At 38.2% G+C, this 126,277-nt stretch overlaps 10 protein-coding genes and 1 long non-coding RNA gene across 22 annotated transcripts in view; 6 read left to right on the top strand and 5 right to left on the bottom strand.

Annotated features, from left to right (window-relative positions):
* The first annotated feature begins 11,545 nt into the window (after positions 1–11,545).
* Positions 11,546–17,220, top strand: LOC103140844 (ABC transporter F family member 4). Of its 2 annotated transcripts, none has more exons than XM_007556178.2 (2): positions 11,546–11,801; positions 13,716–17,220. In XM_007556178.2, exon 2 carries the CDS (start codon positions 13,745–13,747, stop codon positions 15,740–15,742), a length of 1,998 nt encoding a protein of 665 aa, XP_007556240.1. In that variant the 5' UTR covers positions 11,546–11,801; positions 13,716–13,744; the 3' UTR covers positions 15,743–17,220. The 2 variants fall into 2 exon arrangements, with proteins under 2 accessions (XP_007556240.1, XP_007556258.1); XM_007556196.2 differs by lacking the exon at positions 11,546–11,801 and adding an exon at positions 12,506–12,996.
* A 1,896-nt stretch (positions 17,221–19,116) lies between these two features.
* On the top strand, positions 19,117–28,622 carry LOC103140833 (uncharacterized). 4 transcript variants are annotated; one of them, XM_016673690.1, is made up of 7 exons: positions 19,117–19,326; positions 24,510–24,582; positions 26,539–26,665; positions 26,765–26,927; positions 27,287–27,363; positions 27,891–28,121; positions 28,196–28,622. In XM_016673690.1, exons 2-7 carry the CDS (start codon positions 24,539–24,541, stop codon positions 28,244–28,246), a joined length of 693 nt encoding a protein of 230 aa, XP_016529176.1. In that variant the 5' UTR covers positions 19,117–19,326; positions 24,510–24,538; the 3' UTR covers positions 28,247–28,622. The 4 variants fall into 4 exon arrangements, with proteins under 4 accessions (XP_016529176.1, XP_007556230.1, XP_007556220.1 ...); XM_007556168.2 differs by lacking the exon at positions 24,510–24,582 and having other exon boundaries at positions 19,118–19,326; positions 26,542–26,665; XM_007556158.2 differs by lacking the exon at positions 24,510–24,582 and having other exon boundaries at positions 19,120–19,326.
* A 1,162-nt stretch (positions 28,623–29,784) lies between these two features.
* LOC103142131 (F-box only protein 39) lies at positions 29,785–34,480 on the top strand. The gene is made up of 6 exons (XM_016673682.1): positions 29,785–30,425; positions 31,337–31,508; positions 32,466–32,774; positions 32,923–33,147; positions 34,023–34,199; positions 34,279–34,480. Exons 1-6 carry the CDS (start codon positions 30,010–30,012, stop codon positions 34,399–34,401), a joined length of 1,422 nt encoding a protein of 473 aa, XP_016529168.1. The 5' UTR covers positions 29,785–30,009; the 3' UTR covers positions 34,402–34,480.
* Positions 34,481–35,282: 802 nt separating this feature from the next.
* slc25a1a (solute carrier family 25 member 1a) lies at positions 35,283–40,762 on the top strand. Of its 2 annotated transcripts, XM_016673686.1 has the most exons (10): positions 35,283–35,896; positions 35,930–35,968; positions 36,297–36,404; positions 36,507–36,606; positions 37,429–37,567; positions 37,657–37,741; positions 37,828–37,932; positions 38,022–38,137; positions 38,908–38,981; positions 39,057–40,762. In XM_016673686.1, the coding sequence occupies exons 1-10, from the start codon at positions 35,716–35,718 to the stop codon at positions 39,169–39,171; spliced, it is 1,062 nt and encodes a 353-aa protein (XP_016529172.1). In that variant the 5' UTR covers positions 35,283–35,715; the 3' UTR covers positions 39,172–40,762. The 2 variants fall into 2 exon arrangements, with proteins under 2 accessions (XP_016529172.1, XP_007556207.1); XM_007556145.2 differs by having other exon boundaries at positions 35,284–35,968.
* Positions 40,763–41,540: 778 nt separating this feature from the next.
* On the bottom strand, positions 41,541–46,907 carry nle1 (notchless homolog 1 (Drosophila)). 2 transcript variants are annotated; one of them, XM_007556124.2, is made up of 13 exons: positions 46,780–46,907; positions 45,742–45,903; positions 45,103–45,323; positions 44,901–44,980; positions 44,722–44,798; positions 44,534–44,631; positions 44,251–44,425; positions 44,016–44,151; positions 43,895–43,941; positions 43,605–43,807; positions 42,722–42,881; positions 42,569–42,639; positions 41,541–42,470 (listed from the first exon to the last, which is right to left on the bottom strand). In XM_007556124.2, exons 2-13 carry the CDS (start codon positions 45,877–45,879, stop codon positions 42,458–42,460), a joined length of 1,419 nt encoding a protein of 472 aa, XP_007556186.1. In that variant the 5' UTR covers positions 45,880–45,903; positions 46,780–46,907; the 3' UTR covers positions 41,541–42,457. The 2 variants fall into 2 exon arrangements, with proteins under 2 accessions (XP_007556186.1, XP_007556178.1); XM_007556116.2 differs by having other exon boundaries at positions 44,233–44,425; positions 46,780–46,905.
* Positions 46,908–48,353: 1,446 nt separating this feature from the next.
* Positions 48,354–59,164, bottom strand: inpp5kb (inositol polyphosphate-5-phosphatase Kb). Of its 4 annotated transcripts, none has more exons than XM_016673671.1 (14): positions 58,993–59,164; positions 54,238–54,302; positions 52,613–52,717; positions 52,409–52,517; positions 51,776–51,892; positions 51,332–51,507; positions 51,151–51,262; positions 50,970–51,079; positions 50,859–50,885; positions 49,783–50,005; positions 49,569–49,706; positions 49,405–49,488; positions 49,219–49,323; positions 48,354–48,628 (listed from the first exon to the last, which is right to left on the bottom strand). In XM_016673671.1, the coding sequence occupies exons 2-14, from the start codon at positions 54,279–54,281 to the stop codon at positions 48,560–48,562; spliced, it is 1,419 nt and encodes a 472-aa protein (XP_016529157.1). In that variant the 5' UTR covers positions 54,282–54,302; positions 58,993–59,164; the 3' UTR covers positions 48,354–48,559. The 4 variants fall into 4 exon arrangements, with proteins under 4 accessions (XP_016529157.1, XP_016529153.1, XP_016529145.1 ...); XM_016673667.1 differs by having other exon boundaries at positions 54,238–54,289; XM_016673659.1 differs by lacking the exons at positions 54,238–54,302; positions 58,993–59,164 and adding an exon at positions 52,946–53,702.
* A 949-nt stretch (positions 59,165–60,113) lies between these two features.
* pitpnab (phosphatidylinositol transfer protein, alpha b) lies at positions 60,114–77,875 on the bottom strand. Its single transcript, XM_007556082.2, has 12 exons — positions 77,593–77,875; positions 71,618–71,648; positions 69,473–69,618; positions 68,120–68,211; positions 67,347–67,354; positions 66,970–67,044; positions 66,163–66,246; positions 65,993–66,070; positions 64,890–65,000; positions 64,488–64,610; positions 63,819–63,900; positions 60,114–63,684 (listed from the first exon to the last, which is right to left on the bottom strand). Exons 1-11 carry the CDS (start codon positions 77,607–77,609, stop codon positions 63,853–63,855), a joined length of 813 nt encoding a protein of 270 aa, XP_007556144.1. The 5' UTR covers positions 77,610–77,875; the 3' UTR covers positions 60,114–63,684; positions 63,819–63,852.
* Positions 60,583–73,706, top strand: LOC107836744 (uncharacterized). The gene is made up of 2 exons (XR_001662689.1): positions 60,583–60,655; positions 73,589–73,706. It is a non-coding gene; the product is annotated as an uncharacterized LOC107836744 (long non-coding RNA).
* A 2,685-nt stretch (positions 77,876–80,560) lies between the features above and the next one.
* On the bottom strand, positions 80,561–91,270 carry slc43a2b (solute carrier family 43 member 2b). Of its 3 annotated transcripts, XM_016673641.1 has the most exons (15): positions 91,211–91,270; positions 90,245–90,523; positions 87,617–87,908; positions 87,378–87,433; positions 87,214–87,290; positions 85,089–85,181; positions 84,572–84,705; positions 84,251–84,447; positions 84,003–84,146; positions 83,866–83,883; positions 83,214–83,346; positions 82,581–82,713; positions 82,305–82,378; positions 82,038–82,161; positions 80,561–81,958 (listed from the first exon to the last, which is right to left on the bottom strand). In XM_016673641.1, the coding sequence occupies exons 2-15, from the start codon at positions 90,402–90,404 to the stop codon at positions 81,797–81,799; spliced, it is 1,797 nt and encodes a 598-aa protein (XP_016529127.1). In that variant the 5' UTR covers positions 90,405–90,523; positions 91,211–91,270; the 3' UTR covers positions 80,561–81,796. The 3 variants fall into 3 exon arrangements, with proteins under 3 accessions (XP_016529127.1, XP_016529119.1, XP_007556124.1); XM_016673633.1 differs by lacking the exon at positions 91,211–91,270 and having other exon boundaries at positions 90,245–90,746; XM_007556062.2 differs by lacking the exons at positions 83,866–83,883; positions 91,211–91,270 and having other exon boundaries at positions 90,245–90,745.
* A 2,857-nt stretch (positions 91,271–94,127) lies between these two features.
* Positions 94,128–119,400, bottom strand: hephl1b (hephaestin-like 1b). The gene is made up of 33 exons (XM_016673626.1): positions 118,992–119,400; positions 116,626–116,870; positions 115,090–115,302; positions 114,672–114,863; positions 114,213–114,467; positions 112,657–112,825; positions 111,005–111,135; positions 110,766–110,897; positions 110,170–110,375; positions 109,850–109,994; positions 109,508–109,720; positions 109,027–109,243; positions 108,774–108,904; positions 108,569–108,694; positions 108,374–108,480; positions 108,047–108,281; positions 107,205–107,344; positions 106,949–107,070; positions 102,137–102,307; positions 100,488–100,618; positions 100,249–100,380; positions 99,653–99,858; positions 99,333–99,477; positions 98,991–99,203; positions 98,510–98,726; positions 98,257–98,387; positions 98,052–98,177; positions 97,857–97,963; positions 97,530–97,764; positions 96,688–96,827; positions 96,400–96,553; positions 96,282–96,302; positions 94,128–94,486 (listed from the first exon to the last, which is right to left on the bottom strand). The coding sequence occupies exons 1-33, from the start codon at positions 119,162–119,164 to the stop codon at positions 94,401–94,403; spliced, it is 5,367 nt and encodes a 1,788-aa protein (XP_016529112.1). The 5' UTR covers positions 119,165–119,400; the 3' UTR covers positions 94,128–94,400.
* A 3,583-nt stretch (positions 119,401–122,983) lies between these two features.
* Positions 122,984–126,277, top strand: part of tmem135 (transmembrane protein 135) — an 8,290-nt gene continuing 4,996 nt past the window's right edge. Inside the window, exons 1-5 of the mRNA XM_007556050.2 lie at positions 122,984–123,216; positions 124,847–124,974; positions 125,691–125,783; positions 125,934–125,967; positions 126,052–126,117. Coding sequence (XP_007556112.1) covers positions 123,079–123,216; positions 124,847–124,974; positions 125,691–125,783; positions 125,934–125,967; positions 126,052–126,117 — 459 coding nt within the window. The 5' untranslated portion in view covers positions 122,984–123,078. The remainder of the gene's footprint in view (positions 123,217–124,846; positions 124,975–125,690; positions 125,784–125,933; positions 125,968–126,051; positions 126,118–126,277) is intronic.

Here is a 126,277-nt window from a genome sequence, read left to right as displayed (position 1 = left end):
CATAGCATGTACCAATAGTTCTTAGAACTACTCTGATTATGTAGAAAAAGTTATTTCACTCTTAACTCTTTAATTCTTCAATTTAACACAGGGATGCATTTTTTGGCAATATGGATTTCCAGCCTGCCAAAATATGCATCCCCTCTCTATTTTCCCCAAATATTATCCTATTGATATAAAACTTATACCAGTAGTTCTTAGAACTACTCTGGTTATGTAGAAAAAGTTATTTCACTCTTAACTCTTTAATTCTTCAATTTAGCACAGGGATGCATTTTTTGGCAATATGGATTTCCAGCCTGCCAAAATATGCATCCCCTCTGTATTCTCCCCAAATATTATCCTATGCATCCCAGTTGGATTTTGGTCAGGCTGCATGGCTGATTTTGCTCAGCCATGCAGCCTGAGCATAAGCTTGAACAATAGCTCACCAGTTGTGGCCTATTGCTCACAACTGGTTTCTTCCTTGGGTTGAGTAAATACAATCTTTCCAACAAAACTATTTGTGCTCCCTAAGTAGGTCTGGGTCTAAAATAGGTATTAGAAAATCTGTTCATATGCTTTAAAATGTCTGAAACACATTTGTGCCCCATCTTTTACCCAGGGGGCAGTTAATCAAATCTATATAAGCAATTAAGAGGCCATTATGTAACCCAAAGACATTTCCATCTGGGGCTCATTATTCCCCCCATTTTCCACCCACAGGGGCAGTTTATGTAAATGTTAGCTGGATCAAAAACTAAAATGCTGAAACATAAACTGGATAGTTTTACACTCAGAGATTCTTCAGTTGCCTTTTCCAGCTGAAGTGATCTAATCTGACTGTTAGTTGAGTTAGATAAGATGTGGTTGGTAAGTAAACCAAATAACTGGAAACCTTGTAGGAGTAAGGTGCCCAAGTCCAGTCCTCGAGATCAACCACCCAGCAAACCACTGATTTTATTCAGATGTGTTGGAGAAGGGACGCATCTAAAAATCTAAAATCACCTAATAAGATTTGCAGATAGATCCTGTGTTCTAATGTTTTTCTTCTAATTCCTGGCTTTCAAAAGTGAAGTGTTTGTTGTGTTTATATTAACTTTGATGAAACTTAAATACATCATCTACGTATGTTGAAGCATCATAGAGTCCTGTATAAGTCTAACCAGGTGGACCAAGCACAGTTGAGTCATTTTAAGATGCAAAGACATGACAGCATACAAACATACAAATCACATGGTAATTTTGGGAGACTGGAGAATCCCCTGGAATATTATCCAAAATGTATGTAAAAGATTTGACTGAAATTGTCCACAGCAGATGTGGCAGTTTCAAGTGAAGCATTTTGATTGTCCGATTTCCTGTATGGCGGCTATTAGATGATCTGAAGTCATTACCATCATTGTCATTAATACCGTTATTTATGAGTTGCCAGCTCCAGTGCCTAATAACTCACCGTATGCAGGATACATGATGAAACTCTTGCTTGAGCTGTATTCCCACCACAATAGATCTTGATATCTTCTTTTAAATCTTGAGCCAAAATGAATCAGAGGAAGGTAATGATTAGCAAGGCAAAGACTGATTACATTCCTGCTTTGCTGTAACCCTGTATTAATCATAATAATTTCCCTCAACCTGACACCTCAAGTTAGGATACACTGTTTGCTTTGAAACCATCAGGCTGTCATCAAAATTATATTAACTTGACTGTGGCTTCCTGCTTGATAGCAGGACACAGATGGTGTGATTTGCATTGCCACCCTAAGAAAGGCTTCACAAACCCACACAAAGGTTGTTTTTCTTCTTTATCGAGCCTAGCATGGCTAAAATATCTATGAAAGAGACATTTCTCAACACCAGAAATTATGAATCTAGCTATACAATTAGAGGCATGAGAACTCAAGTGTGTGCAATCAACAGGAAAAGATTCATGTGTTAATTATGCTAATTAAAGGTCAGCAAGTGCAACTTGGAAAATATTTACAGCAAAAAGCTGCAAGCGTGTGGTCCACATTTATGTAGCTGGAGCTACATACCCTTCTATAGCTTTGTCTCTATTAACCTCAAATGCCATCTTGTTGGTTTTATCTAACACATACATACACATGCACACGCACGCGCACACGCACGCACGCACGCACGCACGCACGCACGCACGCATGCACGCATGCACGCACAGTTATGTTACCCTCCTCTGCCTTTAAAGGATCAGAGTTTTTTTGTTGTTGTTGCTGTAGGTGTCAGTGATGAGTCACACTAGCAAATTACTGCATTTCAAACAGCTTTCAAATTACTTCCCTTCCAGTCGGGTGGTGCGCTGATAACCGATAACAGTTTTCACTTTGACAAGGAGTTTTGGAGGACTCATCTTTCCTTCTGTTTGTTTGCCTTAAGGTGAGTCTCTAGTGGAGCCTTAACCAGCATTTGGTCTATATCACAGTAATCACACTCAAATGCAGAAGCAAAAGAACTGAAGAAAATAGCCATTGTTCCTACAAAAGAGTTAGAAATACATTAATTACGAGTTTTTTTTATTACGCAGTATCGTATTTACCTTGCAGCTGCTGGTGCAAAACCAATCCACTTAAGTAGGAAAATGGTTAAGAAAAAGCTTATTAGGTTACTGTTCATAGAAAGGCGCCATTAAGCCGATTCTGAATGTTCATGTTTTTTGCTTTAAAGGTGCTGCTTAAGATGTGCTTGCATCTTCCATTTATTGGATCTTCATCAAACATTTGATTAAAAATGCTTAAAATAACTGTAATCAAGCAGTCTGTTGTCATCTCTGTGGACTGTGAGTGTGTTGGGTGTGTTTCTGTGACTTTTTCCAATGCTTGCATCAGTGGGCAGTCAGTGTTCACTCCTAACACCTCATCAGGTATTTGCCGAACTACCATTCATGATCTGATGATCAACCTATGCGGTACAATCAAGGCTCTTCCCATGATAAAAAATAACTTCCATAGAGAAAACTCACCATTTAGGTCCTCAATGCTTCCCAGGCCCTAACAGCTACGACTGAGATGAATTAGCGATGTACCTCCTGAGATGCCACATTTCTTGAGTCACCTTTTCCTTTGTGAGATATTACCTGGATACTCACCTGCCTCCATTATCTTCTGCTGCAAACCAGGTTATCTCTTCCTGCCTGGTAAATGACTTGTATAGCTCTTTATCAAGACCAGAGGAACCAAAAGCGCTTCACAATACATTCAGTCATTCATCGATTCACGTACGCATTCACATGCTGAGCCCCTGGGCAAGCTACTATTCAGTAAAGGAAACATCCAGTGAGGAGTAGCTATACGGACAAATCTGACCATCAGAAGCCAACAAAGGATGGATTTGAGATGATCGAAAAGCAACAGTGCCTAAAATAACCAGCTGTGTTGGATTTTATGAAACTCAGAATTTCAAAGTCAGAAATCCAAATTCAAGGGGTACTTAAGTTATTTTTTCCACTGTGCTTTACTTATTGCCATTCTTATATTTTAGAAAATGAATGTATTATTATGAAGGTTAGTATTTAGGTTTTAAAGCATACATACTAGTTTTCTAAGTTGCTTCATTTTATAGGAATTACGACCAAAAGTCCCGGTATCACAGGTTTGTGAACCACTCTTCTCTTGTATATTAAAGGGTTAAGAAAAGTTCAATCTACTTCAGTTAATTTTTTGTTATTATTTTGGTTGCAAGCTCAGCTTGATATACTAGCTAGATAAACTATCATTTTTGCTTGTGCAAATTGAAATTACAGAAATAAAATTACTTAATTCTATACCTACCAATTTTGAAAAAATTAGAGTCTTTCTGAAAAAGAAAAAAAAGGTTGTTGGGCAATGATGAAATGGCTTTCAGCCATATGAAAATGTGTATATTTTTTTAAGCTGCAGAGGAAACACTTTTCTTCTGTAAAATTGCCATCTACATTTTCTCACTGCATGTATACGTAGCCTATCTGAAGTATAAGAAACTTGACACTTCAGTACTTAAATAAGGCGCCAACATTTACTCTGATGGCTGATGATGAGCACAAGTGCCGTGGCTGAATTATGATTAAATATCATGTAAATGTTTACATCCGTCGATGCCATGAATTTTAATGACTTATCATTTGAACAATATCAATATTATGATCATATGATTTTGATTGCATTTCTTATTTAATGGAAATCTGAGACCAATTTCATTCGACCTGCTTATTCATATTTTTTTATTGGTTATTTCTCTGTACATGGTCTAAATTAAATTAAAGTAAATGTGAGAATTCAACATTTTTATTCATCATGTAGCTCCATAATTCCTCAACAGTGAACTACCAAGAAAATTAAAGTGAGTATGTGGGTACATACTGTCTTATTTACACTAATGAAACAGACACAGCTTCACAATCATTACTTTCACACAACACAGATCAAGAAAATAAGTCAGTGAAAAAATATCAAAGACAATTTCTCTGAAATTCTTTTAAAGTTTTTTTGTATAACTGAATAACTGAAGCTGTGCTCATGCGTTCAACGTATTAGAAATTGTAGGTGTTGATTCACTTTGGTTTCTTGCAGTAAACGTGTACACAAATGTTGTTTTCCTGCCACAATAACTGTTTCCCATCTTTGCCATCTGTGCTGTGAACCCAAACGATATGGATGCAAACTAGTGTCCTAATAAAGCCACTTGCTGGGTTCTACTGTATTACATGGCAGCATTTGGCTGGAGGACAAGTCTCTTTCCACAAGGCGTGTGTGCTTGTGTGTGTGTGTGTGTGTGTGTGTGTGTGTGTGTGTATGTTCGCCTGGGTTGACTCAGTTCACTTGCAGCAGTGTGTTTGCTGATGCATGTGCCAGGTGTCTACAGGGGACAGAGGAAGAGATTGATGGTGAGCACTGCTGTTTCACGCCCTGTTATGAGTCGGCTCATCAACCTCAAATTCATTGCCTGCTCCTGGCCTTCGACACCATTCATCACTGACACCACCACTTTCTCAAAGGTTGCAATGCACATTTTAACAGCTAATAGTCAAAGGAGGTAAATAATTTCTGAGTAGCAGACAATGAGAGTGCGGGACAACAATCGCCAGGAACGTGCACACATTTTTTCAAGCAGGATCCACTTTCAGAGGCACCACGGACTCCTGTCATAAGTCTTTTTATGGGTCTAAAAGCTGCTTGGCAGTCACTGGGAGCTATACGCATCATTTATACTGGCTTATAGATCCAAATATTACTTTTAATACCATATTCATCATGAGGTAGATGTGCTAACCTGCCACAGATAACTTGCGAAGGGGTGATGTTCATTCAGAGGGTGGTGCAATGTGAGCAGCAGGGCATTATTCTTTACTGTGCCTGTTAAAGATTTAAGGAGCTGATGGGAATGGAAAGAGTATTTTTGCCACCTTCAAGCTCATTCTTTCTTTCTTTTCAAAGATTTATTATTTTCTCATACAATAAAAATGCAGAATCATATTTTTTTTTCAAGTGAAAAGCTATATGTCACTGTGTTTTATGGCAAGTGCTTACCCTTTTCTTTATTTTTTATTTTATTTTTACTTTTGCTGTTTCATTTTAAAGTTGTATTTGAGTGTTTCCCCAGTTGTTCCAGATCTTCGACCAAGTCTAAGAATCAGATTTGGAGCTTCAAAGAAAGTCTGAAAAGCCTTGTAACTTAAATTGTTGGCAGATGATCTCAATCTATGTTTTAGTTGTAATTCACCAGAAAACCAAAAGTTAGGTTTACAAAGGCCAATCCTGCTCTTTGTTTATTTAACAAACACAAACAACAACTCCAAGAGTGAGCAGAGCACCATGAGGTTGAAATGTTGTCTGGCGATGCTGTGCTGCCTCCTTTAACAGTTGACTCACAAACTGTTAGAATGAGACTGAATCAGATTCACAAAAATAGGCCAAAAACATTTATACATTCCTTCTCACAAAAAAAAAGAAAAAATGGTTCTCATATCAGATTTTTTTTTAGGTTAACATTGCACTGCATGCAGCAATTTCAAACTTTTGAAAAAGCGTGTTGCTACCATGGAAAAAGAGAGAAAAAAAAAACTTGGCTGTGACTCTGTTGCAGATTATAGTGTGGGCGCCAGAGTCTCTCACATCATCAAGTCCCTGCTATGCATTGTGTTGTAGAAACCTTATGGTGCAATTACTTCCCTCCTCTGACAAAGTGGCGTGGGCGGAAATAGCTTCTGTTAATCATGAGCTCTATTTTATCACTTCCAGGTAGAAACCGTTCACAGGGCTGAGCGAGGAGCTGCATTAGCGCGCCTGCTCAGAGATCCCCCCGCTTGTATTACTGTAATTATTGCCAGAATTGTGTCAGCATTATTTTTTTTTCCCTATCTCCCTGTGATAAAGCATGTTGATTTTTCACCTTACCACACAACCCTGCTTGCCTTGCTCAGTCCAATACCTGGGTGGTGAAAGAAAAACTTAATTAAATGAAACAAAAGACAATCTATATCTAGCCATTGTCTTGTGTTAGCAGCTTGCACAGGGAACCGTCGGTGACAGCTCCTCCTGTGGTTCATTTGTTTGAAATGTACCTGACTGCATGAGAGGGGATGCATGTTTGAGCATGCTGTTTAAGAGATAGGAGAGCACAACAACAAAGGGAGAGATGGAACCATTACTGTGAGGCATGTGTGTGTTCTCCAGTGCATGTATTCCATTAAATGCAGCCGTGGTGCATCAGTGTTAAACTGTGCGAGTGGCCGAGCAGGCGGGGGAGCGTGAGTCAGTGCGGGGGTGCGGACATGGAGTGAGGGTAAGGGGCCAACTAATGCTGAGTGGCAGTTGATAATACCAGACCGTTATATCAGCATCTGCCCTCTAGCTTCATACTTACCTCTGCGAGCCTGCTGCCGCCATCAAGCATTTCAACTAAGATGAACATGCACTCACACAAACATGTCTGCCATGCAAACACACTGAGTAACACTGCATTCTGCAGCAAACAATCACTTGTGCAGAATCTAATCAAACGGAGGTTATGCGCTGCCTCAAGGCATTATTACAAATTGCTTCTCCTTTTGATGTGTTTCTTTCATCCACGGACTCAGACCCCATATTGTAATGCAGAAAATAAGTGACACTCTTCTTCTGAGCCAAAATAAATCCCTGGTTTAGTCTTCAGGCAAAAAAAAAAAAAAAAAAAAAAAAAAGGCCATTTCCTACATAATTCTGCAAATGGATTCTAACACTAGATTGTATAAATGCACCACAAAGACCGGAGATGTTAATCCTGATTGCTTTTTAACATTTAAATGGGTCTTCTCAGAACCTTTCTCTCACACCTAAGAAATATAAAACCACCTGACATGATATTTCAGTAACATTGATTCAGAAATACCAAAATTAAATTTTTAACTTTCCACAAATTCTTTAAGCAATCATTGAGATATCTGAAGAGGGGTTTGTCGGGATCCTGATGTTGGGTTGTGCTTGTGTGTGTGGGAGGTCATTCCTTAATGGAAGATCTTTTCTGGAGGTTGTGGTCAACCTGCTGCAATCTCTACACCTGTCTGCAATTATCCCTTATGTTGCAGAGGCTTTTAAGAAGCTGTTGGATGGCACCTGGAGATCAGTCATACTTGGTGTGTTACCTTTCTCACTAGTTACTTTTTCCATGTGTTCTTTGTTGGATTACCTCCTGCTGTGGCTTCCACGCCATCCTGGATACAATCAACAATCTACTGCTTTATCTAGTTCTTCTCCAGGAATCCATTTACTCCTCTGCAGTCTTCATCAACAACAGCAATCTATAGCAGATGACGTTCCACCATCTGGATCCTTCCTTCCTCTCAACATCTACCTTCCACAACTGGACCATAAGATGTAATTATTCTTCCTCACTTCAAATGTATTCAAGTCATATTACGCCTTTTCTAATCACATCACTCTTCCTCTAGACATCACCAAGAACCGCAAGTCTTTCATCACTGTACGTTTTTATACACTTACTATAAATAAACCAGATTCCTGCCGTTTGCTTGATTTTATAAATGACAAACAGAATTTTTGCTGCACAGACCAGCACAAACATTTAATATCAACTTTGTTTGATTGGAAAAAGGTGGGGGTGACTGGTAGCTCCACTTAGGTCATTAATTTAGTGCAAAGTTAAAATTTCTTAATTGTTCACCATTATTAACCAGCCATGTGGTATCTTATGCACTGATAAGTCAATTTATCGACTTATAAGTGCATTGATTTGGGAAGGAGGAAAAAGAAAATTGGTACCCATCTCTGACGAGCATCAGACAAGGGAGGGAAACACGCACACCCTGTCACTGCAGAGTGACACAGAAATACACAGAACAACCATGCATGCAGGCACTCATAACTAAGGACAATTTACAGTAACCAGTTAAATCTCACAGCCATGCTTTTCGACTGTTGAAGTAAATCAAAGTACCTGGAGGTACTTCATGGGGAGAGCATGCAAACTCCATGCAGAAAAATCCCAGGAGCTTCTTTCTGCAAGCCAACCAACTGCACCACTGTGCAGCTTGTTGCATGACTTATCAGATGTCAAATATTTTCTATTTTTGAAATTTATTAATTTGCATGAATGAGACGTTCATCAACTCTGTGCTTCAGGATGTTTTAAACAATATAGGGAAAACATGCCGTTTCATGTCCCATAATTTTGATATTAAGGTTGTGATTAGCGTTGTACAGTATTTTACTTGAAATTCTTTTTAGCTTAATGAAGTCTAATTATACAAAAAGAGTTAGTATGCACTAAATAATGTATATTTTATAATCCCAAATGCTTCTCCACTTCCTGATTGGCTCTTATTTCCCTAACAAGGTAAAACGTGTTAAGACTCTAATCGGTACACACAGCAGCTGCTTAAGAAACCAGGCCTCATATGATTGACATATTTGTCAAATATAAATTTAACCATGGAACACTAGTGATAACTCAAAATCCCTGTTTATGATTACCTGAACACACAGCGGAATAAAAGCCCATCCATAAACACGGAGGCTCTCAGCCAGAAGCAAAAAGCCCCGATGCAGTGAGAAATAAACTCTTTGAGGGCTGACAGCTGAATCTCGTTGCACACAAGGCCGAAGCAGGGGCTTGACATTGACAAATGAAATGTATGGAAATGAGTTGGGCTTTAATGTTGTGACTAAGCTTGTTTCTACATTATGCACAAAGATGCCGGTAATGACAGCCCAGTGTCTTATTTTATCTGCGGGAAAGCCAAATAACAGAAATAAGTGTACTTTTTGTGGCCTTGAGCCATAATGCACAAAAATGTACCATTATGGCAGACCTTGGGAACGACTAGCTGATGGGGGAAATGGAATGCGCTTTTTATTTTGTGATAAATGGAGCAGAAACGGGGACTTAAAAACACAGGTAAAAACCATGTGTGGGTAATAAAAGTCTCCCTGTGTGACCAGTAATTGTTTACTCCAGGAAACCTTCTGATTCTTGCTTTGATGTTTCAGGCAGAATGTGAGAGATTTAAACCTTTTCAATGTTCTTATGCCAGCTGTGAACTGCTTCTCCACGGCAAATGCTGCAGATTTTTTTTTCAATGCCTTGGTACTGATAATGATCGAGTTACAGCCAAAGTGCACAAAACTACACATTTAGAGAAGCTTTTAGCTAACGGCATAGTGTAGAAGTCCAAAATGTCACACGTAGAAGATGCATAAATCGCAATGACATTTTAAGTCATAAATGAATGCAGGATGTATTATGAATTAAGTCCCTGTAAAATATCCCTGACCTTTCGTCTGTGTTCCTTTGTCTTTGTGATGCTGTTTCACAAGTTTTCTTTAACAAACCTGTGAAGTCTTCACAGAACAGTTGGATTACTGAGAAAAACCTCCACTCAGGTGGATTCAATTAAGTAGATGAAGGCAGTTGATTAGAGTGGATTTTACTTTGGAGTGTCAGAGTAAAATATACAAACGCATCGCTTTACATTTTCTTCAGTAAGAAAACATAAATGCATTTTAGTTCTTCAAAGTGTACACGTCCCTCCCAACGTAAATGTTTGGTTAATTAATAAGTAAATGAAAACAAGATATTCCAAAGAAAGTGGGATGTAACTTACCAGTCAGTTTTTAAAAGCTTTGGGTATCTGCTAGAAAGTCGAAAATAAAAGCAGATTTAATTTTTCGCCATCACACTGCCTCATGTCACACACTAAATCTATTCTATTAGACTAATAGAACCATTCTGGATGTTCCTGATACAGAACCAAATAAAACCTACATAGCAAGGATTATAAGGAGTAATTGGTAATGAGGCTAAATTAGCTTTAAAATTAACAAAGACCAACATTTGGTATGTGTTTAAACAGTCAGTTCACAATGCAAAGCAACAGGAAAAATAGAACAATACTTTAATGAAATAATGTTTCAATAATAATTTGCTAAATTAGAAATCATTAACCACCAGCAACCCTCCCGACCCCACTAAGGGACAAGGGTGTAAAGAAAATGGATGGATGGATGGATGGATGGATCATTAACACTATGTACAGTTAATTCTTAATGTGGGCTGCACAACGTTGTAGTTGGTAGAACAGGCATTTATCTAAAATTATGTCCACTGGTTCCAAGTGGATAATATCAGTTTTTATTCTGATTCTAGTGTGAAATTGGATGCCAGTAATTATTCACAAATTTCTCAATAAACTAAGGAAAGATCCTTAGTGGTATTACAGCCATCCAGCCACAGTTAACGGGCTTTTTGCATTTTTAATCTTTTTGGGATCTGCTCTGAAATGTTTATATGTCAAAATAAAACCTTTAATTCTAAATCCCAACTTACATAAAGGATGATTTTAAGGCTTACTGCAATCACGGATTTTTTTTAGTACGCATATCCTGACTGATACATTTGTACAGAGATACCTCTCTGAAAATTATGATTGCAGCTAAATAAAACGCAAATGAGCAATAGAACCTATAGAGCTAACCCTGTCTGACAAGGGGAGGAGCTAATACTATTCTGAATATCACATAATCCTCATATGAACTTAAGAAATGAAGTGCTTACACAGTCAGGGCGGTGATGCAGCCAGAGATGGCCACCGTAGACTAACAACCAGGCTGCAGAAGAAATGAGTCTGCACCACTTTAGAGTCGGAAGCTTCAGATTGCAAGTTGTTGGCGAATCTCGCCACCAAATGACCCTAAGTTATATAAAAAAAAAAAACACACACACACAGGTTGCGCCAGTGTGTTTTTATCTTTCTCCGTCTCCTGGAACTTAATCAAGCCGGGGCAAAGGAAGGAGGATGCAGCCCGCTAATCTCCAAGCGTGCGAGGAGGAAAAACAGCCCCGCAGCAGCTTCATCACTACAATTTCTCCCTTTCATTCAGGAAAGTACTATTTCATTCATGCCATTTCCGTTCATTCATCAGCTCAGGCCAGCCTAGACTCACACTGCTATCTCCCCACCAACATTCTTATCAATGGGAGTGACGTCAGCAGCGCCTGCAGCTGGGGGTGGGGGGGTCATTCAGGGGGGGAGGGAGCGTCACGTGGTCCAGCGAGGGGGTATATACGATAAAGTTGCGCTGACCGTGGTGCTGAAAACATTCATCCAATTGTACACCAGCGCCAGTACCGCTGCGATATAAACACACCTTCAAAGCTAAACAAAGAATCCTTGACTGAGATTTTTTTTTTTTTCTTGATGTTGGTCACAGGCTGAACAGAGAAGGAGGGAAAAGTGACATTCTCTCTGGTGATCCACTATTCATGATAATAATCTTGGCTTTTCCAGTGCTTTGTGAGTTTCACCGCTTCCCCACCCCCCATTGGGACTCCAGGTAAGTGGAGCGAGGTGTCATCTTTTATCTAAGGCAAGGCGAGGCAATCTGACCAAAAAGATCAGAACAGATTTTTTTTCTTCTTTTCTCAAATGTAAAAAAAAAAAGAAAAAAGAAAATGAGGAACGAGGTACATTTCGTGCATGTGAAATCGTTCAAAATTTTACACAAATTTGGCAGAATTTTTTTTCTTTTGCTGCAACATTTTTTATTCTTTTTTTTTTTGTTGCCGAAAATTGCCATTGTCTAAGTGCAATCTTAATATTGGACTATGTTAAAGTTATTCTAATTGACTTAATTATTATCATCAAAAAAAAATAAGTAGCTTTAAAATTTTGAAAAAAAATAATACGTTTTTTAGGAAAGCGACTTTAACTATTTGAATAATTTTGGGTTCTAAAACTAATATATGTTTCCACAATGGAAACAAGATAGAAAAAATGTATGTATGCATATATGTTTTTTTTTTTTCCCGAGGAGACAATTAAGGATTTAACCCTCTATTGTGTGAATATAATTGTTGTCAGTAAATGCAGCTCTTCAAACCTTTTTCTGGGTTGAAATTTCGCGAATATTACACGTGAACTAAATAACAATGTTTGCATTTTCATCATAAATAGGCATTTAAAAATCAAACTTTAAAGAGTTCTTAATTTCCAGATTAATCATTTTTAACCAAATATGTAGGAGCAGTTGCTTTATCCAACTTTGATTGTTTCGTTTCGTCTCTTTTCGTTGAATAAAAACGGAAACAAATTTAAATGCGGACAATGTTGCCCCCAAATGTTTGCGCTGGTCTGCATTCCGCCGCCGCGGCTGCCGCCACTGGAGGAAGATACTCGCATCATACAAAGGACAAAAGCCTCGTGTCCTCCCTGGCCGCTCCTCTTTCGTTTTTCGTCGCTCGCGGGAAAACGGAATCTTAAAATTTTTACATCCCGCTTGTCTACAAATTGTTCCGACCACTCAGAGACCGCAGGATTAAACACCGTCAAGCGTTGCTCCAAGCTTTTACGCATGACTTGCCAGTGCTTGCCATCTTTAAAGCCAGTGTCGTGCCAAATCGCCTTGACGCACGGAAATTAACTAAAGTCACGACTAATACAGAGTTTTGGTTTTGCACTTTAATTTAAAAGAAAGGGATGTTTAGGATGGGACGTGTCCGAATCTGGGTTGAGCTAGCTTGGAGAAAAAGGTGAGGCATTTTTTTTTTAATTTTTTTTTTTTTTAATTTTGGCTATATCAAAAACAAGTAATCGCGTTTATTTACGTGCAAATATTTACCAGTGTGAGATAAATCTTGTCCTGCATTATGCGATTGAGCAAGAGTTATTCCAAATCTCTTAATCTGCACCGTGTGAAAATAATAATCTGGTTCAAGCGGCGATTTGGCAGGCGCAAAAAAAAAAAAAAGAAAAAAGAAAAAAAAGGCCACGCTCCTCGTGTGAATGATTTCTTTCCGTATAAATTACGAAGTGAATCGAACAAATAAAAGGCCGATGAAGCTTCATCTTCATGTTTTCCATCGAGTCTCATTTTAACGGCATACTGGAAAATGCAGCCACATTTTTTTTTTTTTGAAACAATAGTTTATCAGTGTAAAATGCACGAGTTTTATGGATGATTAAGCCACTTTTCTCCTTGAAATATCTTAATAATAATAATAATAATAATAATAATAATAATAATAATAAAACTGATTTTAAAATATCTGCTGTATGATATAAACGTAAAATATCAGGTAGCAAAGTCTCCAGAGACATTAAATGGTACTTAACACATTATAATTGAAAATATTACAGTGATTCCTATTGATCAGACGACCTTTCTATCCACTGAATCCCTGCATCTAACAGAGACCTACTCATGTGTTTTCTCTCCTTCTTTCTCTGCCTCCTCTTCCCTCTTCTTCAGGTGCTTCACCTCCCTCCTGCCAGTCCTGCATGGTCATGACCTGTCATAACGCCCCTTCCACAGCTCGTCTCATCCTATTGGTCCTGCTCATTGTCACTCCACAGCTAGCCGGCTCCGCCCCGGCATGGGGCGAGCAAGGGGAGGGAGGGGTGCAGGGGCGCACACGGACAGACCACAAAGAGGACACTCTGGGCCCCCTCCTCTCGCCTTCCCAGCCCCAGATTTTTCCTGGCACAGATGACGCATTGCCAGACCGGGTTCATGGTCCAGGTCAAGATAGCCAATTAGATAAAGTGAGTGACCCTGAGCAGGTGCTTGCTGTTCTTTTGGAGTCCCTGGACCACCCAGGGGATGGCGAAATCCTCGCCAGCAGAAGCAGAGACTGGGAAGAGGAGGATCAGAGTCAAAAGCCGCCCTCCGCTGAAGACGTGCAGGGTGGTGAGATAAGAGGAGCAGAGCAGACAGAGGGGGTGAGGGGGAAGGAAGAGGACAATGAGAAGCAAGAGGCTGATAAGGCAATTGAAAAGGTAATTTTAGGCCATTTGGCAGCTGTTCAGGGGGATGAAATGCAGGAAAAGGAGGAAGAGGAGGCTAAAACTACAAGATCAGGGGAGGATCAAAATGCAACTGAGGAAGAAAGGAGCGACAAAGAAGAGGAGCAAGAGGAGGGAAATAATTTAGAACAACTTATAGAAAAAGTCAAATCTGCATCCACATCAGAGGCGGAAGATCCCTCGTTGGAGCGCAAAATCCGAGGCTACTTCCAGAACATTGACTTGGGTCTGCAAGACAATGAGATCCTGCCTCCTCTGAAGGGCTACAAGGCGTACAACACTCAGCTCGCACGAGCCGGGAAGAAGCAGCACTGGCAGGATAACATGTCGCGCAACAGACCCGTCAAGGGGGGGAACTTCATGGACGACTTCGATGACGGTGGCGAGGAGCTGGAGGAGGAGGTCGAGGAGGAGGAGGAGAGCCTCTCCCACATGCAAGAGGAGGCGAGGGCGCGTGCAGAGAAGCAGGAGGTTCTCCGGCAGCAGGAGGAGGCGGAGAGAGCCAGGGAGGAAGAGCAGAGGCTGGCGGACATCGCTTCCGACATGCTGCTGCAGTACATGGGCAGGAAGCAGCAATCGTTCATGAAGCCGCGACAGAAGAGCAGCAACACTGCCGAGGACAAGAGGTCAGAGGAGGTCCTCCCAGACGAGGACGACCTGGACCAGCAGATGATCGATAGGCTGATTGAGATCAGCAGCAAGCTCCACCTGCCCGCCGACGACGTAATCGAGATCATAAGTGACGTGGAGGAGAAAAAGAAGAAAAGGAAAGAGTTGCAGCAGCAGCCGATCAACAGCAATCCAATCATTCCTCGTTTCAGGCCTCTGGTGCCTCCTCCTCTTGCCACTCCCCCCATTTACCACTACACAGCCTCAAAAAATCCCAAGAAAGCTCCTTACAAGCACAATAAATCCAACAAGAAATGGCACAAGGACAAAGTCAAGTCATACAAGCAGGACTATTGGTACAAGCCTCAGAAGCAGCTTGACTACTGGTATAAACCCCAGAAACAGTTTTTAGCCTTCCCCTCCTATCCCTACTACCAAAAGCCATATCGAGCCTACTACCCAGTTTACTTCCCATACCCTAAAGCACAGTACTATGGCAAATCCTCCCCCTCCCGAGATCAGCCCTTCGGCCCCCAGGAACTTGATCTCCAGCCCCCGAGGCGCAGGCACAGGGGTGGGGGTAAGAACCGGGCCGGACAGGGCTGGAGGCAGCAGCCGCCCCCGCGTCTGCCTCTCACACCTTATATCTCTAACTATATCCTTCCTCACCCACGGACCTACCAGCCTCTGCCCCCTCCTAAACCGGTAATCGCGCCCAGGAGGGGCAGACGACCACAGTACTACTACCCACAGGTCACTCCTGGAGATGACTATGAGGAAGACGGGCTGGTGCCTCAGCTGGACAGTGAGGAGGAGCTGGAGAACTTTATTGAGAGGATCTACATGAAGCGCAGAATGTATTGAGGGACTCTTTTGGACACTGTCAGATCAGCGGGACTAAAAGAGGGCTAGAACTGAAGAAAATTAGCTGAGAGAAAAGTTATAACTGAGGTGAAATGAAAGGACTCAGAGGAGATCCGTTTTGAGCCTGTGGTCATTTTAAAAAGTTGGGAAATGAATAAAAGTTAGATTTCTTTTGTTCTTCACTGTAATTTTATTATGTTTTCAGTCAGGGAGAGAATGAAGAAGTTCCTCTTTGTACTCCCTGTAACCATGTTCAGCCTCTTGATGGGTTTACATTTTAAACCAGAACATACCGCAGTGTATGTCTGCCTCCATTCAGGTCAGTCTCTGATGCTCTCTTGTATATTTCAGAGAATTATAGAGCAAGCAAACACACACATGCAAACACACAGAGGCATGCATACATATGCACCTATGACACATTGACATGCACACCTTAAAAAAATATGTTTACAACCTCACTTTGTATCTTTTGTTGTATATTTATGTCACATTAAAAAGGAAAAGCAGCTCTACGACTTCTTGGCGATAAAAAAAATGAAACTGAGACTTTTGTTTTTTTGCTGTGTTTAGATTTCTTTCTTATGCCAGATTGGATTAACTTTAAAGAGCTTTAAACACTTTTCAGTTCAAATTTGATATTCAGATTATTTGCCTTACCAGTGCCATGGTTCTATAAGGGAAATATCACATTGCATACGACTTTTATCACAAGTGATCCTGACGTAGAAACCCTGTGGACTCCTAAAGCACAAACTTAAACAGTAAACACTTCCAACGTGGTGGACCAGGGGTTTTTAACTATTTTGGGATCCAGTTTTTTTTTGTGTGTGTGTCAGCAGCACACATCTGATATTTATCTATGCCTTAAATTTTTGTTATCATCTGAAGCCCTTTTACTTCTTGTGTACCTTTTTGTTCCTTCACCATCTCTGGATTTCTTTTTTTTTTCTTTTTTTTTTTTTTTAGAAAAAAAAAGATACTTGAAATCTAATTATGTGTTTTGCAGCCTTTTATTACAGATGTTTCCACCAAGAGGCTACAAGCATTTTGTTGATTTTTCAGGAGATAATTCATTGAAAAGCTTCAGTCCAGGGAGTCAGGGATTGTGCGTAAGCCGTTAAATGCACGTCTTTCTACTTGCATCTTAAAAAATGAACAAAAAAAAGAACAAAAAAAGAGGAAAAAAATAAAACAGTATGGAGAATACAAAAATGATTGTTTTCTCTGAGTAAACTGTGAACCTAAAAAAATAACAAAAAACAAAAATCAAAGGAAAGAGGGCCACTGTATATGCACAGTGAAGCCATCTGTCTTGTAAAAGGAGAGTGTTGTTGTTGATGTCACCTTTAGCATTGTAAGATGTACAGTGTGAAATAAATATGCCCGTGCAATGTGTAAATAACAGCATGATGATTACTAGTTTTGCTATATGATAAAAAAATAAAAGCAATTATTTTATTAAAGTTCAGTTTTTTAATGGCTTTTTGGAGAGTGCTGTATTGTATACATCCAGCAGCAAAAAGAAAAAACTGAAAACAAAACCCAAGCGGGACAAAAAAGATGATGACAGTCAGCCACAGCTTAGTGACAGCACAACTCATATATGTCACAGCTGTATCAGGACGGAGACAAAGCAGAATCCTTTAGAGGGGTTTTGATATATTCGCAAATAATCAAGACCAAGAAAGCAGAATGAATGGGGATGAAAAGAAGAGAAAAAAAATAAAAAGTATGGAAAAATTCAGAAGGAGGTGGGGTGGGCGAAGGGGGAAATGGTAACTGCAGTGATTGATGAGTCACATGATTGGTGGATGAGTCATCCATCTGTACACTTTACTGCGCAGGACCACACACACACACACACGCACACACACACACATGCAGATGCACTAACACATACACACGTGTGCACTAACGCGCACGCTCACACACACACACACACACGCACACACACACATTTTCTTTGAGCTGTATAGTAATTTAGCTGCTGGCATTCAAGATAAAGATTGAGTCATGTTCGCCTCAGCTTAAAGCCTGCCAGTCGGCCGGTGGAAAAAGGTGTTTGGCAGATGGGTTTTGCCATATCTTGTTTTCACACCTCCCCCACGCTCACATCACACACACAATACGTCCTCCCGCTGTAATTTCCTTGAAGTGCTCTTGGTTTGCTGCTTGTTTGGCATCAAAACAAACTTTATGGATGCTGTCAGTGGAGCAAACACTAACTGTGATTAGCAGCCTGTCAATATGGTGCACATCAGATGTTAGCCCTCCAGCTCACTCCACATTTGGTTCGAAGATCGCCTCTCCCTAAATTCATCTTGGTTTGGTCGCGCTATTCCAGAATGACCTCAGACTCACAGCTTTGGTAAACAGATTATATTTCATGTCAGTGACTAACTTTAACTCTGTGTTTTATGTGTTTACACATACGTCTGGTACAAAGTTGTATGGTGTTGTTAGTAGAATTTGATTTGGGTCCCTTCTTCTTTTTGGGAACATCAACGCCACTAACAGCGTTACGGTGCAGACTATTTGTGAACAAACCAAGCTCAAACACAAATAAAATATTAAACTAGGTGCATCAAAATGTAACTAACAAAGTAATTAAACAATAAGGCTTATTCTTTGCTATGTGTTGTGCAATAAACACATTGCAAATCAAACAGGGTCTGGTTTGTCAATTAATGCAAACATTTATGGCATTATAAATTATGGAAATTACTAACAAAACTTCTAATTTAGATAAAAATGACCAAGTTGGAGCACCACCTGATCATCAGGAAAATAACAGCCAAACAGTTCAGTTTAAGGTATTATGTATAAATATATAAGGCTTAGCTATTAAAGAAACAGTAGATAAAGGTAGAAGTCCATCACTGGCATTTCTTTGGAAAGCAAGACACCACACATGTACAGAATAAACACAAACAACTTATCTCCAATATGTACGTTTATAAACAAAAACTAATTCAACCTTATTAATATTTCTCTAAGCTAATATAACACTAAACTTACTATTAAGTAAAAGATGAAGGAATGATGAACACTATTAAACCACTAAAAGGTACAACAGTAAAAACAAGAATAGCACCAAAGAGGCAATGATATAGAAACCAGGTTTATTAGTTTTCAACTTATTCAAATGTATTTGTATAGGACACAGCAACACCAAATTATGTAAAGAATAAAATATGAAATTACCTATAGAATAATATATGGTAATATCACAGTCAGTATGAATATATATGCTTAAAGCTCAAGGTTAAAGCTTAAAGCCAAATTACCTCTGAACTAATTTAGATTAGTTTATGTCTTGATTAAAGAATATAACTCTGTGTATGAACTGAACATGATTACCTGGGGGCCCTCCGACCTCTAGAGGGCGCCACTAAGCCTTAGGCTTGTAGTTGTAGCCATAACTCCATCAAACTGTGCACGGAACTGCACTTTGACTAAATCACTGTCGCACTGCGAAAACACAAACAAAATAGAGTGTTGAGTAGCAATCTATTTTCTTCTGCTCTCAGCAAGAAAACATCTGCTTGTTGATACATGGCCGACATCTGTCTGCAGCAGGGGTGAGACAGCTATTCTTCATATGCTTCCTTTTGATTTAATGCTCTGATATCATTTGCTAGCTGTAAATATTTACACCAGCTGTTCTGAATGTACAAACATGTTACAAGTTTCAACCGAGTTGTTTTAGTTTGTGTTTTATTTATATATATTTTTTTATCTAATGACAAATATTGACAAACTCTGTATGGATTGGTTGTTCCATTGTTGAAATATCCTACCCACAAATGATGAATTTAATATTTTAATACTCAGATGCTGAAAGGTTTTAAACAACTCATCTCAAATAATGTTTTGCTTAAACCAGAATTATATTAGAAAACTAATGGGAATTATATGAAAAAATAAAAAAGTATTGTTAGTGTCCATCAGTCTGTTTGCAACTGAAGGTTTCTTTTAAGTCTTAGTGAGAAACAAAAATACAAATTTCTTGGACAATGAAAGAGGATAGCTTAAATTTAATGATAATAACTCAGCAGTCTATTATCATTATCGGAAAACATTTATAGCAGAACTCTGCAACCTCTACAATACAAAGAGCTATTTTTTTCCTTAGTCCAGCTGTGTTTTGAAATCTTGTAGACAAATGGTACATGATTGTTTGAAAAAGAATATTGTTTTCAATATATATGAATTGTAGGAATTTTGTTGTTATTTTAAAGAACCATCATTTTATTTTCAGGTTCCAAAATAAAGAAAAAACATACATCTTTTGCAAAAAGATTGTGGATATATCTTCTTCTATGGGATATTGATATCTGTGGAAAATAATGTAAAAAAAAAAAAAAGTTTCCAACCTAATGACGAAAAAAAACAGACCTTTGATTGTTGAGACTTTAAAATTAGAACTGTCCTACAAGTAGGAAAACCTAACAATCACGGAGGAAAACACCAACCCAGATTCACACAACTGTCAGCTTTTAGCGGCTTAAGAAACTCAGTTTTTATCATCGCTGTCTCAGCAGAAGCTTCTTGCAAATGTGTTATCTTTTTCTCATTGGATTGATACCATTTCCCTTCTTTTTTGCAAAACAATTGACACAAATGTCATTCGAGTAATCCAAACTTCAGTGTTTTAGATGTGGTAGCCAAGCAGAAATCACCATATTACAAACTATTAAAAGTGCCTGTTTGACACTCGTTCACACAAATCAAGTCATAACTATTATTAGATCTATTTAATGTTTTTTTTTTCCATGTAGTTGCATTAAAGCAGAATCTTTAATATTGCAAAGTAATATCATTACCTATTCTATAATTTTTAAAAAGAAAAGTTTAGGTTATTTTTTTTCTGGCCTCTTTATGGTGCCCCCAGGACTGTGGCGCCCTATACAGCCTGGACCACAGGTCGGCCTGGGCTGACACTGATAAGGTGATAAGGTTGAGAGTTTGTGCAACCAGTCTCAAAGACGAGCAGTAGCAAAACTTCCACTCTGTTCTGCACTAAGAGGTATACAGAAGAAGATGTAGGCTGCGGCCCCAACAAGCTCATCAAACTCTTTAGCGTCTTTTCAGATTGTGGGAAATGAAGGAATTTGACATGAGAAATAAGCAAACAGTACGCTTGACTGTGACAGACAGTGTGAGGAGTCCTGAGCATGTGGGGGCTTTAACACAGCTAACACAATTATGACAAGGCAAAGTCACCCTTTGCTAAATTAGCTCAATGTCCCACAGGCTGGATTTATGTAAAGAAACAAGAAGAAAATTTGTAATCAACCACAAAGGGTGAAATGGACACTTACAAAAGCTGATTTTTTTTAATTAGCTATTACCATATTCATGGAAAATTAATCTATTTAAAGAAAATGCTTGTCAAAAGAATATTATATAGCACCTATACTTGGAAACCAACACTATCACCGAGTAGTAACACAGAGGAAGGGAATCCATAAAAAACTCCCATAAAACTACACCATTTGCTGAGCAAAAACGAGACAAACAGGATGCTGTTAGTTGCCATGCAACCTAATAGGATCCATTTTTATAGCAATAATTTGGTCCTTTTAATGCTGCGGTATCGTAATGGCATTCACTGTTTAAACATCTGCACCATGTTACTAAAATCTGATGTGGGCTTTACACCTTAAATTTACAAATAAAAAGATGTGTTTTGACACCATGTTAAAATAGAAGGTTAATACAAAATCATGCGCGTTGAAAAATCAATTATCATAATTTGATGTTGATTTGAAGGGTATTCAATATTCATGTAGCTAATGGCTGACATTTTCCCTCTCATTTCTCTTTCTGTAAACGCATGAGCTTCTTGGGGCCATTACTGATAAATTGCTGTGCTGTCGGGCTCAGCTGAGCCAGGAGCTGGATGTATACCAGGTTTTGTGCCTGGGAGAGTTGGAGTCTGTTGGAATACTCAAATTGCATTTTAATTATAGCACGCCCACAGGGAGAACCGTGAAGGATTAGTATCAGGTTGTAACATAACCTTACACATGACAGAGATTAATTTATCTCTGGATAAAAATATTAATTTTAATTGTGTGTTATTTAGTAACATAATTGTGGCATATAGGACATTATGATGCACAGAATAGGACTTGCAGCATGAACTCAAAGTTTTAAAAAGACTCCTTAGACGAACCATCCATGCATCCATTGGCAAAAATAAATCTAAATTGTTGAGAAAATCATGGAGGATATAATTGGCAAACAAATTGTTATAATTTTTTTTGTTGAATCCAAATGGCCCCCAGTCTCTACAGTTCTTCTTGATATCTTATGCAGCTCTCAACTCAAAACTCCACATTTTCAAAACAGTTAACACAAAGGCCTAAAACAGTGGCACAGATTGGTCAAAGTGACACATTTTGTTTGCAAAAGGCTCCAACTTTGTCAAAGCATGAAAAATATGAAACAAAAAGCTACTATTGTCTTCACACAACACAACTTGCAACAGAGCATACGGCTGTGGCAGTGGAGCATCGTCAGATCCAACACATGAAAATCCCTGCTTTAAATTATTGCGGTCGTACTTCTTTCTTTTTATTTTGCTTGGCCCAGACTTTAGTACTTTACTCACCGTAGGTACTAAAATCCATCAATTGTATCTGTGGCATGGGCTTGGTGAAGTTGGCTAACTGTGAATGAAAACAGAAGTACAATAAATATCACAGAAAATACTGTAAATACAAACCAAAATAAAATCAAAGAATAAAAACTTTAGAGAGAGAGAGAGAGAAAAAAAAGAAAGAATTTCCCTTTATACATATTCTGTCTTTTCCCATATGGATCCAAATATGGAAAAAGAACAGCACAGACATGGCACATTTTAAGGCGAGTGAAGGAGAGCCAAACGGGTGCAAGCCTTGTATACCGTAGCTCTTTTAAGTCATGTTTTTCAGCTTCTTATGTGAATAACATTTGTATTTCTTGATCAATTTCCAATCCTGAGTGCGATTCAACTGCCTTTTGAGATGTGGGATATAAAGCAAACAGTATCTAGTGACGCATCGTCATCACTTGCTGTTTAACGACTAACATTCAGGCCATTTCAGCTCTTAGAGAGACATCTTTCAGGCAGAAGTGCCACCACTCATGATGCATAGTTGTTTTGACAACTTTATTGCTAGACACTTGTGACTGTTTTCTCATTCCAGCACACTTCTTCTGCCTTCAGGCTCTGGGAGTAAAAGGTGTCTCTCCAAATGTGTTTTAAAATGACTTTTGTCTTGTAGAAAAAGTCTCTCATCCCTTTCTCTATCATTTCCAGTGGTGTAGACAAATGTTTATGTTAGTTTTCTCGTTTGAATGGACAGTGAATCCATGCCAAACTGCTTAGATCAATAATTATAATAGAAAAACATCTATGACTTTTTATTACTGCTAAAACTACTTCAGCTCATTTATTTTTCATTTGTTTTATAGCAGATCAACAGTGTTGGGTTACCTCAGCAGGGAAACTTCAGCAGCAGTATTGAGTTGCTATGTAATGTAATAGTGAGGTGTTAAATAATAGCGTATATTAGTTATAGACCTCAAACTCGAATAAATGGAATAAATGGGCAAAAGGAAGAAAATGATATTGGATGTAGAGCATTTTCAGCCAAAATATTAATTTAACAATTCCAACCTAAATCCTGAAGTCCTGTTTAATGATAATGTTTTTTGATTCAGCCTCCAAATAGTCTCATTTAAATAAATGAGGCATTGAGATTGTAATACTACATGCAGCCTCATACAAAAAGGAAAAGTTGCAGAAAGGAATTGTTGAATTACATTTTGTAAGTGCTGTATTGGAAAATAAAATGTCTTTCAAAAATCCATAATTTTTTTCCCCACATTTTGTCACATTACAACCAGAAACCTCAGTGTATTTTATTGGCATTGTTTTGTAATAGACTAGCATCAGAAGAAGAACAATTTAAAATATCGTCTTTTCACTATTGTGAAGCAAACATTTGAAATTCTGACATTTTTACTGAGATTAAACACAGGCCGAGTACTAACTTGGTGACAATTAAATGTTCTAAGCTGATTTTTTTGCTTATGGGTACCTGATTAAAGGTGATTGAATTGAATGCATATGATTTCAACAATTTTCAGATGATTGTGTTTGCTAAGAAAAAAAACAACAACTTTGAAAACAATGTGTCACTTTCCTTTAAATTATGTTACTTCCTGTTGTTCCACTACTTCAAATCCCAGTAAATATGTTCAAAGTTAACTTGATAAGATGTGGAAAGGTCAAGTGGTGTCTTTGCAAGCCGCTGTGCTTTTTGTCATGCTGATGTAAAGATGAAAACTGTTCATATTGCTTAGAATATGTTAACTTTTCATTTATTAAGCATGAATATCACCTCATTGCTTTCCATGTTTCCTTTTTTTAACACCAACTTTGTTGAACATGACACACTCCATCAAACATGCTTTCAGCAGCCATTAGGACACTGGTGGCAGAACTGCCAGGATCTCGATTCTCTCCCACTGCAACACTCTCCTTGTTTATGATCTACACCTCCCCGCAGCTCCTCCATAACCACCACCACCACACTTATCTTTTTGCTCACCTCTTTCATCTTTTCCCTGCCTTACTTACCCCGATCTATATCATCCTTTTTCTTACAATTATCCATGCTCCCTCCACCTCTCTTCTTTTATCCCTAATGCTACCTAACGCCCAGTCTTACCCGGCTTTCCTTCTATCCTTTCTCCATTTCTTGTTTAGTATGCAAACCCCAAGAGAGAGAAAAAAAAATGGGTGAAAAACGCTCTCTCTGCACCACTGTCACAAAAGACCGGTGAGTCATCTCCACTTATGTTCCTCGTCTCCCTCCTCCTACAAAAAAACAACAAAAAAAAACAAAAAACAACACATGCACACATACATACACACACACACACACACGCACACACACAGTCACACACAAAAAAACACTTAAATTACCTGCCGCGCATTTACAGGAAGACACGTACAGATGCACAAATGTTGGTGAGCTACAGACAGACATTTAAAAAGAAACAGATTCTACAGTCCTCCAAGGAACTCCTTCATACCAACTCATGATTTGAACTGTTGATGGTGAAAATGTTAATGATGGCTAAAATTTGCATCATAAAATGCCACGCGCTATTAATTAAAACCTTTTTAATGAAGAGTGATTATGACAAGTTGCAAGAATGACGATACACACATGAACACGCTGCAAAACTGGTAATAACAGGACGTGATGTGTATAATCATGTGCTTGAAGTGATTAAACAGAAAAAAAAAAGAAGAAATGAGTACGCATAAAGAATACAACAAAATCCCAGAGGGGATATTAATTCTTTTTGTTCATGTTTACACACCTACATTTTAAATAGCACATATAAAATACTCTTTCCCCATCTGCTGGCGGGATGTGTCTCTGCAGTCAAAGAGGTGCTGTGAACAAGATGGTAGTTATGGAAAATTTCAGTTTTTTTCTTCTGTGAATGTGGAAGTTGAAATAAGATGTTTACATTTATTGATGGTTTAATATCTGAAAATCTTTCCAATTCTGAGTTTTCGGAAACCTCCAGTTGTGTGTGGTAGTAAGTAGCATCTGTCCCAAACAACATTTTGAAATATGGTGGGCAAAACTTGTTAACATTCAATAGAATTTTTTTTTCATCCTTCATTTCAAGCCATGACCAACTTAGAGTGTTTACTGAGAAAAACAATAGATCAATCTATTTTTCTAAGCCTCATTTGATAGCTTTTTGGTGCCATCAGCACAGGTCCCCTGACCTCCCTTCTACCCCGCCAAAACAGGAATGTCTCGTAAACGTGTATTTTTCATTGCATTCTCCATATTTTGTGGTGGAAAATTAAGGCTCACAATGGCAAAGTGGGATTAAAACTAGGGGGAAAAATCATGTAGACCATAAAGTGCTAAATGCAGCAATGACTCACTGTATACAACTCAAATTGTAACAGATAGTAAGTTTGCAAGACCACTTTATCACCTATTTACAAATCTGTGATGTGTTTAAAAATCTACCAACATTTTCTTAAACTTAAAGTAATTTAACAGGGAACTAAACTTTCAGCCAAAGAATGGGCATGCTTCCTCTAAATATTATATATTCACAGATTTTTCCAAGAACATTGCAATGCCATAATTTTTCAAATGGACACACAAGTTGTGACAACAGCTTAGCACTTTGCATAATTAAAAAATGCACTGCCTGTAGTCGCACAAACAATAAAATCATAAAAAAGAAGGGTCTTGAGGCTCTTCTACACCTTTGTGAAAGCAGTGAGAAAGTTTCTGGCTTCTGAAAGTCTTGCTCATGCCAAGCCGGACTCCACCGCACAGACACTGGAGCCCTCATCTGATTACTCTTTACAGAGACCTGCTTGTGAGCTATTCAGACACATGAAATATTGAGAGTGTGGAGCTTCCGTTTCAGACACCGAGAGGAAGGGAAGAGAGCAGAGAGGCTGGCAGGCAGAGCAAGACTAGGGAAAGAAAAAGCCAAAGAGGGTTGGGATTAGCAGGAAATAGCACATCGGGCACCGTGGGAGGGAGACACATGAGTGGGGATGGAGGAAGAAAGGTAAGGCAAGGAGTGGATGAATGTTTAAGACTAATCAAGCTCTCGCCTTCAGAGTAACAGTAGAGGCTGAGCTGGTGCAGATGATTGAACGGCTGATAACCCTCTTGTAGATCAGTTAGGAGGGCATGGTTTTTTTTTGTTTTTTTTAATTCTACTCCTTTTCCCCGAGAAAGCAGTGGGGCAACGTTTGTCCAGGCAGAAATACTGACGGAAAAATCTGGTGAAGAAATCATTGAGTCCAGAAGTGTCCAGACACCAGAGGACCCCACCAGGACTAACAGCGGAGTCTGGGATGAAGAGGTAAAGAGCACATGGGCAACAGAAAGGAAAACAGGAAAATTAATTCCAACTTGTACTTTTGTTTTGGTGTTGTTTGGTCTGTGTGGCTGACGGTCATAGATTTTAGAGGATCAATGCATTGGCCATGCAGAGACATTTGCAGAAGAGACTGTGGTAGCTACGGTCACACAAGGCGATGAGGACTACCTCCCAGAGACCCGCCTGTCAACAGGAGAGGACACGAGTCCCCTCTCTGCGTCATCTCATCCCTCCACCACACAGAGTAAGATACACATACACACAAACTTGTATTATGTTTCCTCATTCCTGTGGGGAAATTGACTCAATAGATTCTCTGTTTGAGCTCTCTAAAGATCAAACACTATCATCTCATCTCCAGAAATACTCCAATCCTCTGCTTTATTTGTCTAATAAATACATTTTTAACAAAATACTTATTTTTTGTTTGGAATGGGTGAGAAGATCCATCCGTGGTCGGGTGGGTGGCAATGTCTGGTGGATTTTTTTTTTTTTTTGCAAAATAAGATCTTTCTTTGCTTTTATGTTTGACTTTTTACCTTTCAGAAACATTTGTTGTACTGAATAATGGTCTAATGCATTGAATAATTTGTGTCTTTACAGATTCCCCATCTGAGCCATGCTGGTATTGTCTAAGGTCTCTTGACTCTGAGTCTCATCCCAACATCACAAAACAGGAGGTAATATTTCTGACACAACATAAATTTTGTTGTGTAGCAAACAGATTATCTGAAAAATATATTGGAAAGCTTTCATTTACTTAAACATTCGAATTATAAATTGATGGCAGAAAATTTACAAAAATTGATGCTCAAAAAATCAAGAGCTGTAAAGTGAATCTATTCAAGAATTATATGAGATTCATTTTGTTACTTGTAAGAAAAATAAGTAGACAGCAACATTTGAACAAGAACATTGTAAACACTTAACCATTGATCCAACTGTAACTACATGTAAAGATTACATTTAACCCTCAGTAGTTATTTGTCTATAAAGAACTCATCATTTAGGTTAAGGTCAAGTAAATAACTCAAAACATTCACTAAGTTACTCTAAAAACAAATCTAATTTTGCTTCCTTAAATGTAAGCAAAAGAATTATTATTATTTTTTAAAAATGTAACAATTAAGCTTTAAATCAGTAAAGCAGAGCTTTGTTTTGAACACTTCTTACTATATTCTGTAGGTCTCTGTTCCTTGTGTTTCAGGAAGACTCTGATCCTGAATCACATCTGCCCTCTAGTGGCCAGAAAGTGAACTACCAGACAGATCCGAGACCTCACTTTGGCGTAGCCTGTTCTTCCCACTCTACATGTCGCCCCCTATGGGGCAGCGAGGGGCCTTGTTGGGGACCACGAAACCAGGAGCTGGCCGAACAGACAGACACCTGTCCGCACTGCCACCTGGGCTTGCCCCCCGACACACTGCGCTGGCATGAGGTTGGCACGAATGCTAGCATGGAGACACAAACAACATCTGCTCTAAATTCACTGAACTACCTCTCTATTCACAGGCAAAATGTCTTCTGTTTGATGGGCTGAGGAGCTCGAAGAAAGAAAACTAATCACTGTAAAAGAAAGATGGAACTTGTACATATTTTAGAGATATATTTCTACATTAATCTTTTGGGCAAATTATTCAGGAAAATCTTTGTTCGTTTTGTGCAATTTACTCCAGAGCAGATAAACTGTTTAGAGTGACATGTTCATTACATGTAACACTTTGATTTTGTTCTAGTCTCTACTAACATCTGTTATAAATTATTTACATATTTTTTTATTCATCATTTATTGGTACATCCCAATTTTTTACTTTCCTTATAATATTTCAAAAAAAAGTCAGCTTTTTTGCTTTTGGCTTTATCTTACATAAGGAAGTGAGAGCTGCATTTAAAGAAATAAAAATGAATTAATAAATGTATAAAAATATTTAAATACTTACTTTTTTCCACCTTTTGTTCTGTTGGAATGAGTCCCAGGTGTAGACTGGAGAACAGCAGTCTCATATTTATGGTGAAATTATTTGAGAAAAAACTTAAAGGAGTTAACAGAGACACAAAAGAAATTGGAGAAGGTATGTGAAGACAACAGCCTGAGCAACAAGAGGCCTGTCACAGATAAAGCAGGGAATGGGAGGATCTGACAACAAGGAAACGATAAGCTACGGGAAAGGTCATTAATAAAATCAGAACCAGGTGAAAGCAGTCAACCCGAAACCACTCCAGCAGAAGACCTGAACAGAGGAAATGAGAGAAGATGACTAGTAATCACAGAAATAACACACAGGTGTCAGGTCATGAAAGGAACGGAGCACAAGAAAGAATGGAGAGTCACCATGATCAACAACAGGCCAAAACCTTCCATTCATCAACTACATTTTTGAAGAACCCGAATTAACACAGTTAAACAGGTTTTTAACAATGACCAACAGCTTCTACGTCTTTCAGTCCAGTTTCCATGCTAACCACAGTACTGAGACTACCTGCGTTAAAGTATTCGATGATATCCACATGATATTGTGGTAAATCCACAGTGTTAGTACTGTTAGACCTCAGCGAAGGATTCAACACTGTTAACCTTGACATATTTACTGTCGAGCTGGGTCGGACTCTGGTCCAGTACTCATTGGTTCAAATCTTACTAAAAGAAAGTAGATATCATCTCATTGGAATGGGCAGAAATCACACGAAGGTTCAATCCTGGAACCCCTCCTATTTGATAGTTTCATGGTCCTGCTAGCTGAGGTTATAACAAGAAATAAGATTAGTTACCATGGGTACGCAGGTGATACACAGCTCTACATAACGATGTCACCAGGTGACTCTGAACCCATCCGAGAACTTCCATAACTTTTTCCAGGTGAACAGAGACTAAACTGAAGTAATCATCTTTGAATCTAAAGAGGAACGTTTGAGTCAGCTTGCAGTTTCAGTTCTTACAGTCAGAAACTATGATCAGGCCCAAAATCTGGGTGTAGTTGTTATGACAACCTTCCAGTGAAACCAAGCAACCAACTGAACCTTGTATAAAGCATGTTTTAGAATGAAGTTGCATTAGTCCAACTGTTTGAATTAATACAATTGAATGTGGAACTGATATTAGAACTGGGTCCTTGTGATGTAGCGGAACCAGAGGGTTCTACAGACAGTACTTCACTAAGTTGCATGTTCTGTCAGTTGGGGCTTATTCAGGTTTTATCTCACAGTTCCTGAGTGTCAGGATTTAATCTTTAATGATTATCATCAGCTGGATTAGCACATGAACCTTTATCTACTAGCTGCTACTGTGACACAACAGGCTGTTTTAAATCTTGAAATCCAGATAAAACATGGAGGAGTACGAAGACAGACTATCGGAGGATGATTGTACTTCCTCTGACGACTGGAGGGAAGAGACCATGTATTTAGACACTGAGGAGATAGGTGAGTGGGAGATGCTTCCTGATGTCTGCTTGCTACACATCTTCAAATATCTCTCTGATGGTGATCGCAGCAGGGCATCTCTGGTCTGTCATCACTGGCACAAAATCATGCGTCTGCCCTGTCTCTGGCGCTGCCGCTCCTTTCACCTCAGTGGCCGTCTCTCTAAATACAAGCAGTCCGAACATTTATCGACAGTGAGCTATGCTGACAATCTGGGAGTCTTCTTGGAAAGCTTGGAGGTGACCGTGTGTCCTCCAAGATCTGTTGTGTTGGCCCAGCGTCTGCATAACACCATCTGTGGGCTGTTGAATACATTGGTCAGGTAAAACAATTTGCATCTTAAGGCTGCAGTATGTAACATTTACAAAAATATGTTTTGATGTTGTTGTTTTTTTTTACATATTTACTAAAAGAGTTGCCATGTTGTGATAGTGTAACATGAGACAATGGGTCTCATGTTAAATCATGGAATGATTGGTTTCCTTCACCTCTTCCTTGAGCTGCTATTGGTATCTGAAGAAATGCACCACTCCCAACCAAAAACAACCAATCAGAGCCAGAGGGAGTGTCTCAGCATTGTCAATCAATCTTGTGTATGTGCTGCTCAATGTCCTAATGGTGGAGAACCTTTCCAGTTACCAGTTTTTCTGGAAATTACCAGGAAAACTGGTAAATTCCAGTTTTCCTGGAACTTGCCATTCCAGGAAAACTGTTTATCCACCATCATCGGTGGCCATGGTAACTAACTTTACCATGGCCACCGATGGCCATGGTAAAGTTAGCTGTAGTTCACTGCTAGTGAACTACAGCTAGTTCACCACCAGTGAACTAGCTGTAGCATAGCAGAGAGGAAGGGGGAAGGTGTGAGCAGTGCATAAGTGTGATTACAAGTGCAAAGACCCTCCTCCTTTCTCTTATTGGTTGTTTCTGAAGAGTATCTGTGCAGATGACAGCAGGATCATAGGCAGAAGGCAGAGGAGCTCAATTTTTTTCTCATGTGTCATAATATGCTGTCTCGCTTTAGTGACAGTAAAACAGACACATATTAAGAAATATGTAAAATACATATATATATATATATATATATATATATATATATATATATATATATATATATATATATATATATATATAAAAGTTACACAGTGCAACTTTAAGTGTAAATCTGCAATCTGAAATCAGACTCCAAAGATATTTTTATTTATAAGATTGAACATAATTTTTTCTTCACAGAGTTCGAGCCCCATTAAAGTCCCTCTCTATTGTAAGGCTGGAGCTGGACCGCTCCTCTTGGGGTCAGGGGCTCAGAAATACTTTAGTCAACAAACTCATTTATTTCCTCTTAGAAGGTCCCTCAAGACTTAAAAACATTTGCCTGATCAGGATAAGAACAGAGACCCAGCAGGTAATGTAAAAAAAACAAAAAACAAATAAGGTAAATACTTGACGAGAAGCATTTTGCAAAAACGAAAAGTGAATTGGAACATTCACTTGTACTGTAAAGCTACCAATGTTTTTATAGGAGATGGGGAAAAAAGAATATGTTCTTTGACTTTTTCAACGAAATACTGACATATTAACTTCTACTGAGGTTAATATGTCTACATACATGGTCATAAGCATTTTGGGTAACACTTTATTTGAAGGGGAATAAGACTGTAATGACGCTTTCATAAACATGACATAACACCTGTCATGAACATCAATAAGCCTTCATAAATATTTATGACTGTTGTCATAAAGCGTCATTCGGTAAATTATGACACTTTTAATACAAAGTTGACATTATTCAAAATGTCTTAGTTATGACAACTTGACATTAACCAAGAAATCATTACTGTTTAAACTTTACCTTTAATAACATAAAGTTACCTAATTTTTAAAGTGCAATCAGTAATACTTTTATAACAAATTTATATCAGTAATGATTTCTTGGTTAATGTCAAGTTGTCATAACAAAGAGATTTTGAATAATGTCAACTTTGTATTAAAACTGTCATAATTTACCGAATGATGCTTTATGACAACAGTCATAAATATTCATGAAGGCTTACTCATCTTCATGACAGGTGTTTATGACAGTGTCATGTCAGTCTTATTCACCCCCCTTCAAATAAAGTGTTACCGCATTTTGTATCGCCTTGTTACTGAAAATGTGCTATATAAATAAAACCTTTAAGCACATCGGGTTGACTGAAGTCACTCACCCAAGCAAATAATAGAGCAATACCTTAAGGGTGACCTTAATTCACAGGCAAAATTTAATGACAAACAAACACCACTAAACTTGTGTTCAGCCATAACAACTAGTTTAATAGTTTCACCTGAATCTGGTTTATTTCCCAATTCTTTTAACCCACAGGGTCTGGAGCTGCTTTCTGCAATAGTACAGAATCAAAGAAACCTCTCTCCCTTCTGCAGCCTCTCTTCTTTGGATCTAAGGGGTTTCTTTTCTGCCACTGTGCCCAATCAGCTTAATCGCAGTATACCTCAAACGCTACAAAAGCTGCAAGGCCTCACCCACCTGGCTCTTAGCTACTCCTGGTTGTCAGATGAACTGCTGCTGGCTCTCAGTGAAAGTATCAGAGCAAGAAGGGTCAACTATGGCAGAGATGGTAACTTCCTGGAAAGCTTTTCACTGTACTGCACTCAGAACGAGCCACATCAACAGGTAAGCAGGAAAAAAAAAAAAACACTAAATGTGTCATAGATTGTTTCCTATGTGAACTAGGTCAGTCCAAAGACACTGCCCTATCCATGTTTTACCGAGAAACTATAAAAGATGATGAAACTGCAAGTGCTAAATAATCTCTTTCAAGGTGGTGTATGGTTACTCATGGGCCACTTTGGTGTCCAGCAGCCCAGATCTAAAAGTCAGACTCACACTCGAACAAATCGTTGACACACATGAGCTGGTGAGGATCCTGCTGCCTGAGATTCCACTCGTGGAGTACAACATGACTGCATTTTATTCAATAGATGAGAACTGCAGCGCCAAGCCTCTGCTCCAAACCATTCTACCCTGGTACAGACACAGCCTGCAGGTCAGAGTCCTGAGAAAATTGCATCACATGAAGCATAAATTTTCTTTTTTTTTTTCCCCCAACAAAATTTTCAGCCAGAATCTGCAGAGGGCACAGGCTTGCTGTTAAATGTGCATATTTGTATAATGATGTTACTGTTTGGCTAAGTGATTCCCAAGCACTGCAGTTTCTGATCATCAAAATGACAGTGGCAGAAATGTTGCCATCCAGACAATTACTGACAACCTTTGGCTTATAGGCAGTATGTGATTATTGTTTGGCTCAAGTAAAAGCTTATGACAAATTCAAATATTGCTTATAACATGAGTTTCAACAAACATAAGACTTTTTTTTTTTACTTAAGCCACTTTTCCTATAAATATGTTTACTTTTTCAACCATTCAACTTTAAAAATCTTCACTACGTTAGGGAAATGTGTTCTGTTATAATTGTCCTGCTTTTTAAAACAATGCCTCATTAAAATTAATTTATAACACTCTAAAATTCTACTTCCATGTACTTACACCTAGAGAGCCGTTCAAACTTTAACATGTGTTGCTTTTTGAGATGCTTTTTGAGGTTCTGTCACTACTTGATTCTGTGTGACCGTAAGTATCCCTGGGGGGTATGTCCAGAATTAAACTTAAGCATGTGGATAATTACAATTACTGGATAGCTCTACTTCCTCATAAAATCATTGCTTTAATGCAGTTGCTTATATTGTTGTCAGATATTAAAAGTTGGTACGCGATCTAAAACATTTGGGTGTAACAAAAAAAAAAAAGCAAAAACAGACAAGAGGACAAATTCCAATACATTGGAAGAACGATAGCTGCATAAAACCATTTGAAAGTGTTCAGTCACAACAATGCAAAGAGAAATGTTCTTGTCTGTAGAATCTAACGCTGGACCTGAGCAACTGCAGCGAGTCACTCGATGATGAGCTGCTGGAGTTGGTTAATGTGTGTGAGTGCCTCGTAGATTTGAGAGTCTGGGCTTTCTTGGAAATCTCCACTGTGAGTCGGCTCCTGCACATCCGGATGACTAAAAGGATGTCGCTCAACAAGATCAAAGTAAGAAAACAGGGAGACATTCCCCGTAAAGCTACAGAGATTCAGTGAAGAGAAAGATAATAGTACATTTGCACTGCAGGTGAGAATCTACACAATGGTTGAGAACATCGAGGAGCAGGAAGATCAGCTAATGGAAATACTATCTCCCTTTTGTTACCCTCCTGAGCTACAGTTCCTGGCAGTCATTTGCCCCTACATATGACACCTTCAAGTGTGCCTTAACACCAAACAAGGCACAAGCTCCCTAAAAAGCAAAAATAAAGTGAATGAAGCATAGAGGATATCTATTTCTTCATTTAACCACCCAAATGATAAACAGCTTGTCAGGGTGATGTGGGGTGTGTTTTTGTTTTTCTCCAGGAGACTGGGTGAGCTGGGGTTGTGTATAGAAACCCTGACCTACTTTCACTGTAAAGGGGGAGCCAGCAATGCTATGCCTGTGTTTGCTCCGGCATGGGGGGGAGCACTATTTAAAGTAACAGAGATTAAGGGCCAATAGAAATAAACTCTTGTTCGGAGGATTCGCGCGAGACTAGAAAGAGAGTGAGCCTTCTTTGTGTTTTTAATCCTCTTCATTTGATTTGGTCTATTATGAATACAGGCTGTATTAGTTTTAAGCTCTTAAGTACGACACCTTATAATCCTTACACACTCTCCACTGATTGCTTTGCTAATTCCTTCATGGCTGAATACATTTTTAGTCTTCTGTTATGAATAATTGCCCACCATATTAAATGATAATGACACATTTCAACAACAGACATGTCAATGTGTCCTCATTTGCTGAGTATAAGGTCACAAACACACACACACACACAAAAACCTCTGAAACTTTACCAAGTTGAGCAACTTAACCTTGATCACATCAGACCACTGAACAATCAGTTCTGCTGCAAAGATTCCTGCCAGGGAAGGGAGCTGGAAACAGCACAAAATGACTTTTAGTCCTGGCTACTAGTTATTAATGTTGTAAACCGCTGCCAAAATGTATTTATTCTGTCAATTATATCTTGGAAAAGTATTGGGAAAGTATTTTTCACAGTTTATCATGTTGTAACCACAAATAACATTTCAAGGAATTTTATGAAACATATGAACATGCCTGTGAAGTGGAAGGAAGCTTTTAGTGTTGTGGATTTGTATTCAACTAATAAAGATAAAGCCTCGGTTGTAAACATGTCAATTTGTACTCATTTGCTAATTCAAAAATAATCTCAATATTTTTATTTCGAACAAGCCTGGAGTAAGAAAAACATTGGTATTGCCCAGTGCATGACATTAACGGAACAGCATCCTTCACGTCATTGGCTGTTAAAATCCTCACAAAGTCACGTGACTGTACATATAATCAGACACGGTGAGCAGATCGCCGCCCGTCGCCATCACCTGACCGCCGTCGCCACGCCGGTGCCCCGCCTTCCCGTGTTGTTGTTATATCCTCCACATTGTCTCCGCCGGACCATCGCCACCCCCCTCCTGTGCCGACGTTTTGTGGAGTCATCCCCGACCCGTCGAAATGTCCTCGCTGCCGAAGCCCTTCTCTGTCTGCGAGGGGCCCTGTGAGAGCTGCGCTGCCCGAAGACGAGGCCTGAGCTCGGCTCTCCATCAGCGGCCCCCATCCCTGCTGCTGCTGGCTGCCTCCGCCGCCACCGCCACCGGGTTGATGTCGCTGAAAGAGCACCGGAGGTTGTGCGAGGGTAGGCGGAACCTGGCGGCGGCTGCGATCGGAGGGAGGAAAATCACTCATCCCGGAAAAGCTATACTTGCAGGTGGATTTTCTGGCTCTTTTAACTCAGACTGGAGATTTCAAAGTAGTACTTGCTCTTTGTGTGTTGCAGAGAGAAGAGTATAATCCCAGTCTGTCGCCCTTAAAGCTATCCACGCAGAACTGGGTCAAAAAAGCCCCATGCCAAGCAGGATGCTACAGCAGTTGCATCATGTAGCCTCGTCCCTATTCCCATTGCATTATGCCCCTCATACAAATGTAAAATATGCTTACAATAAATGTTTACATTACAGATCCATCACTTCTTCTCTATTCACAAAGTTACTTTAGGCAACAGAACATTCAGGAGCAGTTCTGCATCTCTCTCTCAGGTGGCATAGCAGGAGCAATAGAGATCTGCATCACCTTCCCCACAGAGTATGTGAAGACCCAGCTGCAGCTGGATGAGCGAGCCAACCCTCCGAGATACAGAGGGATCGGTAGGTCACTGGGGCATTATGGGATGAGTCAGTGGGCTGGGATGAGTTTCTGTGCTGGCCTTGTGACGCTCTCTCACTCCGTCCTGCTCTGGGTTTGGACAGGTGACTGTGTGAGGCTGACTGTGCAGGATCACGGGCTCAGAGGGCTGTACCGAGGTCTCAGCTCCCTGCTTTATGGGTCAATACCCAAATCAGCAGTCAGGTGAAGACAAGCACACTGTACATAGCAGCTTTTACATCATAGAGCCTTTAAAAAATAAAAAAAAAAGCAAAACAGCTACTAAAATAATTCAGATTTTTGTTTTTTCCACACGTTAGAGGTTATCGGGGTGGAAAATGTTAAACGAGGAGAAACGGATCCAGTGACAGAAACCAGATCATGTTTCTTTACTGGATGTGTACCACACATACAAGCCTTCTTTTTTGTTTTGTTCTTTTATTTTTCATTTAACTACTAAATGTAACAGCCTTTGACAATAAAAGAAAAATGTGCTGCTGGAACCTTGACAGTAGTAGTTTTATTTGTCAGAAAATTCCCACTTATGTATCTAAGCACACGTCCCTTACCTTAGTAGAATACTAATGATATCAAACCAATCACATAAAAAAGTAGAGCATGAACAAAACTGCCTGATTTAAATCTGACTGGTTTGAACGTGTGCCATCCTAAATTGGCACCCGTGATTTTGTAAATTATCATAATTTACAAAATAATGCAAAGGTGGCACTTTTAATGGACTTTTAATGCAACGTTTAGAGCAACTTTGCATTAAAAGTGTCATTATTTACCGAATGACACTTCATGACAACTGTCAAACATTCATAAAGACTCCTTTATGTTCATGACAGGTGTTATGTCATGTTTATGACAGTGTCATGTCAGTCTTATGCACACTCCTTCAAATAAAGTGTTACCAAATATTTTGGTATTTCCCTTTCTAGAAAATCTGCAAAGAAGGAGCATTCCTGTACTAATTTCTTTCTGTTCCTGTTTTATAATGCTGAAATGTCTCCATTCTTCCAGGTTTGGCACATTTGAAATGCTTAGTAATCCGATGCGAGATCACACGGGCCGGCTCGACAACAAACGGAGCCTCCTGTGTGGTTTGGGAGCCGGGATAGCAGAGGCTGTGCTGGTCGTCTGCCCCATGGAGACGCTGAAGGTTGGTTGAAACGTTCACTTTCTACAGGAAGTTTAATGATGCGTCACGGAGATGAAACATCTGGATAAAATGGTCTGTATTTGACAAAGGTGAAGCTCATTCATGACCAGTGCTCCCTCAGGCCTCGCTACAGAGGCTTCTTCCACGGAGTCAGTGAGATCATCAGGGAACAGGGTGAGTCAGCAAAACTGGAGCAGCTGCTTATTTTGTATATTAGCAAAACTGCATCTGTAGTAGTATTGTGTATTTTTCCCATGTAGGTGTGAGGGGAACGTATCAAGGCTTGACACCAACTGTGCTTAAACAAGGAACTAATCAGGCCATCAGATTCTATGTTATGAACGCTTTGCGGAACTGGTACAACGGTGAGAAGATTTTCCCTGAGCAGATGATAGAAATAAGAGATCAATAAGTTGTTGTCACTTTCGTCAATTTTTTGGCTTTGGCCCCTAAGGTGACGAGCCTAGACGAGAAATGCATCCAATCGTCACTGCGATGTTTGGAGCCACAGCAGGAGCGGTCAGCGTTTTTGGAAATACGCCTCTAGATGTCGTCAAGACCAGGATGCAGGTAGGAAACAAATGCATATATATAAACTAGTGTAGATTTGATTGCATACTGGCCAAGGTTATGATTTAAAGGAGTATAATTTTATATCAAGTACTCAAAAAGTAGCACCCCACAGTGGCCACTGTCTGAATTATTCAATGTTATCTTAATAGAGACGGATAATTGTGCATAAACATATATTTTTTCAAAACCCAACAACTGCATACTGTTTAAATCTCTTTACATGCTGGTCTTCACCTTTTATATATTTCATGTTTTGTGCAAATTGTATACCATCACATACCTTCTATATTGATAAAAGTAACGTTGTTTTCAGCACAACTTCCATTCTCTTGAGGTCCTGAGTTCAGTTTTAACTTAATTTCAGAAGCTAAAAGGTTGTTGTTTTTTTCTACCTGGCAAGCATCCAGCTTAAACATGCCATAATATTTTAGTTCCTGCAATAGCATAACTTGGATTCGCCTGTGTCACATTTCTGCAAACTAAATGCACTTATTAAATAGAATCGTCTTGACATCTAGCATTGCTAAGCTTTTGGATTTGTTTTAGCTAATAATTCTCTGGTACAGCTTTAGTTTTTTTTTTCTTTTTTCTGCACTAACATCGACTTTTGTACAAAGACCTAGCTTAGAAACTAAGCATATTTTATTCTCAAATCCACATTCATCAAACCCAGAATGAGCGATAAAAAGAATGTTGTCACTGTAAGTTTGTTGCTTGTTAGGAAATCTTAACATGTTTTTTTTTACATATTTATGTATCTATGTTAGGGTTTAGAGGCCTATCGCTACAAAAACACATTGGATTGTGCCTTCCAAATCTTGAAACACGAAGGACCACAGGCGTGAGTACCATGTCGCCACTCCTTTAGATTTCCCTCCCCCTTTAGCAACCAATTGTAATCTTGTGCATCCTGCAGGTTCTACAAAGGCACGGTTCCCAGACTTGGCCGCGTGTGCCTTGATGTGGCCATAGTCTTTGTCATTTACGAAGAGGTGGTCAAACTACTCAACAACGTGTGGAAAACGCAGTAAACCAGCATGAATGTGAAAAGGGGTCCGGGAGGAAGCACGGACCAGTGCCTCTTGCTACGCACAACACAACACCTCTGTTCCAGTTCAGTTTAGCCGTCTGGATTCTCCTGAGCAGATGATGCGTCATCTCGACCGGTGTCCACACTGTTAAGCAACATATTCGGTTACGTAGGCTCACTCTAAACCCAGCGATGAGGACTAAAGTGTTTTTTTCGTCAAGTGAATAAGAAGTAGGTACTTATTCACTTGAATAAGTATTCAATGAAGGATTGAATAATAAAAGGTTGGAAATACGATAAAAGGAGTATTACGAACGACATGAAACGAACACTTTGTTCTGAAACCAAAAAAGTGTCTTGATTCACTGAGTACTTACCACATACTGTGCTATGAATGGGCTTGAGCAAGCTTCCTGAACCACTGTAACCAGTCTGTGCGGCTCTTGGCTTTGCTTGCGGTGCTGTCACGCTCGCAGCGTCCAGGTGACAGTTCAAGGTGAACCTCAATGCCCAGCGCTGACCACAGTTCCTCTTTGCATGAACATTTTTAGACTCCAACGAGTCGCAGACCTGCTGAGGCTACACAGACAAGTTTCGAAAGTGAGTGAGTTTGTAACTGAAAATATGAGCTTATGTTGGTACATCTGTCTTGGTTCATGAACATTGTAGCACCTTCTATTTTTGTATTCTGTTTTTTTTTTTAATATATATTATTTTTCTTCTAATCAGATCTACCACATTAAGGTTCTTTTTATTAACCCTGGTTTGATCTGTCAGACAGGCTTTTGGTATACTAACATAATAGCTAACTCAGTGTTACTAGGATCTTAAAAAAGGAAGAGGTTTGTTGCCACCTAGTTGTTAGATATAACTAGGAACTGATCTGTTGAAAGACTTTTGACATAAGTGAGAAGTCTCAACGCAACTGATCAGTATTTGGGTGATCTTAAGTCTTGAACAAAATCCTTTCAGTCTTTTTAATCTTCTCTTCATTCTCCATCTTGTCCTTTCCTTTTCATTATGTCCTTCCTTCACTATTTCCTTCCTGCTTTCTTTCTTGTACCGTCCCTTCCTTATTGTCATTTCTTTCTCCACTTCCTCTTCCTTTGTTCCTTCTTTCCTGATTACATATTTAAAACCGTTCCCATGTAAGAATATTTGACTGAAATTTATCGTGAATTTATGATATTTCATATTACGGTATCTGGAAATGTGGAATTTTTCCACAAGAAAAAAAATATTCCCCTTTTAAATATTGTTTGTTCCAATAATTACAAGGTTTCACACTTTACACAGGAATACAAAGAAGGGTGTTTTGTCACTTGCCATTTGTTCTGTTTACAGAAGGCATTTACTACACAGTTTTGTTCATTTGCTGTTTTGGTTTTTCATAAAATGGCCAATTTTAATGCGCACATTCTCTTTAATTTCTGTGTAAGCACTTACTCTGCTCACTGTAGGGCAGAATTAAAGCTTTTTATTGTATGGGAGATACCAAAATACAACATGACGCACACGACATAAATGCTGTTGGAAAATTTCAATGACTCAAGTTTGATTTTCTTGACGATAATAAACTTGTGAAGACCAAATCTGTGTGGCTGTGATAAGACTAAACATAACATTTCAGAAGTAGATTTTACTGTGCAAACTGAAATGATCAATATAGCAAATCAAAAATATTCACACGTTTAGCCTTGAACTTTATATAAACACCTAACAAACATCACTGTACTTTAGTGGGATTTATGTGATGGACCAAAACAAATTGATAGCTGTGTATTTTAGATTTGCTGTCCTCCTGGAATATAGCTGCATTAATCAACAAGAGTCCTCAGTGGGAGGGAGAGCTGCTCACAGGTTGGAAAAACACGGGCTTTAAATAAACAGTGATTTAAGTTGACATCTATTTAAACTTTTCTAGGAAAGGAGCTAAGGGGGAAGGGAGTTCCTGTCTTGTTTAACACATTAAATTCACTCAAGTATTTAAAACAAAACCTCAGGTGCACCGTTTCTAAAATACATGCAGGCAGGTGTGTGTGTATATATATATATATATATATATATATATATCTATTTTTTTTGTGGATGTTGTGGATCAATAATTTGTAAAAGCTTTTGAGTGAAATTAGAATTCAGTATTAAAATTTTGTTTTTTTAAAATGTGCCTCCAAAATCAAAAATGTCTGATAGATATGAATGAAATTACATATCTAGATAAACAAACATGAAGAATTTTGAATTTGCAGGATATCTACACAAAAATAACTCCTACACTCAAAACGCAAGCTTAAACTTAATGTTGTGGTAATATTTGTTATTCTAATCCTATTTGTATAGTTTCTATAGTACTGACTCAAAAAGGACAGCTATTGAAGATCACAAGTCAAGTCTTTATTACCATTATAAAGCACAACATAATACAATGAGATTGAATAAGACATGTATGCAAACTGGTTGTAACCAACATTTCTCAACCATTCAGAGGGAAACTTTGTTTCTTGTTCAACTAACAGCCACTTAATTTACTGTTAAGTCAACAGTATGGTGGGAGGGGTCTCAAGTTAGAATGCATTAAGAATAAATCATCCAGCAACAAATTCATGCTATGGACAGGAAAACAGGTTTCCCAATATGGGATGAAAGAAATGTTCAGGATTTCCTGCCACTGCAACTTAATGTGTTTAATGTCGCGCTGACGGCAGAAGAGATTAAAGACTGCAGGTGCAGGGCAAGCAACAGTGGACTTAACAACGCAGAGGAAGGCGTTAACGCTCCCACATGCTGCCTCATCAGACCAACTGTTCATGAAAATATCGCCAAAATATCTCAAGAACTGAGATGAAAACAGGAGTCGTATAGCTTTCTGATAATTTACTAAAAAGTACGATTCTTTTATGTATCTTTACATCTATGATGATGATGGTTAGCAAGCTTTCAATAATCTGCAAACTGGTACTTGATTTGTACTGATGAGGTTCGTTATATTCCGCAAGGTAAATGTTTTGAAATACTTTCATATGTAGCAATCTGAAGGAATGGATGCTTCACGTTTTAAATTTCCATTTGGGCGAGCTTTGTTTGCAGTCTTGCATTGTAAATGATCAACATTTGGACTTGAAAGCAAGACTCAGCATTTGTATTGTGACAGGATCCAAGTTCCTCGACACAATTGCTCCTGTGGCAGGCGCCACAAAGACGAACAGAGGACTAGGTCTGCTCTGGACACCCTTTGCTCCAGCTGTCTGAAGCTTTAAAGAAACCCATATGAGAGGACACATAATTGGTTATCTTCTCCATCTGAAAAAAAACAACAAACAAACAAAAAAAACAAGGCAAAGGTTTAGTACTTGGATAAGTCCAAAAATTGTGAAAACTGTGCAAGTAGAGCGACTCACATTCGAAGACATTTGTCTTTCCCACCACTTGCCACTCTCTGTCCATCAGGACTCCAGTCAACAGCATAAACCTACAAACAGGAGGAAAATCATCAACTAATATCAATAAAATGCAAACATTCATTAATAATTTGAACACATCTCTTGTCTTGCCTCATCAGCGTGTCCAGGAAGGTCCATATTAAGCTTCCCAGTCTTTATGTCCCAAACTTTCAGCGTGCTGTCACTGCTGCCGCTGACCAGCAGCCGGCTGTCTGCTGACCACGCCACCTGATACACAGATCCCACATGTCCCCGCAGAGACATCAGGTATCTGAGGACCAAAAGATGGGAAAGCATGTATTTAGCTTAACAGCACCATCTTATGGATCCATTTAGTATTGCACATCCAGATACATCTAAATTACCTCAAAGTATAATTGAAAACTGAGACGTATTCAAGCATTTAAAGGAAAATTCAGTGGAAGGAAAAAGAGTTCAAAAGCATTATTATTAAGTTTGCCCTTAAGGTGATTGTATAGAGCTCAGTGTGTAAAGCTGAGTTTCAATTTTTGAAATAAACTCTTCCATGTTATTCTGATTTATGTAGCTGCACCAGTAGATTTACTAAAAATCTTATCAGAGACGGAGAAAACATGAAGCCTAAGCCACACATAGCCAGATATCTGGGAAAATGGAAACATTTTTATGCATTTTAGCCTTTCATCCACACAAAAACTCTGTTTAGTATCACAAAAAACAATTTCTTATGCTCCATGTTTAATTCCTAACAGGAAGTTGTGGTTGTTTTCAAGCAATACAATTGGCTGACATACATTTTAACTTTGCAGGACACTATATCTGTGGGTTTAGAAGGTGTAAAAAAACACATTGGTGGCATATTTATGCATGTTAATGGAAATTAACAATTTTCTAAAACCGATCCCATCTGTAAAATCTTATATTTTTTTAAGTATGTGGCAGAAATATATGTCTTTATAAAGACTCAGTTATGTGTGTACGTAGCTGAATCCTGCTGAGTCAGAGGTTTTCTTACTTTCCAGTACGTCCGTCCCAGATTTTAATGGACTTATCGAATGAAGCAGAAGCGAGGAGCCTGGTGTCGGGGGAGAAGAGCACTTCATTGACCAGAGCGCTGTGGCCAGTCATCCTGGCTAAAGGCTTTTTGCCTTCAGCAGGATTCCACAAGAATAAGGTGAAATCATCAGAGCCAGACACCAACCGCTCCGGAGCGGAGCCCTGCAACAGACGAAGACGACAATAAAGTGAGAGAATCAATGAGGTATTAAGAGAAACTTTCCTTTCACGTGAATAAAAGGTACTCACCCTAACTTTATTGTATCTCTGCAAGGCTGCCTCCTTTATTTCCTCCACTAGAGGGAAATGATACTAATTAGGCAGGAACAAAACACAAAATCCAGCATTACAAAGGAACGGCAGGCCTTACAAGAGCCAGTGAGATCCTGGGGGTTGATGGTGGCGGTAGCAGGTTCAAAAGCTCCAGTACGTAACACATAATCTGTGCTGAGAGCCAGCGTGTTCACCCAGTGGGCGTGACCCTGCAGCGTCCTGCACAGCACGCCCTGAAATCAACCAACAAACACAAACACGTCAGGAATCTCAGTGCTACTTCAGTTACAGATGAAACAGACGCTCTGCCTTACATCTTTGGGCCTCCACACTTTGACTGTGCGATCCTGGGAGGAGGTGTAGAGCAGTCCGTCTCCTCCCCATTTCACACAGGTGACTGACTGAGTGTGTCCCGTCAAGATCTTCTCATACCGTCCCAGAACAGTGTCCCAGATCCGGACAGAGCCATCCTTAGAGCTGCTGGCTAAGTACCGGCACTCTGGGTTACTGAAACAGATGGGAGATGGAACAGATGGTCGCAAAATGTTTAGGTTTCTACAAAAAGCTAAAAATACTCAAAATGTCACCAATAAAATAGAGGAACTGAAGGCTTACAGGTGGAGAGGTTCCCAGCAGAGCCAAGTGATCCACTTGGTGTGTCCCGTCAAAGTCTTCCCTATCTGTGTTCCTGTCACCGGATCCCAAAGACAGATCTAAAAGTGCAGCATCGTGAAAATAATAAAAAAAAAAATTTGGAATTCATGTTTAGAAAAAAAAACATAAAAAATTAGGTTGAAACAAACCTGACTGTTCTTGCACCCTGAAGCTAACTTCTTTCCATCAGGTGACCAGGCGATGCTCAGGACCCAGTGGGCGTGTCCTTCAATAAAGCACAGTGGAGCTCAGAGGTGTCCAGATGTCAATAAATAATTTGTATTTTTTGAGAGAGAAATGACGCCTCCTTATAGAAGTGACTTCATACCTCTGGCAGTGTGATGGGGGGTCTCAGTCGTCAGATCCCAAAAGCGGACTGTGGTGTCTCCTGATCCACTGGCCAAATATCTCAAACAAACAACAACATAACTTATAAATCAGCCTCTTTTATGCGTTTTTATATTATATATATTTTGGACAAATACTCTGCAAAAGCATGCAGCTGGTTATCGTGTCTGAGAGTAACTCACTTGCCGGTAGGGCTGAAGGCAGTGGAGATGACGGCCTCCGTGTGTCCCTGCAGCGTGCTGGTGCAGCGGGTCACGGCCCGGACCCTGAACACAGCCTGAGGTTGGTACACCACCGGCAGAACCTGCTCCGTCTCCACCCCGAGGGTCTGGATGCAGGAGCCCAGGCTGGACACCACCTCTGCCTCGCCGCGCACGAAGAATGCCAGAGGAACGGGCTCCTCCTGCAGCAGGAACATTAATTTATTCAGCTAAATATGAGACAATACTGGAGGAAAAACAGTTAGAGGTAGCAAAAGACTTTAAACGTAGGCGGAGATGTTTGCTGATCACTTATCCCCCTCAATAAAATGCACTGACATTACAGAGTGAAACATAACAAAATGGAGCAAAATGATTACACATTATAATAAGACTGCGACTTAAAGAAATCATTCTATACATATACACAGAAGCGGTCTCAAGAACATTCAATCTGTGTAACACAATGCTAGAAGATTTTGCTCTAACATACAACCTATAAAATATGCATTTAAATCAGATTAAACAGAAGACCTACATTTTACAAATGTTACCTCGAACAGAATCTTTTTATTTCCTAGATATTAAAAAGCATGTTTACGCCAAGTTGGTCAGTGCTACCTTTTGTAACAATGCATTGCAGACGAGCTGCAGTTTGTCAGGGTTGATGTCCACAGGGACGTCGAAAGGTGAGCCCAGAACTTCCCCGTTCTCGTCCTGGAACTGGATCAGCAGCCGCTCCACATCCTCACTTGTCATCTTGAGTCTGGTTCTGTTCCAGATCTAACAAAATGACATTCGTTAGATCTGGTTTTGCTGTATGTTTGTGTGATCTCTGAATGTTACAATCTCCAAAGCATCTCAATTTATATTGTGACAGAGAAGGTTTCAAGGAGATAATTAACGTTTGAAATAAGGAACTTCTAGTTACATTAAATAACGCCAAAATATTAAAATTCATTTGTACTTTTAAACTTGGAAAAAGTTTGAAAGTTGTTATTGCCAAGAGTACAGCTTCAAATAAGTTAAGCTGAATGCAAATGCATTAAGATCATGTCATGTGGTTGTGAAAAAGAAATGTTTCAGAAAAACTCAATTATTTGATTTGTGAGCATCAACTCAACTGGGAATCTGAGAGTTGTTCTGAATGCAACACGACAGTCTAATTTTCCCTGTCATGAAAGTAAATACCCGTTTTAGGCACTCATGATTATTGATAATAACTGTGACATGATATACGCGTATCCACACAGCCAATACATTACTATGAAAATCAACTAAATGATCATCTGATTTTCTTCCAGGGACTACAATGTTTGACAAAGTTCTCTCTTGCAAACGAACGCAGCTAACCAGTAGAACAGAATCTTTACATGTTTTTATTTAGAAAATATAGCTATAATTAAACGACTATTCAAATTGGGGGTAAATGTAACAAATAAACAAAGACAGTCTGTCAGTTTTATTTTTAGCTAACTGGCGGTGTCCATACTCTCCATTGAAGCTAACTATGCTAGCACATTCATTAGCCAACGCTTTTAACATCTTGAAGCCTTTATTGCACGAGTCACTGAACGCGAGTAAATCTAAAGTTAATTCAACCACTGTCGTTGGTTTTATCTAAACACTGAATGCTGTATATATAAACTAAACGCTTACCTTTAGCTTAGCGGGTAATATGAAGTCTCCACGTGTTTACAGCCAGAGAGTCTACCACTGAAAAGATATGCTGCTAGGAAACAGAACGTCAAGTGAAGTTACGGGGTCGCAATGGATTATGGGAAAGTTTCCAAGTTGGTAGGTGTTACTCACACGCTCGTATAATTTATCTTTATGTTATTTCTATGATTCTCTATTACGAAATAACAACAACAATAATGAAGTTTTTAATTTCCAAGAAATGTCTGTTATTTCCTTAATTTAAACACAAATTACTTTTACAATGACCGTAGTTTTACTTGTGGCTTATTCTGAATGTACTGTAGGTTATAGGTTTCAAATTTATAGCATTGACAGAATAACACCAAATGGACTGAGGAGAGAAGCATTATTTTTGGGTTGTCTGTGCGTGAATTTTAATTGTGATGGTTTGCACAGTGTTTAGATTAGTTTAATCTGTTGAGGAACAAAATCAGAATTTTAGGTCCAGAAGGTCATGGTCCTGCAAAAGAATGTAATACTAAGATACATCATTATATGTGAAATAAAAGTGATTTATTTGCACTTCAAAATGAATTTAAACTGTAACCATGTTTTATTCATTAAATAAATAAAACTGTTTTCTAACTGAGGTAAATTAGGACACCCCACTGTAGCTTAACCACTGCTTGGCTGAAATTGCTTCAGTGGAAGATTTCTTGTAGATGTCTCATCTCTGGCATCAGTCTGAGGAAAGTTTTTCTTACTCCTCACTTTCTTTCAAGTGAGGAGTAAGACTTTAAACAACAGATGCTGTTTAAAGTCAACAGCATCTGCGTGATATGAAGGTCTGGGCTTTGACTTGGCCATCTTTCACAGTTAAGAGTAAGATCTTTTCCTGGAATTATATATCTGGTTTAATCCAAACAAGACTTCCATTCTGGTGTCTAAATATTTCACTTTTAAAACGTCAAGAACATTATTCCTGACGTCCTGGTCCTTACCCATGTTCTCTCAAACTTAAGTTGTCCTTTGTTTTTCCCCTCTTTTAGAAAACAGAGGTTTTCTCCTCACACATATCTGATGGAACTTAAGTTGTGCAGCCTCTTTTTGACTGCACAACATGTACTTTCATATTACCAGTAGCAAAAACATGCTGTGTAGATATTGGAATCACATTTTAGGTAGAGACTTCTTTTAGTAAATTGCAATCTGCTTTCAGGGATAAATTTGCTTAAATGGCCCGACCGGTGCATGTTGACAATTGTTTTTAATGTCCTCCAAGTGTAACAGATAGTTTCTGGGCCTCTTAAATAAAATACGTAAACTGAATCTCTCAAGCAGCTTTTGGGATTTTACCATTGTGTCCACTCTCCCTTTAACAGTCTGGAGTACAGCAAAATGAATGTCTGAGGTTCCAAAAGGGCAAATTTCCTTCAAAATAATGAGTAATGATGTTTTAATCAGATTTTATATACTTTTGGTAAATTATTAGTATTTCTAAAGTACATTTTTAACTTCTTAAGGTAAATTAACTTAAGCTTAGTGTTGTGCTTATTTGCATTCACATTAAAAAAGTTGAAGAGACCAGCATATCATCAGATCAATCATTAAAATGATTTAATTTTATTAGCAATTTATTCTCAACCAAAGGTCCAATCTTGGAAGAATGAATCTTAAGGAAAACAGCAAATACAAGACTGATGTTCCCAACCATCTCATCAGGTAGCTGGGCAGTTTAAAGTCTGAATCACAATCATGGTGCAGAAGTTCACATCAGGGCACTGTAGCAACGCTTCTTTTATTTGTCGATCCCATTAATGTCTTTAGATACAAGATCTTCCATGGCAGCTCGCTTGGATTCCAGGATCTACAAATTCATACAAACATTTAGAATAAAAAAGGAAGCTAATCCACTGCTATAAGATTGTCATATTTGGTTAAGAAATGCTTAAGTACAAATATCTGCACATATTTTAAAAGGTTAAAAAATAGCTGTTTAACATAGGCACTGTCAATGTGCATGAGACTCTAGAAGACCACAGAAATAGCTGTGGTGGCCTGGATTTGGCCCACGTGCCTCAAGTTTAACACATATGGTTTATATTGACACAGAGAATGTGTGATCTGTTAACATTCTCTGTTACAACACACACAAAAACTACAATCTGTTCAACTGCCAGGTTCTCTGATTGGCTGAAAGGCTTGATAAACCTTTTAGCAGCAACAACTGAGCGTATGTGGCACATGTCAAAGCATCCAGTGTACCAGTAAAATAATAGATAATTACCTCACTAGTAATGTATTTAACATTGTAAATATCTACATGCTAAAAACCCAATTTTTCTTGGAATAATTACAGTTTATTAAATAACATTTGCATTGAAAATCATATGATTAAAAAGGGAAAATAAAACATTTGGCTATGTCATCCATGAGTGGCATAGCGTGGTACCTCACCTGGAAGTTATCACTTAGGCCAACAATGCTATTCAGGTTCGTACTGTAGTAGCCCAGAACATATTCTCCGCTTAGCAGAGGGAGGTCATCTTTAGCCACAGATTTCTGCAGCCAAAACAGGAGAGCAAGCTTATGAAGGAGGTATTTATATAGGGCTCGACAAAACATTCTTCAATTCCACTTTACCTCAATGACCTCATTAACTTCTGGCAGCTCGTTCTCTCTGACCCATACAAAGGTTTCATAGTTAGACGCACTCTTGAATCCGACCTGCAGGTCAACAAGACAGTAGGTTCAAATCTTTATGGTTTGTATTGTTGTACTGATGGATTTTTTCCTGCTTTGCACACCTTGTAGAGGCCAATCCAGTCCCATGTGGAAGACATGAAGTCCTCTAGGATGGTATAAGTCAGAAGTGCATCATGGTCTGCGCTCCACTCGCCTGCAGGTGCCAAGTCTACCAGTTGTGTGTCGAAGTATTTTCTCAGCTGCAGGGATTACAAAAGGAAAGATGTGGTGCATTAAAATACAACCCCTGGGGTCATGTGACATTTCTGTACTTGCCTCCAGAGTAAAATTTCCAATGACTGGCTTGTGGTCACTGACTCCGTAGCTCATGACACTAGTGTATGTGTTCTGGGTGACCATGATTGGATACTCCTCCTGCCCATCATCAGCGGAAGTTGATGCCTTCTCATCATCATCGTCATCCTCTTCTGATGGGAGGCTTTTAGGTTTGATCCGCCAGAGGATCCGATCCGTCCAGGCCGGCTTCCTCTTCTTGCCGCTAAAGAAAATCAAAACAAGAGTGTATGATGACGTGTGAACTCGAATTTTGGTTAAAATCTTATCTGATGCTTACCCCAGGACACTAATTCATGTGAGCATTTACAAAATCACTGGAAGCAAGAGCTGCTAAAAAACACAAACATGCAGTGCAAAGGTAACTACATTCTAGTGTGTGGCTGACAATACCATCTAACATAGAATTGGAGGTAATTAAATGTCTTCTAGACAGAAAAGCATGTATTATTAAGGGACAAACAGCGGGGGGCAGGCAGGAGCTCGGCTCGAATGAAAATATACACCACATCTGAAATTCATCCGCAATATTCTGTTCGTTAAACCCATCTGAATTTTGTCCGTTAAACTTGTGTCTCCATATGTTTTGCAGTTGTAAGTCATGTCAGTCACATTTGTATTATAAGGATGATTATTAATTATTTATTTTCTCAAATAGGACTGTAAGTAACTTTTAAACATTTTATTTATTAATAGCATAATTGTTTCTCTAATTTCACAGCACAGATTTATGGAGACACCCACCTTGGTGGGTTAAATTCTCTACACCAAACCCCCAACCAGAAACAGACCATTCCCCAGAAGAGGGAGGTGAGGAGGAAGAGGAGGGTGGTACTGCAGCGCTGCAGAGGTCTTGGTCTGTACACGGTTAAGGGCAGTGCCACAGTTCTCATTCTAAGGCAGACACATTACGGTGGAGTCAGAGGAAAACAAAAACTGCCTCTGATGTGATACATCCTGTTCACACCTGAAGCTGATTTCTGCATCAACTAGAGGTTGAGTGGCCGACAAAGAAAGGGAATGTGGAGCATGCGACACAGAAATGAAGAGCTTCTTACTTAAAACCCAACCATGTCTTTGCAGAGCTGCAGAAATTTCAGTTCAATCAGAATGCCGTAAAAGGTGTTAATCTATGTGATATATGAGCATCAGTATGGACACAATGGTACCTGGTATCATAGGAGTCAGCTTTACGGTCAAACTTGTAGGTGGGTTTAAAATTCAGTGGCCCTTCGTCAAACTCCTGCAGAAAGGGTTCCTTTTTCTTCATCATGATGAGCTGCAACAACAAAATGTCAACCAGAATATCTTCATCCATAAATAGCCGGGTGTACTATTCTGATCCCAGACCTGGTCCTTGCTCCACAGCAAATTGAGGCGTCCTCCATTGATGGATGAGCGGACAAAATGCAAGCCATGGTCCTCGATACGGAAGTTCAGATCACCAAACCAGAACACCACCCTGGGAAGAACCACAGACTATTTCAGCACTGGGTTGGATGGTAGCTTGATCATGTGCGTGCACACTGACTTGTGGTCCAGGACATGAGGAGTGTCAAAGATGTCAAAGTCTTGTGTTTCCAGGATGTACTCAAACTCGTCAACGCGCTGCAGGGCATTGTGCATATGAGCTGCCAGGTGGCAATTGAGGAAGCACATCATATGGCCGTAGAAGGAAAAGCGTACAGAGACAGCACCTTTATTTCCCTGAGACAGAAAAAAAGAGGAAAGAAAGAAACTATTTTCAAGCATGATAGCACATAGCATGATTTTTTTTTTTCACTGAACCTTAATTATTTGTTGGAACACATCCTAGTGTTTATTAAATGTCAGTGTTCTCTCATGTTCCCCACTTTCCACCTCACAAACACAAAAGGTCCTTTATTTAAAACCTTTGATGTCACTGGAATACCAACGCCTATTAGAGTTGGCATTCTCTCTACAATGTTTACAGTTAAGCTAACAAATTTCCTACCCAGTAGCCAAAGATGCCAGTGCGAGTGTAGGTGGTCTGGATGTTTCTGATGAAGGGGAGATGCATCATTTTGGCAAAAACTAGCAGCAGCAAACCCTGCATCCTCACCGACGTGACCTGAGCACAGATAGAAAAACAAGTATTTGTCATTTAGCGTTTGGTGTATTCCTGTGACTATATATTTGATTTTTGTTTGCAGCTTCTGTGAGTTACAGTGTATATTGTCTTGGAAATATTTACATTTTATTTTATCTGTTATGAGTTTCATTCGGTTCCAGCCTCAAATTTCAACATATCCTCAAGGGACTTTATGTGATGGACCAACAGAGGACTCTTTTAGGGAAAGGAAAATGATTTATGGTCTTTAAAATGTACCCACTCTAACTCAATTCTTTCGTAGCTGGTTTGTTTTTTAGCTTTACTTTGTCTTTTTCACCTCTTTCAACTTTCTTTGAGCTGCAAATTATTATTATTTTTTGCCAATCTCCAATAAAGGCTTAAAAAGTTGCCATATTTTTCCACTTGAGGTGTCAAACTCTCATACATAAATGGATGAAGCACAAAAAGACAATCTGAACCACTACTGAACATTTATTTACGTGCATCTTTTGCTACTATTTCCTCTTTTCTCACCTTTACAAAGCCTTTGGGTCCCAAGGTGTCCATGAAAAGATGGCTCCAGGAATCTTCTGCCATCAAGTCTGAGATGAATCTCACAGGTGTGACATTTACTTCCTGCAAGCTAAGTAACACCAGTAAAAATGGAAAGCAAACAAAATGACACAATCATTGATCCTGCTGCTAATCATAAATATCTGTTGCTACCGTTTTCCATACCCAATCACATAAAGGTCTATGGCGGGTTGATCATTTAGTTGTAGCAATGAGGCGACGTCCTCAGGAGGTTCTGCTGTTGCCACATTCCAGGTGACCATATGCAGCCTGTAACAGAATTATTTATTTTCTATTAAAATTTGACCACCTCTTTATATTTACATACAATTAAATAATACCATAAAGCAGGAATTATCCAGGGTTCTAACATTTGCAGCCGATCAAACTATTTCCTACTGTCAGCAAAGACAATCACCTCTATGAAGCCCAACATTTCATAAAAACCGTTTGCTTTCTGATGCCTGCATAAACATGTGAACATATGCACTGGTCAACCTGAATGCATCTGTGGGTAGTAATCGTCCACAAAGCTGAAAGGCTTCGTCCAGCGTGCGGGACACTTCCTCGCCGGCTTCATCATCAGAACTCATGTCTTCTATGCAGGTCATCAGCTCGGCCAGGCGCTGGCGAAGGATCGTCTTCGACCTGGAGCCCTGAGACACAGAGCTGCTTGTACTGTCCGAGCGCAACCGTGAACTATCCGGCAAAAGGTCCATCTTTTAGGCATAAAAAAAGAGCTTTCCTAGTGCCTCAGACAATCCTTTTGCATTAGGAAATATGCCAGTGAAAGATAAAAATTTAGTCCTCCATGCAGGAAAAATTCTGTACAAGAAAGTTATTTGGCTCTGTTTTTCCTGATTCTTTCAGCTGACCTGGTTACAACCATTTGATTTGAGATACTTCCTTTCTGCTCAAGCAGGTGGAAGTAATCCAAATTATTCGTTGTTAATCAAATCTCGTTAGCACTTTAGTAAATTTTTGCTAAAACTCCTAAAAGACGATGAGAATGAGAAGTATCTGTGGCGGGTGATGTCTCTCCTCCGGTTCTGTGCAGTCATGCAAGAACACCGCTCAGTTTGACGGAGCAGTGGGGTCGACTGAGGAATGTTGGCAACCCAGATCTGGTGCCTAATCACAGGCAGGAGAGAGCCATGTGAATGTGCTAAGGTTTGTTCCTGTGAGTGTTTGCAGACTCAAAGGCTGGAGTAGGAGGACCACCGGCTGATCCTGCATAACTGAGAGTATTGTTGCAGGACTTAGGTAAGTCCCTTCAGATCCCTAAGAGGTTTACTATCAGCGCTCTCTCCATCAGCTGAACACACAGAACAATGTCTGAAACCCCACAATTGCGCCTGTGCATTAGTCACTGGGGCAACGGCGAATTAGCCTTGTTTTGTCTCGGTCCGGATTCTTCTCATGTAGGGGAAAGGTTATCTCTGTAAGCCCAGAGAAAGGTGCAGGTCATGTTCAGTTTGAAACATAAGGTCTTTCACACGTTTATGCAGGCTTCATTTTTAAGAATAAAACCTCAAATGTGTTGATGTAGCAATGTTGTAGCACAATTAACAGTAAATCAATTACATAACAGCTTTGGAGCCACGTAACAAAACCTTAAATAAGGGTGAAGAAACGGAAGATTAACTGGTTTAAAAATTGCAAAACCACACAAAGGGTGAGATAACATTCCCAGTTTACAAAACAAAATCTGATTTAAAAAGCCCCTACATAAAGGTTGACATATTCACAGCTTTGTTTAAATCAGTCAAATTATACAGTGCCTTGCTCACCTGTACTTGTCTGTCCAACCACTTGTAAATCTCTCAGTGCTCATCTTCTATTCTGCAGATGCAAACTGACACACAGTTAAACAATCAGGAAACAAAGAGGTTCTATGCACAGTGCAGAAGCTCACTGTTTTGTTTTTTACAGCCAATTTACACTAAGCGTAGTCAGGTAAAAATGCATAGGAAACAAGCAAAGCCAGCTAAGATGGAGATGCCTGATAGTCATTTCTGAAATGGCTTTGTAATCATGTTTGATCAAGGTGAGCTTTGCTCACATTGAAATGACAGTGTATCAAGGATTGCATAATCTGAGAGAGCTGATGGACATTTTAGTGATTACATTTTCCACTGTACAATATGTCGGAGGCTGTCATAGAGGAAAGAGAGAATCCTCGTTAAATATCAGTGGTGAAGCGTTTTCTAAAAGTATTCCAGCAGACCAAGCCATCAAATAAAAGAATAAAAAGTTTTTTTTTTTGTTTTTTTTTAATCTTCAAGACTCGTACAATAAATTGTTGGAACAAATATTGGAGCTAATTTAGTATGAAAGCTGAGCAGTTTGCTCAGTTATATTTTGAGCAGTTATATTTTGAGCAGTTATATTTTATTTATATTTCTAGTTTCTCCATTTTATCCTGTAAATGCTCACATTTTAGTAATTTTTTTTGGCTGTAATGATTCCAAGGTTTTGAGATTTTAGACTTGTGTTTCCTTAAGAAATGCAGAATCATTGAAACAGTTCTAAAAATTTGCGTTCTGGTGTTTGTTAGCCTGTACACCTAAGATATGTCATTTATTTAGACCAGCAAAGATTTACAGTGATTCTACTTTAAAAAATGTTAGTATAATAAAGTTACCAAAGGGTTTTAAATACTGTTATAATTGGGGCCTGCCACAGCAATGCATACGCACGGAAGGCACCGATTACTCTTCACCTCAAAATAAGGGTGCGTTCACACTGCAGCCTGAAGTGACTCAATTCCGATTTTTTTGACGTAATGCGACCTGTATCCGATCTTTTCATGGCAGTGTGAACAGCACAGGTCGGGTTCTTTTTCAAATGTGACCCATATCCGATACGTATCCGATTCAAATGCGACCTAACGTCCAGGTTGCATTCATCCGAACTGAACGTCACTGATTCTCAACAAATCTCACTATTATGCGTCCTGATACGCGCAAGTGGGAAGAAAAACAACAACCATGACAGATTATATGAGGATTAAGTTGTTAATATGCTGCTCCGGCCAGACAACAACTTGAAATATGTAAGCTAAGCTCCACCGTTAGCCTCCATGTTTACTTCTGCAAACACTGAGCACTTCTTGTTTTTATGGCAGTTGGCAGAACACTTAGAACGCTGACGCTATTGCGCCCTCTACTGTGCATGCGGGACACTTTCAGGTCGTTTGCACGTTTACACTGCAGAACGCATACAGGTCGCATTTACTGGCAGTGTGAACGGCCCAGCAAAAAAATCGGAATTGCCAAAAAATCGGAATTGAGTCACTTCAGGCTGCAGTGTGAACGCACCCTAACTGTAGCTTCCTTTCACTGTTAATGCAGCTCGTACCGCTACGTGAACCCCCACAAAATAACGGCTGCATCTCGGCATGCGGGCTATTACTTCTGTTGGCATTTCGAGTAACCATGGCAACGCAATTAGCGAAAGACGAGCCAAATTCAAATCAAAACAACAACTGACACAGTTGAGCAGGGCAGAGAGGAAGAGAACTACAGAGATGGCAGAACGTTCAGTTCCGACAGAGGAGAGCAGATCTTCCAGTTAGAACTACAGAAACTTTTCTGTAAAAATTCACCAACTGCATAATTCTTTTTAAGTAGTAAGTAGTGTAAGGTAAGTAGTATTTCAAAAAAGCAGAAAAAATCTTATGTTTTATGAACAATAACAATGTTTGTTGTTAATCTGTTGCTAAGCGATGAGCGCGTTTTCTGGTATCCAGGTGCCACGAAGTAAACATCTGATTTTTACTTTTGCAAAATTTACCAACTGTAAATGTCCTATATCTAAGCAGATAGGGCGTGTTTCAAAAGAGCTTATGTTTTATAAACAATAATATACTTATTATTGATTTGGTGTTAAGAGATGAACGTTTCTTCTGATAACGAACTGCCACGAAGTATAAATAAGATTTTTACTTTTGTGTTTAATGTATGATACATTTACCACCACTCCCAAAAAAACAACAAAAAAATAAAATAATTTTTCTGCCAAATTCACCAACTTCACAATTCTTGTTAAATTGTAAGTAGTGTACTAAGATAAGTAGTATTCTTATGTTTTTGAACAATAACAACATCTGTTGTTAATCTGTTGCTAAGCGATGAGCATGTTTTCTGGTATCCAAGTGCCACGAAGTGNGTAGTATTCTTATGTTTTTGAACAATAACAACATCTGTTGTTAATCTGTTGCTAAGCGATGAGCATGTTTTCTGGTATCCAAGTGCCACGAAGTGGCACTTGGATACCAAGTGCCACTTGGTACTTGGTATTTGGTACTTGGCAGTACCAAGTGGCACTTCGTGCCACTTGGTACTGCTTGATTTTAAACTCAAGCAGCTTAAAATCTGCTTGAGTTTAAGCAGATAAGCAGTATTTCAAGCTTTATAAACACGAGTAATTTGGTGTTATTAATTTGGTGTTAAGGGATGAGCGTTTTCTTTCTGGAAATGAATTGCCACGAAGTATAAATCAGATTTTTAGATTTGTGTTGAATGTCTGTTTTCTAATATATTTACCACCACTGACAAAAAGAAAAAATCTTTCCGCCAAATTTACCAACTGCACAAGTAGTAAGTAGTGTAAGATAAGTAATATTTCAAAAGAGCAAAATAAATCTTATGTTTTTTGAACAACAACAATGTTTGTTGTTAATCTGTTGCTTGGTTCTGGTAACCGTGCCACAAAGTAAATATCTGATTGTTACTTTTGCAAAAGTGAAAATCAGAAGGCAGTGCATTGACATTAGCACAAACATGAGCAGTAGCTACTGCCCACATTAGCAGTAGTATTTTCCCTAAAATAAGTTTTTCAGCTATTCTGTTTATTTATTAGCCATGTTTAGCACTCTGAATGGAGGAAGTTAATGTAAGACAACATGCTAGTTATACTCCTCATGTCACATTTAGGCTAGCATTAGCATTTTGGCGAATTTTAGCTTATACACTAATTTTAATATACTAAATGGACATGTTACTCAACATGCTTGTGACTTTCCACATGCTATTGAGTACATGGTAGCTTATTTTAGCTTTGATGCTAACTCTAAGCATCAGAACGCTGGGTTCTAACCAACAGGCACACTTTAGTAGGCCCCGTTTAAATTTCTTCAGAAATGTTATAGTTTTCTACTTTATTTTTATGTATCACCTGAAATTATTCTGTTTGACCACATGAGGGCAGCACTGCTAGTTTCAAGAAACTCCAAAAAATCTCTAAATATGTTCTTCAAGCTGTGAAGTTTTTTTTCTCATCAGTAGGAGTTTGTGTGACACTAGACTTTATTTTAGTCAATATACCACTGAAGACAGGTGCTCTGTCTTCAGTTTTCTGGTCAGCCTTATAAGAAAATATTATAATTAATGGGATAGCTCAAGATTTTTAAATTATTAGCTAGTGTTTTATAGTAAACTGATATTAGTTTGCCCTGGTTAGTTTAAGAGGTTGCCAAAACCAAAGTAGACTTAAAAATAACTTAAAACATCAAAGTGGTTTATGTCAAATTTACTTAAACTGTTATAATGTTAATAATAGGCAGTTATTTACAAAATCATACTGTTTCCATTGAAATCCGGATTGGGAGTGGTTGACCAACAGTTAGCATCCTCTTTGAAACACCTACTAAGAAATAAATATATAAAAATATCCCCCCAGACAAACTACCTAATGATAAAGGAAGAAACTGTAAAAATCTGAAAACACTACATGTTCTGCTCACAATATGTTCAAATAAGGAAGATTGGTTTTTGTGTCCAGCCTTCTACCTCTATGTTACACATAAATATTCTTTGGTTTCTCTGTAAATTATCACCTAATGTAAACAAAAGATAAGTTTATTTGTTAGAACAGGCTACATGGTGTTGATTAGAGTTGTTTTAACACAATAGTCCAATAGTAAATTGATACAATTACATTTAGCAAGCTTAAGTATGTTTTTTATGACATGTGCATTTAATCTGTAGAATAGCACAGTGAGATTTTTCTTTGTGAATATAACAATTTAGCTCAGAATTGGAAGTGAAATCTGCACCAGACCCGGAATATAAATGAATAACAGATCAAGCAACTGCCCCAGGGAGCCACACAGTATCACAACTGTGCTTTACCTTTTAAATGTCACTGAAAGGACACAACTAAAGAGAGACACAACATGACTTAAAACACACACACATACACACCAGAGTCACTGTAAAATCTCCATAGTAATATAAAATAAATCATAAATGTTGAAATTTAACTAGAACTAAAAGAGAACTAAAACAAAGCATGACAGTTAACACAAGAAATGAAAATGATTAATAAATATCAAACCAATACAGATATGATGACATACATTGTTTTTGTGAAAATTATTTCCTTGCTATTGTCATTATAACCCTTTAACTTGTTTTTTTTGTTTTGTTTTTTACTTTAAGCATTCACAGCAAAGACAGAGACTTTCCTACTGAAACATTTTTCATGACAGAAAAATCAAAAGAACAAAGTAAAAAAGTAAAGCAAAGCACTTGAAATTCTACCGTTGTTGGTATATCAGTCTTATGTTGTCCAGAAAAATTGTCTTCAAAGGTAAAGATCTCCAAAGACGTGACGAGAAATGTAGTTTCTTCCTCTCTGGAACGCTGTGATGTTATTTGACAGTTTGTTAATTTCCCTTGTTGTACTGTGCCCTGAACCACAGCAGACTAACAGCGTAACATCGGATTAAGCTAATATCCTTGGTTGGTTAATAACCCAGTGAGAAAGTATTTGTGAATAGCTATAATGGATGTATTGTATGTTTAAAAATAATCCTTAGATATTTTAACAGTATGGAATGTGAAAGGTGCTCTAGAATCGTAATACATTTCTTTTTTTTATATAAACTAAAATAACATCTGACAAAACAGACAGTGGAAAAGTTTATGGTCTGTTGTCCTCAATGTGATTTCTTGTACAGCATTCTGAAAAGTACAAACCTCAGTTTATATTATAAGTGCTTAAACACATTATTGCGACTAGAACTACTTTAGGACATATTTGCTTGTTAGCTTGAATGCAAAATTATTTGGAAAGGTTATTAGGGTAAGTAGACTAAAACCCATTAGGTTACTTATTTTTACATTTTCAGCTAATGACTAACATTAATATTGCAAGAGAATCTTTCTCTAACTCCCACAAAGAGAAATTGTCATCCACATTCAATAAGAACGTGTTGCAGCTCTCCTTATCAGGCTCATACTCAGGATTGAGCTTTGGTATCCAATCCCTGATTAATTTTGCCACACTTAATATGTCTGTTGTATCTGATGCCAGTAACTTTATGTTCTTGAAAGGAAGACTGAGTTAGGTAATAATTGTAATGTCAACTTCAGTCTGGCCTACAAAAGTATTCATGTCCCTTGAACCGTTTTTACATTTTGTCACATTGCAAACACAAATCTTAGATTGATCTACCTCACTTGTTTCCCATGACCTTATTGAATAGTTATTTCACTTTTAGGTCTTTCAACATAACATTTGACAATGTGAATACTGTAAAGAACTTTCCGTTCGTAACCCATGGGGTTTATTACAATACATTGATTTTGTTATGAGTCTGACACCACAGAAACTCTAACAATGCTTCAGGACAAAGTAATCCACATCATGCTCTAAATTTGTATAGTCACTTTGAGTCTTTATTCATTTCGTTATGTCTCTGATGTACAGTAGTGTTATTAGAGAATAAGATGACAAAAAGGCACAAATTCACAATAAAAGAAAAAAAAATAGGAGACAAGGTAACAGGAGTGAGAGAAAAAGAGAGACAGAGAGATTTAAAAACAGTTCAAGATTATGGAATCATTTGGTTTCTTCATACTCCAATTAAAAATCAAGGAATCTAAAAAGAGATATATTAGATTGTCTCTGTTAAAATATGTTCTCTCATAACTTTTGTGTCTTTGAGCTCTTAAAATCACCCTTCTCTCAGCATCTGCTTGGAAACCACATTCCTTATCAGGGTTCTTCTGTGCTTCCATTGAAGGCCATGTAGGATAATCACCCTTCACGTCTAACGACGGGAGCGCTACAATCCGACATGCATCGGGGATCCACTTCGATGACTTTGCCATGATGTGGATGAATGCACTGACCCAAGCTACAGTAACATCTACCTTTTCAGTGAGAGAAGAGAGTGTAATCCAGAGACTGACAACAGAGGTACTACAACATTCAGAACAAAAATATATATTTATACACTGTCCTGCCAGTGAGAGGACGTCCCCTCTGAGGGTACAGTGAACGGGGTGCTTGCTTCACTTCAAATGTTCTCCGAATACAAATGGCAAAGCTCAGCTCCTAGCTGCTGCTAATTTTTTTTTATATGTAAAATTTGTTTTCCTAAATAAATACATTTCATAGTGTTCTTCACAATTTCTTACCTGCCCTAAATTTTAGCTATTATAACTCTACATTTTCACACTCAAATGTTTCTGTAGGAGTCTGTGAGGTTTTTGAATAATGGATCAGGAGTGTCTGAGAGGGTGTTGTGCACACTTGGCAGGACAGTCTCATCTATATATATGTGTTCATCTACATTAATTTATTTACTATTTACAAAGTCAGTACACACAGTACATCCACAAATCTCCATGACCCAGTTGACAAACCCAAACAGAGAGGGATGATGGACACAGACGTGGAGGGGTGGGACATCCATGTTCTCTTCAGAGGAGGTAAAAGACAGTGGGAAGCAATTTGGCTGTTGAGGGCCAAAAGTGCCACAAGTCAATGCATAAAAGAGATGTTAAACAAACATATGTACATGTGATTTAAATGAAATAAAATCCATTAATTTAACACAAAATACTTTATTGAAAATAAGCTAAACAAATAATCAAATATGTTGTTAAATTTGGAAATAATTACTTAAGTTGTCCATTCAATATGTTAAATGGATGCTTGAATGTGTCAGTATTTAATCCCATATTGCATGTCATCAAGAAGGTAAGTGGGCGGGGCTAACTGCCCTGCAGATGGCACTTACAGATGATTGGTCTGTAATTGAGCTGTGTGACTTGTGAGTACATGATTTATTCAACATATAACTGTTGATTTTCACTAGTTTTTTAAAATACATTTGTTTAATAAATAATTATATAAATACAAAACAAAATAACATATGTATATATATTGAATATATTTATTAACATTTTATTTAAAGTCTAACTGATATAGATAATTATTCATCAACTTATTAGTTCATTGGATTGTGTCACTTTTGATCCCTGGTAGGCCTATTGAATTATACTGCTGTGAAAAAAAAACAACTTCTAACATAATGAAAGAAGATTCTAAAAATAATAGATAATAATAGTTGCTCTGTCTAATGATTTTATCTCATATTGTTTGTTAAATTATTTAAATGATCAGTTCAGTTTCAGGGTTTACTGTGAAACACAACAAAACTAAGAAATGACTGAATTTGTCTAGACCTAATAAACTGGCCTAAACCTAATTTAGGATTAAAATTAAATCAGTGATGATGTGATGATGACTCATCCTTGCTCCAAACAAGCATTCCCGTAAGCACAATTTCTAACAACAGAGGGATCAGTAGAACTTTGTAAAATGTCAAATTAAACCTGTTTTTTTTTTTTATATAATAAAACTATGACTGTACTTCATGTGGTTTATGTCTAATGAAGGCCAATGGGAAGCCCTTCCACTGAATCTTTTATTATTGCAAATAAATATTTATATAGACTCCACATATGTGTCCAGAATTAAGCCTTTGAAATTGTTGGACCTAAAGTTCCAAAAATAAATATAATTTTGTATTTATTGTCTCCAAAAAGATTGAAATTGATTAAAATCTATACCATTACGTAAGTTTATTGAATCAAATATCTGCTATAGCAACAACAATAAAATACGCATGGATTTTTATTTTTTAATTTTGTGGCAGTTTTTTGTAGCGATCCAAATATAATCAATCTAAGCATCAATGTAATTGATTGGCTCCTATATGTGCTCTCTTGCACACTCTCCAGTTAAAGTACACGGAATAATAAAAGTGTATGAAATCTATAAAATAAGAAAAAGAACAATAACATAGGACAAAAGAGACGATAAAAACAGAGAACAATAATGTCGAGTCAGCTGTTCCTCACTTCTTCACCCAGTCGTTCATCAGCTCTCTGCAAACTGTCACATCACTTATCGTTACTCATTCCGTCCTAAGCACAATACCAGAGAAAATGAGTAAGAACAGTGAAATAAATAACAAGATAACACTCTATGGAAAGACTGACACTTAAAACCAGCACTTCTGTTAAGCTAATGACATTCAGTTCAGGCTCTGCTTTCCTAAAACTGACCTCACAACAGAAACAAACTAAGGACTAAAACAGATTTGTGACGATAAAAAAGGAGACCAACACATCATGATAGTTATTGCTTTTGCTGGATAAGACCATTTATCCACTGGAAATGACAAGTCAAGAAAAAAAAAAACCCAAAAACGACAGTCCTCAAATCATTTATGGCTGTTTTCATTTACTGTAGCAACTGTGATTAATATTTTGTGTGCATCTTTTTAGACTATTTCTATCTAAATATTCATAGAGTTAGACATAATCTTCATATTACTGCATGTTCATCCAGAGCTCTTGAAACAATGTTTGAAGAAAAACCTGGCTGGAAACTTTGATGACCTATCAACACACACCGGCACACAACAGAAGCATGTACACACACAGACACACAAACTGACAAAGCAGCAGAAAAACTGACAAACGCCTTGAAGTCGGAAGGCAGGTACTGGGGATAAAACCTTACTGGCTGGTTAGAAGGACACAGCAGACTGCATTACACTCTACTGATGCGCCACTGTGACATTTTGTCTAAAATATGTCCTTAGTTGTAGAAATGAACAACAGTGTCCTCACTGTTCTCTGCAGTTTAGAACAAAAATTGAGAGAAAAAGATCGGAGTAACTCACAATATCAGTAACGGTGCTACTGGAGGCTTTAAAAAGTTTAAGCTAGATGGAAACAGCAAATGAGTAAAAACAACGAAACAAAATAAGACAAGAAGGACTCAAGGAAGGACAGACGATGTTGTGGGAGTGCACTGGGTCCAGGTCCGAGAAGACCAAAATGTACTGCGGAAAGTAGGATTTGGGCCGTCCAGTCAGACGTATCAGTTGAGACAAAAGGAGGAGTGAATCCGCTGGTTTCAGGTCTAATCTGGTGGGAAAGGGAGACATGAGTGAGAGAGAAAAAAACAAAAGCAAAGTTTGAACCATGAAGAAACAAAGCTAACGTGTAGATATGCTGACAGACATAACTACACATCTGTTTCCATTGCAACTCTGGTTTACCTGATGAGCGGCAGCATTTATGTCCAACAAAGTCTCAGTCCTCTAGAGCCACCATTCCTTTCACAGGATCTTTGACTCTCATCTGACAAGAATATACAACAACATCCTCATTAGAGATACACTGAGAAATCATTGAATGAAGGGTATTGGATGATAGATGTCAGACTAATCACAACCTGTGTTCAGCTGCAATGGGGTTGTATCATAAGTGCTATTGTAAAGGTGTTTAAAAATGAAGTGAGGTGAAGCACCAAAAAGTGTGAGAAATTTTTAGAGGAAGCTGCTACCTTTGAATAGAGAGAAACCTCAGCAGATAACAGGAAGGCTCCTTTGCTCTCAGGGTTTCTTAGAAACTTAATTTTAATAAAGTTAAGACCTTTTGAAAAATGTTGTGCTTTAAATCTAAGAAGTTGTAATATTTAAAGTAGAGTAGAACAATCTTTTTAACTACGTCTTTGTGAAATATGAATTTACAAAAATCGCCATTAGCAGATTGGAACTTAAAAAACTGATAATCAGAACCTGGCCCCAAATTCTCAGGTCATCCTGCATCTGAAATGTCAGTCCAGTGGGTTTTAACTGAAGATAATTTAACATCCTGGGTTATAAGGAACAAGTTTTATATAAGTGTAAGAGATTTGGGAGTGTGTGGTATTTCTTTTGGCTTACTTCATCTAGCTCCCTACGAGTCTCCTCCTCCATGCGACGAATATCGTCCATGTTCAGTTCAATCCACTTATCAATCCAGCAAAACAGTTGGCGGTGGAAATTTGTGAACAAGCGCTTCTCTTGCTGTAAGACAACAACGGAAAAAATCAAATAGCTTATTGTGGCCCAAGGATAATAGATGCTTATTTCCTTATGAATGGATATTAATAGCATTATCTTAATTATTTATGCTTTATTACCACACTTCAAGCTGCTGTACTGCCAGCTATTCTTAGCACATTAAACAAAAATAAGATCTGGAAATTCAGTAAGAAATGTATTTTATTCCTTGACTCGACCACTATCTTGTACAAAAGTTGAAAAGCATAACAATGCAAGAACAAACAACAACAGTCAACAAACCTTTTGGATAAAGTTCTCCACTTTATTCTGCAGACCCCACCACTTGAATTTGACAGTGACCAGTTTGTAGGCACACATGTGTGGGCAGTCTTTCTTGTTAGGAAGCTCCTTCTGCATGTAAACAGAAACACTAGCATTAGGGTTGTCATAGGCAACGGAGACCTACTGATACACTTTTGGACTCAGATTTAATGCTTTAACCAACTGCTTATAGATCTGTAACAGAAATGAAACAAAGCCTAATATAATTACCACAGCTATTTCGGTTGAGGGGCTGATTATGGGCTGTTTCTGCATTAGGGTACAAAAAGGCTTTAAAGGTTATTGTTTCAAAAGCACAAAAACATGTTCTCATACTGTTCCCAAGTTGACGAGAAAGAGTCAGAAGAGTCAGAGTAACAATTTTATGCAGCTTTTGGGAGCAATTGGTGCATTTTATTTATACATGGAAGTCATGTTTTCTATGTTCCAAGACAGAAATACGACAAGGACATTCAAAGCTGAAATTATGCTTTGGGAAGTTGGAAATTAAAGGTGCAGGTGGTAACTATTACAGAAATTTGTGTCTTCTTCTTGTGTCTGATCCCCTCAGGACAAAATGTTAGCTTAGAGAACGCTCACTAGACGTCATAGCTGCCGGACAACACATGCCAGTGGGAGGGAGATATTTTTTCATTTGGCAAATTAACAGAGACGAGGTCGCATGTGTGTTTTATGGACGCTAACAATGAGACATGGTCCAACACCAAATTAAAGTATTAAGGAACAGTACACGAAACATAGGAAAATGTATCTTTTTAGGTTAAGTTGCTAATATCTTTTAGAACAAAAAGTTGACAAAAACATGAAAGTACCTTTCCACCTTGAAAGATTTACACGGGCTTTGTGCACAATTAACCTTCAGCTGTTTCACAACATGTGAAAACCAAATGCTAGAAAAGCCACCGCAGAGAGTAACAACAAAAAAAACATTCCAAAACCCTGTAATGAAACCTCTATGAATCTATTTCTTGACACTGGAATTTATAATGTATTAACAGGAGGTAATTCATAATACAAAATGTAACATTTATTGTTAAGATGAAAATGTTGGTATTGTTTACCTTCCAGTCTGGTCCTAGAGGACCTCGTCCTGTCTTTGCTGACTTGAACTTGCAGGGATCCTCCTCTGGTTTGTAGTCCTGATACAGACAAGATGTATGTGGGGCATGTAACAATACAAACAACAGCTGTATTCATCATTCCGGCAGTAAAAATGGGCTGACTGATTTACCTTTGGCTCCACCTGGCTTCTGTCTGCAATATCAATATAGACTACATCCACCTTTTTCCAGGTTTCTGCATCCAAACCATGTACCTAAAACACAACCACAGGGCAAAATCAGAAAAAAATTGTCTACAAATTTAAATTACATGCAGAATTTTTATGCAACGTGTTCCTAATGTCATAGTTATAAGCCTAAGCTCAAGAAAAAATACAATTCAATAAATGTTTACCATGTAAAATGACACAGAAATGAAAGAGTTGATAAAAATCATGTTTGTGATCAACATTTTAAAATAATAAACTTCATGGTCCTTATGATTGTAAGTAATAGACCAGCATAAAATAAATAGATGTGGTGTAGGAGGAAAGTGATAAATGGCTTCGAATTTTTGTTATTAATAAAAATCTAACAATTGTAACATGCATGATATAATATTACCCTGTGAAGAACTGTCAAACAAAAAAAAAACACATTGCTAAACATACTCCAGAAAGATCTGTAGCTCTTATTTCTGTGAAAATAGTTGTACACAATGCAAGCCGATGTAACTCCACACTTAACAGTATTTGATTTTATTAAATAACAAAAACTAAGACATTTTGAAAAACATGTATCATATTTCTTCCACTATACAATTATGCACTTTGTGTGGCTCTATCATAAAAACATCCCATTTAAACAGGCTTTTATGTAGTGTGACGAAACGTGATTTGTGTTGACAATTTATTAAAGTTCTCTCTTTCATACCTGAATTCATAATTTTGTTCAGACATGAAAATACACTCCCATAGCTTATGATCTTATTCACTAACATTTTCCTGGCGTCCCATGTCAGGTTTGTGCCACGTCTCAATCTTGATCAGGAAGTTATCTTTCATATACTCATTCTGCAAACAAAAACACAGACAATCCAGAATGAAGGGAGTAAAGCACTTTGAAAGAATCCCTTGTAAAAATCTATAAAAGGTTCAGCTGACAGGGATCGGTATCTTGCTGTCGTTCACTAACACCCAGCTACACAAACACAGTCACAGTGTATTGCTATCCCTGTTACAGTCTCACTAAAAAGATCACATTTCTTTCTCGGCTTTCAGGTTAGGCACCTTCTCCTTGTGCACCATAGCTTAGTGTGTCGCATGTGTTGATTTCTGAATTCTTCAAAGCAAACACAAGCAAAGGAAATACTCACAGTGATGACTGCAGAGCCAGGTGGGGGGAGAGAGGGTGCAGCCCCAAACACACAGAGAAAGACACAATTAACGACAGCAAACAATATCTGAGAAAGCTATTAGCATTTGCACAAGCTGGCAATCTCAAAATGATACGAGAGCAGTGTTTGAGATGCAGAGTTGGTTTGTGCCTTTAAATGTGTTTGTGTGACAGATGGCCGTCTGGCAGCTGGCAGTGTGTACGGGTGGCGGGATCTTTGCCTGAACGGCTCAAGTGATTGCGCGGCTCTTCTCACAGGACATGTAGTAAATTATTCAACTACTCCTTGAAAGTGACAGAGACCCAAAGGCACAAGGAAAGAAGAGAGGAAGAGAAGAATCTAGAGCATGATAGCACTTTTTTACCTGAAGCCATTTAAAACGTTCATAAATACATCTTTTTGAAGACAACAACAAAGAAATCTGCATTGTTTCCTTTAGCTGACAAAGACGTCACACCGAAATGTGCACTGGGCATGTAAACAAAACTGTTAGCATTAGTAATTTAGCCGGGAGGTTAGCTCCATTGCAGGAACTTGTTCACAACTTATTCCCAGAAGGGATTTGGAACGTCCAGGGTCTGGTCCAAAAGTAGATCATAATTAAAAAAAATTAGGCTCAAATCTTCAATCAAGTCTAGACGAAATGACTGTACTTACTAGAAAAAAACCCAATCAGGGTTTTGCAGAGCTCTAAAGTATGTTAGTCTGTAAATAGTTGTGTGTGCCCATCCACAGTGTGTAATTATACATACCTGTACGACAATAAGGGTATGCATTCCAGGCTTTCTCATGGATGTTCAGAGCTGAAGATGGAGCCAACATTCTGACGAATGATGGCACTTTACTACAAGAAAATAGAAAACAAACAACATGAGTTTAACTGCTATAATTCCAGCTGCAAGACTTTTGTTGTCCTTGATATACCAAGGTGGTAGAATTTTGGACATCCAGCAAACATAAATCACCAATTTGGGGATGAGAAAGTAGCAAGAAGATAGCCATTGTTGAAAGAAGTTTAAATGGCCACAATCCATGTAGGGGACACTGAAAACATGGAAGAATTAGACCTAAACATGATGTGGGAAGGCATTTTTTGAGCCAGGACAACTGACCTGGACAGAGTGACAGGAACATGGATGGAGCTAAGTACGGGTAAAGATAGGGTGAAAACCTTTTAGACTTGAAACTGGGGCAAAGGTTAATCCTTCAACAAGACGACATAAAACCAGAACTTTAATCAGATTATTTAGATTGAAACATATCCGGGTCTTAGAATGGCCCAGTCAAAGTCCAGACCTAGGTCCAATTGAGAATCAACAGCAAAAATTGAAAGTGTATCTGTGGTCTCTATTTAATCTGTTTCAGCCTCAGTTAATTTCTACCCAACAATTGGGGGTAAAAAGCATTTCTACATGTGAATGGCGATTCTATCGCTGAATAAAATAACATTCAAAATCTTTCAAATTAGTTACAATAAGGAAGATTAAAAACTCTCACTTTTGTGCACTACTTTGTTCTAGTCCACTGGATTGGAATTTCAGGTACAAACTAAACAAAATGCAAACGCGTTATAGAGACATGACTACTATTATATGGCATTACTAGTACAATGGTATCAATTGCACTATGTTAATGTGTAATTGCACCATCATTAATAGAAAAAAAAGAGTCACTGCAAAAAGGTCAATCATACAAAACTGATCTATGGACACGCAACAATCAAAGTGTTTAATGTTTGGCTTTGTTATTTATTTAACATACTTTTGGTTTGTGTCATCAGAATTTTAATATCTCCACCATTGACACACTAATAATAGGCAGTAGTACTGTAATCTGAATAACTGGAACAATATTATTAACCATAGTATATTTAAAAACTTTTCATTAGAGTCAAATAAAGACCAAACTGCTACACTATCTGGTTCAAATAGTGTAGCTAAAGTATTGAGTTCCTGGTGACTGAAAGATGTGGAAAAGGTCTGAGTGGCTATAAAAAAAAGAGAATGGACTGAAGACAGAAAATTATAAATTCATCCTGTGTGAATGTGATATGTGGACTCTCTACAAGACACATTTTCTGGAACACCTCTTGTGAAAATGCTTACCTCTGCAAATGGTAAATTTTGTGTGTGTACTGGCCCTTCTCTCCATCCTTCTCATAGGGTTCATTTTTTAGCACCTCTACTCCTTCGCCTCCGCCCGTCTCATTCTTACTGGCTTCAGCTACAGAGTACAGCTGGCCCACCTGGTACTGAGAAACACAGAACAATGGATTGGACTGTTAATGAAAATCGAGTAAAACAAAAGTCTATAATCGCAGGTTATATTTAAAATTAATACCTTGTTTTCTCTCTTATTTTTATTTAATGGAGCTCTGAATCATTTAATCTATTGTTGCAAATATCACAAACTCCTTTCTCGTTCTCCTCATTTTACCTCCTTCTCCATCTTAAGGCTTCGGGTTCAAGCGATTTTAAAACAGAAAACAATGGTTTCCTTTTTTTCTTAATTAGCTCTAATCCATCATATAACCTCAACAAATGTGAGCCTTGGCACAATTACAACAGAGCAAGCATGGAGTGACTCAATAAAGGCTCATTTACTCTATTGTTTTCACAGTTAAGATGTTTGTTTTAATTTTTCTAGCATTTTGAACAGCAAAGTTCAAACTATGTAAGCACAATTGAGTCAATGCTGGAAAAAAATGAAAATGGTAATAGATTATATACTTTTAGTTAGAAGGTGTGAGGTTGAAGGAATTAAAATAACTTTTCACCCATCTCTTTAATCACAGGCAATTCGAACTCAAAGGATAAAATCTGTTTTCTTTTTTTTCAGAGCAATTTTATTGAATTTTCTCAAACTAAATCAAACTGTGGACATACACTGAAAGATTGAACTAATGGCAGAATGAATAAAGAGGTTGGGTAATTGGCAATATTTTCCACTTGGTTGCAAATAACAGAATACAACAGTTTCCAAGTCACTTACAAATAAAAAATGTTTCTCCCTGGCTCTTTTTCACTCCTGACTCATTCTAAGAGACTTAGTCTGCTGGAGGACAGACTGATCACTTCCTCTACTAATCTCAAATTAACATTATATGCTGTTATTTGCTGAGATAAATGAGCCCACAACTAAACTCTCTCCCTCCTGATATTGAGTTTTTACTTTTTATTAATGTACATATACAGGCAATGAACAAACAAAATTGGAATCTGAAAGGTTGATCAGTTCTTGCTGACCTAGTTAGGCAAGACTTTATACAGTTGTGTGTAAAAAATATGATCACATTTAAGTGTGCAAAATGTAAGTGGTACACCATTCATTAGATCTTGATTGATTCAATTTTACAAACAGTCTTGAAATGTGTGTTTGCTAAAGGTTATGTGGGTTGTTTATACTTCTTTGCAGATAACAAAAATGTTTTTGTTTTCTGATAACTGGGAAAAAAAGTCTGACTTAAATATTTAGTTTCTGGCACATTTTTATATTAGTTACTTCTTCTGACTGATGCATTTTAATTGAAATTTTGTGTCAGACATGACTAAATTATGAAAGTCAATATTAAGAAGACCAATCAGACATTAGCGAAGCTTTTCTATCGCTAGTGGCATACTTCTAGTAAGTTTCACATGATAATAAAAATACTCAGCAATATAATGACAAAGATTACAAGGAATGAGATTTAATGACAATACAAGACAGCATCAATGGTCTCTGATTTAGAGGTTCCCATGTTGTTGATGTGATGTGGCACACTGCAGCATTTACTGGTGATTCACACTCATGCTTGAGACCACAGTGTATATGAGCACAGTTTTTCAGATTAAACTGGAATATTTTGCCTGCCTAAAATGACTGTTTTTATACTGTGTATCAAGTGTTCAATTTAAAGTAGCATACATGGGTGGGTGAGCATGTGATGTCATGGAAGTAGTTTCAGATCACTCATCTGCGATGAAGGCCTTAATAGAGGGGGGAAACTACAGTAGAAATAATAATGGTGGATGATAATAAGCTGTTTGTTTTGAAAAGTCCTATTTAAAAGAACAGCTTTCAGGGTTCCTATACATTTTGCACGTCAACAAGTCCAACACTTGTCCAGTCTCAAATTTCCAGAATTATTACTGTGTTTAAGCTCATGGCCTAAAAGTGGAAGTGAATCGGTCGATGGATAGACGGATGTATGGATGGATGGAGTCAGCTGACTCACACACAGATATTGAAGAGTGTTAAACTGCACTTACCTCTTCCACAGAGATGGGAAGAATCACTCGACTACAAGAAAAAAAAGAAGTTATTCAAACAAGGACTCTGAAATTCTAGTTCTCCTAAACATAAATACCATACAAGAGAGCAAAACAACAAAACAGATATATCCATGTGGTCACATACTGAGCTGCTTTAGTCAAACCAGCAACCCAGATTGGCCTAGATTGCAAGTTTAGCCTTGTGAGAAACATGAAGTTGAATCCTAAAGTGTTGTTTCTCTACAAATTAATTTATGACAGTTATCGACCTAAAACATTACCAAAACTCAGAAACTGAGGAATCAATAGTTCTATCTTAGAACCAAACTGAATAAAAGCAATACATTGATAAATGAATCAGATCACTGCTTTGCAAAAGACAATGAGAATGTTCCTTGCTGAAGCAACATGAGGGTAAAAGAAGCTGAATCTTACAGGCATTTTAATGTTTCAATTAGATTTATGAATAGGTAATATTCACGCTTATGTTTCAGGCCTCATTTAGCAGAAGTCAATAACAATGCTGTCGATGTGCTGCTTACTTTTCTTTTTAGCTTTTTACGATACGCCTGAAACTGTCAGTAATTCTCTGTTCCGCCTTTGTTTACAAGAGCATGAAGAAGGCTGCTGGCTAACAAATGATCCTAAATGTTACAGATCACCCACAAAATGATGATGTGGCTCTTAGCTAAATGTCCTCACAAAGAAATATATATGCAAAAATTAAGTTTTATGCACAAATGATGAATAACACACCTGCAAACAAAGTACATTGTTGGGTGCAGAATTTCTTTGAGAAGGAACAGGAAGGAAGATATATTTGCAAATCTGAAATGGTCAAAGTTTCAACTGCCACTAAAACAGGTGACTTATGCAGGATAATTTTACTTTGAGAAGCATTAAAACCCCTGTCACACCATTGAATATATGCTTTACATTTTAATAGTAGGGCTGTGTAATAATATTGATTTTGTGATATATATCGATATTTTCTTCCCTAAAAAAAAATCAATATTCATCCATAAGTATCGTAACATCCAACTGTCACCTTGCTCACTCACTGCTTGCTTCGCCGGGAGAGTGATTAGGTCATCAGGCTTAGAGTGATTCCTTCAGATGTTAAGTGTCAAGGTTAAAAAAGGTATCAAACTATTCAGAGCAGGGTACTTGGTGCACTTTATTTACTTTACAAATGCATGTAAGCTACAGTTTGTACTGTTTCAATTAAAAGAAGCATGTTTTCTCACCACTTCTTTGATTAATTTTGTCCAGCTGTCGACTTTAAGTCTGTGTCCATGTCCAACCAGAGCCAGGTATTGTGTAGTTGGTGCTTTTAATCAGTTTTCAGTTAAATTAATTCAATCCAAGTCTATAGCAGTCACAAAATGTCTCTAAAATCACTCTGTCCCTCTAAAATCTTTCAGAAAATCGCAAAAGTGTATTGAATTGTATTGTTTGCTGAATAGCGCAATATATATCGTATCGTGAGAAGAATATTGTGTATCATATCGTATCGTGAGATTATTGTATCACTACAGCCCTATTTAATAGTGTGAAGACATGGGTCTTAACATGCTAAATACTCAAGCATTGCCTTTCTATGCATGTTGTGCTGTCAATACTGCTTTGAAATTGTTTATTGCAACAAATAGAATATTGTTGCAATATTCCGATAATTCTTTTTTCTTTTATCACTAATTTAGTTTACCATTAAGATTTTAATAGGAAGACATTAAATGACTTTAAATAATATACATATTTCACAGACATGACAAAACTTGGTGTTTCACAAAATACACTTTAAGGGTGCGCTAGTTTATGGCAAAAGAGAAAACTGTGTGACAGCATGTTAAGTTTGCAAAAAATTGTGCAAATGTAAATAATGACAGTTTAATTATGTTTGTCAATGTGTAGTTAGTAGAGTAGACTGTGTCAAACAATCCGTCCATCCATTTTATGTTTCTGCAGGTTCATGGTCCCAGTGGGATTGGAAATCTCTGCAGCCATTGATGACAGAAGCTGATTACAGCCTGGACAAGCTGGCAGGTCATTACATGGTCTGAACTTATTTAAAAAAAAAAAAATGTCTGTGAGAAGGTACACGTTTTTGTTTTGGGGGTAAAATTTATGCCTCCGTCCATGAAGCTCTGAACTACAGGGAACAAATAGAATAAGAACTATAAATCCCACAGTGCATGGCATCAATGAATTATTTTTTCTTTCATCTTTTCCTAGTAGGAAAAGATGAAAGAAGTTGGGTGATAACCAGTTGATAACCAGTAACACGTGTTACTGGTTATCACCCAACTTCTTTCAAGTGAGTCTATTGAATAAAGTATTTAAGTAGAAGGTTGGAGTTTTGTTAAATAAACTCTTATGTGCCAACAAACTACAAGAAATAATTACAAGTTTCCTCAATCTGTGTCAAGTTTGCTGTTTAAAAATCCCACTGCTGGACTTAGTCCTTCATTTGTTGTTATTTTAATACCCAAGACTTAATATTTAGTATTAACTGACACTGAACATTTTGGCTTCATTTTATTTTTTTATTTATTTGTTTTTTATTTATTTTATTGTTACGGAATTTTATGTGGCAAAAAGGTGATCTGGTACAGTTTTACACAAAATGTTGAAGTTTTTCTCTGTAAATTTTTTCATATTTTTCTAGTCAAAATTTTAAACCAAACAGAGTTAAGAAAAATGCATCTGTTCATTATAGATCTCAAGGAGAAATGTCAATTGCTATTACAAAAATAGACAATCAAGACAAAGTACGAAAACTCTATAACGCAACACAAGGGATAACCAAAACAAAAAAACCCCTCTGAATTAAGTTCTTCTTTGAAACAGTTTTAAGATAAATTCCTGTTCAGTTTAGAAAACGTAACTAACTTCAGCAGCCACCACACTTTGGCTGCTGAAGGGAGGGATCTTAGTCTAGAATGGTAGCCCACACATTTACATCTAGCAGCAATGAAACATGGATTCATTTATAACAGAATTTGCATTGAGCGTATTTCCAAATTCAGACACCTCATCCGAGGATGTTCCTGCAATTCACAATGCTTCCACCGTTAAAACGCACTGCTCTGCTTCTGTTCTCTGACCTGTCTGCATCTCATACTACTCTATGCACGCGTACAGTATGCAGCTTTGTTGATTTTGTTCTGTGAGCATGTAAAGTATGCCAAAATTCCCATAATCCTACACCCACCTGCCACTTAATGTAATCTGGGTCCAACAAAGGCACTCACTGAATAGTAGGCCATATGCTGCTGCAGTTTACAACTGTTCATTGCAAAAATATTTTATTGCTCTTTCTTAAAAGATGCACCTCATATAACACTTTTTGCAAAGTATCTGTTTCAAAACTCAGAATTTAATTCTAAAATGAAAAACAGGAACTGAAGATTTTTATTTCCTGTCTTTGGAAGTCTCCTTAGTCCAAAGGTCTTGAGGGATCATGTGTCTCTCTGTGGCTTCAGGAAACAAACACCCCTTCTACATTGCTCATCTTATATGTCCTTGTAGTTTATTTCTCTTTCTCTTTTCATCCTCTTCCCTCTTTCAGCTTCTACATAATTCGCTTTATTGCTTCACATATTGCAAAGAGAATTATTTATTATTGTATCAGCACCAAAACCTACTGGGAAATAAGGAAATAAAAGGAGATCTAGGTCAGTGTCAGGTAAGGATCACTAGGTCACAAAGCACCTGTAAGACTTGACTCCTGGCATCCATGATGGTTTCCTGTTATAGTGGATGCACAAGTCTCTTGCCTGTGTGTTGACAGCGTGTAGAAGCTTTTAGCCTTTAATCGTAACCAATTTAATTAATATCCAGGCTTACTGCAGAGGGCCTGACTCTCCCTAATCACTTCAGATCTTTGGCCATGCCACCACTCTGATCTGCGGCTTTTTGCTGACATTCATTGATTAAATACATGTGATAGGAAATCAACACAACGATTGTAGGTGATTAGTCTCCAACGCACGGAGCAGTGTTCACACCCACCGAACTTCCTCGGATTTCCCCACAAACGTCAATGGACTTACTTTGGATTTTGTGAGGGAGCATAAGTCAAAACATTACATGAAGTAGAATGATGATGAAATTATTGGTGTGCATGTGTAGTCAGTTGCAGAGTGAACATTTTGCCCATGGTAACTCGGAAGGAGCTCCAGAGATCCACAGCTCAGGTGGGAAAATCTGTTGCCAGGACAACTACTTGTGATACATCACAAAAATACTCAGTATTATAGAAGACTGACAAGAGGTCATTGTGAAAAACAAATGACTTCTGAACTTTGCCACATAGAAAGCACAAAAAATATGAGTTAGAAGCTAATCTGGTCAGGTGAAGCCAAAGTCAAACTTGTTTGTCTTCATGCATAAGAAGACAAACAACTGTGTGGGGCGGAACACTATCATCCTGAATAAACCATTCCCACTGTGACACTTTGTGGTGGCAACCTCATGCTGTGGAAATGCCTTTTCAGGAGAAACGGGAAAGAGTTGTTTCCCGAATGGAGCTATTTGCAGGGCAGTACTGGATGAAACGTTGTTAGAAGTTGAAGTGGTGATCCATGCAGCACGCTGACCTTAAGCATCCAGTCAGAACTACAATGGAGTGGTTTAGAAAAAAGCTTATTCGTGTTAGATTGGCCCAGTCAAAGTCCAGACATAAATACAGTCGAGAATCAGTGTAAAAATTCAGACTGACCTTAACCAATAATTCAAAAAAGAATGAGAAAAGATTGCGGCCTTTATTGACTAAAAATTGAAAAAAGTCTTAAACCATCAAAGTTATGCACAACTTTGTCTTGGTATGTCGCAAAAAAGCCGAATGAAAAACTTTTTGCTTATGAAAGGAGAAAATGTGAAAAGATTCAGAGAGCTTTAATACTTTCCAAGGCATGGTAAGTCTGTTGGAAGTGGATTTTTTTTCTTGTAGCTTGGTGTTCAGAAAGTAGCTGTGACCTTGCCAAAGTTGCAATGGGAAAAAATATAGTGTTTTAAATACAATATTTAGAAGAAGGTCCTTTATAATGTATAAAGGTTATCAGAGCGACATTTTCTTCAGTTGCAAAAAGAATTTGCTGTAATGAAAACATAAATATAATTTTGGATGTCTTCAGTATTAATACCTGAGTATTTTAATTTCAATTCCAGTAACATCCTACTTTGCCAGCATTGCATCCTTCTTGCCCTTCTGATTCTGAGCAAAGGCCTCAATCCGTTCTTCTATAAAGAACAGAAAGTCCTTGCGAGGGGTGGAGGGGTAACATTGTGTTAAAACAATGCAAAACAATGAATTAAAAATATCCTTCTTCCTCTAAGCAGGCACAGATTAATATGCCACTGCTTCCCTTCGGCCCAACATCTGACACACACCTCTCCATTTGCCCTTTACGCCGCCTCCTCTACACCTGCCCACCCCGCACCTTATCCTCTCCAAGCATCCCCTCCACCCCGGGCCATCCAACACCTTCTTCATTCCTCCAGAGCTAAACGCCGGAATGCTCCATCGCTAGTTTCACCTTCACCAGAGCGCATCAATAACATGGCCACAGCGGCGCGGGCACGGCGCAGCGCGGCAGAGCACGGCACGGAGCGGCTTATGCCAGCCATTTCTGCCCCATCACCAGCATCCGTCATTTTAGCAACACTGACAGAGAGAATTAAGAGCTAGAACTTGTGATGAAGGATGTGAAGGGCACAGGGAAGCACCGGCTGCAGTTGCATCAGCTGCCGACACTGTTCTATCCCTCAGTTGACTCTGCGTGATGGAAGGAATCTGATCGTGGACATAAAGTCCTTTGGATGTCGACATCCCTCCGGACGCGCTCTCCTAATTCCTCTCCCGGGCTGCTGGCCACAATGTCAGCAGCTCTGCGAAACCGCATCAACGCTCTGTCACGCAAACGCACACGCACGCACAGACTCCATCGTGCACACGCTGTTTTACTTACTATTCCTTTATGAGCATCTTTGTGTTATTTCAGCGGTGCAGTGGAGCTATATCCCAGACAGGCGCCGCTCCCAAACGGATCCAGAAACAGGGTCGGATTCCTCCCTCCGTTTATATAGTCGCCTTTATTTATCCGCTCGATTCTCTCCCACCTCTCTCCCCCCCTCTCTATATCATTCTACCTCCACAGTCGCTTATTTTCTTCAGATTCACTTCCTGATCGGGGCCGCGGCGCGGCGTTGCTGCTGCTCTGCTGCTGCGGCGCGCAGTTCACCGAAAAAAAAAAAAAAAAAAAGGGCGCTCCGTGAGGAAACGAACGCACACTGAAAACGATGGTTCACCCGGAGAATGATCTGCGGTGCACCCGCACGGCCCACAGGTGACAAATGACACGGCTGCACAAATTAAAGCTTTGGACATTTATTTAAAATGTGTTTGTTTGTTTTTTTCCGGTTGAATATGAAACTGCTAAACAGATACATGAGGAATAAAAAAAAAGAAAGAAAGAAGAAACAAATAATTAAACAAGGAAAGAAAAAAGAAAGAAAGGAAGAAGAGAATAAAAAGATCTGTAAATTGGAATTACTAAATTGTCTTAGCTCTGAGCCATTTCTTAATAAAAAAATAGCCTACTTGTTAATAAAACACATTTTTTATTGAGAAATGACAGCATAAATGCAAGACATCAATATAACCCCTGTCCACGCAGTGGTCACAGGAGCTTTCCTCTTACCTTTTTTACTAAGAGTGTGCAGCTCACTGCGTCATCGTGACAGCGGTGACGTAGAAGCGCGATTCAGCGTCAAAGGATGAAACGGGGACCACCGCTGGCAGGGACCAGACGCTCTCTAAGCCCTTTTAACGAAGTCCTCGCTTCTGATGGGATTATCTCCCACCGCTGTGTATCCTGACATCATTTCTGCTTTACAGACACCTTTATTGCCTTGCATAGGTGGTACGTAAGCCTTGTCACTGAGGCAAAGCTCCAATAAACATCCTAAAATAATTATAAATGAAAGACAAAGACCGAACCATAATTCTTTGGCCGTGCTTTGTTTCCCAACACAGGGGGGCTGTAGTACAGTACAAGGGATTCCAGGTCCCTAATCTCGACCCACTTCCTGAATATCACGGGATGTGGAAGCTATGTGAGTTTAAAATTATGTAACAGCAAGCTGGAGCTGTATTTATAGCTCATGTCTCCATTTGACAACAACCATATATCCGCTTCTGGCTCTTGTAGTTTGTTTTAAAGATACATCTTTCAGTTTATCCTGTGCCGACATAATCTTGGTTTTATAGCTCATGTCCAATGAGATAATTCTACAAGCGAGGTTTTTGTTACACAGTGCCTTGAAAAAGTATTAATAACAGCTTATATATTTTATTTTACAACCACAAACCAGTTTATGTTATTACAATTGTAAGTGACACACAAACACAAAGTAGCATATATGTGTACAGTGCAATTAACGTGATGATTCTCAAATGTTTAAATCATTTTTTAAGTCTTATCACGAATTCTCAGATGGATTCCGGTCTGAACTTTTAGCTGGTCATCCTGACAAATAAACATACTTTGATCTAACCATCCTATTGGTTCTTCAGCGGTATTTGGGATGATTAGCAGTGTTAGTCGTCCCACACTGTCTTCCAGAATTTAGACCAAAAAGTTACAGCAGCTCCTCTACAGCTGAATTAAATATATAAATTAAAAAATATAGTCAAACTCTTGGCTGCTTCTCTGCCAAGAGAAAGTGATGGATGTCCATTGAACAGTTCTCAATGATGAGGTCTTCAAAGTTGTGGATATTGTTTTTTTTATTATTATTATTCTGACTGCTTGAAACACTCCTTAGATCTGCTATAGGACTTGAGAATTTATTTCTATTGTTCACCATGCATATTAGCATTATTATGCTAGATTGTTATGGAGATTTGTAAACCCCCCAAAATATGATCAGTTCAGTCTGAGTCCTTTTACCCAGTTTGAGGAAAATTCTGAATCACATATTTTATGTGCAAAAAAAATAAAAGCAAAACAACAACCTTAAAATTTGTGATGGTGTGTTTGGCAAAATGTGCATTTTCTGTTACCAGTTTGTGGCCGAGCTGTTAATGAAGGTAGCAGTTCAATTTTAACTATAGATTGAGTTCTACATCCTGCGTTTCGGTCGTTTCATGAAAAGCTGAGTTGGAGCAGCCCCTCTTCCTCCGATGTGACTGATGATTTCGCACATCCCGTTTCAGGTGGTGAGAGGTGCAAGCGTCAAGTGATAAAAATCTGCTAAAACGCGATATCAGGTGGCAGCTCAGCGTGACGACAGACTTGCAAACACCAACCACCTAGATGTGAGAAAATAGTTTATGCTCATCACGCCTGAGCATGTTTCCTGAGTGCTGAGACATTTTGTTAACACTTCTTAAAATAGCTTGGTGTTTTAAAGATTTTTATCATTTTCAGGGGCAATGACAGATCATGTGTGCAGAAGTACATTCTGACATTTAGCCTACACAGGGGTATCTATTTCTTCATTTCTGTTTTAAAAATTATTCTTCAACTAGTAGTGTATCATAATTTCCAAAATGTTATGGTTTTGTTGCTCCTTGCTAAGAAAAAGCATAACCCGTAGCATGCTGCTGCCACCACCGTGTATGTCTGTTATATTAAGAGTGATGCTCAGGTTTTGTTTGTAGGTCAGCATACAATGACTTTCTTCTAAACACAGATTCCATGTTTCAGGTATTTTCAGGTTACATTTCAGCGTGTTTGAACACATGTGTATTCCAACAAATATGCATCATAATCTTCTTTTACATTTTAGTTTTTAATGTTCATCACTGCTATAGTTTGATGGTACTCCAGAGTCCTCGGTGCTTTGGTCAAACCGAAGATAAACCAAACACTGCCATCTCCTGGTTTGTGTTGGAACAACTTAAAAACAAACAAAATGCAGTAATTAGAGCGATGCAGTGAAAAAAAGGAAAAAGTCTTTATTAACTTCCACATACTCTTCCACATACAGACACCCATTTACCAAAATATCTCTACTTTATCTTCATTGAGGGCAGAAGGAGCTCCAGGCAGACAAAACAGAACAAACCTACATAAAAGCAGCACGGCACAGTTAAAGTACACCAAGAATTGAAAGTGGAAATGCTAGGAAAAAATAAATACACATATAAAAGGTAAAAGGAAAAGGGGGACAGAGGTCTGAAGCCAATCATCCAGAAAACGTGCCACCGTGAGCTGGGTTTGTGTGGAATTGGGGTAAAAGTGCTGAATTTCTCTTGAAGGAGACAGACTGGAGGAAAAACTGAGACAAACTAAGACGTCTGACTAATGGCAGCTTTATGGGGAAATGCATTAAGTCACTATTATAATGCCCTCTGCAGTGTAGAACACCTTCACTGATATGTGTGAAAATGCAATCAGTTAATTTTCACTTTTCAATTAAAAATTTGCTCTTTGTACAATATGTTACAATATGTTAATTGTAGAAAAAAAACTAAAGCTGATACATAAGGTAAAATAAATACTCTAAGCATACATTGAGGAAATTTATCCTTTGAAAAAAATGGACATTAGCCTTACAAAAAGACAATGACTGTCTCTTCTGATTACCCGAGAAATATCAGCAAAATGCCTCGGCTTTTACTCCACATTTCCTTTGTACAAACCCCTGGAAGAAATCCCAACAGATGTACTGATAAGTAGCACCATGCAGTAGCACCTGGATGATTTGCATTCAACATATAACAGCTCGAAGAAACCCCATAACAATTGGATCGCCCTCTAATTTTAAAGTGATTAGATGAGAAGGTGATACCGAACCAGGAGGCCGTATATCCCTTTTCTTCTCTTGCTGGGCGAGTTAAAGCAGAGGAAATGCTGGAAAACACTCTGAAGGTCAGGAGAAAGAGGAAGTGAAGAGAGCTCAGAGGATTTGGGGGAATACAGAGGGCGGATGCCTCTTTCCTTTCACAGTTTCTCCTCCTATTTGCTCTTCATCTCCCTTGTTGGTTTCACTTTTCTCCTCATTAGCTATCCATTGGACTCATTTCTACGACAACAATCCCATTAGTTTTTCAACTGGGGAATTTGTAAAGATGGGTGTTGTCTTTCTTATGGAGACGTGTCACAATTTTTTGTTCGACACTTCAAGGCGCCTGTTTTGCACGTTGTTTTCTCTATCCGTCTCCGTTTAAACGAAGGCCTCCGGGACCTCTGTGCCGTTGATTTTGATGTATATTTTGGCGTCCTCGGCTTTCTGCTGTAGTTCTCGATGGAGCGTCCATCTGTACCAGATCAGGTAGAGAGGCAGCAAGAAGCCCAGCAAGCTGAGCACAAGCAGTCCGATGTTAACCTGCAGGGTGACACCGGAGTAAGCAAGGTTTTAATCTGGCTTGATAGCTGAATGTGTTTAGGTGGGTGATGATTCCTACCCAGAATGGGTCTCCTTCAAGTGGTCCCATCATTGCCAAAAACAGGGGCTGTTGCAGCAAAGCAAAAACAGCACTGGCGAGAGACTGCATCCCTGTTAAGCTGCCAAACTGAGAGGAGGGATATCTAAAAAAGAAAACATTTTGTTTAGTTAGTCACTTTGCAGCAGCGTCTACCAACATGGAAGTTTGATACGCAAAATGATTAAAAATGACTTGGCAGTTGAAATTAAAATGGGCATGAGAGATTAAAATGACGTTGGTACATACACAGCAGCATAAAGGCCCCCGACGGCAGAGTGAATGAATCCTCTCACCACGGTGTGTAAGATGAAGGAGATGATCTGAGGAAAGAAGAAAAACAGAATCAGTGTTTATTCGCTTTTGCGTCTCATGTGAAGTTAATTCAGTTTCCCTTTAGCCAGATGGTGTTAGTGTGCAATCAGATGCCTACATCAACTGTCAGCTCGATACAGTAAAGTCAGCTTTGCATATGGACACAGATCTGATGAGGACACAGAACAGAAACATCAACGAGACGCTCACCTGTAACTGGAGATTTGGTATCAGACAGGTGACACCAAATCCCACCAGAAGCAGGTTTGTGAGGATGAATGCTCGCAGAGCGTTTGTCACTTTCTGGATCTTTCTGTCTCTGCGCTTTGTCTTGCTTTCACCTCTAAAATGTAAAAAAGAAAAGAAAGTTGGATTACGAGGGAGGGATGCCATGACTGGATTTTATTGGAATCATAAATAACAAAGTCTCTGAAATTATTCTAAAACACACCAACAGCACAATGTTTCCTGGGATGCAAACTCCCTTCCAATCCCCCCCTCCACAATTTTGTGGTACAAATTTAATGGTAATAATTGTGAAAACCATTTCACATTTGCAAATTGTAGTCTGTTTAAATGTTGCATTTAGAGCAATGGCTTGTCAGCGTGTGTTAAAACAAACTTGTTTCACTGTGGATAATGAAACTTTATTTCCAGCTTTACAAGCAGAAAGAAACAAGGTTTTTAATTCTTTCTTTTTTGGAGTTTACACACACATTTCCCACCAAAACCTGCTTTCTTTGGAACACAGAGCCTTTTAAGTCCATTGAGGAAATAAAGAACCACCAAATAATTGTTTATACTCGTGCGTAGTTATTAGAACAGATCAACACTCAGACTCACTTGCTTAAGGGTTCCTTGTCTTCTTCCCCGTCATCACAGTCCTTCAGCTTCCAGTCCATAATTTGACCAATGACAGGAGTAGTCATCAGACAAAGCAGCTGGAGCACACCAAAGATGGAGGAGTACAGACTCACTGAGGACCAAATGAGGACAACATATTTATTGTTGTTTAATGGAATATAATACAACACTGTTGAAAAAAGATTTTTTTAAAATGGTGTAATCCAGATGATAAAAGTGTGGGGAGAGGTCACTCTCCCCACACTTAACCATCTAACCATCTAACCTGGTTAGATGGTTAGTCATTGCTGTTAATAAACTGTGTGGGACTGTAGAGTGCAACAAGGTCGTTCAAAAGTCAATGTGTTGCCATTAGGGCAGATATTTGTGGCTCTGGGAGCAGTGACACATGAAATGTGAGTCATGTGAAGCAGTGTAAGATGTTTGTTCTGCTGATTCTTCTAAAAAAGTTGTTAATGAGTGAACTAGTAATACTGGTGGCTTTAGTTTAAAGCTGTGTGACAGTCGGAGGACTTGGTTATTGACAAGGACAACCAAGAAAACAAATGTTGTACTCCACTTGTTGTCAGCTGGATATTTAATAAACTAACGCTAAGGTAAACTACTGCTAACGCTAAAGTTTTTGTCTTACCAACTTCCATCCTTTCCACTGAAAATGAAAAAGTTACGTTCAGTTGTTTTTAGGTCGTGATACAAGCCAGACGGGTGCTGTCGCTTGAGTCAGTCATTGCACACAGACAGACATGTCTCAGAAGCAAACAGACTGACCTGTGTCAAGGTTTCCATCACAGAGCACCTCCAAGACGCTGTTCATGGCCCCCATGTAGAACAAGAGACGGAGCTGTGTGATGCACATGGTCAACGCGCTAAGCAGAAAAATAGGGCCCATGATGCTCTTCAGAAAAGACTCAGCTGCAGAAAGCAAAAGCAAGAGATTTAGAACAGGGGTACAAACTAAGTCAGGATTCTTTAAACCGTCATCATTTCAGGAGTTTTATTTTACACTGCACTCTTACATTCCTCCTGGGGCTTGCAGTCCATTTCCAGGTCCATGGTGGATAGGCAGAGAGTACGTCCGTCCTTACCAACCACCTCCTTTTGTTTCACGTTGTTGCTGACGCTCAGGCGGCGGCCCACTGTGGTCACTTGGCGGTAGAACTGCTTCCCTGTGATCTTATGGTCAAAGCCTAGCCAGCTGAACTTTATTTTCACACTGAGAAGGCAGAGAAGCAAATATTTTTATCACATAATTTTTGATCAAACTCTCTCAGTGGGAGTAGGATTTATGTTGGCAGTGTACTTGGGAGCATAAATATGCAACTGTCTTTGGTACTGACGTGTAGTCCATGTCTTCTGGTCCTGGGAATGGCTCCAGCGGCCAGTTGAAGAAGCAGTTGAGGAAGACAAGTCCAGCACAGGAAGCCCACACCACAAGAATGGTAATGAATGGGGCACCGACATCATAGATGACCTGTCCACAATGAAGGAAAATGTCAAACTGAAGTGGAGGTAACTTTTTTAACAACTTATGGCCCAAAAGATCCATAGAGCAAAACCTTTCACATGACCATTAACATGGTTTTGTGCTATCTTCTTTCTAGCTAGATTGTATCTGATATGTATTTGACTGAGATTAGAACATTTCAAAATCTTTTTGTCCTTTGAATACACAGACACAACAGAGAATTTTACATTAAAGTTTCCCAAAAAGTAACAAAGAAAATAAACAAAAAAATATTTGTTTGAAGAAAAAAAGTTTGTTCATAGCTTCAAATAATATGTGGAATATTTTTGTTTTAGATTTTGCTTGGACTCATTTAATGTTATTTTTTGAAAAGGAATACTTTTCCATACCTTGACACCAGGGAATGTGACGGCAGACGAAGCATAAGAACCAATCATGAGGGCGATGAAGGTAGAACGAAGGTTTCCAAACATATTAGGGAGCTAAAAGGTAAAGGAAACAAGGAAAACATCACAGATTAGCATATTCTGTCCATACGGTACCCTACACTAAAACAATGAACAGATGCTAAAAAAATATAAGTTAAATAAGGTCTGTTTCTCAGTGAATGTAAGCATAAAGGTTAAACAAGCATCATAGTTATGTCAGCTGCACTTATTTGGAGATGAGGGAATCGTATGGGGGCGCCATAAAGATGATGCCCAATAACACTCAGGTCAGAGGGCACAGTGGGGACCAATCAGCAAGACTGCATGGTTCAAAATGAGGAGGAGGTAAAAGCACAACAAACTGACATGAAACAAACCAAAGCATAACAGACACACATGAACACGCAGCTGTCGATTACACCAAATAAACTCTTAGAGGAGGGAGCCGACAGCTGAAACAGTCAGGGGGGGAGAACCGGTCCTGGTACCAGAAACAAGATGGACAGGGTAGAGAGTTCATATTTTTTATTTTTTATTTGTTTTGTTTTGTTTACACCCTCTGCTCCAACTGGAAGAGAAGGGTAACAGAGTTGGAGGACAAAATGGGGCGACACAACCAACAAAAAGGCATTCACGAACTGTTCTGTTTTCAAGTGGCTGAACAACAACAAGCACATTCTTTTACATAAGACTGGGGAGGGGATCTGTTATGTTGGGGAACCAGTTTACTGTATTTCTCAGCAGTAACATCGTTCAGAAGTACTTGTCAAACTTAACCAATAGATACTTACTGGTCTTTAACACTGAGACTGAGTTAAACTGGAATTGCACAGTGTTTCCTATGCGATGTGCAGAGAAACTATACTCCAGAAGCCAGTGATGTAGACTGTGTTTAATGATTAACCCAACACTGACGGTTTCTTTTATAGCACTTGAGGTTGTTAAGGTGACGAGGTGAACCAGCGTTCAAGGGTAAAGACGTGTTTCCATGCATACTGTGGAGAATCTTATTCCCATAACTTCAGCTAGTGAGACATTTAGGACGTGCAAAAGATGGTAGAGATGAGTGATTTAGACTGTGTTGTTATTGAGGAATGTTGTTTTACGGAGATTTACTGGTGTAGAGCCACTGTCCGGTGAACAGCATCTCCATGGTAGCAACATGGACTCTTGACTGAGTTATCAAAGGCTAAAAGTGATGGTGAGAGGAAGCAACAGCATGCAGGAGGAAAAACAGAGAGGAAAGAATGCAAATGAATAAAGAGACGTCCACCCAGTGATTCCTTGAATTAATTAAGATCGTGGGTTGTTTTTCTTTGGCTTTGTATCCAAGGCTCCTCTCAGATTTAATGAAAACCATTTGAAATATGTTTCACTTGTCAGTGTGTGAAGTCAGATATTGTTAAATGAAGCTATGTGAGGCCATATTTTGGTCATGTAAACTGTTCTTCAGTATTTCACTCTTATGAACTTGTACACATATATAATGACTTGCAAAAAGAATTAACTTTTGCTTTTGTTTTACAGTGTCACATTTTATCACCACAACCATTAAAGTATTTCAATTTCAGATTTTATGTGATTGAAAAGCACAGAACAGTGGACAATTTTGAAGAGGTAAATGACACTTGTATTTCACAATTTTCATAAAAAGTGTAGCATATGATTGTATGCTGTCCCTTTCAATTGTGATACTTAAGAACACCATATTCTTTCTTTTTCATGTGACTATTATGTGCTGCTTTGTGTTGCCCAAACACAAAGAATCCCCAACAAAAATAGACTGAAGCTCTTGGGTGTTAATGGCACCGCATTCCTATTTCATGTCACTCAGTGGTCCTTCCTCACATCTGAAGCAGAGCTGAAATACACTTCTGTAAATCTTTTCACAAAAGACCAGAACAAAAGGGGGAATTCAAACAGGAGATGAAACAGAGTGACTAGCCAGGGGTCCAGTAAACAATTCTAGCAGCGTGTTAATGAGGACGTCTTATAGACACATGCATTGCTCAGACAACAGGCAGCTGGTACGCCAGCTCTGCAGCAAGAAAAATGCAAAGCACACAAACCTGGCATGCCCACTTACTGTGAGGGAGGTGAAGGTCATGCACATGCCTCCGAAGCCATTGAAAGTGAGTGCAACGAAGATAAGAACGGAGAGCTCTAAAAATGACACATCATTAGGCTGCCGACAATCACTACATCACATGTAGATATGGAAAATGGACAGATTGGATCACATGGACTCACCATTTGGCTTGTAGGCTCCATAGGCAATGAGTAGGCAGGAAAAGCCAAAGCAGGTGCTGAAAGTAGATGACTCTGTCAAGCATTTTTAATGACCAAAACTACTTCTCTTAAATCTTTTTTTGACAACAATATAATATAATCTCAATTAACTCTTTGTGGTTGATTGCCCTTCTGAAAAGCAGTAATCCCCAACAATCCTGTTTCTCTTTTTTTAATTGAGCCAATATTGCTTTGCTCACCTGCCCAGCAGTCGAAGTTTCCGAGGTCCATATTTATCCATGACGATCCCCAGCGGCAGTGTGATGGCTGAGAGCAGGAAGGAGCCAATTGTGAAAGCAAGATTCAGCATCTCATCCTGTTCTTTGCAGATCAGCCAGCCGTTCATCCTCAGCGGACCCTCCGGTGCGACGGGCTTCATCTCCACCCCGTCTCCCGAACTCACTAAGGATTCGTCCGATTCGAAGGCGTCAGCGTAGTCATGGGGGATCGGCGTCGCCGCAGAGTGAGACCGATTGTAGCTGGAGCTGTTACCTGTAGAACATGATGAAATGTTGGTCAGATTTATCTTCTATTTTTTTTCCCTCCTTGTTAAAACATGGTGAATATCAGCTTTATAAATCTACTTTCACTTATTATCTGAAATGTAAAGTCTGCACTTTTATTTCATCACAAGATCATGACTCATCATTACACGGTTGTCACACGTGGAGTGAACTCATCCTCAGTTATCTGTGCTGTAAAAATCAGTCTAAAAAAATGCAACATGTCAGCAAAAAATCTGCACAGACAGGATAAATTAAGCAGGAACACAGAGAAACATTTTGACTCAAATCTTGTCAGGCTGTCTGGGTTTTTATTGAGACTTTACAAAGTGTGAGTGGAATAAAAGGTGATCAGCTGGCAGAGGCAATGAACTGAGCCGGGTTATCAGAACCTTTAGGTTATAATGTGAATAGATACAAAGGTTCAAGAAGAGACCAAATGATAGAGAAACTTGAAACATTGCCTCTTTTGTATCCACCAGCCAATAACAGTGTGCCATTGCAAAGAGGAACTTCCCATCATGACACATTTCATAACAAGGCGCCATAGCTTTCTGCAGAACTTTGTATATAATTTTCCAAATATCCTGAAAATGTGTTTTCTTTTATATACTGTTTCATGGTGCAAAGTGGGAAAATTGATCTAACTCAGTATCAAAATTGAGTACTTGGTGTGCTGACAAGTTGCAAATAAATTTTGCTTTTAGTTTGTATGTGTAACTACTGAAGAATGAAGTGAAATTAGCCTAAAATAGAAAATAAAAAAATACCTGTTTGTGTAAAATTAAAGAAGAGATGTCCTTTGGCCACATGAACTCAAATAGAGTTCATGGGAGACGTGATTTCCTCCTGTTGCGTAACACATGGTCCCTCTGTGACGCTACTTGCAGAAGGAAAACCAAACTTAAACCATACCACTATCTTGCACATCTGGATTTTATAGCCGTCTCCTGCACAGGTCATCTAACTTCCACCACTCATCACTTTTCTATCAGCCTTTGTCCCCTCCCTGGTCTTTATCAGCACCCTTTAAACTTCCAAATTACTGGTAATAAATGCTGGATGTGGAACTCTCTGTTCTTCATTTCAAAAGTCACATGGCTGAAAAGAGCTGAGATGTTCTTTTTTTCCTCTTTGGTCTTATGTCATCAGAATGAGATAAAACTGTTGTGGCAGATCTCCAACAATCTTTTTTTTTTTATTATTATTATTAAAGTACACATTCTAGTGTACTTTTTTAGATTTCCACATAATTGTGAGGTGTGTAAATGATAGGTAAGTTTTTTTTCCTCAAATTAAACTCTGAAAAGTGTGTTGTGCATTTCTGTACAGCCCCTTTACATCGCCAATAAACTGTGATCATATATAACTAAATTGTGATTTGCATCTCTGGAGGAGCTGCAAAATACTCAGGTGAGAAATTCCTGTTTGCTGTTTTCATCCAGCCCTTAAAAGGCACAGCAAAAAAGTGAGATGGTTTAATTAAATGACAACACAAGTGAACTTCTTTTAGAAACACAATGTTTACACCACCACATTACACATGGTGCTGGTGGCATCATGATGTGAGGTTACATTTTTCACACTATTTTTACATTTAAATATAACGGGAATGAATAAGGATTTTACTTTTTCATTTATCTGGAGATACATATTCCTTTTTCAACCATCATTTTTGCCAAGCCTCATATAAAATAAATGACTTGGTCAAATCAGAGATTGTGTATAAATGTGATCTGTTCTTTAAAACACGAAGCACAACCTGGAATTTTATTAAGATGAGCAATAAGAAAAAAGAAGAAAAAAAAAACTTTAGAAAAAGATTGCTTAATCTTTTACGGGTTATTTAAAAAGGAGCAACAAAGAAGCAGTTCATGTGGTCCATTCTTGGTTGTTGTCTTTTCAGTAGCTCACTGTCTCTGTCCTCAACTAAGCTAACAGAGACAAGAACAGCACAGTAACATACTGTCTCAAGAAACCGTACTCTATTCTTTTGTCCCTTCGGACCACTTTGCCTACCTGCCTGCCTGAATGCTCTAACGTATCTGATCTGTTTAAACCGCCTGAGTCCAGCCTGGGACATCTTCACAGATAACATTTTATTTTCAAAGACTGGAGAGGATGGGAAGTGTTGCTTGACATCTCTTGAAAAAAATCTTTCACATCCTTTGATCAAAGTCAAAGCATTACTTTTCCCCCAACCTTAAATTTAAAATACATTTTCAGAGAGAAAACTCACTGCATTAAACCTGAATGACTTGTCAGATATACAAGATGAAAAATGGTAAACGATGATAGGAGTGCAACCTAAACATTCAGACTCACCTTCTTCATTGCAAAGGTAAGAGTAGAAGCCCTCAGACTTCAGCATGATGAGGAGGGAGCCCCATCCCAGCAGCACAGCGGAAAACAGCAGGTTCTCAATGATGGCAGTCACTGCCATCCACCAGCGCCTGGCGAAGGCTGTGGCAAGGGTCGGAGCCATGGCCGAGGGGGAGAGGGAAAGCTTGAGAAAGAGAAAGGACAGAAGAGGAAGAAGGCTGGAAGAGAGCAGAGAGAGCCTCCTCGACTGATGGTCAGAATGAGGAATGACGGATTTCTTATCTGAAAAGAGAAGTAGAGGAGGGAGGGGAAGTTGTAAATTCAGCCTATCGGTGAAGCCAGAGAAACCCTGGAAGGGCTGGTTTTTCAAATGAGACAAGGTTGCGCATCTAACTTTGCACCATTGGGAGATCATTGATCATGTGAAAGAATTGTAAATGAGCCAGTATTGTAGTGAAAGAGCAATTTTGATGGATTTAATACAAAAGGAAACAAATTATTCTTATGAATTGTGGTGATTTATATACATTCTTGCTTATAGTTGATTAAAAAAAATAAATAAAAGAACAATAAAATGTTAGCATCACAAAGTTTCTGCAGGCGAACAAACTGGTCCAGACTGGACTGAAGACTGGTCAACCGATGACCGTCTTGCATTTCTCCTGCGCAGCCCTCCCCCTCCCCAAATGTCCTCTCATATTCAACCAACCGTCAAAAGCGTTTTTCTGCAATTACTTCAGTGCATTCCCAACAAATTAAACAACCTGCTTTGTTTTTTCACTCACACAGAACACACCATCAAATGAGATGCAGAAGCAGCAGATTGAAAAAGTAATGCCCACAGAAGTCACTACTTCTAAGAGTAATGAGTTTGCACAGATTAATTACTTAAATTCCTATTTATGTCAACCTAAACATGTTAATCCTTTCCTTGTTAGATGTCTATAAAAATATAAAACAAATTCTCACCACTCCAGGCTGCAGGTAGTGCTTCAAAGCACCCAGCTCCCTGTATCTGTCTTGGCTCCCTGACCAGGTATCTGTGAAAAACAACATTTATATACTCCGGGGCTCAGCAAAGGGCGCCCCCTATTGAATTTTGACTGCGTACAGTCTGTCCTCTCGTCAACTCCCAATTTCTGAGAAAGACTTCTGTTGAGGGCAGTGATGTGAAAACGAGACTATTAATCTATCTAGTAACCAAATCACCTTAGAATGATAATGTCACGCACCCGTAACAGAGGTCATGGGAAGATTGAGAAAAACCTATTTACAGTGGCGTTTAAGTTTGATCTTATCAGTCGTTGAAGAATGGGACGTGTATAAATGGAGGGGATTAATCGCGCAAAACATTGTCTGAGAAGTTAGAAGACAGCATATCTGCAGGTCAACACTTCTGTGGCTCAGTCGTAACTATTGATTGATCAAGAGAGCGGGAAAAAAAAGCCTTGACGCAGATTCAGTGCTTGTGTGAGCGGTTCTCGGATGTTTACTGTGCTTTGTTTTCGAACTATGGTCAGCAAGCAGTGGTGTTTTTAATAAGGATGTTGGCTTCCTGTCTAAGGCAGCGTGACCAGCGGGTCCAACACGTTTGTATGTCACTTTGGCGAGCGCAAATCTCTGGGAGAAAATATTCCTCGGTTGACCAGGAGGCAGAAGTTGGCATCTGACATACAGCTTCTCACTTGATGGTAACTTAAAGAGCCATTTCATCTTTTTTCAGTTATGTTTTTGTACAATTAAAACCTAACCTTAGAAGATAGTTATCAAAACAAGATATATTTGAAATAATAATAATAATAATAAAAAATTAGACAGTTGAAGGATGGGGTGGAGTTTGGGCCACAGGATGATGCCCACGTTTTGAAGATCAAAGACTCAGAAGCTGTTTTATATAGTTTATTTTATTAATTTATGCAATAAACACATTCTTGGATGCTGAACACAAGGCTTACTCATGTTGACCCGTTTTGCGACTAAAAAATATATAAAACAGTCATCAGTAATTCTTCATAAGCATGCATACATTAATATTCATGCATAAAGATATAGAAATTTAAATGAATTGCACAAAAGTTTGAAGGGTTACAAATACATGATGGTTAAAAGTTGTTTTTCAGTTTGGGACGTGTTTGTCTTGACTTGCAGTGGACTCTGGATCTGATGTGATCAATATGCAAATCAATCACTGAGTGAGCATCAGCAATCACAGGGACGTAAACACTGATATGCTAATTTCTGCTGGTACACAGGTCAAACTGTTAGATTGAAAGGTAAAGAAACACTCCTCTATCACATCCTGGATTTGTGATTTAGGAAATGATGATGGACCGTCTCCGAGAGCTGTTACTGTGAGAGCCCATGAGAGGCTTAATAATTACTCAGTCTTATCACACACCCTGCATACACAAATAGACCACAATTAGAATTAACCAACAGTGCATCATTTTTACTTCATAGGGTGTATCCATCTCATGATATATCTGGTTCATTGGGGAAGATACCAGAGGAGGGATGTGGGGATTTCATTTTGTAAAAGTTCTGATTTGTAATAAAAGAAAATTCAGTTTTAAAATTTCAAGGCACTGGTTTTCCCAGCTTTCAGGCTCTGTGGGCTCCATGGAGCCATAAAGCTGTTATATGCAGACAGATCTCCAAGTTCAGATCCCCTCAATCTTTATTTTCTCAAACAAGCTGTGAAATATTGTAAATTTTTCCAGAATCTGTCACATATTTTCAGCCTTATTGTTTTGAACAATAAGATGTCTGGCATCTGGAAATCCATCTGCCACAAATACAAATAACTACAGGCCTGTTTGAAAATGTTATGTGACCAACTAATGGATTTCTTGAGGAAAAATGTATTATTTTTGAGCAACATTAAGACTTAGAAAACACACTATAATCACTTTTGTAAAACTGATTAATTCCATTTTTTGCCAGTAGATTTGTAAATAACTGCTGTGCTGATATTTTCCTTAAGTTGCCAAGACCCTTTGACACAAATGGGCACAATCTACTGTATTTAAAATTACTGGTCAGCTCAAAATTTGCTGTCATTTTTCTCTTTCCCCTTGCGTTCAAAGCATGGGGGGAATTCAGCCATTTGATTCTTGTGTTATAAGATAAACATATTGAAAATAAATTTGGTCTTTTTTAAATTTTAATGTTTTTGTCAAAGAGCAACATGAACGAGAAATAATTTTCTTTCTTATAATGTTTTCTTTTAAAGTTTAAAGGCAAAAATCAAAAAATCTTTTCAGTTCATATTGATGTAATTGAAGTGAAAATGTTTTTTGTATTTTAAAGTAAGACGTTTATTTTGTGCTGAATTTCGACAGCAAAATGCAGCGGGTCCACCAGACCCACAAACAGTCGCTGTGTAACCAAAAATATGAGCACTTTACCAAGGTTAAAATGTAATGTCAGTTAATAACTAAATCAGAAACAAAATCCACCTTATGAAAAAACAATAAATGGTTTGAATGAAGTTTGACTTAAACTTCACCACTGCTTTCTTGTTCCCCATTTAAACTAAACTTACCATGAAAAACTAAGCTCTTGCTAATGGACTGAATCCATCTGGTGAACTCAACATCATTTCACAAAATCTACAACCTTCACACCATTTTACATCATGCTAGTCTCCATAAAAAAAAAAAATCCATAAATCTTTGAACAGTGATGCAGACTCTGTTGACTGCAAAAAGACTTGACGACCTGCTCTTTGTATAGCTTTCCGTTTGTTTCCAGACTGAATGGATGCATGAATGATCACCACCTTGTGGTAGTAAGAGATGCTCACATGCAGAAAAGTAAGAAAAGAAAAAAAAAAAACAGTTGTCTTGCTTCTCGTCAAAAACAAATCGAGAGAACACAAAACAGCTCGAAGAAATAGATTTAACCATACATTCAAAACCAACTTAAAATATTTGGTTCAACATCTCTCTCTTTTTTTTTTTTAATAATAGATTGACAGTGCACAATTCAAAAATACCATCAAGTCATTGAAGTAGGCATGACCATCCAGTGGTTGACATAACAAACACAATACAATCTATTGCGTATTATCTTACATAGTTTGGATTACATTAGGTAATCAAAAGAAAGGTGCATCATTGACCGTAATTGTGCTTACACACATACAATCATCTGTCCCTCATCTATACATTCTTCTTGCTAGTAGACTAAATCCAGATGCGAACAGCAGCGTCTTGAAACTGACTTTGTGTTCTGGTGCTGCAGCTGTGAGGAACACAAGAAAGTTAGTTCTCTGACCACACAAGGAACAAGCTTAAAGTAACTCCAGAAATGCTTTTTCTAAATATTCCTTTTTAATATGTTCATGAACACGACTGCACGCGTACTGTCAGCGCCACAGGGTTACCTGACCCAGATGATAAAATGTTCCTTTACTTAACGCTAACCAAACAGAATCAGATTGTGAAAAACATTCCAATTGCTTTGCATAACACTGCAACCTGCACCACTCTCCAACTGCTGCTGGATAGAGTTAAATGAGCGGCGATCTTCTACCAGGCTGAATATAAAATAGTGACAGTAGCTAAAGAATACCTTAGTGTTTAAATATACTAAAGTTTGTTTTATTTCACACTACATTGGACTGTTGTAAATAACTATTAGAAAATAGGGGCATAATCACATAAGTGTGTAAACTTTTCCTATTTCCTTTGGGGCAATCAGAAAAGCAACAGTATTGTTTACAGTATTGTTCTGTCTTTGCTGCAGCCTTGTTCCCTCTTCCCAGACAAATTTCTCCCATCGGAGACAAATAAATAATCCTATCTTATAATTACAACTGTCTACGTTCTAGGCTTCAATTATATTCTCATTTTCTGTTTTCTATTTTTAGCCCCTTGGCGTGGATTACTTAGGGTGTTTTGTGTGGCATAGTTATGAATGCTTTGTTTCAAATAGTTCATATTTCTAAAACAAATGAAGCTATCATTAAGCCTAACATTGCTCTCACCTTTGTTAGATTTAGATTTTAAAAGAAAATGAACATAACTAATAGTTTATGATAGGAAATGGAATAGACAGCACTTAAAACAAAAGGCTGGAAGGCCTTCTTTTGATTACCCTAATCTTTAGCTTCCCTTATAGAAAGAAAATAAGTGTTTTTTTTCATAAACTCCTTCATTCAACACTTATTAGCACTCCCTTTCTGTCTAATTTTTACTTGGTTTTAGGAGAATGCATGCTTAAATGTGTCCAAATTAACGACAACGATCCTGCAGTGGTTGGAACGCTTGGTAATCTTAAAATTTGTTTCAATGGGATGAAATTTTGTACTGTATATAGAGGCACATTTCTCTTTCACACTCACTACAGTGAAACGAAAAAAAGGGGACATATGTCATTCAAATGAACCGACTGTGTTTTGAATTTCCCAACTTAGGGGGATGGCCACAAGAAGGTAGCTATTTCCACACAATTTATTCATATCTGCTTCAATAATACAACTGAAACTTTGGCAAACAAGTCCAGAAGAAGGCCTACGTTTGAACTAATCCAAAAACAAGAATAGGGAAATAGTTCAACAAACATAAAATGAAACTTCCTCTGTCTATCTCAGTTCCAAGACCTAAATCTTATATAAAATTCGCTGTTTGTTCTGAAGAGAAAAGTGTAGAAAAGATTACTTAAACAAATATTCAAAGATCCCTCTCTGAGTATACTCCGACTATCCCATATTACGGTATGCAATTCAATACTTTCCTATTTACAAGAGAGAATGGCACTGGCACTGTAATCTGACCCACATGACAGTTTAGCCCTCTCAAAAAGTTTTTCCGAAATTTTTTTGTGTTAAATTACAAAGCTGCATATTTTTACATTTTTTTATTTTTTTTATTTTACCAGAGGTCCCTCATGCCTTAACAAATGTAGAGGGTGCGGCAGCTCATTATTTACTCAAAGCAAACTTTCTAAACTCCTTCTACAAAGCAGGACAGCACTTGCACTGAGATTCATTTTCTACTGAATGTATATAAAAAAAATCCTTCTATAATTTGCTCACCTGGCAAGTGGCTCTCTGTTGCTGTAAAGACACATAGCAAATGTAGGAGGGACAGTTCAACAGCTTGAATATGTGTATGTTTAATAAGCGGCACAAACAGAATGCCTTAAATACAAACCTCTTATGATGTAAGTGGTCTCCATGCCTGAATGGATGTGGTCAAAGACGTGACAATGGAGCAGCCATGTCCCTGGGTTTGCCGCCACCATCTCAACAGTCTGGAACGTCCCAGGGAACAGATCGAAAACATCTGCACGATGCACATGGTCCATCTAACACACACACACACACGCACACACACACACACACGCACACACATCAGTCCATAAGGTACTGCAAAGGGAACAAAGAAGAGCAAATATGCAAAATAACACAACTGAGGAACTGAGAGTGTCCTGGAACAAACCCTGTAGATCAAGGTTTCGGCATGAAAGTGAACTGTGTGCATGTCTATTTCGTTGCCCATGCCAAGCAGATACCAGTCGACTCTCTCATTCTCCTTCATCACCAGTCCACGGAGGTTACCATACAGTCTACCATTTATTCCTGTAACACACACATTTATAAATCACACAACCAGCCGTGACGGGAAACCATCTGAACATAAAATTAAACCTTTTTACCATAACACTACACTGTTTTGACTATAAATGATGTAAGCTGGAAAAGAGTAGTTTTCTACTTTGTTGCGCCATCTTTTATAGACTTGTTATTGTACTTGTGCAAGATTTTTCTTTTTTTGATCTTAGGATTTTACCAAATTTCTCAAGCTGTTTGTTTCAGGATGTAACATTTACTTTGACTGGATGACCACACTGGACCGCTGGAAATGTAAACGCTTCTGCTGTTGTAATTTGTGCAGAATGTTGTTTTGGCATTGTCTTGACCATATAGGTCATTTGCTGCAAAGCGTCTCACAGAGATCTCTTAAACGGTCCGTGCTTGCCAAAAATAGATGGTCATTTTTTTTAAGCGGACGACACTGTGACCATGATGTGCCGACAGAATATGACTCATAAGACCACAGGGAAATGTTTTTAGTCCATGTTGCCATGTTTCTAGTCCATGTTGCCATGTTTCATAAGTAAGTCTAACTGAGACAAAGTCCCCAAATGTTATATTCAAGGCACGTCTCATCCACACAGTATTTCCACTTGTTTATTTCCACTCTGTTTTATATGTGACTGAAGTTTGCAAATCATTTAATTAAAAAGTAAAAGTTTCCACACTGCCCTCTTTTGTTCGTACCGTGCATCAAATTACTCTCCTCAAAGTCTTCGTCTTTTTTAAATGTTCCAGGATCAACGCCAAGGTATGTCTTAATGTTGTCATCCAAGTACCAGGACTGGTTTTCATCATACACCAAAAACAGCAGCGCAAACTCCCTGTCTATGTCCTGCCTTTGTCTGTCGACCAACGCGCCACGGCCCAGAGTCCCAGGCCTGCATATCACCAGGGGCCCAAGAAGACCACTGAAGAGATCCTGAGCATGGACACACGAGTGCTTTAGCTACATGAAAATTAAACTGCAAATTATGTATTTATAAGTTAATGTTTCTGTAAGGAGGGATGTACCTTGATGTAGTCAACAGATGAGAAGTAAGCATAGGTAATGCAGTTAGGATCTGAAATCGTTGGGCCAGAGCTTACAGGAATATCCCAAGTCAACTCAACAATGTGGCCTGAAGGACAGATAGAATATATGAACTCCATAAAGTCAATCCAGAGAAAGCAGCTTCTGTTATACAGATTTGTTTTCCTTATTCTCACCAGGTTGAACCGCAGTGTGTGAACCGCTGGCCTTGACTCCGTGTGGTGTGATGGAATAAGGCCGACTGGCTTTGTTTTTGAATACAATCAGAATCTGCTCTCCCACCTCTCCGTGGATTATCGGACCTACAAATGGAAGAAAGATATTATTTGACATTCTCTGTGTTTATTTAGCAATGCTGATGCAAGGAGGTGCTAATCTCACCCAAGATGCTCAAGTGTTCCTCGCGTGCCTTCTGAGTTTTGAAGGTTTCGTCTGTGTATTCACGATACGCTACCTTCTTATAACGGGAGCCAATCCTGTTCTCCCCTTTACCCACAAATATGTTGCCTGGACTGGGAGACATGTACCAATTAGCTTCCATCAACAAACAGTAATAAGTTCCACCACTAATTACAGGCTCCAGGTGCAACACGTCGACACATCATCTGACAGACGTCCTGCCTTACTCACACACCTCTCCTCTGGATTTGTGTTGTGTTTCTCCAGCTCCCAGTCTCTTGTAGGTGAGTAGTCCCATTCAATTTCCTCTGCACTGATATAATACTTCACAATCCTGGTAGGGTCAGAGTGTGGGGCATGTGTTCTTTTGCCCTTGCAAGGTTTGACTTTGTAAAGGTGCCTCATGCCAGCTGAGAAGTGATCTGTTGTTCTGCAGTCCACCTCAAACAGACCTGAGAGGGTCAATGAACAAATTATTTCATCAAATTTTACTATCACGATTCAATGACAAAACCTGAAAAACTCCATCCTGCATTTGTTATTATTATGCCTAAGTATAAAAGTCTTAATTAGTTCTTTGCTATTTTTGCCAGCAATATTAACAACTATTGTGGAAGGTCCAAAGAGCCACTGGGTGTTGGTGTCCAAACATTATCCTCCCTTAGATCACATTTTATAATACTTTTGCAGTTGCAGAAAATGAATGCATGACTAACCATGATTATTTGGCTGCATGAAGAGAGCTGCAGTGGTGTGGGGAAACAGGCTGACTGTATCACGTGTAGTGCTTTGTTTCTTGAAGGTGTTTCCCTCAAAATACACTCCATGTATGTCTGCCTCTGTGCCGAGCCCAAAGGTGTACCACATGACATTGTCCCCGGCACACATTTCCAGCCCTGGAAGGTTCCCATACATGAGTCCATTTATAGCTGAAAGAGAAAGGGACAAAATAATTAGCGGGAGAACAACCTGGATCTCGAAAGATAGAACTATGATCTCCATTCACAAAAGACTCATTAAGAGAAAACTGTGCAGCCTTTTTCAAACAAACTGATTACCGTGCATTTTGTTGCTCTCCACAAAATTCTCATCTTCTTCGTCTGTCTCAGCAGTGCCGAAAAGCTTGATGTTTTCATTCAAGTACCAGCTCAAGTTTTCGTCCATGACAGAGAAGAGGAGGAAGAACTCCTTGTCAATACCCTTCTGTTAAACAATAAACACTTACAATTCAGGAAACAGAAGGGCGTTTAGAAATTACAGCATGTGTTTATGTATGGCGTTGTAGCAGTGCACCTATAATTAGAGGATACATAACACAGTAGGTAGAATTCTCTTATCGTGGGAAAAGTGTGTGTGCGAAGAGATTATAAAACACTACCTGAATTCCTTTCTCCCCCAGCGCTCCTCGTTTACACACAAGCAGAGGTCCAACTAATCCGGAGTTGGTATCCTTGACAGGATCAGTGGCGGAGTAGTACAGGTAGGGAATACAGGGAGAATCGGACGACGACGGGCCTTCCAGCACCCGCCAAGTGTAGACAAATTCCTTACCCGGGTCAACATGCGACCCTGGATTGTCAGAACCTGAAACATTATAGACAAAGCAATGAAAGTTCAATTAATACACCTCCACAGACTCATTATATTTTGTGTTAGTTCAAATATAGTTTACATTTTTTTTAGTAGTGTTACTATTTTCTTTTATTATTTTCTTAATTCCCTGAGTCAATATTGTTTTGAATTTTTTGTAAATCCAACTAATCTTTCTCTGTGATTTGGAACAAATTAGCAAAACAGTGTGAAAATAAAAAATTTTAACTTTAAAAAAGAGTGGAGATATTTTTTGACAAAGGCACAACAAAGTTTTTTTTTTTTCATTTCATAAGACAGACTGAAAGAAAAACCTCCAGAAGCAGTAATTTTTTAGCCTCTAAAGTTGGCAGTGAGCAGGATTGTCACTGACCGCTTCCTCACCATCTTCGTAGCTGGTTCCCTGGAAATGTTTCTCATAGTGGAGTCCATGAGGATGAATGCTGTAGCTTCTATTGGCCTTGTTCTGGAAAGTCACTCTGAGAATATCTCCCTCCTCTGCCCTCAAAACAGGACCTGGCCAAAAGTTTGAAAAAGGAAATTAACAGCAGGCTGCTGCAAGACGAGCAACTTTAACATTAAACAAGACATTTGGAGAAAAAGCCAGAGAGAAAAACAAGTACCCAAGAGTCCATGATGGGATGGTGATGCTTTGATGTGGGTAAAGGTATTGTCTGTGTACTCTTTGTATATTACTTTTACATAGGTACCTCCGATTGCTCCGTTATTTCGGCTAAAAAACACCTCTGATGCCCTACAAAGGAAAGGACAACAGAAAACAACCAGATCAATAGATCCATTATTCTGTTCCTGACAGACGCAGAAAACTTGATTCAACAAAACATGATCAGCTCAGAACAAACCAGAGCCCAGATGCAGACAGACAATGCTTCCTATGTGATGTCAGTTTTCATAGGATGATATAAAGCCAGAACAAGTGAAGCATATGTATTAAATATAATAAGCCATTTCCAACAAAATTAGTATAAAAATGAGAAAACTTCATAACAGACATTTCTTACTTCTACTACCTCTACTGGCAGTTTTTAAGTAAAATATTACCAGGTGAAAAAGCAATCAAACTTTTTTACAACTGCTAGCCAGCTTTTTTCTGTTTGTATTTCTATGCAAGGAAGATCTCTTAGTTCACAGTTTTTTCTGCTAGTTCTGCTAGAATAAGCTAAAAGCTTAACTTAGTTATTCTTGCTCTTCCTATTAAACTAGTGTTTTTCCCTCATGCAATGTTTATTTCTCCTTTAGCTCCTTTTTACTTATAGATTTATTTACCCAGTTATTCTGCTGTTATTTTTACTCCTCTGTTGTTTTCATTGTCACTTCTTGTAAATAGCCTGTTGGTTTTTTTTAATGCTGAAATACACATGCACATGTTGTACATTTTTAAAATTATCCTACTAAGTTGGACATGCCTTTGAATTGGAGTACACCATTTTTAATAATGACGTATTTATTGAGATTATTGTGTGAATCTTGATGATTCAATTGCCTGTCTCTTTGCTGCTGTTGCTCTGGAATTTCCCTACTGCGGGATAATAAAGGATATTCTATTCTATTCTATTCTATTCTATTCTATTCTATTCTATTCTATTCTATTCTATTCTATCCTAGTCTAGTCTAGTCTGGTTTAGTCTAGTCCGGTCTATTCTTCCCACAGCCTGCCTGGGTTAGGGTTGACTGGTAACCTCTTCACTCCTCCAGATGATGTTGCTTCTTAAGTTTCCTTTCCTACCTCTTCCTAAGGAGATCCTATCAATGCCTCTGTTTCCTCTCAGGGGACCTGGCCAAGATTTCCACTCTTAATCCTGTATCTCTCACAGCGTCCTCTGCTCCTTTCATGCCAGTGTTAACAGCGGTATCTCCACCCTCAGTAGACGGTCCCCAACTCATATCCTGGGGATGTTTGGATTACTTTGGTGTTTCTTTTGTTGGTTGTTGTGACTCAATGACAAGTCTAGTTGTCTTACAATTGGAAAGTTACCTGTCAATCCATTCTGGTGTGTGCATTTGTGAATAGCTGTAGTGTAAAATGCTTTGAGGTGTTAGCGTGACAAGATGTGGGCCATTTAAGTTCAGACCTTTCATTATTTGTTGGAATTGAGCCGGGACTCTGGCTCAATCACTTTAAAACTCATACGCCATTACACTGAAAGTCCACATTTTCAGAGCACAAATCTCACCAAAGGGCCTTGGTTCTGGATTATTCAAAACATTACACTAGACCTCACATGAGGCAATGCTAAGCATGATTACTCACCTGCCCTCTTCAGTAAGCGATGTGTTTTTAATCAGATTCTTTTCTGAGGGGGCATAGTTCCACTGGACTTCCTCTGCTGCCAGGTAGAAATTCCTGACAACACCAGGTGTTGTTGTGCTGCCAGACGAAGAGTCACATGACATCACTTCGTAGAAGGCCTGCATACCAGCTGAGAAAAAAAATCAAATAGGCACAAAATATGAGTTTGTTTACAAAAATAACTTGCTTATCTTTAAATGAACATCAAAAAGGGTTACTGTTGCCACAAATTTAAACAATTCCAACACCACTTATAGACTTTAACAATTAATGCCTTGCAAAACATTTTACGCACTTTCAACATTTTCACAATTTGTCATGATCCAACCAAAACATTCACTGTATTTTTTTCATAACTAATGTCACACACAAGCACATATTGGTGCATACTGGTGAAGTAAAAGAAAGAATACATGNTGGGCCACAGGATGATGCCCACGTTTTGAAGATCAAAGACTCAGAAGCTGTTTTATATAGTTTATTTTATTAATTTATGCAATAAACACATTCTTGGATGCTGAACACTAGGCTTACTCATGTTGACCCGTTTTGCGACTAAAAAATATATAAAACAGTCATCAGTAATTCTTCATAAGCATGCATACATTAATATTCATGCATAAAGATATAGAAATTTAAATGAATTGCACAAAAGTTTGAAGGGTTACAAATACATGATGGTTAAAAGTTGTTTTTCAGTTTGGGACGTGTTTGTCTTGACTTGCAGTGGACTCTGGATCTGATGTGATCAATATGCAAATCAATCACTGAGTGAGCATCAGCAATCACAGGGACATAAACACTGATATGCTAATTTCTGCTGGTACACAGGTCAAACTGTTAGATTGAAAGGTAAAGAAACACTCCTCTATCACATCCTGGATTTGTGATTTAGGAAATGATGATGGACCGTCTCCGAGAGCTGTTACTGTGAGAGCCCATGAGAGGCTTAATAATTACTCAGTCTTATCACACACCCTGCATACACAAATAGACCACAATTAGAATTAACCAACAGTGCATAATTTTTACTTCATAGGGTGTATCCATCTCATGATATATCTGGTTCATTGGGGAAGATACCAGAGGAGGGATGTGGGGATTTCATTTTGTAAAAGTTCTGATTTGTAATAAAAGAAAATTCAGTTTTAAAATTTCAAGGCACTGGTTTTTCCCAGCTTTCAGGCTCTGTGGGCTCCATGGAGCCATAAAGCTGTTATATGCAGACAGATCTCCAAGTTCAGATCCCCTCAATCTTTATTTTCTCAAACAAGCTGTGAAATATTGTAAATTTTTCCAGAATCTGTCACATATTTTCAGCCTTATTGTTTTGAACAATAAGATGTCTGGCATCTGGAAATCCATCTGCCACAAATACAAATAACTACAGGCCTGTTTGAAAATGTTATGTGACCAACTAATGGATTTCTTGAGGAAAAATGTATTATTTTTGAGCAACATTAAGACTTAGAAAACACACTATAATCACTTTTGTAAAACTGATTAATTCCATTTTTTGCCAGTAGATTTGTAAATAACTGCTGTGCTGATATTTTCCTTAAGTTGCCAAGACCCTTTGACACAAATGGGCACAATCTACTGTATTTAAAATTACTGGTCAGCTCAAAATTTGCTGTCATTTTTCTCTTTCCCCTTGCGTTCAAAGCATGGGGGGAATTCAGCCATTTGATTCTTGTGTTATAAGATAAACATATTGAAAATAAATTTGGTCCTTTTTTTTAAATTTTAATGTTTTTGTCAAAGAGCAACATGAACGAGAAATAATTTTCTTTCTTCTAATGTTTTCTTTTAAAGTTTAAAGGCAAAAATCAAAAAATCTTTTCAGTTCATATTGATGTAATTGAAGTGAAAATGTTTTTTGTATTTTAAAGTAAGACGTTTATTTTGTGCTGAATTTCGACAGCAAAATGCAGCGGGTCCACCAGACCCACAAACAGTCGCTGTGTAACCAAAAATATGAGCACTTTACCAAGGTTAAAATGTAATGTCAGTTAATAACTAAATCAGAAACAAAATCCACCTTATGAAAAAACAATAAATGGTTTGAATGAAGTTTGACTTAAACTACACCACTGCTTTCTTGTTCCCCATTTAAACTAAACTTACCATGAAAAACTAAGCTCTTGCTAATGGACTGAATCCATCTGGTGGACTCAACATCATTTCACAAAATCTACAACCTTCACACCATTTTACATCATGCTAGTCTCCATAAAAAAAAAAAATCCATAAATCTTTGAACAGTGACGCAGACTCTGTTGACTGCAAAAAGACTTGACGACCTGCTCTTTGTATAGCTTTCCGTTTGTTTCCAGACTGAATGGATGCATGAATGATCACCACCTTGTGGTAGTAAGAGATGCTCACATGCAGAAAAGTAAGAAAAGAAAAAAAAAAAACAGTTGTCTTGCTTCTCGTCAAAAACAAATCGAGAGAACACAAAACAGCTCGAAGAAATAGATTTAACCATACATTCAAAACCAACTTAAAATATTTGGTTCAACATCTCTCTCTTTTTTTTTTTTAATAATAGATTGACAGTGCACAATTCAAAAATACCATCAAGTCATTGAAGTAGGCATGACCATCCAGTGGTTGACATAACAAACACAATACAATCTATTGCGTATTATCTTACATAGTTTGGATTACATTAGGTAATCAAAAGAAAGGTGCATCATTGACCGTAATTGTGCTTACACACATACAATCATCTGTCCCTCATCTATACATTCTTCTTGCTAGTAGACTAAATCCAGATGCGAACAGCAGCGTCTTGAAACTGACTTTGTGTTCTGGTGCTGCAGCTGTGAGGAACACAAGAAAGTTAGTTCTCTGACCACACAAGGAACAAGCTTAAAGTAACTCCAGAAATGCTTTTTCTAAATATTCCTTTTTAATATGTTCATGAACACGACTGCACGCGTACTGTCAGCGCCACAGGGTTACCTGACCCAGATGATAAAATGTTCCTTTACTTAACGCTAACCAAACAGAATCAGATTGTGAAAAACATTCCAATTGCTTTGCATAACACTGCAACCTGCACCACTCTCCAACTGCTGCTGGATAGAGTTAAATGAGCGGCGATCTTCTACCAGGCTGAATATAAAATAGTGACAGTAGCTAAAGAATACCTTAGTGTTTAAATATACTAAAGTTTGTTTTATTTCACACTACATTGGACTGTTGTAAATAACTATTAGAAAATAGGGGCATAATCACATAAGTGTGTAAACTTTTCCTATTTCCTTTGGGGCAATCAGAAAAGCAACAGTATTGTTTACAGTATTGTTCTGTCTTTGCTGCAGCCTTGTTCCCTCTTCCCAGACAAATTTCTCCCATCGGAGACAAATAAATAATCCTATCTTATAATTACAACTGTCTACGTTCTAGGCTTCAATTATATTCTCATTTTCTGTTTTCTATTTTTAGCCCCTTGGCGTGGATTACTTAGGGTGTTTTGTGTGGCATAGTTATGAATGCTTTGTTTCAAATAGTTCATATTTCTAAAACAAATGAAGCTATCATTAAGCCTAACATTGCTCTCACCTTTGTTAGATTTAGATTTTAAAAGAAAATGAACATAACTAATAGTTTATGATAGGAAATGGAATAGACAGCACTTAAAACAAAAGGCTGGAAGGCCTTCTTTTGATTACCCTAATCTTTAGCTTCCCTTATAGAAAGAAAATAAGTGTTTTTTTTCATAAACTCCTTCATTCAACACTTATTAGCACTCCCTTTCTGTCTAATTTTTACTTGGTTTTAGGAGAATGCATGCTTAAATGTGTCCAAATTAACGACAACGATCCTGCAGTGGTTGGAACGCTTGGTAATCTTAAAATTTGTTTCAATGGGATGAAATTTTGTACTGTATATAGAGGCACATTTCTCTTTCACACTCACTACAGTGAAACGAAAAAAAGGGGACATATGTCATTCAAATGAACCGACTGTGTTTTGAATTTCCCAACTTAGGGGGATGGCCACAAGAAGGTAGCTATTTCCACACAATTTATTCATATCTGCTTCAATAATACAACTGAAACTTTGGCAAACAAGTCCAGAAGAAGGCCTACGTTTGAACTAATCCAAAAACAAGAATAGGGAAATAGTTCAACAAACATAAAATGAAACTTCCTCTGTCTATCTCAGTTCCAAGACCTAAATCTTATATAAAATTCGCTGTTTGTTCTGAAGAGAAAAGTGTAGAAAAGATTACTTAAACAAATATTCAAAGATCCCTCTCTGAGTATACTCCGACTATCCCATATTACGGTATGCAATTCAATACTTTCCTATTTACAAGAGAGAATGGCACTGGCACTGTAATCTGACCCACATGACAGTTTAGCCCTCTCAAAAAGTTTTTCCGAAATTTTTTTGTGTTAAATTACAAAGCTGCATATTTTTACATTTTTTTATTTTTTTTATTTTACCAGAGGTCCCTCATGCCTTAACAAATGTAGAGGGTGCGGCAGCTCATTATTTACTCAAAGCAAACTTTCTAAACTCCTTCTACAAAGCAGGACAGCACTTGCACTGAGATTCATTTTCTACTGAATGTATATAAAAAAAATCCTTCTATAATTTGCTCACCTGGCAAGTGGCTCTCTGTTGCTGTAAAGACACATAGCAAATGTAGGAGGGACAGTTCAACAGCTTGAATATGTGTATGTTTAATAAGCGGCACAAACAGAATGCCTTAAATACAAACCTCTTATGATGTAAGTGGTCTCCATGCCTGAATGGATGTGGTCAAAGACGTGACAATGGAGCAGCCATGTCCCTGGGTTTGCCGCCACCATCTCAACAGTCTGGAACGTCCCAGGGAACAGATCGAAAACATCTGCACGATGCACATGGTCCATCTAACACACACACACACACGCACACACACACACACACGCACACACATCAGTCCATAAGGTACTGCAAAGGGAACAAAGAAGAGCAAATATGCAAAATAACACAACTGAGGAACTGAGAGTGTCCTGGAACAAACCCTGTAGATCAAGGTTTCGGCATGAAAGTGAACTGTGTGCATGTCTATTTCGTTGCCCATGCCAAGCAGATACCAGTCGACTCTCTCATTCTCCTTCATCACCAGTCCACGGAGGTTACCATACAGTCTACCATTTATTCCTGTAACACACACATTTATAAATCACACAACCAGCCGTGACGGGAAACCATCTGAACATAAAATTAAACCTTTTTACCATAACACTACACTGTTTTGACTATAAATGATGTAAGCTGGAAAAGAGTAGTTTTCTACTTTGTTGCGCCATCTTTTATAGACTTGTTATTGTACTTGTGCAAGATTTTTCTTTTTTTGATCTTAGGATTTTACCAAATTTCTCAAGCTGTTTGTTTCAGGATGTAACATTTACTTTGACTGGATGACCACACTGGACCGCTGGAAATGTAAACGCTTCTGCTGTTGTAATTTGTGCAGAATGTTGTTTTGGCATTGTCTTGACCATATAGGTCATTTGCTGCAAAGCGTCTCACAGAGATCTCTTAAACGGTCCGTGCTTGCCAAAAATAGATGGTCATTTTTTTTAAGCGGACGACACTGTGACCATGATGTGCCGACAGAATATGACTCATAAGACCACAGGGAAATGTTTTTAGTCCATGTTGCCATGTTTCTAGTCCATGTTGCCATGTTTCATAAGTAAGTCTAACTGAGACAAAGTCCCCAAATGTTATATTCAAGGCACGTCTCATCCACACAGTATTTCCACTTGTTTATTTCCACTCTGTTTTATATGTGACTGAAGTTTGCAAATCATTTAATTAAAAAGTAAAAGTTTCCACACTGCCCTCTTTTGTTCGTACCGTGCATCAAATTACTCTCCTCAAAGTCTTCGTCTTTTTTAAATGTTCCAGGATCAACGCCAAGGTATGTCTTAATGTTGTCATCCAAGTACCAGGACTGGTTTTCATCATACACCAAAAACAGCAGCGCAAACTCCCTGTCTATGTCCTGCCTTTGTCTGTCGACCAACGCGCCACGGCCCAGAGTCCCAGGCCTGCATATCACCAGGGGCCCAAGAAGACCACTGAAGAGATCCTGAGCATGGACACACGAGTGCTTTAGCTACATGAAAATTAAACTGCAAATTATGTATTTATAAGTTAATGTTTCTGTAAGGAGGGATGTACCTTGATGTAGTCAACAGATGAGAAGTAAGCATAGGTAATGCAGTTAGGATCTGAAATCGTTGGGCCAGAGCTTACAGGAATATCCCAAGTCAACTCAACAATGTGGCCTGAAGGACAGATAGAATATATGAACTCCATAAAGTCAATCCAGAGAAAGCAGCTTCTGTTATACAGATTTGTTTTCCTTATTCTCACCAGGTTGAACCGCAGTGTGTGAACCGCTGGCCTTGACTCCGTGTGGTGTGATGGAATAAGGCCGACTGGCTTTGTTTTTGAATACAATCAGAATCTGCTCTCCCACCTCTCCGTGGATTATCGGACCTACAAATGGAAGAAAGATATTATTTGACATTCTCTGTGTTTATTTAGCAATGCTGATGCAAGGAGGTGCTAATCTCACCCAAGATGCTCAAGTGTTCCTCGCGTGCCTTCTGAGTTTTGAAGGTTTCGTCTGTGTATTCACGATACGCTACCTTCTTATAACGGGAGCCAATCCTGTTCTCCCCTTTACCCACAAATATGTTGCCTGGACTGGGAGACATGTACCAATTAGCTTCCATCAACAAACAGTAATAAGTTCCACCACTAATTACAGGCTCCAGGTGCAACACGTCGACACATCATCTGACAGACGTCCTGCCTTACTCACACACCTCTCCTCTGGATTTGTGTTGTGTTTCTCCAGCTCCCAGTCTCTTGTAGGTGAGTAGTCCCATTCAATTTCCTCTGCACTGATATAATACTTCACAATCCTGGTAGGGTCAGAGTGTGGGGCATGTGTTCTTTTGCCCTTGCAAGGTTTGACTTTGTAAAGGTGCCTCATGCCAGCTGAGAAGTGATCTGTTGTTCTGCAGTCCACCTCAAACAGACCTGAGAGGGTCAATGAACAAATTATTTCATCAAATTTTACTATCACGATTCAATGACAAAACCTGAAAAACTCCATCCTGCATTTGTTATTATTATGCCTAAGTATAAAAGTCTTAATTAGTTCTTTGCTATTTTTGCCAGCAATATTAACAACTATTGTGGAAGGTCCAAAGAGCCACTGGGTGTTGGTGTCCAAACATTATCCTCCCTTAGATCACATTTTATAATACTTTTGCAGTTGCAGAAAATGAATGCATGACTAACCATGATTATTTGGCTGCATGAAGAGAGCTGCAGTGGTGTGGGGAAACAGGCTGACTGTATCACGTGTAGTGCTTTGTTTCTTGAAGGTGTTTCCCTCAAAATACACTCCATGTATGTCTGCCTCTGTGCCGAGCCCAAAGGTGTACCACATGACATTGTCCCCGGCACACATTTCCAGCCCTGGAAGGTTCCCATACATGAGTCCATTTATAGCTGAAAGAGAAAGGGACAAAATAATTAGCGGGAGAACAACCTGGATCTCGAAAGATAGAACTATGATCTCCATTCACAAAAGACTCATTAAGAGAAAACTGTGCAGCCTTTTTCAAACAAACTGATTACCGTGCATTTTGTTGCTCTCCACAAAATTCTCATCTTCTTCGTCTGTCTCAGCAGTGCCGAAAAGCTTGATGTTTTCATTCAAGTACCAGCTCAAGTTTTCGTCCATGACAGAGAAGAGGAGGAAGAACTCCTTGTCAATACCCTTCTGTTAAACAATAAACACTTACAATTCAGGAAACAGAAGGGCGTTTAGAAATTACAGCATGTGTTTATGTATGGCGTTGTAGCAGTGCACCTATAATTAGAGGATACATAACACAGTAGGTAGAATTCTCTTATCGTGGGAAAAGTGTGTGTGCGAAGAGATTATAAAACACTACCTGAATTCCTTTCTCCCCCAGCGCTCCTCGTTTACACACAAGCAGAGGTCCAACTAATCCGGAGTTGGTATCCTTGACAGGATCAGTGGCGGAGTAGTACAGGTAGGGAATACAGGGAGAATCGGACGACGACGGGCCTTCCAGCACCCGCCAAGTGTAGACAAATTCCTTACCCGGGTCAACATGCGACCCTGGATTGTCAGAACCTGAAACATTATAGACAAAGCAATGAAAGTTCAATTAATACACCTCCACAGACTCATTATATTTTGTGTTAGTTCAAATATAGTTTACATTTTTTTTAGTAGTGTTACTATTTTCTTTTATTATTTTCTTAATTCCCTGAGTCAATATTGTTTTGAATTTTTTGTAAATCCAACTAATCTTTCTCTGTGATTTGGAACAAATTAGCAAAACAGTGTGAAAATAAAAAATTTTAACTTTAAAAAAGAGTGGAGATATTTTTTGACAAAGGCACAACAAAGTTTTTTTTTTTTCATTTCATAAGACAGACTGAAAGAAAAACCTCCAGAAGCAGTAATTTTTTAGCCTCTAAAGTTGGCAGTGAGCAGGATTGTCACTGACCGCTTCCTCACCATCTTCGTAGCTGGTTCCCTGGAAATGTTTCTCATAGTGGAGTCCATGAGGATGAATGCTGTAGCTTCTATTGGCCTTGTTCTGGAAAGTCACTCTGAGAATATCTCCCTCCTCTGCCCTCAAAACAGGACCTGGCCAAAAGTTTGAAAAAGGAAATTAACAGCAGGCTGCTGCAAGACGAGCAACTTTAACATTAAACAAGACATTTGGAGAAAAAGCCAGAGAGAAAAACAAGTACCCAAGAGTCCATGATGGGATGGTGATGCTTTGATGTGGGTAAAGGTATTGTCTGTGTACTCTTTGTATATTACTTTTACATAGGTACCTCCGATTGCTCCGTTATTTCGGCTAAAAAACACCTCTGATGCCCTACAAAGGAAAGGACAACAGAAAACAACCAGATCAATAGATCCATTATTCTGTTCCTGACAGACGCAGAAAACTTGATTCAACAAAACATGATCAGCTCAGAACAAACCAGAGCCCAGATGCAGACAGACAATGCTTCCTATGTGATGTCAGTTTTCATAGGATGATATAAAGCCAGAACAAGTGAAGCATATGTATTAAATATAATAAGCCATTTCCAACAAAATTAGTATAAAAATGAGAAAACTTCATAACAGACATTTCTTACTTCTACTACCTCTACTGGCAGTTTTTAAGTAAAATATTACCAGGTGAAAAAGCAATCAAACTTTTTTACAACTGCTAGCCAGCTTTTTTCTGTTTGTATTTCTATGCAAGGAAGATCTCTTAGTTCACAGTTTTTTCTGCTAGTTCTGCTAGAATAAGCTAAAAGCTTAACTTAGTTATTCTTGCTCTTCCTATTAAACTAGTGTTTTTCCCTCATGCAATGTTTATTTCTCCTTTAGCTCCTTTTTACTTATAGATTTATTTACCCAGTTATTCTGCTGTTATTTTTACTCCTCTGTTGTTTTCATTGTCACTTCTTGTAAATAGCCTGTTGGTTTTTTTTAATGCTGAAATACACATGCACATGTTGTACATTTTTAAAATTATCCTACTAAGTTGGACATGCCTTTGAATCGGAGTACACCATTTTTAATAATGACGTATTTATTGAGATTATTGTGTGAATCTTGATGATTCAATTGCCTGTCTCTTTGCTGCTGTTGCTCTGGAATTTCCCTACTGCGGGATAATAAAGGATATTCTATTCTATTCTATTCTATTCTATTCTATTCTATTCTATTCTATTCTATTCTATTCTATCCTAGTCTAGTCTAGTCTGGTTTAGTCTAGTCCGGTCTATTCTTCCCACAGCCTGCCTGGGTTAGGGTTGACTGGTAACCTCTTCACTCCTCCAGATGATGTTGCTTCTTAAGTTTCCTTTCCTACCTCTTCCTAAGGAGATCCTATCAATGCCTCTGTTTCCTCTCAGGGGACCTGGCCAAGATTTCCACTCTTAATCCTGTATCTCTCACAGCGTCCTCTGCTCCTTTCATACCAGTAGTGTTAACAGCGGTGTCTCCACCCTCAGTAGACGGTCCCCAACTCATATCCTGGGGATGTTTGGATTACTTTGGTGTTTCTTCTTTTGGTTGTTGGGACTCAATGACAAGTCTAGTTGTCTTACAATTGGAAAGTTACCTGTCAATCCATTCTGGTGTGTGCATTTGTGAATAGCTGTAGTGTAAAATGCTTTGAGGTGTTAGCGTGACAAGATGTGGGCCATTTAAGTTCAGACCTTTCATTATTTGTTGGAATTGAGCCGGGACTCTGGCTCAATCACTTTAAAACTCATACGCCATTACACTGAAAGTCCACATTTTCAGAGCACAAATCTCACCAAAGGGCCTTGGTTCTGGATTATTCAAAACATTACACTAGACCTCACATGAGGCAATGCTAAGCATGATTACTCACCTGCCCTCTTCAGTAAGCGATGTGTTTTTAATCAGATTCTTTTCTGAAGGGGCATAGTTCCACTGGACTTCCTCTGCTGCCAGGTAGAAATCCCTGACAACACCAGGTGTTGTTGTGCTGCCAGACGAAGAGTCACATGACATCACTTCGTAGAAGGCCTGCATACCAGCTGAGAAAAAAATCAAATAGGCACAAAATATGAGTTTGTTTACAAAAATAACTTGCTTATCTTTAAATGAACATCAAAAAGGGTTACTGTTGCCACAAATTTAAACAATTCCAACACCACTTATAGACTTTAACAATTAATGCCTTGCAAAACATTTTACGCACTTTCAACATTTTCACAATTTGTCATGATCCAACCAAAACATTCACTGTATTTTTTTCATAACTAATGTCACACACAAGCACATATTGGTGCATACTGGTGAAGTAAAAGAAAGAATACATGCGTGTCTAAATGTTTTAAATGTTCAAATAAAAAAACTGACATCCTGAATCAGTTCTTTCCAATCAATTTTGGTGTAATTAACACTGTACTTTTACCTACTTTGGAAATAAGACTGAATCTTTGTTCTTTGCAGAATAGTTAAAGCTCAGTCAGATTGGGTGGAGTATGGGATGACCATTTAATCCCATGTTTTGACACATTTTTTCCACCCACGCTGATGATTTTTGCAGCACCTCCTGAACTACCAAGGGACTCTTTTCTGTTGCACCATTTAAAGCTCTTCTTGCAAGACTGGCTTTTCCTTAAGAGTAACAGAGTAGTAAAGCGGAGTAAATACAAATGGTAATGGCATTCTTCACACCTCATTCTCCATATCATCTTGATCCGTCATGTCTTGGAAAATAAAACTTTCGCTTATTTACTGAGAAGAATGAACTGATAATGGAGGTTGCTGAGCAAGTGTTATAATTATGGAACTGATAACGGAGGTTTCAGTGAAGATGTTTTTTCTTCTTTGTCCAACCTAAACCTGCTTAACCAGGTTTGATTTAGGGACAAAGATACCGATTAGCCAGAGATGGGAGAAACAGAGAGAAACTCCCTAGAGGAGAGAGACGGGTCGAAGGCACCGTGTACGTGACTGATAAGATATAAAACATTGTTATGTGTTAAGTTTCACTACTTCTTCCTTCTTCTCTCTTCCTATCTTTTCTCACTCGCTAAAACTTACTCTGATTTTCTAAATAGAATATATAAAGACAAATGTGCATTTCTCTGACTGATTCAGTGTCTCGCTCTCTCCCAAAACAAAAATAGTTTTTCCTAAACAGTGACATAAAAATGTGAACAACATTTTCAAGGAACTGTATTTGCTGTATTTTGAGAGAGTACAATTCTTTGAGGCGGAGGTTCACAGGACTTTGGACACCAATAAAACACATCACGGCCCGATTTGGACAGAAACACACCACTCTGCTATGTGAATGCTGGTAACACAAAACAGCAGCACCCTACAGACACACATTCTCCCCTGTCAGCAACTCTTGGCAGCCAGTTATAGGGGGCAGAGGCGAAACAAAGGTTAAAGGGCAAGTAGTCCTACCTTGTAAGTGGTCGTTAACCTGGCAGCTCAGCAGCCACTTTCCTCTCATTTTTGGGACCATTGCAGCAGTAGCGAACGTGGCTGGAAACAGGCTGATTGTGTCAGTGCGGTGGCCTCGGTCCAGCAGAGTGTTTCCATGGAAAAAAGCACTGTGGATGTCCACTTCGTTACCCATCCCAAATAAATGCCAGGCTACAGGCCGGTGCTGGCAGAGCTTAATACCAGGCAGATTACCAAACGTGTACCCGTTTATAGCTGTAGTACAAAAGAAAACATAATTAAATGAACAGCAAATAAAAAAAAAAAAACTAGTGTATTTACAGAATTTAGTGTTATTACAATTAACTTTTCCACAAAAGTGAAGCAGAAAAGGATTACGATTGGAAAACTAATTTACCAGTAAAAAGTATTCTTTTGTTTTAAATAAGGACAGTCTTAAAAGGGGAAAAAGGTTCTCACCATGCATCAAGTTTGACTCCTCAAACTCTGCATTGTCTAAAGAGACCCGATCTGGTTCCAAGCATCTCTTAATGTTGTCTTCCAGGTACCAGCTCAGGTTTTCATCCACCACACTGAACAACAAGTAGATGTCCTGATCGACATCCTTGCGGGCCGACTCGGAAACCTGTCTTCCAGGATTCTTTAGAATACCTTAGAGAACAATTAACAGATTCTTCTTTAATGTCTTTTCAGATATTTTTATTTAATTGGAGAACTTCTCCTACAATTATTATTTTTTTTCAAATCAATGCTGGGTTCAGATAATTTAATATTAAAGACATGTATAGTGCAGATAAGGACAATGCAGTTCTTCTATAGTATATACACAATGAAACTCTCCAGAGAAGCTGACAATGTTTCATATACTTTTTTGTACCTTTCTTGCATGTGATGAGAGGTCCAATAAGGCCTGAAGCAATATCCTTTGGAGTATCAATGTGGGAGTGATAGATCCAGGTCAGGCAGTTGGCGTCATCGTTTGTGGGGACAAACCTCGGTCTTACCTCCCAACGGTAAGTGTAGCTGCACCCTGGAGGGACAGAGTCATCCTCCTTCCAATCATTGGGTGTCTTGTCTGGATACAGAGCTCCTGAAAAAACAAAGCCCATTATTAGTGCTCTCATTATTCACGTTCAGATCAATTTTACAGAAGAGGCGCAATGATATACTTTCACTTCCTCAGATTTACCACATCATTCGATTACTTTAGGTTCTCTTGAGTTTCTTTACGTGATTTTGTGGTCTTTTTACTTAAAATTGGTCAAGAACTTAATGAAATAGCATTCCTCAAAAGCATTCCATCTTTTGAGCGCAATAATTTTAAGTGAATTTAATGGGTTTAAAGTTTTGATTTGCAACAAATTCTACAAATCCAACAGATCCAGTTTTTACAGAAGCATATAGTCATCTTAGTTCAATCATACAGAAGGATTAAAAGATGATTAAGTACATCCAAACTTGATTCCAGCAGGGCAACAAGGCAGTAAAGTTCACAACCAACTGTATTAATTAACTGACTTTGCAGCAAACGCTTCTCCTGATCAAGAGCAAGAAAATAATGAACAGATGACGTTATTATCTTTCCAGCATTTCCTCAAACTGAGGATGAATTTGGCAAAAGTGGAAAACTTCCTACTGTGATATGTCTGTGCATTTTACAAAATTTTAGAACTGTTTTTGTAGTTTATAGAATGAATGTAACTGCTTACTCTATATTTCTCACTCAAAAAGCTTAATCACACTGTGCATTTGAAGTTGAAGCACTTTGCACTGGTGAACCTTAAACCAAAAGCATTGCCCTCACATGACAGTGGTTAATAACTAAATGTATTAGTTTTATGTATCAGATGACAGCCTTTATAGTTCCTCTTTCAAGCACATCTTCTTCTGTTCCTGAGCCGTTTCAGTTTGGTATATCTGCAGAAATTTAACAGAAAAGCTTCGTGCAGATAAAAACATAAATCAGTGGTTTGTATTTTGACTGTGATTCAAAGAAAATCTTCCTCAGGATGGCGGTGTGATTAAAGGGGGTGGTGGAGAGCAGGAAATGCTCAACAGAAACTAAAGCCTCTCAGAGCTGTCAGGGTAATCTTACTCTTGTGTAATGTAGCAGCTGGAAGAGACCACTGAACACATTCCACTAGAGTCTGTGACGATCAGGGAGTAATGGAGCTTAAAACGGGGCTTCCCAGTCATTTTATACTGGAGAACTAACTGAGCAGAGACACTTTCACTTTCTAAAATAACACCATGACAACAATGCTTATATGTACTGTATATAAGCAACTGTAGTTGACATATTTAGTGTAAATTAATGTTCCACATTTTCAGACATGGCTATCCAACAGATGTTCTTTATAAGAACTTGTGATTCCTCTCCAACTGTGAGTTTGTTCACTGTGTGATACTTTACCTTCTGAGTTCTTCTTGTAGAAAAGTCCATGGGGATGTATGGAGTAGCTCCTGTTAGCAAAGTTTTTTAGGTGAATGATGATGACATCATCAAGCTCAGCTCGCAATATGGGCCCCAGAAAACCAAGCCAATCTGGCCTGGCCGCCAGGTGGCTGTAGGTGGCGTCTGTGTACTCTCTGTACATTGCTTTCTTGTAGGTACTGCCAATGCGGTCTTTGCCTCTTTCCAGGAAAATAGATGCATGTCTGAAATAGAAAGAGAAGGAAGTAGTTACATGTAAAATAGAGGAACTATACAAAAGAGATACATCTCAGACCATAAGGCCATGTTGAACACATATATTTGTTCTGCATGGAGAGGAAACCAATTCCGTTGTGTTGCACATAGTAAAATTTTACTCAAGTAGTTGAAAGAATTGTAGGTCTTATAGAAGCTGATTTTGACTAATTATGCAGCATAGTTTAAAACTGGCCAGATCCTCTACAATTTGAGATGTTTTTGTTATGATTACATGTTTTTCAAGGATAATAAGCTATTTCTGAACCTGTGACAAATGCAGTTTGGCTACTATGTATCCACCTCAAAACTACAGCAATCAGAAAAGAAGAACAATGCATACTTGTAACTTCTATTTTGATCTTTTGCAAGGTTGCGGGGCTTTCTGGCTTGTTGTGCAATAAAAAAAACTTCATGTCTGTGTGGTGATAAGGTGTTTTATAATTGTTCATGTTTTTCTGTTTTCTCTGGCAATGTTCAGGCGAAGTATTAATTAAATGTTTGGCTTTTTATGAAAAAAAAAAAAATAAAGTATTCTCTTCGATTTACTGTGACCAATATTTTTTATTTTTTTTTACAAGAAATAAGTAACTGAAAAAGAAAGAACATAAGAACAAAATATTTTTCCACAAATCCTGCATGTTAAAAAGCTCTTTGTTGCATTCAAGTACACAACAACCTATTCCTTCACTTTTATTTATTGTTTAAGAAATTGCTGATGCTTGTTTTTAAATGTCAGATCAGCTGTTGAAATATCCTCTGTTAAATATTTAAAAAATCTGTAAAATACAACCTGCCTAACAACATGAGGCAGATTGTTGTCAGTTTGTGTCATGTTAAAGCAGTTTCTTGTTCCTTTTTTTTATTTCAAAAAGCAGCAAGAAATTCAAGAAGCAAAACAAAAATTCAAGAAGTAATGAGAAACAGTGACACAAATTGATAGCATTGGCTAAATTAAGCCAAGAGCACCGCGATAACTCATCCAGGGGGGTCACAAAAGAATATGACATTAATGCCTGAGGCAGAAAAATTATTCATAGGAGAGATCCAAAGTAGAAACAACTGTGAGATCCATCTTATATTTGTCACAATACTTCTTGATATTCCTTAAGTATTTTTGGTGTATGAACAGATGAAACAAAGATTAAACTTTTTGGAAAGTGTCTGTCCTATTACATTTGACATAAAACTGACATAACATTTCAGAAAAAACATATCATACTGATAGTCAAACATGGTAGTGGTGTGATGGACCTTTAATAATGGAATATTCCACTCTCTAAGTGAAAGTTTTGCAGAAAGTCTGGAACTGGGTCTTGAAAAGTGATAATGATACAAACTATGAAATGACGCAAATTAGCAAGTTAATCTGGGAATTGCTTAGAAATGTCAAAAAGTCAAAAATAGGCACTTCATCTGATTGAGATCCTGTGGCATGACCATAAACAGGCCACCAGTGGTCAAAAATCCTTGAAGCTGCCACCGTTAGATTTGGAGGGTAATTCATTGTTTTTCACGCTGGGCCATGTGTCCGGTTTAGTTTAAAATCATAATTTGAGATTTTGAAATACGTCTGTATTCACTCAACTACAGTTGGTCTGAAAGAAAAAACTTTCTTTTGTGCTCTGAAGCAAAAATAAAATAAAATTGAGAGGTACCAAACACCTTTTCATCTCACTTTATATATAGCGTCACCATAACTTAACTTTTAGACCTTCTCTTTCCTGTTCTGACTGGTGTGAAAACACGTAGTAAGTGCATTGATGCGTCAGAAGAGCATCGCGTTTTTCTCCGTTAACATTTCGGGAATCAGTCAGACCTCCAGCCACGGTCAGAGGTCTACGCTCCGTCACACCTTGATAACGTGCTCTAATAACCCGAAACAGAATATTTTCCATCTAGAAAGAGCAAATCCTTTCTCCATTCATTTTCAGTTTCTTCTTGTCTCTTCATTATTAAGCACATGTGTATACTTTCACACCTCATGTGGGCTGGTCACAGAACGGGATCAAATGAATGAAGATGGAAACGTAACGATCACCACTAAAAACGCCTCTCCAACAAGCCCGAATAAACTCATAAAAACTTACTCGTCATCTGCGATGTTTTGGCCGTTCAGGAGGTTTTTTTCACTTGGTGCGTAAGACCAGTCGTCCTCTATGATCCCGATATAGTAAATTCTCTCCCTGCTGTATGCTCCTTCCGCGCCAAACGAGAGAATAAACAACAAATTACTTAGCAAGAGCCAGAATCTCCGAGCCATGTTAGGACGTGACCTCTGTCCGCTGACGGGAAGGAAGCTCCGAGGAACAAGTGAAACCTCCGCAGAGAGACTGAAGTGCGTCCAGGGTGCAGCAGCACTTACGAAACCCTGCAAATGAAAACAGTTAGTCCATTCAGCCGGAGAGCCCCGGTGATATGACCGCCTCCTCTGGTACCAGATGGGCAGGCGTAACAAGCACTCGTTCTGGCACGTCAAAATATAACTAAATTCCTCTGCAGAGACATTAAGATAATCGATGAATTTTACGGACTCAAGCACACAAGAGAGCTCTAATCTCAGTTAGCTGTTTTTTTTTTGTTTTTGTTTCTATGAATAAGCACCTTGTTATTTGCCTTCTCTTTCACATTGCTACCAATATACAGCAGTGGTTCTCAAACTTTTTTTTTTTTTATAAATGCAAGCTCAGTAAATTTACAGATTTTCAAGTACTTACCACTTTATGACTAATATTTTAAAATAGACATTTCTCAGTTAATTGAAAACAAAGAAAATAATAATAACCAAAGGTTTCTCTGAGAAACTATACTCAGAGATCTAAATTCAATTGAAAATCAGATAATTAAACGAATATGCATTCGCAAACCATTGCTGAGATAAGATAAGCCTTGTCATACATGATATTAGAACATTATCATGACTTCTGACTCAGTCATGCAATAACACACACACACACACACACACACACACATATATATATATATATATATATATATATATATACTTTCATTAAGATGAGCAATGTTGAAATTTTCCATTGACTCTTTGTTGTGAGTTTTTGATGCATTCCGTAATAACAGCAGATAAGTAGCAGATTTTGCACAACATATTCTGTCATTTGAACAAAATAGTCTCTGTTTATTACTGTATGTGAGGTATGTGTTAAGAGATGCTGATAGGAAAGTTTAATCTTCCTTACATTTACAAACATTTTTGTGTAAACATTAGTACCTGACTGTTTAAAGTAGTAATTAATGTCTGTAGGCACCTTCACAAATGTCAGAACTGAACATTGAATACTAGAGGTTAATTCTAATTAAATTTTAAATTTTAAATGTCAACATACCCATCCACACACACACATGTTCAGTTTGGACCATTGGGAAAATGCCGCACACTAAAAGTGTTTCAGGTCAAACTGACCTACTGCCCAATTATTACCAGAGTAACCAGAGAAAGCACGTTTTATGGCACTCAGATTCTGGTCATACAAGATTTTTCTTTTAGGTTTTCTAGTTGTTTGTTTTTCCAGTGAAACTATCTCTAAAAGTTTTTGTTAATTTAGCTCTGCACTCTGCCATGTGTGTCACCACATAAGAAAAGTGGGTAAGTAAGGCAGGAAACCACGTTGGTCGTGTTATTGTTCTCAGTGGTGTAGAGTTGCCACTTCTTGTCCAAAACAAACTGAAGGAGCACATTGTTTCACTGGGTTAAACCAGAATGTCCTGGGGGATGTCTCATATTATGCCACGAATTCCACAAAATAATACAGATAAAGTCATCAAACAAGAAAATATAATAGTTTATGATAAAGAAGTTCCCCCAAATTACATTCATAAGTATTTGAAGTGTGTTTAAACACTTCTAATAATGTGCACACTCACAGAAGCACAGTCTGTCTTTATATTGCTTTCTTAAAATCATTTTAGAGGTTCTAATATGTTTTTTAAAAATTACAAGTATATTCTCTTTAACCTAAACACATTTAATAACTTAATTTATTGGTTTACACAGCGATGGCAGCATCAACAATATAAAACCAACGTAGCTAAAACATTATTTAGTGTACACCTTAATTTTTGAGTTCCACATAGTATTGAAGAATCTTTCATTGTTATTTGATGACTTTCTCTTTCACTTAATGTGGTCCATTTCCTGTGGCCACTTTTACAAATAGAAAAGGAAATAGGAATAGGAAACCAATAATAATAATAATAATAATAATAATAATAATAATAATAATAATAATAATAATAATAATAATAATAATAAGTATACAGATGTCTTTTGTGATCAGGACCAGCTACAAAAAAATGTTGTTTGCATAAACTTGCACATTGTCTGATTTTAATTGCTGTTTTAAACAATGGAAATTGTGACAAAAATTGGATCAAGTTATCCTCTGCCACGAAAAACAATAAAATCCCCCTTTTATAGTACAAGGCCCATTTAAACCTCAGTAATTTCACAAACATATTTGTGGTGCAAACAACTATTGGCTTCTTTTTGGATTACAACCCACTGCAAACTTGAAAACTACTTAAAAGTTCCTAAAAAGTTTTTCACATAAACCGCTTAGCTCCAGTCATTAGGAGCAATTAATATGGACATATATAATAAGTATAAGAACTATCTACTTCAGCTCACATATTAAATATTATATATTATATTTTATATTTTGACAGAACTCGACTCTAAAATTTCTGAACAACTCCTTGTTTCTTTCTTAATTTTTACTGTTACTCAATACTCAATCAGTAGTAATTGAATATAAATGCAGAGGCAAGAAGAAAAGTCAACAAGGCTAATGGAGCATAAGATTAACTGACATATTATTGTGTACATTTTGATATAGTTTTCATATTATAACTATAAATATGTCATGAGAAAAATTTCAAATCAGAAGACATATTGGAATCCCCCAATAATTATTTCGAAATCAGAACTCCTCCACAGTAAGGCAAAAGTTCTTTTGTTTTTTTTATCCATATCAACCATCTGAATAGTTCCAAGGTTAAAATCTGTTGAGGTCAGCAAGAAGGACTCTTAACACATTTCGGAGTTTCCTAGCCAAAGGAGGACATAGTCATAGGACAAGAAGTGGAACAATATGTTCTCCAAACAGTCAATGACAAGCAGTTAGTAAAAGTCTACAGTTTAAATTGTGTAGTAATTTGTGACAAGGCTTGACAAGGAGATTAATGTTAAACACAGTACATAACAGCTTCAACATTTCACACGCAGAAAAATTATAATAAAAAAAAATCTACAGTGTTTAACTATAACTGGATTAATATGACTAGAAATTAGAGGATTTTTTTTTGTCACAACCTGTTATACATAGAGTCAGCACCTGACAGAAATCCTTGTATTTCCACACAAATTGAGGAAGTGCATCTCTTGTTTGTGTGGAAGAGCATTCGCAACATATTCAAAAATGTTAAGAAGTATTTTATTTCCTGTTAATACAGTACTTCCACTAAAAATGAGAAATTCAAGGTTATTTCATTCAAAATGTCAAGCAACAACACAGATTTTTTAAATTAACATTCCTGCTTGTCGCTGCGTCAGTTTAGTGGAGAGAGCTGTCTGTGTCTTACATGTGGGTGTTGGGCCTTCCATGTTAGCTTCTAATAACTGAGCCAAAAATGACTGTGTTTTATGTATAAAGTCAAAACGAAAGGCTAGTTTTAGAAGTTATTCTTATTTTTGTGCAATGTACTCACTTTTTAAAAACTAGAGCGATTTTTTTATGTATATATTATGCCATATTTATTTGTTTTCCATTTGTTTGCGTGGATTACTTTTATATTTTTCTTAAATATTGGAAAGCTCAACTCACCTTATTTTACTCAATAAAGTGTACTCAAATGTATTTTTTCCATAGTCTATAATAAAAAAAAATCCCCTAATTTGACCTTAAAACTAACATTTCTTTAGTCAGTACATATTTTGACTAATGACAAATTTAAATCAAAAATCACTTATCTTGATTTAAATTTGAAACCCGTATCAAGTACTCTGAAACTCGTACTTGACGATAAGCTCTAATTTCCGGGGCAACATGAACGCAGCACGTGCACGGAAAGCGTTGGGCCCATGGTGCGCCTGCCCCCCACACCGTGTTTGTGCTGCCGCCCTCGCAACAGAGTGTGTTTCTGCTCAGCCTCACAGACATGGCTGCTTTAAGTAAGATACCACACAGCTGCTACGAGATCGGTCATACCTGGCACCCGTCGTGTGTGCAGTCTGCCGCAGACATAACTAAGGGGGCTCTGGAGGTGTCCTTCAAAATTTACGCCCCTCTTTACCTGGTAAGTTGCTTTGAGTCTCTGTCCATAGACTCGTAGCTAAGTAAAGTTGTCTAGCTAACCGAGTGAGCATAGTTGCTGTGAGAAAGACACTACGGATTAGCTAATGCTACAACTGAGGTGCAAGTTCGAGTCCTGTATGAGGACAAACAGAGAAGCTAGCCTAATGAAACCCGTCAGTTGTTCCATACAAAACGTCATAAGCAGGGGGAAAGTTAAAGCAAGTTTTCTGCGTCAAGAGTTTTGTGTTAGTTCAGAGTAAGCTTTGTCTTATCTTGCAAACTCTAAAACGTATTTGCTGATGCTAGAAAAATATTCAAAGGATTTCAGTACTCTATCGTTAAACTCTCTTTTTCATTGACATTATCTAATAATATTTACAACCATGGCATGACTCAGATGCCATTGTACGCTGGCTGGTAAAAATAGGGTTGTGATGCATTTATATTTCAGTGCCTGTAACTACAATGTCATATCCCCCTCCGGCCCAGTTTGAACATACAGTATTCATAGAATCAGAGACTGAACCACAGAACACTTTATAACCAAAAAGCTCTGTTACAGATTTTCCCTTTAAAGTCTTCATTGTAGATCTGTGTGTCTTTTAGTCTGGACCCTGAGAAAAATATAAATTTTAGGTATTTCAATGCTAACTTGTGATAAATGTTTTATTCTGAACCAATTTAAACTAAGGTTTAACTCAAAGCTGCACATGCACATGTGTGTAAAAACACACACAAGGTCACTTTCATTATTTAAGCACCAATAAAAATACGACCATGTTTGCCTTGACTGAGCAAAGTACGACTGTGTAGGGTAGCAAATACGTAAACTAACTACAAGAATAACAGGCCTTCCCAGTTGGAACAGGCCCGTATGAACTTCTCACAATATGATAACTTTGATTAAGAATGCCATGATTGGAGATTTTTATTTGCACAAAAAATATATGTCGAGCATAAATAATATATTTAAATCAAAGAGCAACAATTATTATTTCTGTTGCTAAAATAATATCTAGAGTATTAAAGTTAAACGTTGTCATTCTGCTCTTTAGATTAAGTGTATTGATATAAACTGAAACATGTCTTATTAATAAATGGAGTCTGATCTCCTTAAATCAGGCTGTTTTTCTGCAAGTTCATGCACAGATGTTCTGTTCTTTTAATAGTGCTTTGTAATGAAATTTGGCTGCACTTCTAAGGTATTCACGTCTTACCTTCAACACCAACAGAAAAAAAAAATATGGTGGGTAAATAATTGCAGAATTTAGCAATAGCAACATTTTAAAGGAGGCAAATGTTTTGTTGAATTCTTTGCAGGGTTGCATTGCGTCTTCACATTGAAAATAGACAGCGTTAGCTTAAGCTGCTATAAATAAAATTGCCTTGATTTTATTTCAGATGCCCATCGACAGTGAAGTTAGTATTGAATTCAGAACTGTGATAAATATCAGAAGTCACATCGCATCTTCTTTTGATTTTTGATAGCAGTGCTGAACCAGTAAACCACAGAGCATAAATGTCAAGTAAAATGTTTTTTTGCTGCTCAGTATTTGTTAATTACTTAAGCATGACTTATCTCAAGTTGAGCAGTGCGACCACGGTGACTACTGTCTGACTGTGTATTGCAGATAGCAGCAGTTCTACGGAGAAAGAAGAAGGATTATTATTTAAAGAGGCTCCTCCCTGAGATCCTGTGGTCTACCTCTTTCCTTACTACCAATGGAAGTCTCTTCATTGTTTTCTTCTGCATTCTCAGGTTAGTAGTTCCAGCAGATGGCAAATGTCCTGCAATCTGGAAGTGACATTTTAGAAGTGCTGCTGTGAGGTGAATTAGTTTTTCAAGCCAGCTTTGAGGTTTTTTTAAATAAATTTTTCATGTCTACATGTCTGCAGAATTTAATAAATTATAAAATACCTGTTGACAGTTTTAATCTGAAGTCAGATCTCAGAATAGTGTTTTCTTTGATTACTATCCAAGCATGCCTACATTTTTTATTATAATTACAACCTTGCTTGTTTTCAACAAATACAGTCTAAAAGTCACTTAATGTTTTCAGAAAATCAGACAAAAATTGTATTAGGAAATTCTCCTTTTGATGGTACCTACAACACATAAACGGTACTTGTGAGGTCCATAAATTACAGTGTATTGTCAGAAAGAATAAGTGTACAGTTTGATCCTGAGTTACTAAAAAAAGAGACATTTTGTGTCCTGAGAAGTTCAACCTTAGACCTCATCATATTCCACACATATATTAATCCAACTTTGCATTAAACTCCCAAATTAAGAGGAGATGTGAGTAAAAGTGATGTGAAGTGTTTCCTTTAGAATTCCACCCAAAGGCCTTGTGAAAAATATATCTAGGTTTAAACTAAGTGGGATATCAGACCCCAATGAAAAGAGGTAATTTTGTGAATTTCCTGGACTGTATTGGCATTTTTCAAAGTGAAACTGTTTTGATCTCACTTTAGGAAATTGCTTGGAGGGTTTTACCCATGGTCCTCAGGGTTTGGGGCAGCTTTGCCAGCCTCCTACATCGCCATCCTTCTGGAGCGGAAGAGCAGGTGAGATTTTTGTCCTTTTCTAACATTTTTATTGCATATTTTTGCCATTGAGAATAATAAAATGTTGTATATTTTTGGCCCTAGGTTTCTGGATGGTTTTAATTATATTAATTTATATTTCTTTATTATATTTCTGTATTTTCTTTCCAGGAGAGGTCTGCTGACAATATACATGGCAAATCTTGTAAGATTCTGTTCAATTGCAAATTATCTGTCTCATATGTGCATTTATATTTGTTATTTGATTTTTAATTTGTTTTTTTGCCAGGCCAGTGAGACTTTGTTCCGCATGGCAGTGACACGAGGCATCGTCAAGCCCATTAGACACGGAGAGGTGAGATAAAGCCTCTTGATGATTAAATATATTGCAGGAAATACAGCATAGCAAGCAAAACACCATGCATGAATTCCTATTTTGAAGTCAAATATGAAAACAGATTCTGTTTTCAAAATATTAGGAAATCTTGCAATGTTATGCTATGGTAAAAATCAAG

The sequence above is a fragment of the Poecilia formosa genome, unplaced genomic scaffold, assembly GCF_000485575.1.
Source record: "Poecilia formosa unplaced genomic scaffold, Poecilia_formosa-5.1.2 Scaffold3, whole genome shotgun sequence".
In the NCBI taxonomy this organism is placed as follows: Eukaryota; Metazoa; Chordata; class Actinopteri; order Cyprinodontiformes; family Poeciliidae; genus Poecilia; species Poecilia formosa.
Note: the sequence above shows the minus strand (reverse complement) of the source record. Positions and strands in the feature narration are given on the sequence as shown.

What these genes read in the sequence shown, in the direction of transcription:
- LOC103140844 (XM_007556178.2), top strand. Translation starts at nt 13,745, where the DNA reads ATGGTCATGACCTGTCATAACGCCCCTTCCACAGCTCGTCTCATCCTA.
- LOC103140833 (XM_016673690.1), top strand. Translation starts at nt 24,539, where the DNA reads ATGGGTGAAAAACGCTCTCTCTGCACCACTGTCACAAAAGACCG. An exon ending in GCGGAGTCTGGGATGAAGAG is followed by an intron (nt 26,666 to 26,764) that starts GTAAAGAGCACA and finishes TGACGGTCATAG; the next exon opens with ATTTTAGAGGATCAATGCAT. An exon ending in CCAACATCACAAAACAGGAG is followed by an intron (nt 27,364 to 27,890) that starts GTAATATTTCTG and finishes CTTGTGTTTCAG; the next exon opens with GAAGACTCTGATCCTGAATC.
- LOC103142131 (XM_016673682.1), top strand. Translation starts at nt 30,010, where the DNA reads ATGGAGGAGTACGAAGACAGACTATCGGAGGATGATTGTACTTCCTCT. An exon ending in CTGTTGAATACATTGGTCAG is followed by an intron (nt 30,426 to 31,336) that starts GTAAAACAATTT and finishes TTTTCTTCACAG; the next exon opens with AGTTCGAGCCCCATTAAAGT. An exon ending in AGAACGAGCCACATCAACAG is followed by an intron (nt 32,775 to 32,922) that starts GTAAGCAGGAAA and finishes ATCTCTTTCAAG; the next exon opens with GTGGTGTATGGTTACTCATG.
- slc25a1a (XM_007556145.2), top strand. Translation starts at nt 35,716, where the DNA reads ATGTCCTCGCTGCCGAAGCCCTTCTCTGTCTGCGAGGGGCCCTGTGAG. An exon ending in TTTGCGGAACTGGTACAACG is followed by an intron (nt 37,933 to 38,021) that starts GTGAGAAGATTT and finishes TTGGCCCCTAAG; the next exon opens with GTGACGAGCCTAGACGAGAA. An exon ending in TCGTCAAGACCAGGATGCAG is followed by an intron (nt 38,138 to 38,907) that starts GTAGGAAACAAA and finishes TATCTATGTTAG; the next exon opens with GGTTTAGAGGCCTATCGCTA.
- nle1 (XM_007556116.2), bottom strand. Translation starts at nt 45,879, where the DNA reads ATGACAAGTGAGGATGTGGAGCGGCTGCTGATCCAGTTCCAGGACGAG. An exon ending in AGAGATACAATAAAGTTAGG is followed by an intron (nt 43,808 to 43,894) that starts GTGAGTACCTTT and finishes CGTCTGTTGCAG; the next exon opens with GGCTCCGCTCCGGAGCGGTT. An exon ending in TGGGACGGACGTACTGGAAA is followed by an intron (nt 42,882 to 43,604) that starts GTAAGAAAACCT and finishes TTTGGTCCTCAG; the next exon opens with ATACCTGATGTCTCTGCGGG.
- inpp5kb (XM_016673659.1), bottom strand. Translation starts at nt 53,166, where the DNA reads ATGGACCTTTTGCCGGATAGTTCACGGTTGCGCTCGGACAGTACAAGC. An exon ending in CCTCATGTCCTGGACCACAA is followed by an intron (nt 51,263 to 51,331) that starts GTCAGTGTGCAC and finishes GGTTCTTCCCAG; the next exon opens with GGTGGTGTTCTGGTTTGGTG. An exon ending in GCCTAAGTGATAACTTCCAG is followed by an intron (nt 48,629 to 49,218) that starts GTGAGGTACCAC and finishes ATGAATTTGTAG; the next exon opens with ATCCTGGAATCCAAGCGAGC.
- pitpnab (XM_007556082.2), bottom strand. An exon ending in TTCCCATCTCTGTGGAAGAG is followed by an intron (nt 69,619 to 71,617) that starts GTAAGTGCAGTT and finishes TGTGTTTCTCAG; the next exon opens with TACCAGGTGGGCCAGCTGTA. An exon ending in CTCGTAGGGAGCTAGATGAA is followed by an intron (nt 63,901 to 64,487) that starts GTAAGCCAAAAG and finishes TATTCTTGTCAG; the next exon opens with ATGAGAGTCAAAGATCCTGT.
- slc43a2b (XM_016673633.1), bottom strand. Translation starts at nt 90,656, where the DNA reads ATGATCTCCCAATGGTGCAAAGTTAGATGCGCAACCTTGTCTCATTTG. An exon ending in TACCAAATCTCCAGTTACAG is followed by an intron (nt 82,379 to 82,580) that starts GTGAGCGTCTCG and finishes TTCTTTCCTCAG; the next exon opens with ATCATCTCCTTCATCTTACA. An exon ending in GGGGGCCTTTATGCTGCTGT is followed by an intron (nt 82,162 to 82,304) that starts GTATGTACCAAC and finishes TTTCTTTTTTAG; the next exon opens with ATATCCCTCCTCTCAGTTTG.
- hephl1b (XM_016673626.1), bottom strand. Translation starts at nt 119,164, where the DNA reads ATGGCTCGGAGATTCTGGCTCTTGCTAAGTAATTTGTTGTTTATTCTC. An exon ending in TCTCATCACATGCAAGAAAG is followed by an intron (nt 114,864 to 115,089) that starts GTACAAAAAAGT and finishes TTGTTCTCTAAG; the next exon opens with GTATTCTAAAGAATCCTGGA. An exon ending in GGAGAGCAACAAAATGCACG is followed by an intron (nt 99,204 to 99,332) that starts GTAATCAGTTTG and finishes TTTCTCTTTCAG; the next exon opens with CTATAAATGGACTCATGTAT.